The 115,348-nt window shown below is 54.3% G+C and overlaps 36 protein-coding genes and 1 pseudogene across 37 annotated transcripts, besides 1 other annotated feature; 16 read left to right on the plus strand and 21 right to left on the minus strand.

The window, feature by feature from the left end:
* Positions 1 to 9,481: 9,481 nt before the first annotated feature.
* NCS54_00239600 (RNA polymerase II-associated protein) lies at positions 9,482 to 11,091 on the minus strand (the record flags this gene model as incomplete). Its single annotated transcript, XM_053147995.1, has 2 exons — positions 9,482 to 10,129; positions 10,186 to 11,091. The coding sequence occupies 2 exons, from the start codon at positions 11,089 to 11,091 to the stop codon at positions 9,482 to 9,484; spliced, it is 1,554 nt and encodes a 517-aa protein (XP_053003970.1).
* Positions 11,092 to 12,921: 1,830 nt separating this feature from the next.
* On the minus strand, positions 12,922 to 14,182 carry NCS54_00239700 (Hypothetical protein; the record flags this gene model as incomplete). The annotated part of the gene is made up of 2 exons (XM_053147996.1): positions 12,922 to 13,890; positions 13,958 to 14,182. The coding sequence occupies 2 exons, from the start codon at positions 14,180 to 14,182 to the stop codon at positions 12,922 to 12,924; spliced, it is 1,194 nt and encodes a 397-aa protein (XP_053003971.1).
* Positions 14,183 to 14,751: 569 nt separating this feature from the next.
* Positions 14,752 to 15,768, plus strand: NCS54_00239800 (Hypothetical protein; the record flags this gene model as incomplete). The annotated part of the gene is made up of 1 exon (XM_053147997.1): positions 14,752 to 15,768. One exon carries the CDS (start codon positions 14,752 to 14,754, stop codon positions 15,766 to 15,768), a length of 1,017 nt encoding a protein of 338 aa, XP_053003972.1.
* A 206-nt stretch (positions 15,769 to 15,974) lies between these two features.
* Positions 15,975 to 16,627, minus strand: NCS54_00239900 (Hypothetical protein; the record flags this gene model as incomplete). Its single annotated transcript, XM_053147998.1, has 2 exons — positions 15,975 to 16,506; positions 16,557 to 16,627. 2 exons carry the CDS (start codon positions 16,625 to 16,627, stop codon positions 15,975 to 15,977), a joined length of 603 nt encoding a protein of 200 aa, XP_053003973.1.
* A 478-nt stretch (positions 16,628 to 17,105) lies between these two features.
* NCS54_00240000 (Hypothetical protein) lies at positions 17,106 to 18,508 on the plus strand (the record flags this gene model as incomplete). The annotated part of the gene is made up of 2 exons (XM_053147999.1): positions 17,106 to 17,490; positions 17,541 to 18,508. The coding sequence occupies 2 exons, from the start codon at positions 17,106 to 17,108 to the stop codon at positions 18,506 to 18,508; spliced, it is 1,353 nt and encodes a 450-aa protein (XP_053003974.1).
* A 579-nt stretch (positions 18,509 to 19,087) lies between these two features.
* NCS54_00240100 (Hypothetical protein) lies at positions 19,088 to 20,467 on the minus strand (the record flags this gene model as incomplete). The annotated part of the gene is made up of 3 exons (XM_053148000.1): positions 19,088 to 19,776; positions 19,838 to 20,135; positions 20,228 to 20,467. The coding sequence occupies 3 exons, from the start codon at positions 20,465 to 20,467 to the stop codon at positions 19,088 to 19,090; spliced, it is 1,227 nt and encodes a 408-aa protein (XP_053003975.1).
* Positions 20,468 to 21,645: 1,178 nt separating this feature from the next.
* NCS54_00240200 (Hypothetical protein) lies at positions 21,646 to 22,732 on the plus strand (the record flags this gene model as incomplete). Its single annotated transcript, XM_053148001.1, has 4 exons — positions 21,646 to 21,723; positions 21,773 to 21,935; positions 21,991 to 22,198; positions 22,249 to 22,732. The coding sequence occupies 4 exons, from the start codon at positions 21,646 to 21,648 to the stop codon at positions 22,730 to 22,732; spliced, it is 933 nt and encodes a 310-aa protein (XP_053003976.1).
* A 593-nt stretch (positions 22,733 to 23,325) lies between these two features.
* On the plus strand, positions 23,326 to 23,927 carry NCS54_00240300 (Mitochondrial inner membrane protease subunit 2; the record flags this gene model as incomplete). Its single annotated transcript, XM_053148002.1, has 2 exons — positions 23,326 to 23,594; positions 23,651 to 23,927. The coding sequence occupies 2 exons, from the start codon at positions 23,326 to 23,328 to the stop codon at positions 23,925 to 23,927; spliced, it is 546 nt and encodes a 181-aa protein (XP_053003977.1).
* A 300-nt stretch (positions 23,928 to 24,227) lies between these two features.
* Positions 24,228 to 25,437, plus strand: NCS54_00240400 (Hypothetical protein; the record flags this gene model as incomplete). Its single annotated transcript, XM_053148003.1, has 4 exons — positions 24,228 to 24,237; positions 24,297 to 24,543; positions 24,600 to 24,682; positions 24,731 to 25,437. The coding sequence occupies 4 exons, from the start codon at positions 24,228 to 24,230 to the stop codon at positions 25,435 to 25,437; spliced, it is 1,047 nt and encodes a 348-aa protein (XP_053003978.1).
* A 1,674-nt stretch (positions 25,438 to 27,111) lies between these two features.
* On the minus strand, positions 27,112 to 28,550 carry NCS54_00240500 (Aldo-ket-red domain-containing protein; the record flags this gene model as incomplete). The annotated part of the gene is made up of 7 exons (XM_053148004.1): positions 27,112 to 27,141; positions 27,195 to 27,738; positions 27,787 to 27,911; positions 27,961 to 28,106; positions 28,160 to 28,259; positions 28,312 to 28,378; positions 28,429 to 28,550. The coding sequence occupies 7 exons, from the start codon at positions 28,548 to 28,550 to the stop codon at positions 27,112 to 27,114; spliced, it is 1,134 nt and encodes a 377-aa protein (XP_053003979.1).
* A 1,151-nt stretch (positions 28,551 to 29,701) lies between these two features.
* NCS54_00240600 (Hypothetical protein) lies at positions 29,702 to 32,623 on the plus strand (the record flags this gene model as incomplete). Its single annotated transcript, XM_053148005.1, has 1 exon — positions 29,702 to 32,623. The coding sequence occupies one exon, from the start codon at positions 29,702 to 29,704 to the stop codon at positions 32,621 to 32,623; it is 2,922 nt and encodes a 973-aa protein (XP_053003980.1).
* A 1,643-nt stretch (positions 32,624 to 34,266) lies between these two features.
* NCS54_00240700 (Squalene monooxygenase) lies at positions 34,267 to 35,763 on the plus strand (the record flags this gene model as incomplete). The annotated part of the gene is made up of 1 exon (XM_053148006.1): positions 34,267 to 35,763. The coding sequence occupies one exon, from the start codon at positions 34,267 to 34,269 to the stop codon at positions 35,761 to 35,763; it is 1,497 nt and encodes a 498-aa protein (XP_053003981.1).
* Positions 35,764 to 36,289: 526 nt separating this feature from the next.
* On the minus strand, positions 36,290 to 37,640 carry NCS54_00240800 (Dolichyl-phosphate beta-glucosyltransferase; the record flags this gene model as incomplete). Its single annotated transcript, XM_053148007.1, has 3 exons — positions 36,290 to 36,691; positions 36,739 to 37,455; positions 37,512 to 37,640. The coding sequence occupies 3 exons, from the start codon at positions 37,638 to 37,640 to the stop codon at positions 36,290 to 36,292; spliced, it is 1,248 nt and encodes a 415-aa protein (XP_053003982.1).
* Positions 37,641 to 38,659: 1,019 nt separating this feature from the next.
* On the minus strand, positions 38,660 to 39,418 carry NCS54_00240900 (Hypothetical protein; the record flags this gene model as incomplete). Its single annotated transcript, XM_053148008.1, has 1 exon — positions 38,660 to 39,418. One exon carries the CDS (start codon positions 39,416 to 39,418, stop codon positions 38,660 to 38,662), a length of 759 nt encoding a protein of 252 aa, XP_053003983.1.
* Positions 39,419 to 44,264: 4,846 nt separating this feature from the next.
* Positions 44,265 to 47,118, plus strand: NCS54_00241000 (SMK-1 domain-containing protein; the record flags this gene model as incomplete). The annotated part of the gene is made up of 5 exons (XM_053148009.1): positions 44,265 to 44,381; positions 44,465 to 44,576; positions 44,634 to 44,718; positions 44,768 to 46,194; positions 46,244 to 47,118. The coding sequence occupies 5 exons, from the start codon at positions 44,265 to 44,267 to the stop codon at positions 47,116 to 47,118; spliced, it is 2,616 nt and encodes an 871-aa protein (XP_053003984.1).
* A 758-nt stretch (positions 47,119 to 47,876) lies between these two features.
* Positions 47,877 to 50,246, minus strand: NCS54_00241100 (Hypothetical protein; the record flags this gene model as incomplete). Its single annotated transcript, XM_053148010.1, has 3 exons — positions 47,877 to 48,614; positions 48,664 to 49,712; positions 49,766 to 50,246. 3 exons carry the CDS (start codon positions 50,244 to 50,246, stop codon positions 47,877 to 47,879), a joined length of 2,268 nt encoding a protein of 755 aa, XP_053003985.1.
* A 694-nt stretch (positions 50,247 to 50,940) lies between these two features.
* Positions 50,941 to 52,114, plus strand: NCS54_00241200 (Hypothetical protein; the record flags this gene model as incomplete). The annotated part of the gene is made up of 2 exons (XM_053148011.1): positions 50,941 to 51,382; positions 51,438 to 52,114. Exons 1-2 carry the CDS (start codon positions 50,986 to 50,988, stop codon positions 52,112 to 52,114), a joined length of 1,074 nt encoding a protein of 357 aa, XP_053003986.1. The 5' UTR covers positions 50,941 to 50,985.
* Positions 52,115 to 52,741: 627 nt separating this feature from the next.
* Positions 52,742 to 53,859, minus strand: NCS54_00241300 (Hypothetical protein; the record flags this gene model as incomplete). The annotated part of the gene is made up of 3 exons (XM_053148012.1): positions 53,680 to 53,859; positions 53,192 to 53,459; positions 52,742 to 53,055 (listed from the first exon to the last, which is right to left on the minus strand). Exons 1-3 carry the CDS (start codon positions 53,707 to 53,709, stop codon positions 52,742 to 52,744), a joined length of 612 nt encoding a protein of 203 aa, XP_053003987.1. The 5' UTR covers positions 53,710 to 53,859.
* A 1,563-nt stretch (positions 53,860 to 55,422) lies between these two features.
* Positions 55,423 to 56,983, minus strand: NCS54_00241400 (Chitin-binding type-1 domain-containing protein; the record flags this gene model as incomplete). Its single annotated transcript, XM_053148013.1, has 2 exons — positions 55,423 to 56,726; positions 56,806 to 56,983. 2 exons carry the CDS (start codon positions 56,981 to 56,983, stop codon positions 55,423 to 55,425), a joined length of 1,482 nt encoding a protein of 493 aa, XP_053003988.1.
* A 2,731-nt stretch (positions 56,984 to 59,714) lies between these two features.
* On the minus strand, positions 59,715 to 60,290 carry NCS54_00241500 (Hypothetical protein; the record flags this gene model as incomplete). The annotated part of the gene is made up of 3 exons (XM_053148014.1): positions 59,715 to 59,739; positions 59,800 to 60,086; positions 60,288 to 60,290. The coding sequence occupies 3 exons, from the start codon at positions 60,288 to 60,290 to the stop codon at positions 59,715 to 59,717; spliced, it is 315 nt and encodes a 104-aa protein (XP_053003989.1).
* A 683-nt stretch (positions 60,291 to 60,973) lies between these two features.
* Positions 60,974 to 63,730, minus strand: NCS54_00241600 (Protein kinase domain-containing protein; the record flags this gene model as incomplete). The annotated part of the gene is made up of 4 exons (XM_053148015.1): positions 63,579 to 63,730; positions 63,163 to 63,452; positions 61,648 to 62,968; positions 60,974 to 61,590 (listed from the first exon to the last, which is right to left on the minus strand). The coding sequence occupies exons 1-4, from the start codon at positions 63,628 to 63,630 to the stop codon at positions 60,974 to 60,976; spliced, it is 2,280 nt and encodes a 759-aa protein (XP_053003990.1). The 5' UTR covers positions 63,631 to 63,730.
* Positions 63,731 to 66,104: 2,374 nt separating this feature from the next.
* On the minus strand, positions 66,105 to 67,077 carry NCS54_00241700 (Hypothetical protein; the record flags this gene model as incomplete). The annotated part of the gene is made up of 3 exons (XM_053148016.1): positions 66,883 to 67,077; positions 66,513 to 66,824; positions 66,105 to 66,437 (listed from the first exon to the last, which is right to left on the minus strand). Exons 1-3 carry the CDS (start codon positions 66,901 to 66,903, stop codon positions 66,105 to 66,107), a joined length of 666 nt encoding a protein of 221 aa, XP_053003991.1. The 5' UTR covers positions 66,904 to 67,077.
* On the plus strand, positions 66,916 to 67,890 carry NCS54_00241800 (KRR1 small subunit processome component; the record flags this gene model as incomplete). Its single annotated transcript, XM_053148017.1, has 1 exon — positions 66,916 to 67,890. The coding sequence occupies exon 1, from the start codon at positions 66,925 to 66,927 to the stop codon at positions 67,888 to 67,890; it is 966 nt and encodes a 321-aa protein (XP_053003992.1). The 5' UTR covers positions 66,916 to 66,924.
* Positions 67,891 to 68,089: 199 nt separating this feature from the next.
* On the minus strand, positions 68,090 to 69,240 carry NCS54_00241900 (Hypothetical protein; the record flags this gene model as incomplete). The annotated part of the gene is made up of 2 exons (XM_053148018.1): positions 68,090 to 69,122; positions 69,179 to 69,240. 2 exons carry the CDS (start codon positions 69,238 to 69,240, stop codon positions 68,090 to 68,092), a joined length of 1,095 nt encoding a protein of 364 aa, XP_053003993.1.
* A 1,368-nt stretch (positions 69,241 to 70,608) lies between these two features.
* On the plus strand, positions 70,609 to 71,644 carry NCS54_00242000 (Sulf-transp domain-containing protein; the record flags this gene model as incomplete). Its single annotated transcript, XM_053148019.1, has 2 exons — positions 70,609 to 70,751; positions 70,804 to 71,644. 2 exons carry the CDS (start codon positions 70,609 to 70,611, stop codon positions 71,642 to 71,644), a joined length of 984 nt encoding a protein of 327 aa, XP_053003994.1.
* A 190-nt stretch (positions 71,645 to 71,834) lies between these two features.
* On the minus strand, positions 71,835 to 72,309 carry NCS54_00242100 (Hypothetical protein; the record flags this gene model as incomplete). Its single annotated transcript, XM_053148020.1, has 2 exons — positions 71,835 to 72,144; positions 72,203 to 72,309. 2 exons carry the CDS (start codon positions 72,307 to 72,309, stop codon positions 71,835 to 71,837), a joined length of 417 nt encoding a protein of 138 aa, XP_053003995.1.
* Positions 72,310 to 72,929: 620 nt separating this feature from the next.
* Positions 72,930 to 73,655, minus strand: NCS54_00242200 (Altered inheritance of mitochondria protein 41; the record flags this gene model as incomplete). The annotated part of the gene is made up of 1 exon (XM_053148021.1): positions 72,930 to 73,655. Exon 1 carries the CDS (start codon positions 73,533 to 73,535, stop codon positions 72,930 to 72,932), a length of 606 nt encoding a protein of 201 aa, XP_053003996.1. The 5' UTR covers positions 73,536 to 73,655.
* Positions 73,656 to 75,467: 1,812 nt separating this feature from the next.
* On the minus strand, positions 75,468 to 76,951 carry NCS54_00242300 (annotated as a pseudogene). Its single transcript has 6 exons — positions 76,820 to 76,951; positions 76,595 to 76,756; positions 76,212 to 76,297; positions 75,758 to 75,916; positions 75,609 to 75,710; positions 75,468 to 75,552 (listed from the first exon to the last, which is right to left on the minus strand).
* Positions 75,468 to 76,951: a sequence feature.
* Positions 76,952 to 81,151: 4,200 nt separating this feature from the next.
* On the minus strand, positions 81,152 to 83,617 carry NCS54_00242400 (Phosphatidylinositol 4-kinase; the record flags this gene model as incomplete). Its single annotated transcript, XM_053148022.1, has 3 exons — positions 81,152 to 82,061; positions 82,124 to 82,906; positions 82,956 to 83,617. The coding sequence occupies 3 exons, from the start codon at positions 83,615 to 83,617 to the stop codon at positions 81,152 to 81,154; spliced, it is 2,355 nt and encodes a 784-aa protein (XP_053003997.1).
* Positions 83,618 to 86,528: 2,911 nt separating this feature from the next.
* Positions 86,529 to 87,023, plus strand: NCS54_00242500 (Hypothetical protein; the record flags this gene model as incomplete). Its single annotated transcript, XM_053148023.1, has 1 exon — positions 86,529 to 87,023. The coding sequence occupies one exon, from the start codon at positions 86,529 to 86,531 to the stop codon at positions 87,021 to 87,023; it is 495 nt and encodes a 164-aa protein (XP_053003998.1).
* An 895-nt stretch (positions 87,024 to 87,918) lies between these two features.
* NCS54_00242600 (Hypothetical protein) lies at positions 87,919 to 91,497 on the plus strand (the record flags this gene model as incomplete). Its single annotated transcript, XM_053148024.1, has 1 exon — positions 87,919 to 91,497. The coding sequence occupies one exon, from the start codon at positions 87,919 to 87,921 to the stop codon at positions 91,495 to 91,497; it is 3,579 nt and encodes a 1,192-aa protein (XP_053003999.1).
* A 549-nt stretch (positions 91,498 to 92,046) lies between these two features.
* NCS54_00242700 (Hypothetical protein) lies at positions 92,047 to 94,457 on the minus strand (the record flags this gene model as incomplete). The annotated part of the gene is made up of 2 exons (XM_053148025.1): positions 92,047 to 94,146; positions 94,200 to 94,457. 2 exons carry the CDS (start codon positions 94,455 to 94,457, stop codon positions 92,047 to 92,049), a joined length of 2,358 nt encoding a protein of 785 aa, XP_053004000.1.
* A 1,904-nt stretch (positions 94,458 to 96,361) lies between these two features.
* On the plus strand, positions 96,362 to 97,117 carry NCS54_00242800 (Hypothetical protein; the record flags this gene model as incomplete). Its single annotated transcript, XM_053148026.1, has 2 exons — positions 96,362 to 96,509; positions 96,564 to 97,117. Exons 1-2 carry the CDS (start codon positions 96,395 to 96,397, stop codon positions 97,115 to 97,117), a joined length of 669 nt encoding a protein of 222 aa, XP_053004001.1. The 5' UTR covers positions 96,362 to 96,394.
* A 4,759-nt stretch (positions 97,118 to 101,876) lies between these two features.
* Positions 101,877 to 105,776, plus strand: NCS54_00242900 (Hypothetical protein; the record flags this gene model as incomplete). Its single annotated transcript, XM_053148027.1, has 6 exons — positions 101,877 to 101,960; positions 102,021 to 102,051; positions 102,186 to 103,478; positions 103,533 to 105,380; positions 105,438 to 105,571; positions 105,630 to 105,776. 6 exons carry the CDS (start codon positions 101,877 to 101,879, stop codon positions 105,774 to 105,776), a joined length of 3,537 nt encoding a protein of 1,178 aa, XP_053004002.1.
* Positions 105,777 to 107,375: 1,599 nt separating this feature from the next.
* NCS54_00243000 (Protein STU1) lies at positions 107,376 to 110,922 on the minus strand (the record flags this gene model as incomplete). Its single annotated transcript, XM_053148028.1, has 4 exons — positions 107,376 to 109,173; positions 109,228 to 110,240; positions 110,291 to 110,777; positions 110,864 to 110,922. The coding sequence occupies 4 exons, from the start codon at positions 110,920 to 110,922 to the stop codon at positions 107,376 to 107,378; spliced, it is 3,357 nt and encodes a 1,118-aa protein (XP_053004003.1).
* A 914-nt stretch (positions 110,923 to 111,836) lies between these two features.
* NCS54_00243100 (Hypothetical protein) lies at positions 111,837 to 112,565 on the plus strand (the record flags this gene model as incomplete). Its single annotated transcript, XM_053148029.1, has 1 exon — positions 111,837 to 112,565. One exon carries the CDS (start codon positions 111,837 to 111,839, stop codon positions 112,563 to 112,565), a length of 729 nt encoding a protein of 242 aa, XP_053004004.1.
* A 273-nt stretch (positions 112,566 to 112,838) lies between these two features.
* On the minus strand, positions 112,839 to 113,954 carry NCS54_00243200 (Hypothetical protein; the record flags this gene model as incomplete). The annotated part of the gene is made up of 1 exon (XM_053148030.1): positions 112,839 to 113,954. The coding sequence occupies one exon, from the start codon at positions 113,952 to 113,954 to the stop codon at positions 112,839 to 112,841; it is 1,116 nt and encodes a 371-aa protein (XP_053004005.1).
* Between the last annotated feature and the right edge of the window lie 1,394 nt (positions 113,955 to 115,348).

Here is a 115,348-nt window from a genome sequence, read left to right on the forward strand (position 1 = left end):
CCGCTGCGTCAAACCAGCAAAACTCTCCAGCCCGGCCTCGGCCAAACTGGCTGCTCCCGACGGGAACGTAATCACGGACGGTGGTGAGCGAGCCACCTATCCATGGTGTCGGTGATGACTAACTAGAGGCAGTCCGGTACATGGGAATGCCGGGCACCGTACCGTACGGGCACACTCTAATCGGCTCCGACTGCAACACGCACATAGGAGCAAGCCGACCGACATGGACGGATGCGTGAAAGGAGGGGAAACGACCACAGAGAAGAGGGGCTGCCGGTAATCAGAAATCACAACAGAGAAACCACCCGGCAGTAATCCCGACATGAAAGGACCGTTGTCAGGAATCAACCCTCCTTCTGCCGGCCGACGCAGCATACCTCGCTTCTCACACTACTCCTCAGTTGCCGTGTTCCTTTGTCTGCTCAGTCAATCATATGATAGCCTCAGCTACCAAGACTTTGAGTCTCTGGCGTGGAGCTGCTGCCCAGAGCGAGCCCAGGAGCCAAGAGGCTGGGATCCCAAGAAAGGACCGCCGCTTCCAGCAACTCGCATTACTGGCCTCGACGCTGGGACCCCAATTCACCTCCGCTCTTGTTCACATTTGGAGCTACCTGCGCTAAGGCACTGTAAGTAACGCGTTAGGGCATGATACCTGCTGAGGGTTCACAGCCCGGGGACCACACTCGACACCCAGCCTGGAGGTCTGCAGAATGCCTGCATCACTCTTGCTGATCTGCAGCGGTCTGCGCTGCGCAAGCGGGGGACAGTCACTCTGGCCCCTCCGCATCCTGACTGACCGAGGGATGAGTAGACGGACTTTGTCCAAGTAGCCCGCTAGCTGGCACATGGCGTACGCGAGGACTGTCTGGACGGTATGGAAGGGCATGCTTGATATCTTTGGTCCCGTATGGCCAGTAAATCCGCCCAATCCCCCCATTTTCGACGGCGTCAGAATCATTCTTTGGAATACCTTTTCCAGCCAGTAGCGACCAGAGCGGGCTCTCCCCCGGTGGCTTGCCCGCCACGAGCGTACCCTGTGCAACCACGACGATGGCGGGTGTCGCCTAGGCGGGCGCCTCATTGCAAATCCCATTGAGTCCAGCGGGCAAAGGCATCCAAAGCTGGCGCCGAAGTGGCCCATCCGAAAGCCTGATCCTCCAGCGCTCTCCCATGATTTCTTTCAATCGATGGTTGCTGCAATCTTTTTGGTGGGTCGGCTAGGCACTACGGTGGGCGACACCTAGGATGGAATGCTCGCTTGCCTCGAGGCAGGTAAGTAGGTAACTCAGGTAGACTGGGAGACATGGATGGATGAGAAGGGGGAGGCAAAGCCTGTACAACCCTCTGATGAGAAACAAAGGGCCGGTCGGGCTAGTGCATAGCGCGAATGGGGTCGTGAGCCCGCTGAACACACGAATGAAGTGTGAGAGGGAGAGAGTGCAACAAAGGCTGGCCTGGTGAGGTTGACCATGAACTGATCCTGGCTCTGTAGTAGGTAGGTCCTGGAGTCACTGGAAGTTGTCAGCAAAGAACTCGACCCAGCAGGGGAAACGAGGTGACACCTCCCAATAACCCGTTCTCTTGGTGAATGTTAATTCAAGACAGGCCAGGTCGTGCAGCGCTCCCACAGCCAATCTTCTCCAGGAGCAGCACCTTTTTGCTCTGGGCAGCCACCTTGCAAGTGCCCCCTTGGGCGCGCGTGGCTCCAGGGATTCCTCCCACCGTCCTAAGCTGCATTCGGCCGACTGTCTTCCCTGTAGCCATGCTCAATGCCTCCATCCACCGCGTCACGTTGTGGCCATGCGCTGAGAACGCCCATGTCCCTGCAACCATGCAGCCACGCTGTGGGCATGGCCCACCCCAACTCTGCCCCACACGCCGCCTCTTTGCCTAGGTAGGTTTGCTTTGCAAATTGCACCCGAGCATGCAGCCGTCGGAGCAATGCCAGTGTCTTCCCGTCTCGTTGGTGTTGGTGTGCACCGACGCTGGGGTAAATCAGCACTTTCTCACCTCCCTTCCATGCTGGTGGCAGCTCGCGAGGGGACAGGGACGGGAGCCCGGTTTTCGGCCAACTTGGCAATGGATGCTGATGCCTGTCAGTCTCGCCGGCAGCAACAAGAAGGGTTAATACTGAAACACCGCTTTGAAACGGCTGCTGGAGAACCCCGAGACGACCAAAAGCAAAGCCGCTCTTGATATACGGGCATGGCCCTGTCTCGGTACCCTCACATGCCTGATGCCATGCTTGCTTCATCTTCTTCGAACCCTGTCATGCTCATCAGCGCTAACCCAGTTTCCTGACTCCGAGATAGTTTTTGGTGGCGTCGTGCTTCTTGAGCGCAGCATGAGAAGCACATGGTACAGTGGCGTTTGAGAGAGGCCAGACGACGGGAAATGGGTGTTGACGAACGCCAAACGCATGCTTGGTCCCAAGCTGACTGTCACCGGGTGTTGCAGGTGAAGCTTAGATCCTCAATGTGCGCCGCCGACACCGTAGTTCTTGTGCAGAGCTGGCCCAATTGGACAGTGAGGTCTCTCAGGGCTGTTTGCCGATGCGCCATTGACTCAACGGGGGTAGGTACTGTAGTGTTCCAGCTCGCTGTTACCGCTCCAGGCTATCTCCAGGACACCGATCATTAGTTCAACGGATATCGCAGCCGAAATCTATGCCTAGCCAACCTGTCAGCATCTTGGCTCAATCATCACGTCACACTCGCTTGACCGTTTGAGGGTTGAACAAGGGCGCATCATGCCCTCCCTGACGCGAAATTGGGATTTGCACGGTCAGCGCCTCTGTGCTTCGTCCTAGCTTCTAGAAGCCCAAATGGAATCTGTCCCGTGTCAGGGGCCGGGGCCTGTGACAGACTTTGGCTGGCCGAGCAATTCAACTCGACTCAAAATCCCGTCGACGAGCCACGCGCGGTCATAACTCACGCTGGAGAACACAACACGGGGTTGTGATTTCGGAGCAGCCGACCTGGTCTGGCACGGGTAACGTGATTTTGAAACGACCATGAATTTAGCGGTGAGGTGAAGTCATCAAGACTGGGAGAGGTCCAGTAAGGCTTCGACAGATTGATGTTCAGAGGAGTCTCTCTGAGATTGCCAGGTGTGGGTTGGAAAGGAGCAAACAGCCGCCTACCTTCCTGCCTCAGCACACGAAGATACAAAGAAGGAAGGCACGGGTCGGTCACATCATTTTCCAAACCACAACAATTCAGCCGACACTCGGCTTACACAACCCATCAATCTTTTCATCCCCATTGTGATACTTGTTTTCAGCAATCGTAACCAGATTCTAAAGAAAGCAGCCAGATGCTTCATCGCCAAGATCTACTGGTGCTGATGGCTCGAAGAAGGAATAGCCGCTGAAAGGACACACACCCAACACCCAACATAACCGACCGACGCCAGCAATTAGTGTCACGGTAATCGTTAACCGCTCCTCCACCTTGTCGTAGGCGCGCTTCGCTAGGGCATCGCTAGTGTCTCCTTTCCAAATTCACGGCTGGGTCCTCGTACGGTGCCAATGCCAGAGCGAGAAGATGCCGCGGGGCAAGACAAGGACATCGGAGGATCTGCCGCCATTTTCCTTGGCCTCCCGTCGCTAAGCCCCTGTTCCTTGGAGCCCCCAGACAGCTTGCTGTGTTGAGCGGGCCGTGTCGCAAGTCCAGGTGCGAGACGAGAATGCTTGTGCTGCTCCATCAACCAGGGACGCGATATTCCGTCATGCCCAGGACAGAGCCTGTCGGCTGCCCTAGTCCCAAGTCACCAGCATCCCGAAGGTGATGGACCGACGGTTGCAACGACGACGAAGTGGCACCCTTGGGAGGTCGGGCGGCAAAACCCCCAGCCATCATCAGCCCATCCGGCGTCTGCTGGCATGATTTCGGTTGAGCGGGCAATGGTCGTTGCACAACACGCATTTCGCCGAAACCTTCCAACGGCTTTGCTAGGAAACTGGCAACAAATTGGTTCGCGCATCAAGCGCATGGACAGAGACAATTTCGGCGTGGTGGCCCATCACGGCTGGTCTGGTGGTTAGAACTCACTCGCCAGATGGCACACATAGCCCGATACTATTGGCTCGGTAAGGGTTTTCAACGTCGTTTGCAAGAGTCCACAGCCTCTGCTCGAGCCTGGGAATAATCGGGTTTTGGTGTCAGAGAGCTGTTGCCTTCAACCATTCAATCCCTACACCGCACCGCACCGCACCGCAACTGGAGCACGGCGAGCTGACTACTCTACAGGGAACAATGCCCCAGGTCACCTGAGGTTCGCACGAGAGACAATTCCTGATACTCGGACGCTCAACCTGGCATCTCATTTATGATGGGCACCATGGGAGGCATCTACCCAATGAGGCACAGCAGAGGTCGCTGAGGAGTCTCAAGCAAAGCCCGGGTTATGACTGGTCACTTTTTTCCGTCTTGTCGGCATTCCCACGTGGCCCATGGCAGAGTTCGTCACACAAGGAATCCGCTGTGCGGAACGTTGACTGGAGAGCCCAACCCGAACGCCCAGTCCGATGAAACAGCAGGCTGTCCTCCTCCAGCCCCATAGGGAAAGAGATTTCATCCGAACCCTCCTGCAAGTTCGGAACGTTCTCGCACAGCCAGACAAGATGAGCCTTGAGGCTCAAGACGAAAGTCAAGACTAGACGATCCGATCCGGCAAATCTTGCATCGGCACAAAACATCAACGTGTGATTTGTTCAGAATCCACCGACGATAGAGTGATGGGTATGCGATCGTTTATGGGTTCGGCAACGATCTACATGGCTCCTTGGCAGACAAGTCTGAAGTAACAGCACGGGAGCGGCTTCACACCCAACCAAATAGCTATCTGACCCTCCGTGACAGGGCTAAAGCTGATAGCAGAGACTTCGAACCTCGCCTTTCTCAATCACCGTTGATACTGGGCAGAGATCCACATCCGAGCCCTCAGTCAACTCAATGCCCTTTGGGTGTCGGGAAACAAAAGGCGAGGGTGTGGGGCTAGCAACAAAATCGAACAAGGCTCCTGCCTGCTCGTCGCATTGGTGGAGCCCGCCACGTGGGTTTGAGGAAGCCACGCGTTTGCAACACGAGTAGTGGGGTCGCTTAGACGCCGACATAAGGCGCCTTCCCACAGCTGCATTGTTCCAGGCCAGCCACAGACCCAAAGCCTCCCAGTAGCCCCGGGACTTGTTACGGCAAGTCGTCGAGATTGTGGATAATCTCGTTCGGAGGCGGACGTCATCGCCGATGAAGAAGCTCTTTTTTTCTTTTTTCTTTCTTTTTCTCCTCGGCCAAGACAAGCAGACGAGGGTCCAAGGCCGTGACCAATGTGTCAGACCGGGACCCTTATGATCCACTGGAGCTTGGAGCGTTGCTTGGGTCAAGTTGTTGCTTACCAGCGGTGCTTGGAGCCGTCTGACGGGAACGGTTGGTTGTCCATACAGATGCCCATGTGGCCATGTGGCATGGCATGGCATGGCATGGCATCGGGTCGGATCGCTTCATCAACATGCACACAAAGGACCGGTCGACCCGTCCATTTGGCTCACCAGCGGCCGATTTGCATATTGTTGGTCGGAACCTGACGGCTGACTGCGCATCCAGCGCCATCGTCAGCTTAGGGCGGCTCGACGGTACGACGGACAGGCTGTTTCTAACGATAAGGATGTGTATCACCACAACAGACTTGTGTCTCTTGCTTCACCCTAGCGCACGAAGACGACCTCTCCTATGCAGGCATCAACCCTTTTCGATCAACAGCCACTAGAACGTATCCGATACCAGTGTTTTGAAACCAGAGACTGACGGCATGCGTCTGAGTTCTGGATGCACCATCATCTCGGGGCGCAATTGAATCAAATGTGCAGGGTTCTTCTGCCGGTCTCGTTCAATCCCTTGCCGGCCACGCGAAGTACAAAGTACTTTGCCATGTGCCAACAACCTGGGAAACCCACGAGAGAACGATCATGGAACACAACACAGATCCCTCTAACCATTCCAGGACGATAATATCCACAATCACTGCGGGCCACTCGGAGCCACCCAGCAGACAGGAAGTGGACAAAATGCTTTGGGCAGCAATCAAGGCTCCCAAAGTCTCGCGACTTTGCAGACGGTGAACAAGCTCCATGCTGACAATCCAAGCTGATGCTACGAGAGCTGCCAGACCCATAGCCACGTGCGGCATCGACGAGAGGGTTCGGCTCGCGGCCGCTTCCTTCTAGCCCTACGACGTTTCGATGGCAGTTTCGATGGGCATGCTCTGAGGCCGACAAACGAGGGCAACGGTCTCGAGACCATACAAAACAACCGGACCGGCTTGCTACCTCGCTTGTGTCGACCGACCACAGAGACGGCGCGTCGTCAAATGAGACTGCCTTTGAACGGCACGCCATCCCCGTACGTGGCGTGCTTCTCACGTGGGACGGCACTCAGTGCATGGCACATTGTCCCCTGCCGAAGCCCTGCTTGAAGGAAGGCGACCAGCCCCTTTTCGCAACCCCTCTTTTCAAGATCGACATGGGTTCCTCACGGCGCACTCCGTCGTCGTCGTGAGTCGTCCGTCACTTGTCCCGAGTTGGGCCTGACTCCATCTCGCGTGCCCTGTCCCTTGCCCATAACACAACCATCCATCTCAGAGCAAGCCACGATGTGATGCGACGCGGAGAGAGATGCCAGCGTTAGCCTTTTGGGTTTGGTTAGCAGAGCCTTGCCGACCCTTGCCTGGCAGTGCCAGTGCCAGTGCCAGTGCCGGTTAAAGATGGCTTGAGGAGGCTGGCGACCCAAGCCTTGGCTAGTGCCGTTTGACTCGATCACCACGTGGACGTGGACAGATGCACTGCTCTGACGGACGGAGAATTGATAGTGACCCAGCAGGAATTCCCATGGTCATTCTGCATTCGAGTGCAAATTGCATTGTGTATGGAGCACCGTGATGAATGTCTTGCGCTGGCTCGTGTTACACGGGCCCATGAGTGTCAAGATCCCAGTCTTGGTTTGGGCATTGATTGATTGCTTGCTTGCCCACGGCATCTCTGGACAAGATGTCTGTCCTGACTATTATTTGACCATCATGTCTCACCTCGTTGGATTCAACAGTCGAGGCTCGCCTTCGCCGATAGCTTGCCAAGCTGTTGGTTCTACTGACTGTCCAAGTTGACTCCAGCCTCTTTCACGATAACAGCAATAGTTGGCGCCCGGTCGGTCGAAGCCCCCCACTGGGAGTGACTGGCCCCTATTCTGTCGTGGGCTGAAAACCGTGCTCACCTTTGATACAAGTGTTTCTCTCCACAAAGTCCACCACGGGAGTCCATGGTGCCATTCCGTCACTCGACGGCGTTTTATCCCGCCAGCCGCCAAGTGGGCATGGCGCAGGCGCCGTTCCTGCGACCGTCTCTGGGCCTTGCATTGATTGCATTGCGCTCACGGACCCAAGTTTCCCCCTGACCCGCACGCAGACAGGAGCTATCACGGAGTCTGGCATGGCTTCAGCCAAAACTCTTTCATGTTCATCTTGGCCGGATGGGGGATGATGTCGATCCGATCCAACAGAGAGTGTGCCGGCCTGTGGCTTCTTGCCAACTTCGCCAATGCCGAAGACAAAATGCGGAGCCGCTCCCGCAATTCACCATTGTGTAAAGGGCATGGCAAGTTGAAGGTAGTGATGGACATTTGGTGGTTTTTAGTTCTTCCCATCCATCTCTTGACCACTGTGGCACTCTGCTACCACCAACACCGACAGGCCTATCCCCTCTGCACAGCACCCTTGTGGAGGGAGTTGCTGGTATACGAGTCACGTCCATGTACTGATGATTTTTAGTTTGCCTCAAACGTAGGCATAGGTCCGAGGCACGGTTGTCGTCCTCGACCACCAGCAAGGACGAGACTCATGACATGAGTTACCGGGCTCGTCGTCGCCATCATTTACATCATTACAAGCCATCTACATGTCTGCTACCACGTGGGGCTGCTCTTGGACCACCTTCCCGTGGCTCTGGATCTCAAGAGTCATGTCCCGTCGACGGACGTCCCAGGCCTGATGACAGGTAGACGGCGTGTGGGGAACCCCAGCTCGTTGGTGAACTGGCACGCACGATATCGATCAGCCAAGAGAAATAGATTAAGCTGGAGGAGGCCAGATCGACACACCACCACTGTGCTGCTCCCCCCGAGCTCCTGGTGTTATCTCGAGCACCATGACCAGTCACCACGGTGTCTGTGCCTCTCCTGCTCATACAGGACGCAGATCAGAGGCCATCCAATTTCAACGAGTTGGCCACCGCCATCTGGCATGCTCCCGCTTCCCCGAGATCACCAATTCCTGCGTGTGTGCCGTATCATGCACGGGCACGGCATAGCAGCTGAGCTCGGGGCAGGTCATGGCTCAGCCTGCAGCCAGACCCAATCCTCTCCCTCTCTCTCTCCCTCTTGCTTCTCTAGCTTCCCCCCACAGGCCTGTGTCAGCTGCTGCAGATACAGCGTTGCAGTTTCACGGCTCTTGCAAGCGCCCGTCATCGAATAGCTCAACTTGGCGGAAAGCTTGTGTACAAAGGGGAGAGCCAAGTGGTGGGAGGGATGTGACTCGCGATGAAGAGGAGGTGTGGGCTTGTGTGACTGTGTTGGTGTGCGGCCGTGCATAGGGAGGAGATGATGTCTGTTGTTGGTTGGTACTCCGGAGCATTTCCAGCCCTGCGGACTGTCATGACAGGTTACACTTGTCTGTCGTATCGCGGAGGCGATGTTGAATCAGACATTTGTCATTACGCGGAGTCGGAGCAGGGCAAAACGAGACAAGCAGAATGAAGGCATCAGCTTATCCTCTAAAGGTAGGGAATAATGTATAAGAAGAAGAATAAAATAGTAGATGAAAGAGATCTGAAATATTCCTTTTCTTAGCATATCTCTTTGACTATTTTATAATCTTTTTATATCATTTGCTGATGATGTTGAGAGGAGTTTGGCCTCCTTTGCCGTTCTGCTGTCCCGTCTCAGGTAGGGCTGTGAGGGTTGGGAAGATATGGCTGGAATGTCTACCGGAAACTGTGTCTGAAGGAGACAAGAGACAAGAAAAGACTATTCCGTCAGAGGCGCTCATAGGCTGATGATATACACGCGCGCAGGGACCAAGTGCTACTTGCACCCTCTGGAAATATGATGTGTCAGTTGACCTGAACCTAGATGGGCTTTTTCTATGGATGCCTCTCGGACCTCCCTCTCTCCTCCCACAACCGAGCCAGGCCAGGCCAGGCCAGATGATAGATGAGTCTACATAGTAGCAAGAACCGTTCAAACGCCAACGCTTTTTTCACTTCCAAGCCTCCCCTCCCAATGGGAGTTTAGTACATATCGGGGACGCTCTCTCTAGCAAGTTCATTCCCCTCCATTCCATTCCGTAGCGTCCCTCTCTCCCTTCCAATACCATCCATCTCGACAGCAAATGTCCAAGTGCCAATCGTAAATTACAGCAATGTCAGCGTCCCAGCTTATAGCGCAGCAGGAGCCCTGTCCTTTCTCCAACCCCGAGCCCGCATGTTATCCTCAATGGCGCGCCAGATGTGTTCCACAATCTCCTTGTCACGGAAGCGAGAGGCATCATGGCCCTCGCCGCGCCAACGGTCAATACCCGTTGACAGGACGCGATGGCCCCAGCCGCGGATGTTATCCGGAGGCTGGTCGCCTCGCCAGCCAACAAAGATGCCGAGTGTGTGCTTGAATAGCTCATCGGGGTCGTGCCACTTATAGTTCTTGAACTGCCACGTCTGCCCTGTCGTGAAGACGGCGACGATGCGGTTCCAGTACTCAGGCTTAAACTGTTCTGAGCCCTCGACTAGGATGAAGCGCATTGGGCGGTTCGGATCCACAGCGCGGATAGTACGCTGGACGTGGAGCATAGTGGCGGTGGAGCCTCCAGCATCAGGAGGGATGAACTTGCCATCCTCGAGGAAGGACCGCGCATTGGAGAGACGAAGGAGAGAGGAGGCGGAGGGAGATAGAAGGATGATGGGGTCTGGTCGCCGTGTGGGAACCTTTTGGTTGAGCGCGAGGGAAGGGTTGGTTGGGATGCTGGAAGAACTGGACTGGGACTTCTTCTGGATGAAGGGCACGGCAAGCTTGCGCACATGGGAGAAGTCCTAGGGAAGTCAGTCAAGGCTTGAAGGATATCTCATGGAAGAAGGGAAAGACATACCGTGGGCTTGATGCCCCTGAGAACCGTGTTGCGATCGCCCATGCGTCGCTCGCCGTTGTAAATACCAGCCAGCCTGGGGTCCATGGTGCCGCGACCTGATCGCGCCTGCGCGGCAGAGGACACGGCGCCCGTCTTTGCCGCTGTGGTCGCGCCAGCAGCCGCCGCATCTTTGTCGCCAGCGACGGGCTTGATGTACTCGCTTTCCTCACTGGCGCCCTCGAGCCAGGTAATCAGATCCAGTCGCTCGATGAAGCCCAGGTTCTGGACCTTGCCAGCACCACCAGCGGCGGCGAGTTCATCGTTGAGCTTCATAGCCGATGCATTGTACTCGGGGATGGCGACCTCGCGGTTCAGCCAGGCAAAGTAGATGCTGCGCAGGTCGACGGGCTTGTCGTGCGACACGAAGCGCGTCGGGCTATCGATGGGGACGGCGACGCTCCGGTCGGGGAAGCACAGGTGCGTAGCCTGTGAGAGAGGAACCGCTGGCGCTGAGGCGTCGGCCGAGACATCTGCGGATGCTCTTGGGATGAGAGGCGCTTTCGAGGAGATGGACTGTCGCAGGAGGACGAGGCCGTCGAGGTCGGCGGCGGACGCCATGATGGGCGAAGTTTGGCGCGTGAGCAGGAGCTTTATTGCAACAAAGATGAAGAAGCTAGGTTGCGTATTTCGAGTCGAGTAGCAAGCGATTGTCGAATTACGACGGCGTGTGTTTGGCGATGTTGGTGTTTGATGTGAAGGTGAGGTCGGTGCAAGCTGAAGATGAAAGGCTGAGGCTTGCATTTTTGGGAAGCTCACCTTGGAGCTCAGAGCCGCATTGGTCAACTCGGTGAGCAGCCAATCAGAAACGAGAATTCTCACCTCGCTTTGGCTTCTGACCTTGAATTCAACGTCGCATTTTCTCTGCATACGGGATGCATGATCTAATTGGGCAATTTGACTTTAAGGCGTTTCCGGCAATTAAAACGTCGCCGTCATTCCCGTTTTGGTGAATTATCCCTTAAAACTTCTCCGCGGCATGCCGCACTACCCGTGATATCCGGGGGTCTGTAGGGTAAGAGCTGGGCATTTGGGTTAGTTGATTCCAAATTGCAATTGACTCATTCTTCTCTTACTGACTGATCAGGTGAACCTTCTTGGTGAGGGGGTGAGAGGAGCATTTCCGGTGTCATTGCGGTTTTTTGCTGATTGATACTTTCTTGGCTGTGCGACGTGAGAATGAGAGCTGCCTTCGGTTGATTGATTGTCAACAACACGGAGATGAATCGTAAATTGGTGGTGATGAGCAATACAACTTCGCCGTGTCCCCAAACCGAGCTTTATGACATGTTCGTCATGATCAGCAAGCATAATGTCTCTCCGAGCCATCCCACTCCAATCCTCCCCCTGGCGAGACATGCACCTCCAAGCCTCCTGCCGCCAAGCGCGAGGCGTTTCTCAAATCAATGGCACAAAGGGCGACCATCCTCGGGTCATTTACATAATTCACAGGGCAACCCTACACGCAATCTCCCTCCCAAGTACCATATACTTGTCGTGTACCGGCACCAATGATTCTAGAAGCCCGGCCGTTTTTTGCCCACTCAGACGCTCGCGCCCATCAGCCTACGTCCACTCCCTCCGCCCCTACAACTTCTTCGTCCCTCTCAACTAGGAAAGTGAAGGGAGGGGGGGGAAGAAAACCATGCGGGCACGTGCGAAATCCCTTACCGGGAGGGGGGCCAAGACAAGCGCATTAGCCTCTCCAACGGCGCCGAGCACATGGACGTTTTCTTAGGGACCACCAGTTCATCACTTGCACTTGTTGATCGCCCGCCGCCCGCGGCCTTTGGGTTGGGCCCGCTCGAGCTGAGTAATATCCGACTCAGACGGGTGGGCTTTCCAGAAGGAGTAAGACTTCGAGAAGCTCTCCTCGACGAACCGTTTCGCGGAGCCCTCCGCTCCGTCTGCTCAAGGCGTGGCGAACGGGCATCGTCATCAAGGGCGCAGCTCGGTACGAAACGAGTAAAGCCACGACCCGGATATTGAATGGGGGATATTTGATCGTCGCCTGAAACTTTGTTCGTCCAATCCTCGGTCAACTCTAACCGTTAAAGAAATGAGACATTGATCGACAAGGGGCATGAGCATCTGACGCAATATGTAACTTTGGATGCTGAAGAATGGATGCAACCAGGGTGTGTTGAAGGGGTTGTCATGAATAACGTCATGTCATTGAATAGCCTCATTGAATGACCAGGTGATAATAATGCCAGAGTTGGGGAAAAACCATCCATTGTCATTCACGTCCGCTTAGGCATCATGACCAGGATATCGATGGTGAAAACTGTGAATGTGCTCTATGAACTGCAAGGTCTCGTCCTTGCTCTATTCATCAACTTGAAAACTGAAATGTCCAAGTTGCCAACTGACGTTGCTCTTCCGTAACCCATGTCTTCTGCCACAAGCTGCTGTGATTGACCATAACCATGAACAGACCAGAGAGATCATATATCAAACAGCCAAGGTCGTGCCCATACCAGACACAACCCCCAACAACCGTCACAAGTATCTACCCAGGGGCAAGTAGTAAGAGAGGATAATAATACTGAAATAACACATTGGACAGCGTGTTTACCCGTGTACACTCAACCATTCCCAAATCATCAAAGACCTCCCCAAGAGGTATATGTTTGCACGCCGTACCGCACAAGGACTCCATCAACGCCAGCCGGGATAACCTCCCTTTGCCCAAAGCACTTATATACCCAACACGAGCTTCATGCGTTCGTACGTGTAGAAACTGATCGCTACCATAGGGATGACCTTGACGTATCCGATGGTCAGGCCAACAAAGAAGCCGGGGATGCCTCTCTCCCGGAAGATCATGGCGGCCGTCTCGCCGATCCGTAGCCGTCTGCCGTCACCAACGGCTCCGCCAACTTGCATCCGTCGCCGGATCACCTCGAGCGGGTAGGATGAAGTTTGTGAGATTAGGCCCGCGATACCTCCAGAGCAGAGCTCTGCCCATGACCGCAGAGGAGCTGGCTTTCCTGGGGGGTGGTTCGCTTTCTTCGGTAGAGTCGTGTACTGCGCAAAGGCCTCAGAGCGCATGATATCTCCCACGGTGTCGTGTGTCAAAAAGGACATACCAGCGTATGGGATCATGCCAAGCACTGTAGGGGTAAATCCTCTATAGAAGTTGACCAGTCCTGCTCGAGGAGCAATGGCCTGCACTGTCGCTGCAGCCGCCTCCGCAGTGGCTGATACAGGTGCAGGGGCGTTGGGTAGCCTGGCGGTCGTAGATTTTTGCACGGGTTGTTCATTGTAGATCTGACGGCATATCGAAGTGAGAGAAGAGTGGCCCTCGCGCTTGGTCTCGAAGGCTAGTCGTACTCGGACGACCTCTAGGGGGTATGTGAAGAAGACGGACGTCACACCCGCCAAACTTCCACTGAGTAGCCTTCTCATCGGTGTCTCGTGTGATTTTCGGGGTATAATGATGGTTCGGATTTGTTCATACGCGAGAAACTTGATGCCAGCATAGGGAAAGATTCGTAGGAGAGTCGCAGAGTGTCCACGGTAGAGGCCCATGGCGCCCTCGTAATGGTAGATATCCTTCATGGCCTTTGCGACGCCAAACCAGGAACCGGTATATTTGGCGAACAAGGGATTGCTGGCCTGGAACAGAATTTTGACTCGATCAAGAGGTGCGACGGCGGTTTTGGCCTGCGGCAAATGTTAGCGATCACTGCATACGAAGTGATTGATCCTATCGCGCTGGGTTTGTACTCACAGCAGATCCGGCAAAGCCGCCCGCGACTCCAGATCTCCAGACATAATCCAGACTCTGCGTCTTGCGCTTGGGGGTCACCGCCTCGTCGTCTGTAGGGCACACGGGAGGAGTCTGCTTCCGCGCCTTGTTAAAGCCCTCGGCGGAGCCATGGCCCTGGTCTTTGGCGTTTCGCGCAAGATCGGACATAGGAGCGTGCTCCATGTGAGCGGCGTCAGCGGAGGACATTCCCCCTCGGATCGAGCAGCACGTGGCTGGCTTTGGTGAACGGATTCGACGCCTATCGAAGAGACATTCCGCGGCAGAGTCGACTAGGGGGAGTGTTCTCGAGAGCAAATGCTCCTGTTGACGGGTCGAGGTTGTAGGAGGAAAGGATCTTTTCCGGGTTGCGGGGAATGGACGGACTCGGAGACGGGATCGAGGTTTTTGGAGATGGCCCTGTTGCGGCAGAATTTCCCCGGCTGTCAGCGGCAGGAGACGTCATTAAACCGACGCTTAGTGGTCAGGGGCCGTTGAGTGGCCGAGGGGCCTTCCCCCACAAATCGCTGGTGGTCACGCAGCGGAACAAAATCCCCAGAAGCAAAGAAACCTGGGGCGCCCGGGGGGGTTCATTAGTAGGCGTCTCACTGAGCAAATCCACTGAAAGTCGAGGGTTCACAGGGCATTGGATAAACGGTTCCGGTAACCAATGACCGAGCCGAGGTTTGCCGAGTATGCCCGTAAATTCCCCAACATCAGCCGCGGCCAAGCCAAGCCTCAGGAACAAACCTCCAGTCTACCATCTGACCTGGAGAGCCATGGCCACCATGTGCCAGGGGAGCAGCGACAACTGCCGGTCATCGTCCGTTCTCTTTGAGAACCCAAGCAAGAGCCTTGTCGTCATCGACATACCCTCGTCCCTGGAGGAGAGCCAGGTTCTCCCGTCTCAAGTCCCCCGCCTTCACATCGTCTCCGCAGAACCCCCCGCAGCTCCGTATCCAACCCCGGAGCCCCGGCACGGCCGAGATGATCCGTCAGCTGTCGCGTCTCCCGCCGCCCAGCTCGCTGAGCTCATGACTGCTGCTGCTGTTAGTAGCGCCTTGCAGGACCTGGCCGTATCGTACCCCGGGCCCTTCCACCGTCCCCGTGTCCTTCAACCCCAGGCTCCGTTATTATCCGCTCTGCCGCCTCTGCTGCCAGAGAAAGCCGAGCCTCTCCATGGCTCTATCGAGGCTCTTTGTGATTCCTTTCACATGTCAGCTCCCTTATTCAACCTTGTCGTGCTGGATCCGCCTTGGCCAAACCGGTCTGCGAGGAGAAAGACGGACAAGTATGCTACCGTGCGGAATCTCGATGACATGCGCAGTCTCTTGCTACACATTCCTCTGGCATCGCATCTCGCGCCGGACGGACTAGTTGCTGTCTGGATCACTAACAAGCCTAGCATCCAAGCCTTCCTCACCTCCCCGACGGGTCTGTTTGCTGCCTGGGGCCTTGAGGTTGTGACCGAGTGGACATGGCTTAAGGTTGCCGCTTCGGGCGAGCCGCTCTACGATGTTGACTCGGCGTGGAGGAAGCCGTGGGAGAAGCTCGTCATTGCGAAGCGATTTGGTAGTAAGAAGCCTGGTGCTGTCAATTCCAAAGTCATTGTGGCAGTTCCCGATGTCCACTCGCGCAAGCCGAACCTGCGAGGCCTTTTCCAAGACATCCTCGGCGAAGGCTTTCTCGGCCTTGAGATCTTTGCCCGCAACTTGACTGCTGGCTGGTGGAGTTGGGGAGACGAGGTGTTGCGCTTTCAACAGCCTGAGCACTGGAGAGAGACGGAGGGCATGTAGACTTGCAGGAGATTCAGCGTCTATTTGCACTCATAATTTTGACCCGCCAACATCCTTTGCCGTTCAAGACTAGTTACAATAATGTACATCTTTGGTGCCCGGGTATCCTACAGAGGCTGTCTCTTCCCTGTGGCTCCGAATCATCATCTCATTAGCAGTGTACTGCCGTCAGTCATCCGCTGTGATATCTCTCTCCGATAGACCGCTCAAGCCTCCTTTTGCGCAGGCGTTGTGTCCTTCTTTTCCAAAATCTTGTCCCATTTGGGGTCGAGAACAACGTCGTTGGACCACTTCTCCTCGCCTGACAGATACTTCTTTGCCACATCCGATAGTGCCTGTCTCTCCTTGCTCCAGGGCTCCTTGCTCTTCAATCCAATCTGGAATCGCTGGCGTTGGATGTGCTCGTCGTTTCGCTTGTCCATGAGATCCTCGCGCATCTGCCACAACTGGTTGCTCCAGGCCTGCTTGTCCTCGGGGACTTCGGGCCACTGGAAGGGCTTGGCCAGCTCGACCGTCATGATCTTGAGGGGCTGCGGGCGGTACCACGAGCGCGAGTGCGAGTTGCGCTGGGTGAGGGGTTGCGGCTTGACATACGACCGGACCTTTGTGACCTCGACATTGTAAAGATTCCAGAGGTAGTCTCGGAGATCGAATTTCGTGAACCGCAGGGGCACCTTGAAGGTGGCCTCGTTGGGCGGGAGGAAGTCCTTTCGGAGGAATGTGATTACATGGTTGGGCCTGTATGGGAGGTTAGGAGAGGCAATGCAAGGCAATTGGGGTCGACTGACAGAAAGACCTGCTTCTGTCCCAGCTTGAAGCCGGGCAATTGGCGGGCCACCGTCTTTGCTACCTCAGCCATGGTCGTCGTCGTCGAGCCCGGGAATGAGGTTGTCACGGCGGTTGATCTTGGACGTGAAGAATTTCGACGATTGGCTTCTGATTGGCTTCAGCGGCAGAATAGAATTTCCGGGGTGTGCGCTGATGAATGAATATGTGCACACCCCAACTTACACGACACTCGAGGTGACGATATCTTCACTTTGGTGCAAATGGCTGTAGAAAATCGTGTAAAATGAAGGAATTTAGCTATATAAGTATTTATTGCTCCTTAGGAGCTGTGTTTGCGTCAATTGGCTCAAGTTGTGGCCTGTTTGCGCTCTTTCATAAGGGATATATACCTCTGTGTTGCCGGCGTTCATCAGCTGCTGGCAGTGAAGTAGTTGCACTTCCCGCTCCGCGACATCAGGCTTCACTTTCTTTCCCCTCACCAAAAAAGAGGAGAAACTCAGAGATCACCTTCAAGTTTCACCAAACCCCATGATATCACCACATTCAAGATGCAAGGCGCGACCTATACAAAGGACTCTTTGAGTTACGGCAAACATAATGACGACAACAGTGACGGCGATATATACAAGATGTCGAGGTCGCCGAGCTTCAGTCTGGACGCTCAACTCAGCTTCCTCTCCGAAGAGAATGACAGCTATTACATCAAGAGCCTAGAGGCAGAGATGAAGCAGGAAAAGGAACGCTATCCCGGCGCCGGCGGCTGGGCTCCTGCCGAGGAGCGACTCTTTGAGATTCTCTTCATGCGACAGGATCTCCCGATGCTGCCTCCAACATGGGATGTCGACCTACGTGGTGTCCCCCTCTCGGATGTTATATTCAAGACTTCGGACGACTTCCCCCCTATCATCTATGCCCACTCCGAGGACTTTCGAGGTGAGCTTCCCCTTGCGAAGATTGTAGGCTGCCTCCCTAACACGACGTAGCAACCCTAGCACTCACCCGTCTCATTGATCTCACCGCAAAGGTGAGAGTTAGTATCCAGAGTGGCCTTCGGAGAAAGGTCCCGCACCTCATTAAGCGCGAACTCGACAAGTACATCAGCTGGGCCGCCCAGGACGCCGACTACGCCCACCTCCGCATAGTGCCCAATATCATGACCGAGGTCGTCGACACGACAATGCCCGAGTACGACATTACAGAGTACATCCAGGGCCGTATGAGATCACTCGCCAAGCTACAGCGCGAGTTTCTCAGAGAGGATTCAAATCCGCGGTTCTGGGATGTGCTCAAGCCGAGCATCATGGCCTCCCCTATGATCAAGGTTGAGCCGGATGATTGCCCGCCAGCGTTGGGGAGATGGTCAGCACCCACAGAGATACGGCGGAATCCGCATCTCTGCATCAACGAGCTCTCACCGGAAACGCCATGTCCTGATCGCAAGGTCAAGGTTGAGTCAGAACTTGAAAGCCCCCGCCTTGGTGGTGTTGATGTCGACAAGTTGATACAACATCACAAAAAGGGACGCAAGAAGATGGCTGACTCTCGTCGAGAGAAGGACAAACAGAAACCCGCTGAGACGAAGAAATCGACAAAGCCTCCAGCCCAAGCCAAGACACCTTCGAGAGAACTATCATCCACACGTTCACACTCTCCTCCATCCCCTGTCGAGCCTCAAACACCTCCCAAACACACCTATCGCCGCCACCCACCCGTCGTATACGGGCTCTTCATTCTCAACACCTCCGTTCTCCTCCTCACGACCGACTCCTCGAAAGGTTCAGACGCCTACGTCAGCTTTCAGGTCCAGATCGACTTCCAGGAGGAGAACCAGAGCGTCTGGAATGCCCTGACCATCGCCATCGCCGTGTGCCTGGCGCGAGATGAGCTGCGTACTCGTGCTGGGGACTTTGAAGAGTTGCCTTGCCTGTCAGAGAGTGACCCGGACGCTTAATATTAGGGCGGATATCGTTGGGGGTGGTTATCACGATCATAGCATTTGCTTCCTGCCTTATAATGTTTTCTGCTTTTAGGAGTTTTGTTCTATACCCGAGGCATATGATGAGATGCATTTCAAGATTTTCATGGAGGTTTGCTCAACCTCCTCTTCGCAGCAACAAGGAACCCGTTAGAATAGTCACGAAATCATGAACCATCCGAGCATAATCTCATATTTGCAAAGTCAACCGAGAGGCTTTATTCTTGGCGCTCTCTATCTCTATGACCGTGTTGTTCTGATATATGTGATCAGCCAGTCCCTTCTATTTCCCAACGCCCAACAATGACGGCTGCCCACAGCCACGTGCGTCTCTTTCTCTATCCGTACATATATGGCCATCAGAATTCATGTCTTCTTTTTTTTTTCAAAGGGTGAGCTTCTCCTCTATGGAATGACAGGGGGAACGGGGAGACATCTTGACCGTTTCGAGCGCGTGCAAATAAATGCCAAATCATGCAGAATAACGACAAGGTATGAAGAAAGGGTAGGGGCGTAAAAAAAGGTGCAAGAGTGTATGTGTATGTGTGGAGATGTCTACATTTCTTCGTGCTCGAGGGGCATCAGAACCTCGAGCTGTCGAAGGAGTCGTTGGTACAAGAACAGCATGCAACCGCTCTGAATAAATGTCCATACACCGCGCGGTCCGACGCCGCGGAACCAACCTGCCACACCCTCGGTGCGGTAGATGACTCGTAGGCCGGTGAAGACGGATGAGGTCTCTAGGGCGATGGCGCCGGGTCGCGGTCGGTAAGTGTTTGGAGAAGATGTTGAAATGTGTCGGACCTGGGAAGAAGCATGGTGATCCTTGGAGGCCCGGGTCTCGGCTGGAGTATTGACCTGGGTCTGAAGCCGTGTCTTGACGACATCGAGGGGGCAAGTGATGACACCGGCAAGGCCACCAGCCGCAGCGCCAGTGAGGAGCTCGAGAGAGACGCCAATGTCACGGCTCTGCTTGTACTTGCGGGCCCATGTGGTGAACTGTTCCCAGAACATGAACTGGAGGGCCGAAAAGGGCAGATCACGGTAGAGGGTGGCCTTGTAGCCGTAAAAGAGAGCAGGAACACCCTCAGTACGGACAATGGTGCGGGCAGCGTCGAGAGTGCCTCGGTAGTTGTAGCCCGATATGAAATGAGGGTTGTTGTAACGGCCCTGGAGCTGAAGTCGGGTTTTTAGAACCTCGGATGGGACGTAGACGATGGAGGCAGCTAAATCTCCAAGGAAGCCTGCCGAGATTTGTTAGCGCTCTGCTGGAGCAATTGAGTCTTGTAGAAGCCGTCGTCGTACCTGCTGATAGATAGGACAGATGCTGCTGCACGCCATGATCTATGAGGAATCGCTTGCTCCATTCATATGTGCCAAAGAACATTACGGTGCCGGGGAATGAACCTCCGAGCGCAGGTATCCAGCCGCCGTACAGACCCCGCCGGATTCCTTCTTGCCTCCATATGGTGTAGTAGGACTGTCCCAGCGACGTGTATTTCGACGGAACGTGAGGGTCGCCCTGCTGTCTTGTCTTTACGGTATCGAGAGAGTGCATCAACAAATCGCCGGTCGATCCTCCGATGCCACCCGCAATCATGGCCTGGCATTGCGGCCCCGTGTTAGCGCAGTTCGAAATCGGACGATTCGGAAACGATTGGCGCTGTATAAGGGACGCCCGTGGTGAAAACGTACATGGAGATATGGCGGTCGGCCCTCAGCCTCGACATCTTCCTGGTTGGTCATGTTCTGTTGAGTTGCGAGCCCGGCACTACTGCTATCCGAGCGACGGCCCGTCCAACCGGCATGGCGATGCTCCGGGGAGGGCGCAAAGTCGCTCGCGGACGCCGTCGATCCGTCGGTCGTCGTGGTGGCTGTCGTCGTCGAGGAGGGGGCGAAGACGAGGTCAGAGTCCTGTTGCAGACCTAAGGGCATGTCCGGGGAAGAAATCGGAGGATCGAGGACTGGGGTGGGCTCGCAACTCGGCGCAGCGCAGGGTCACGGCCAAAGACGGAGCAGCCCAGAATAAAAGGGAGAGGATCCCAGGAAGGAGGAAGACGAGGGATCGCTCTGTTGTGGTGCTGGCAAAGGAGAGAGGGCCGGGCGTCGCAGGGTGCGCAGAGAGGGAGATAAGAGTCGGCGATGTCGCGTGGATTTGTCGAGAATTTTGTTGGTTTAGATCCAATCTCGAATTGCGGCTGCTCTGCCGGTCCCCGACAGCTGGGCATTGGCTGTCGCGGGCTTGTTCAGTGGCGTCTTTCAGCGGTCCGCCGGGGCATGATTGGACCACGCTTCATGGACAGCCGGAAATCCAGCGCATCCGTTGACGTAGGGTCTCGGGCTGTGAAATTCTTTGCGCCGCCCGGGGTGCGCTGGATTTCCGGCTGCCCATGAGTGGCGTGCCTGTGGCGGACAGAAAACACCGAAATTCTGGTGATGGAACTGCGCTCTGTGTAAAGAGTTGAGGAGATTATAGGATGATAATAGGCACTCATAAGTAATGGTTTCATTATATACATATGTATATTTGAATTTTATCAACTCATGAGATCGAATGCAGGCATATAAGTGAGAATCACAAGTTCCTCTGCTGAATAGTGAGCTCTTCTTTTATTCCACCAGTGGACATGGTAGCCCACTTCAGCTTTAGACACAGAGAACATGGATGTTAATACAGCCCAGGACTTATAAGATACTGCGAATTCAGCCCATATCATATTAAAATCAATGATAATATCCCATCATCTCACCGATCTACAAGTAGAAACACCTCTACAGGCCAAGAAACAAAAGTCACCAGTTTCAAGCTCGGATTGGCGTTCAGCCGGCGTTTACCCCGCCACACCCCACCATCATCACTGCCTGTAAAATGTCAAAATTATGACTCTTCCCTTAACAACCACACCTGCAGCACGATTTACGGCCTAGCATCGAGATAATCGACCACCCACGCGTCGATACCATCGCAAACCGACCGAGAATCACATCAGGTTTTTTCGACATTTTTTTCGACCCCCAACTCGCGTGCGTGCGACGCCGCCAGAGTTCGAAAACCCCACCTCACTTCGAGAACCCGACCTACCTAACCTTGATTCCTCGACAAAACCGCCAAGATGTCGTTAACAAACTGCCGTTTTTACGAGGAGAAGTATCCGGAGATTGACAGCTTTGTCATGGTCAATGTCAAGCAGGTCAGTACCAGCCTGGTCTGCCCGGAATCCTCCCTCTGACCGACCACAGATCGCCGAGATGGGTGCCTATGTTAAGCTCCTGGAGTACGACAACATCGATGGCATGATCTTGCTCTCCGAGCTTTCGCGACGACGTATCCGAAGTATTCAGAAGCTCATTCGAGTTGGCCGCAATGAGGTCGTCGTGGTGCTCCGTGTGGACAAGGAGAAGGGTACGCAGTATAGCCAGGCGTGGCGCTTCCGATACAGAGATTGACGTTGGCGCAGGATATATCGATCTGTCGAAGCGACGAGTCTCCCCCGAGGATATCGGCAAGTGCGAGGAGCGATACAACAAGGGCAAGATGGTCCACTCCATCATGCGACACGTTGCCGAGAAGACCCAGACCCCGATCGAGACACTCTATGAGAGCATAGCCTGGCCTCTGAACAAGAAGTACGGCCACGCCATCGACGCTTTCAAGCTCTCTATCACGTTAGTCCATGTGTTCTTGAATGATGGGCGTAGATGCTAATTATGAGCAGCAACCCCGAGGTGTGGAACGATATCACCTTCCCCAGCGAGGCCGTCACCGAGGAGCTCAAGACCTACATCACCAAGCGACTCACCCCTCAGCCCACCAAGGTCCGAGCCGATATCGAGGTCACCTGCTTCGGCTACGAGGGTATCGATGCCGTCAAGTCTGCCCTGCGCACCGCTGAGGCCAACAACACCGAGGAGACCCAGGTCAAGGTTAAGCTAGTGTCTCCCCCTCTCTACGTCCTGACCAGCACATGCTTGGACAAGGCCGTTGGTATCACACGCCTGGAGGAGGCCATCGTCGACATCCGAAAGAGCATCGAGGCATCCGGCGGTAACCTGGTGGTCAAGATGGAGCCTAAGGCTGTCACTGAGAGTGATGATGCCGAGCTCCAAGCACTGATGGAGAAGCGTGAGCGTGAGAATGCTGAGGTCAGCGGAGACGAGAGCATGAGCGACAGCGACGACAACATCCCTGAGACCATTTAGGTCATGGCCAGACGAAGCCTCTCCGGGGCGGGCTGAGCCGGCAGGACAGCCAAGGCCGCCCCAGGGTGAACCCCATGACGGGGTCGTCGGACGAGGGAAAAACGGTGTAATTAGAGGCGGCCTGGGAAGCTGAAAGAAAGCATGTGCCTGGGCTGCAGAAGCATCACAAAAGTTCCGACTTTCATGTAGTTATTCCGAGGGTGGTGGGAAGTAGGCGTCTGAAACGGCGTTGTCAACGAGCAGTTCAATGGTAACCAAGGCCCCGGGGTGACATGGTTAGCTAGGATTGCCAACAGGGCTTGGTTTATAGTTGAAAATGAAAGACATGACCCCGTAATGTGAAGGTATCCATCTGAAAGTGACGTTGGTTGTGAGGATTCAGGAGGTTCTCGTCTAGAGCGAGGTGCGTTGATTGCGGTTGGCGCTAGCCGAGAAGGGCTTAGACGCCCAGGCCTGGGAATTTCTATACTTACAACCTCAACTCGACCCATGACATTGAATTTCTAAGCCAGCACCACGACGTTTCTTTGTTCTACAGAGAAATGTCGAATATCTCCAACCCCAAAACCAGGAGATAAACGAGGGTGACCACAATGGCTCTCGGCTCAGCCTGGGCACGGTTCAAAGGCGCAGGCGGGGGAGTCGTCGGGTCAACCACCTGGAAGCTGTTCGGCCTCGCAACCTGGATACCCGTCATCGCCATGTTCAACCTGCATGTCGCCGAGCTGACGGTCGTCGACGGGGCGTCCATGTACCCGCTCATAAACGACGACAAGGACTCGACGCTGCGGAGGGATGTGATCCTGAACTGGAAGTGGTCGCCGCACGAGGGCATCGAGAGGGGCATGGTTGTGACGCTGCGGTAGGCATAATTTCCAAGGAAAATAAAAGGATTTGAGCTGACGTTCTATTTAAAAGGAGTCCGCTTCATCCCGAGGTCATTGCAGTCAAGCGAGTCGTGGCCCTCGAAAACGATGTGGTCAGGACAAAAGCGCCCCATCCGTTGCCGACAGTGCGAGTGCCGCAGGGCCATGTTTGGGTCGAGGGTGATGGACCACCCGGATCGAGCCTCGACAGCAACACGTACGGGCCCGTGTCGAAGCAGCTTCTCACGGGGAGGGTCACGCACATTGTCTTTCCGTTTCGCAAGTTTGGCCCAATTCGATGGTGGGAGCATGAGCGGCCGCTCGAGTAAGATGGGACTCTCAAGAGCATGTGGCATATGAATGGTGTAAGATACGGCAAACTTATAGACTTGAACAATGCAAAAATCACCATGGAACTTTCAAAGTAAAATACTCCATTTAATTGGTTTCATCATGAAACCTCATTCATGGTGTTTCTCATCTCTCGTTCCTCGTCAAGTTCATGTGGTGTGGCCCCTGCAGGTACCATCAACCAGCGGCCCGAAGTCCACCCGAGCTTCAAAACAGTCCAGGCACTCTCCAAGCTCCAAACCCCAACATCCAGTGTGTCGTCAAGAGCGCAAACAAACATGGCTCCCGGTAAGTTTTACGCGTCTACATCGCAAAGTTAGTCCAATGCATGTCTAACAAAGCTCTAGCGACCCAGTACGAACTCTCTCCGGCCCCGGGCGACGCCGTGTCGTCAATCGCCTTCGCGCCGTCCTCTGGGACCAAGCTCCTCGTCTCGTCGTGGGACAAGAAGGTTTACTGTTATGATATCGCGGGCGGAGCGGGAGAAGCGACCCTCGTCAACACGTACGAGCACCGAGCGCCTGTCCTGGATGTCTGTTTCGGCGCTAGCGACAATGAAGCCTTTACCGCTGGCATGGACTGGGTTGTAAACAGGTGGGTGGATTGCGACTGGGCGCGCATCGAGATGCAGAGCTGATTGGAGTGGACAGGATCAACTTGGAGACTGGCGAAAAGACTGAGTTGAGCAAGCATGCTGCGCCAGTCCGCTGTGTAGCATACAGCCCGACGCATTGTAGGTCACATCCCCGTCTCAGCTCGACTCAAGCTAACTTGCGATCAGCCATTCTCGTCTCCGCGTCATGGGATTGCAGTCTCAACCTTCACAACCTTGCCGACCCCTCGAGCGCCCCTATTCGAGTCTCCCTCCCTGGAAAGCCCCATGCGCTGGCAGCCAGCCCGACCAAGGTCGTCGTTGCGATGGCTGGCCGAGTAATCAACATTTACGACCTCAAGACCATTGCCGACCTGTTCGTGACCGGGTCGACAGATCTTCAGCCGTGGCAGCAGCGGGAATCTTCACTTCGATATCTTACGCGGGCGGTATCTTGCATGCCCAATGACGCCGGATACGCTACTAGTAGTATCGAGGGTCGAGTTGCGGTCGAGTGGTTTGAGGACACTGCTGAGTCGCAGGCTCGCAAGTACGCTTTCAAGTGTCATAGACAGGCAGCACCTGACGGAGATGGTGATATCGTGTATCCCGTCAACGCGCTGGCTTTCCACCCGGTTCACGGAACTTTTGCCTCTGGCGGCGGTGACGGAACTGCTGCGCTGTGGGATGCCGAGGCCAAGCGTCGACTAAAACAGTACCAAAAGTTCCCCAACAGCGTTGCTGCCCTTGCTTTCTCGAGCGACGGCAAGTATCTCGCTGTTGGCGTCTGCCCAGGCTTCGAGACTGGCCAGGAGGACTACAACGGAGCAGGCCAGACAGCGGTTCTGATTCGTGAGCTTGGAGAGAATGAGGCCAAGGGCAAGGGAGCTAAATAGACGGCAATGTCAAATGGAGGGCGATCTCATATGAAAAGGCGTTGGGGCGAGTACAGAGCTTCGTTTGCTTGTAATTGAAGGTAGTCTTAAACCTAGGGGGTGTGCCATTTAGATACCCTGTACGGACTGGCATTACACTTGTGAGTATTTGGACGCCTTTCTTGTTTGGTCGTGATAAGTACATGAACTAATCAGATTCGATACAGATTCATCCCTCTCTTGCTGTTCCGAGTGATGGGCTCCTGCTCAGCTGATTCCCTTCTCTGTCAGACATTGTGTGATCCGGATCTAGCGATGTCATCTCCAAGTCTCCGGTTTCCTGCACCCGCGGGTTCATTGGTCGAGGGTATCGGAGTGATGCCTCGTTCGCATCAAAGCCATCGCGACACTGAAACTCGGGGCTACTGGGCGGTGGGAGGTATGAAGAATCGGGACTTGGGACCTTGTAATCTCGAATACGGATGCCTTTGTGGATCGTGTACCTCCCCTTCTTTTCGACGATACGAGGGGCTCCACGGGGTAGAGGCTTCAACTTCGTTTCATGGCAAGATCCTGGAGGGTCTGTTTGTTGTCTCCTGGGGCAAGTGTTCTGCGTGACTTCGTTCTCTTTAACGTTTAGGTAGTCTGCCACATGTCAGATCTGGGGCCCAGGAAGCGTACGTATGGATCACATACTTGTTATACCATCGGACGTCGTTGATTCGTCTTCCTCACTGGAAAGGATTGGTTCCACCCTCTTTCTCTTCGTCTTCCGGTGTTTGCTCGCGACCACTCGCCCGTCCACATCTAAATTCTCTCCTTCCTCTATTCGTGCCGCAGCTTCTAAGATAGTCGAGCTGCTAGGAGGCGGGGTCTCTGGAATACTACGTGAGGAGAATGGGTCAGCGTATTGCTCGTACCGCCTCGGTCGAACGTACCATCGAACGGAAGCAAACTCATCTTGAGTCGATTTCACGGCGTCGACTTCGCCGAGCTCGTCGTCCTCATCCAACTCTTGCACGCAAGGGCTGGGGACAATACTCGGCGTCGACTGGCGCTGCTCATTGACTAGGTGGAAGGCTCTTTTCGGCGTCTCTGGCACACAATCGGTTTGCTCGTCTGCCCCTGGCAACCTTTCCTCATCCATGGTGGTCGACAGTATATCAACAAGACAAAGTGCATCAACTCGGAAGAACAATAAGTGTTGAAGAAGTGAAGAACAAGCATTGGTGAGCGGTAAAGGCCGGGTTTCAAGATTCCTGGGCGCAGTCGGCAGGAGCGTCCCAATCTTTCTTTAAGGAAGGGGCTTCTATCCCGCGCTTTCCTTCCCGGACACTCGACAATGACTTCGGAGAACAATTCCACCAAGGACTTGATGGTTAAGTTATTGGTACTAATTATGAGATAATTAATTCTCAATAGTTGTATTAAAAAGCAGCTGAGAGCTAGTTCTCAAAAGAATTCGTCGTAAGTGAGATGGGATTTTCAGCCGTCCTCCGTCATCCTCCGCCGACCTCTATCGCTCATTGTCTTCCATCGAGCTCCTATTCATGGAAATATTGCGGCCTCATTATTTTGTGCTATGCCTGGCCTTTACCAAACATTCCTCGCCCAAACGCCGCTCCTTTCTCGCCATGTGGGTAGCATTGATCGGGACGGTACCCATCTCCAAAAAGGTGCCTTGAGACGGGCACTCTACTCCCCTCGCTTGGCCGGAGAGATAGGCTAAACATTGATTAGTCGGGAATTCCATCGATCCAATGACTGGGAACTCTCACCTTAGGCGTAGGGACGTTGTCGAACGTGCCGCCCATCTTGAGCAGCCAAACATCCTGACCTCCAATCACCTGTCCGGGACGGTGGAGGAAGTTGTGAGGGAAGCCCGGATCGAATTCGACGGCACTGTCGATCTCGTTGATGTCCTCTTCGGTGAGTTCGAGAGTGAGAGCCTCAATGTTGCCCCTGAGATGCTCCACCTTCCGACCGCCCACGATTGGGAAGACGTAGGGTGTCTTGTGCATCACATATGCAAGGGCAACGCTGGTGATGAGCGAGTTCTTACGGTCAGCGATCGATTCCAGCACCTGACTGGTCTTGATCTCTCCTTGACTCGCCTCCACCTTTCGCCCTTCCTGGGCCTTGCGCTGTTCCTCGGTCTTGAACTTGCCGCCACCGAGGGCACCCCAAGGGGCGATTCCCATTCCTTCAGCTCTGCACATGGGGATGATTTCTCGCTCAAAGTCACGAGAAGCTGCAGACCAGCGACCTTGGTACACTGAGAACTGGCGCAGGCCGTTGTTGCGAGCGTACTCATTCGCCTTGCTGCAAAGGGGTAAGCAGTTGCGTCTTGACGAGGAGCCATTGACTCACCTCACAACCCAGGCTGGGGTGTCACTGATGCCCAGGTACAAAACCTTGCCAGAAACAACCAGTTGGTTGAGCGACTGCATCAACTCAGGGATGCTGGTGCTGTAATCCCACCAGTGGACATAGAGCTGTTACATGGTTAACTTGATACTCACATTCTGCGTGTAAGTGGCCTACCAGGTCGATGTAGTCAGTTTGAAGGTTCTTCAGACTGTTGTTGACTGAAGTGACGAGACTCTTGGTGCCGTTGCCGGTGAAGTTGGCCATGACGTTGGTACCCTTAGGACCAGACCGGAAGTTGGTCGTATACTTGGTGGCAACGACTGAGAACAAAGTCAGCAAGCCGTCTGTCAACATGAGTCCATGTGCAACAAACCCATCTCATCGCGGACTCCGCGCTTCTTCATCCACTCTCCCAGCCATTTCTCCGACTCCTGGAAATGGTAGTTGTTGGCAGTGTCAAGAAAGTTTCCTCCCTTCATCATGTAAGTATGTCGGCATTGCGTGAGGGGCATGTTGGGTTCATACCTGTTCATAGAAAAAGTCAAGAATTGCCTCGGTGGTCGACTGATCGCATTCTCCCATGTAGTCCTTCCTGAGAGAGAGTCAATTGATTAGGACTTGTGCTCGCTGTCTATAACTTACCAGGCATTGCCAAAGTTCATGGTGCCCAGACAGAGGGGGGAGACTCGCACCGCGGCCGACGGCGATAAGAGTCGATAGTGGCCCAAGGGGCTCTTTGGGGGTGGTGCCATAGGAAGAGCCATGGTGATTGATTTTAACAAAGGCTGATTTGGAGAGGGGAAGAGACAATCTCGAGGCTTTCAAGGATTGGATTCAGTCGAAGTGTCGTCGGTGAATCACTGAGGGCAGGTGCAGTACTTATATCGATAGCACTGGCCGTTTTTGGAGAAAGGATCGATCGGATGAGACGTGGGATACAAATCGTTTGGTTTGTGATATCGGCATTGGATTTGTTTGCAATCATCCCGCAGTATTTAAACTTCTCAAGGTATCCCTCATTTGTCTAAGTCCTATCCGTGATTCCTCTAAACTCCGAAGCCAAGGCACCCTGGGTCAACAACAGGTTGCTCCAGGTTGTCCCGGAGTTTCGTTTGACACCATCCGCGGCCAATAGTGACGCCATGGAAAGGTGGTTTCGCCCCAGTCATGACCAGGTTCCGGATGGCGGGCTGAATATCTCGCCGAGCCATCACGCTTTGACTGTGGGAGGAGAGGAAACACATCCACCCTTGCACGTTCGTGATTTGCCTATATTTTATCATAAGAATTAAGCAAGTAATTTGGAGGCTCTAATTGGAGCTATCCTATATCTTAGATTATAATATTTTGCCGCAATATTAGTATGATAGAAGAAAACAAAGAGATCCAATGCTCCGTCTAATGAGGCTTTGTGAAGGATAGGTACCAACCATCCACCCCTCTTTGTGGATGAGGCCAAGCGGGTAGACTGGCTGCATTGTATCAACCAACAGCGGGGACCTTCCGCATGTCTCATTGCAAGGCCACTATCCTCGGTTTCGCATTCCACATTTGGACGTTTTAATGAAGCATCATAGGCTGAAGCTGGAGTTAACGGCGTTAAGGCAAGCAGCTTGCAGCTGTGGTTGTAAATCGGCTTAGCTAATGCATTAGAGATATCACGTGATCGGCCAACGTTGGCCCGTGAGGCTTGCTCAACGGGGTAACACAGCTTCCGTGCCCCCGAGGTCATTCCATTGGTCACGATCTGCCCAGTGCTTCAATGTCGCCCAGAGCCGGTACCTGTGGATCACACCACGAGAATAATCTTGAGCGACATCCGACGACACGAATTGCCCTCCAACGAACGCGCATACGGACCTGTGAAGCCGGAGTTAGGCAGTACTGGTCCGACTCAAGATGACGGCCGCCTAATATGGCGTCTCCGAACCCCGCCCCCTCCAGGGCTGCCATCAACGCTCTCCGCGGCGTGCTCCTGACGACGTCCTGCTCCGTCATTATCCTCGCCGAAGAACGACGTCGACGCCTGAATATTGCTCGAGCCGCCATCGACAACGCCAAGAAGCTTCATACAGCCCGGGTACATCACAATTCGGCTGCATTGGCTGAGAGCTACGGCCGACGGGAAGCCTTTCCAGTTGAGATCGCCCATGATTTCAATCCCGTGCCGGCACCTAAAAACTCAGTTCGTCGTCGAAGGCGTCGAATTGATAGCCTGAAGAGTGATGGGTCGGAATCGAATGAGGCCGAGTCAATCGATGGGTTCAAGGCGACACTGAACCAGGATGGCAATTCTCATGCTACGGCACAGGCGCGTCAAAATAGATGGGACGAGTGGGATGTGTCTCGAAAAGAATCCTCCAGGATATCGGATACCAGCTCCTTTACCCGAATTCCTCCCCTCTTGAAGATTTCTGCCGACGACAATCTTTCAAACACTAAACTGCCACATTCGGGATGGAAACACAGGATACCAAACGCCCGTCGAGCCCAGGCACTGAACAACCTAGACGCCGTTCATCAGCATGTATCATCCGAGGCAGCCAGTGTAAAACCGCCATCACCGAGCCAAGATGCAAGCGCTGAAGGAACTACACAGAAGCTCCCCAGTAAAGCCTCGGAAGGTCCGTTTAGGGATTTGGACGCTCTCCTTGCCAAGTTGGAGTCTCCAGCATTCGCCCGCAGCCAGATTGTTGAGCAGCAGGAGAAGTGTGCCAGAATGTTGCAAGAGTTGATAACATCAGGGGTTGATGAACCTCAGGCCATCTTCTCGAGGGGCATTCGTCTTCTTCAGTCCACAGCAAGCTCCGAGGAGTACAGCAATGTACCCTTTATCTTGGATACGATTAGTCCTGTTTGCAAAGATCTTTACCTCCTTGCTATCCCATTCATGGACTGCCTTCTACAGACTGGCGACAAGGAAGGTGTTCAGCATCTTGTCAAGGAGTTTTCTCGACTCCAAGATCAAAGATTAGAGGGAGCTTCATACAAATATCGGAACGAGTGGGTAACTGGGTTCCTCACTCATTACTGGAAGACGACCAAGGACTTTAGGCGAGTCAAGGAGATCTATGGCACTCTACAAGAGTGTGGTATGTCTGCTTTTTCTGCCACCAGGCAGTACGCCATCAGACGCAGACTCACTCTTATTGCCCTGGATGCTGGAGACGATACGACAGCGGCCGAAGGACTTGCTCGCCTCCAAGAGTTGAAACCCAAGCTAACCGAGGCCGACGTCAAGCTTCGAGGCCGATTCGTTGTACGAGACGCTGAATTGGGTCTATGGGACATGGTTTGGACTCGGCTGGATACTTTTTTCAACAAGGACAAGCCCTCACCTGCGTTTCAGAACGTCCTCTCATGGTTGACCAAAATCTATTGCCAGGACCACTCACCAGCAGAGATTGATATCTTTGTGCGGGATCTTATCTCAGTTCATCGGATGGCTTTGAGCAAGACTCTTGCCTTTGCAGTTCTTGACAGGCACGGACGGAATCGCGATCTCAAGGCGTTGGTCGCCTGGCTTGAGTTCTGCCAGGATGGTGGGCTAGAGATGGATCAAATCTTCTTCAACGAGATTGCCGACAAAAGCTGCAAATATTGGAACCTCGCCCGAGCGGACTTGCTACACATGTTGAAGGACCTACAAACCTCTATGCCTTGGCTGCACGACCCCCTTCTAGCCAGATACAAGGCCAACGGCGCCTTGCACGACTTGCACATGCCCTTGCCAGGTGAACGGGGAGATGGCTATGCCGTTGTATCAACATTACCCGACTGTGGAGGTGACTCGATCCCGATCTTCGAACGGACAGTGTTCAAATACATGAACACTCTGGCACTGCAGGAAGAATGGGGCCGTGTCTACAATACATATCAAGAGGCTGTCGGCAAGGGCCTGGGGTGTTCAGCACGCTGTCTTCGACTGGCTGTAGTTGCCAACATCCATCTGGAAGGACCCCATTCTCGCACTGCATCTGAGCTGATCAGCAAGGCGCACGAAGAGAAGCATGATATCAGCGGGGCTTTGGTACCAATGCTGGTCTCACGACTTGAGTGCGGTGATGATGTGGGCAACCTGCTTCAAGAAACTCTAGCCAAGGGGCAACGCGTTCATGACAGTGTGTACAACAAGGCCGTGCGGGTTCTGATGCAAAAGGGCAGGCAGGAGGCTGCGATCAAGGTGTGTGAGATTGCGGCAGAAACAAACGGCATGGGCGAATTGGCATACAACAAGTTCAACTTTTCCAGCCTTGTCTATGCCTACACAGGTCAGAGGCGGTACGAGGACCTCCGATCACTCGTTACTTCCTTCACGTCAAAGTCGGACTGGTGGCAGGCCAGCAAGGAATGCAAGGAGTCAATCAAGCTGGCAATCAAGACGATAGCCGGGAGGACGGCGAGGGATGGCGCTGCCAACACAGAGCGCGAAGAGGCCTTGCTTTGCCTCGACGATGCGCTGCAACACATCAAGTCATTACGGGCAACGAATCGACAAGAGAGGGAGACACTAAAGAAAGAGGTTGTGAGTGTATTTGGGATGGCGGAGCAACCACCAGCATTTGACGGAGGTTTCTTCCCGGATGCCCAAGTGGAACGTCAAACGCCCAAGACCAAGAGGAGCATCATTCGTGATGCAACGACTTCACGAGAGACAACAATACAGCCTGAAGAAACAAGGCAGGAAGATGATGGACTGGCTAGGAGCAAGGGAGCCAAGGACACTCGAACGGAACAGCGGTCGAGGCCAAGAAGAGAGAGGACGCCATCCCCTGAGATGAGCGAGCAGGAACAGGAGTATCTGGAGAGACAAAGCCTGGCTGGAGCATGGTTTTGAGAAGACATAGAGCTCGTGCTGTCATGGCGCATGCCACTCGAGGGCGTTTTCCTGGGTATTTACGTTGACGAGCACCCAGATTTTTCTCATGGTCTGAGACTACTTTATTACAAGTGTAACTACTACATACTACCATTTGTATAAAAGCGAAATGAAATGAAATGAAGCAAAGCGTTACTGTACTAGTCTGTCTCGTGTGAATATCATGGATGAGCGGGTGGGTGGATGAGATGAGACCAACGATGAGGCTAAAGTGGTCTTGTGCCCTCAATTCTTGGACTACCTTGAGAAATGTCGAGCAAAGTGGGATTTCACATGTGAATCCTTCGCAAGCGGATCGACCTCAACAAACGCCGTTGAAACCAAAGAAGGACCCGACCCTTGACTTGAAATGCCGAGGACTCAATGCCGCCCGCGCGTATTCGTGTAGCCATGATGAGCGAGTACGTGAGAGTGTCATCAGCCCAGCACTGATTGGACACAAGACGACCAATTCGCAAGCTCTCAAAGTAGCCAAAAACTGGCGCCTGTTTACTGGACTGCCGACGACGAAATGATACCGGGACCCGGCAGAAGCAAATTTGCCCTGTGCCGTTGAACCACGTACGATTTCTGGGCTGGTCCAGCTGGTGCATCTCCAACCTCAACTTTCACATGCTTGCCAGCCGGAACCTGGCGGTGTCCTCTCTTCTCATCGAACCATTTGCAGCAGCGGTCGGGGACTCTGATTGGTTGGTTTCTAGGCGGTCAGGGCAGTGGCGCGATTTGTCAAGGACGTGTTGGGGGAAGCACAGCGTCGAGGGGTGACGATGTTACAGGGCCCTTACAGCGCGAATGGCCCCTGGAGCAGAAACGCGAGCCAGGACCGCAGCATGATCAGTCTCTGCCATTCCAGGGTCTCGTTTTCTTCTTCTTTTCTTGAGGTCCCCCCTGGCCTGGCCTGGCCTGAGCTTCTCCCCCCGATCCCTGACCGTCATGGGGCAGAGTCTGCGAATCAGTGACGGCTCATAGGCTAATTGGACTGGCATGGGGAGGAATCATCACAGGCCAGAAGAGGCCCGCCATCAATCCCACGGAGTTCTGGCAGAGAGAGGATCCCTATAAACGGCGTATGCCCGGCCAATTGCGGGTGGAAAAGAGAGGGGGGAGAGAATCCCGTTGTCGCTGATGTCTTTGATCCTCTTGTACGTTTTAAAACGGCTCAATTGCCCATATTCCTGCATCAATTGATGTGATCCCATTGTGCATCATCCCCGTTGGTTGTGCTTCCTTCAGAGCGTCATTGATCCGGAACGGTACTGCCCGACCCCCGACATCAACTTACCTATCTCAATTACTTCGGAGATACCTCTTGGGGCCAATTTCAAAAAAGGCACCGACTCTTTTTTACCTTTAACCTTGCCTCTTCCTCTTTATTTACGCCTCATTTCTCTTCCTCGTCGGATACTCTTTTACCTCTCTCTCGCTTGTAATCCTCTTACGACCTTTCTCCTAATTTCGGGGCGATCCGAAAACCCATCCAATTTCTCGCCTCCCCTCCCCCCCCCGATTCGCGATTGATAAAAAGGGACCCCCCACCGCCAATCGAACAGTCTCCTTGACAAAGGACTTGAATATCGTTTCCCGCCTCGCACTTCGAAATCATGGCTGCGATACTTACAACCGCCGAGTCGCAGACTCGCCGTCGCGAGCAATACCATGAAGCCGATGTCGTCGTCGTCGGCGCCGGCGTCTTTGGCTGCACCATCGCCTACGCTCTCGCGAACCAGGGCCGCTCCGTCCTCCTCCTCGAGCGCTGGCTCAAGGAGCCCGACCGCATCGTCGGCGAGCTGCTCCAGCCCGGCGGTGTCGAGTCTCTCGACAAGATTGGTCTAAAGCACTGCATCGACGGCATCGACGCTATGCCCTGCTACGGCTACACGGTCTTTTACCACGGCGAAAAAGTCCTTATCCCCTATCCCGGTCTCGACGAGAAGAACAATGTCACACATGCTTGGGGCGGCCACAACGAGAGCGGCAAGAAGCCCGTCGGGTGCAGTTTCCACCACGGTCGCTTCATCACCAACCTGCGCAACTCGTGTATAAACCACGAGAACATTACTGTTGTCGAGACCGAGGTCGTCAAGACCCTGCGCGGCGAGCAGTCTGATCAGATCCTCGGCGTCGAGAGCCGCACCACAAACAAGGAGACGGGCGTCAAGGAGCCCGACTATTACTTTGGCCAGTTGACCATCATCGCCGACGGCTACGACTCCAAGTGGCGCAAGGAGATTCTCAAGTCCAAGCCCAAGGTTTGCTCCAAGTTTTACGCTCTCGAGCTTATCGACTGCGACCTCCCTGAGCCCGGACACGGCCATGTCATTATCGGAAATGCCTTCCCCATCCTCCTCTACCAGATCGGCACTCACGAGACTCGCGCCCTCATCGACGTGCCCCAAGGAATCCCCGAGGCCGCGCCTGAGAACGGCGGCGTGCGTGGCTACATCCGCAACTTTGTCCTCCCTGCTCTGCCTCCCTCAGTACGACCCTCCGTTGAGAAGGCCCTCGAGGATGGCAAGATCCCCCGCAGCATGCCCAACAGCTGGCTCCCTCCTACGAAACAGCGCTCCAACGGCGCAATTCTCCTTGGCGATGCCATGAACATGCGACACCCTCTCACCGGCGGTGGCATGAGCGTTGCCTTTAACGATGTTGTTCTTCTGGCTGAGCTGCTGCACCCTGATCGCGTGTCCAACCTGGACGACCCCAAGGCCATCAACAAAGCTCTCGATGAGCTCTACTGGAGGCGCAAGCCCCTGACGGGTATCATCAACGTCCTCGCCCAGGCCCTCTACTCCCTCTTCGCCGCCAACGACCGCCAGCTGCGCGCCCTCCAATACGGCTGCTTCAGCTACTTCAAGCGCGGCACAACTGACGGTCCCGTGGCCCTCCTCGGCGGCCTCCTTCAGCGCCCCCTCGTCCTCGCCTACCACTTCTTCTCGGTCGCGTTCCTCGCCATCTGGCTCAACGCCTGCTCCGTCGTCGGCTGTGGCGTGTTTGGAATCCTCAAGGCTCCTCTCGCCATCATCGACGCCGTCCTCATCCTCTGGAAGGCGTGCATCGTCTTCGTCCCCATCATGTACCGGGAAACCTTTCAGTAAACTCGGCTATAGATTCTGTCTGGCATGTTTGAAAGAAAGCTGCTGCATGAAAAGGAAGACATGTAGAATCTGAAAAAAGAGGGAGCATATGGTGCGAGTTGCGGCGTTTGAGGAGCATTGCTGGGTTTTGTTTGCCATGGAAGTTGATTTGGGTTTCCCCTAGATACCTACCTACCTATCTACCTAGGGCTAGGGTCTCTGTACATATGATCCCCCGCCTTGCACGGTTATGAGACATTTGAGCATCTGAGATGTTTGTTGAGCGTGGGGTGTGGCTTTCTGTTAGATATACACTTCTCTTCAGATTCGGCTGTGGCTCAAGTCTGAGAGGCTGGGGCTAGATTTATAAGTAATCTTAATGCAGCAGCGTCTTTTCTGTTTCACTTACAGGTCCCTGATGATGCTGTTCTCGCTCGTGAAGGGGAGCTCGTTCTAAATAAGGCCTTTTATTTCTATATACCTGTGGTTCATGTGACCATTTTGCACACATTCATCATTACGTCCGTCTACTTGCCAATGCCCCCCATCATGTCAACCTCCTCCGGTACACACCCATCATCCAGCTTGCCCTCAGCACCGCAAGGCCGATAGCCATCTTGATGCTGTCCTGGATGACGTTTAGCTTGCTTCCGCCGACCTCGTGCCACTCAATGGGCACCTCGGCAACCTTGATGCCCGGGCTGGTGCCGATAACACTACCATCACTACCAAGGACCGGGGTGGCGGGAGCCGACTCGGCGAGCATGAGCATCTCAATGTCAAAGATCCAGCCCTCGGTGTGCATGTATGGGATGATGTGGGGGAGGGAGGCGCGCGAGAACAGCTTGAAGCCACACTGGGTATCGCGAATGCGTGATGTCGCTGGGGGTGTGAGGATCATGAGGACGAGATGGAAGGATCGCATGAGGAAGTTTCGCAGGGCCGAGCGCTAGAAAGTGTCAGATCCGTTCTTGATGAAGTAGAAGTCGCATTTACCTTGACAACAGCCTCACTCCCGACCAGATGGGCGCGGCTACCAATGGCTACACCACGGTGTGATCCATCAACGACCTCTTCACATCCTTCAATGAGCTTTCCGACGTCGCTGAAGCGCGATGCACCATCTGCGTCAGCGAATAGCACGTATTCACCCCTGACATGTCGGAATCCGTGTGTGGTAGCTCCACCCTTGCCTCTGTTCTTCTCCAGCGATATGACTCTTAGGATACCATGGAGGTCATTGTCCTTGGCGAATTGGAGCACGACATCCACCGTCTTGTCGCTGCTACCATCATCGACTACCAAAATCTCGTACCCTCCGAGATCCTCCTTGGGGGCGTTGCGCACGTGTCGCTTGGTCGTCGGGCTAACGACGTCTGCCTTGGCATGCGCAGTACGGCCAAAGTGCTTGTCAAGATAGGCGACGGCTTCTTCGAGGGTCGGGGTTACGCGGGCCTCCTCATTGTATGCCGGGAAGACGACACTGAGGCGTACATCAGCGGGTTCGATGCTGCCGGCGTCCGGGGTTGGGAAGGCCTCGGCGGGCTGGATGTGCTGCTCGCTGGCCTGGCGCTCGGCGAGCCAACGGTCGTACCAGCAAGGCAGAGGTAGAGGGTTTGTACGGCCGGTCTCGGGATGGCTGGTGATATATCTCTTTTCCGACGCGACAACTGGGCGAGGCTTTGGCGCGACGAGGTGAAGGAGAGCGAACAGCTTCAAGAGGTCAGCTTAGCAAGTTCCAATGCGCGGGGCGCGGGGCAGGGTCATACAGCAAGGAGGGCGAGCGCAATGAGCGCAATCAAGAGGACGACAAGAACATGAACTGGCGTAGCTTCAATCCATGCCCAAAGAGGCCGTAGGAACTTGGCGGGCAGCTCGAGAGGTGTTGCGACAGCCATGGTTGGAGAGAAGGAGTAAGCAACTCTGCGGAAGCAGAATGCGGAGGGGAAATGAGTTAGGAATTCAAGGTAGGCGCATTAGAAGTACAGAGACGAGAAGCGAAAAGTTAAAGGGAAAGAAAGGTAAGGAGAGAAATGTGCCAGTTGGGCAAATGATGCAAAGTGTAAAGAAATGAAGCTCGCGATACGATACGAGGTTGCGCGTACCCCAAGTTGTTTCTGTTGTTCCTGAGGCCACGAAAGCTGGATCTCGAGATGGAAGGTCCCTGTCGATTACGTAGATGGCCAGGGACAGGGGCCAGTCAGAGAGCGGATAGAGACATTCATTTTGGAGGGTCGTTATTTTAGGGGTCTTGACCTGCAGGTGCAGGTTAGGGAGGCGCATTGAATTCTAATCTTTAATCTACCATGAATTCTTTATGCAAGAATCAACGCTTTAATTCAACATCAACACTACAACTTTCATCATTATGTCGTTGCTTCCGTTTTGAGCAATTGCCAACATCGGACATGATTAACACAGAATCTTCAATTGAAGCACGCACAACAAGGCCACCATGATATGAATATGCATCCATTGAAGAGAATTATTGTTGATTTCATTCCGCGCCAGGCAGAGCCATTCAAGACGCTTGCTTGCTAATACAACTGATGAAGAAAACAGAATCGTCTAGTTCTAGAAAAGTCTAATTATTACATGACAGTCAAGAAGAAGAAGAAGAATGAGGCCATTCTATGTTGGCTCTAGTCCTGAGTCGTTCAAGATTGTCCCGCGGTCCGTCTCGTGTGGCGTCTATTTAAGCGACGCTTTGAATTCCAGCCGAGATGCTTTAGAAGAGACTTTGTTTCGGTTGGTCCGGCTTTTGAGTCCTGCTCAATGCCGGCGGTTACGAGAGCGCGGTCCGGTCGTTGACCGAAGGCGTGCGTCGTGTGCCTTGACGGCCGGCGTGCCCTTGTTTGTTTACTTCATGAGGCTGCCAAGCCCTCCAGGGGCAGGAAGCCTTCTATGGAGTATGCAATCAGATCATGAGCGCCGTCTGGAAGTGCTCGGGGAGCGAGTCCTTGCTAGGAGACACCGAGTAGGCCATGCCGTATGTCGGACCCCGGACAACCTCCTTGCCCTTGAGAGACAAAGGATGAGGGTAAGCCGCCTCACTGGGCTGGTAGAAGTTGCGTGTAGGGGGCGCAGGGAAACCGAAGCTCTGCACAGGCGAGCGGCTCATGGGGCTGACATCGCCGTCGTAGAAGTCGGCCTCGCTGGCCTGGTAAGTGGCAGTAGAAGAGCCGCTGCTGCTGCTGCTGCTGCTGGCAAAGGGAGAAGAGGTTGTGGAGCCGGGAAAGTTCATCTGGATGTAGTGGCTCTCGGCGACGGCCTCTGCCACGACCTTTGCGGTGCGCTTGCGGTTCTCAGCTCGAACTTTGGAGCGGTCGTTGCGGCGAGAGCCCATGGGACCGCTGCTCACCGAGTCGCAGGCGGCGTGCGTGGGGATGTGACGGTAGGCCTGTGTGGGCTTGGTGGTCTTGTGCTGCTCGACCTCCTTGGACTTGACGGCCTCCTTGTGGTCGCGGGCGCGCTTGATGTGGTTGAGGATAGACATGGTGATGGTTGTCGGTGGTGAAGGGTGAGATGTTGTAACTGTGGCTATAGTTGTTGCAATGGTTGTCTCAGTTGCAGAGGCTGTAGTTGGTGTTGTTGGTTGTTGGTTGTTGGTTGTTGGTTGTTGGTTGTTGGTTGTGGTTGTTGTCTTGTGTTGTGGTCTGGAGAAGAAAGTCGCCATCGTGAGGGAGAAGACGGATAGATATAAAGCATTCACAACACAGGGCGATACAACCTCGGGCCCTGGCGGCGCTAGAGAAAACCGGATGCGTTGGAAGCTGGCGTCAAAGTTGAGCAAGCCTCTCTCAGCGTCGAGCGAGCAAGCCGAACAAGCCCGGAAAGTTGGTGGCCCGCAACGGCGTGGAGTGGCCGATCCTAACCCAGGTTCCAGACTGCGCGATGGCCAAGAGCCCTACCACCAGAGGTGGTTAAAGTCGTGCGCCACAGAAGACTCGTTTCGTCTCTGATGCCGTCAGCGATGAACAGAATAGGAAACTAGGGGTTCGTGATGAAACGACCGCCAGAGTGTGGAAACTACAAGAGAAGTAAATGGGGACGCATTCTACGTTGAGCGTTGAGCCACAATGTCGCATGTCTGACGCAGGGACATGAATCAAGAACAATACGGATCCGCAGCGGGAGAATCAAGGAAGCTGAAGTATCCATTGCTAGACTGCATCTTGGTCGAAACAGGCGATTCGGTTAGAGAAAGAAACATCGTCAGTCTTGGCCGCCCGTGTCCGTGCTGGGTTCATGGCATCTCCCGTGATGAAGACTCTACCCACGTGCCTGGATCTCTTGCAGTATCCACTGTATTTCCAGCTACAGGACCGACAACCTGTCAGACACGGGCCCCAGGACCCAGGTCTCGCCCAGGTTCGCCTCCGGCAGGGGCTCCATCTCGCGTCCCGGGAATCTGGTAGTTATTGTCGCTTGTGGTGGTGGTGGCTGGGGCCGCGACCGATCCACGCTCGCCGTCCCCTGGCAGCAGTCCAGCGCCACAAAGACCTAAAGAATAAAAGTTACGAGCTGTGAATAAGGGCAGTGGACTCTTGGCCGACCTCTTTTGGCGATTGACTCTGCTATTGTCGCCTACGCCGTCGTATTGTCCCCCCTTGCGGGTCTTGTTCAAACTCAGCTCAGCTCGTCTGTCTCTGTGGAGAAGATGACCTTGACTTGCAGTCTGCTAGCTGACTTACTCATTCATGCTCAGCCGTTGTGATTACTCGAGTGGCCAAGACACTGATGGCCTTGTGCCGTACGTGGTTGTGGAGGTAGAATTCTCTGCCGTCGTTTCACCATGTCTTCCATGACATGGAGCATCCCCCATGTAAGACCACTTACACGTCAGAGAAGAGGCTTGACTCTCATCAAGACGCCTCATCTACGTCAATTGACGCGGGAATACGACACATCCTTTCCTCAACGGTTTCTCTTAAGCCAGGGCTGACCTCACGATGAAGCTCACAGGGTCAACCATCCAGGGGCCTCGACGTTGACAGGGCTCGGTGCAGTAGCACTAATCTATTCCGGACGCCCGCACCGATCGACATCGGCCCCGTCATAGGGCAGTTCCCAACTGTTACGGTCCCTGTGCCTTGGATGGCAAACGCCTTTCACTGTTTCAATACCGTCAGGATGTTTCGTGCGCTGCAGACTTCACTTGGAACCCTATCGCTGTCCGCGGACTGCTTGAGGAGCATCTCGTCGCGGGCGGTGTGAGGTTGTCGATTCAGGAACTTCCCGCGCTGTGACAGGTTTGACAGTCCAGGCCCCCCTGGTCGATCTACGCCAAGGCATGTCACCCATGTCAAGCCACACGACGACGTCAAGGGCGAACCTGAAAGGTTTTCATGATTATGACTTGATAAAAAGAGGGAAACAAAAGTCAAAAAGGGGTGATTTTCATGGACCCTTCAGAGACTTCATGACCGGAAGCATCGGGATGCTGGGCATTGTCTCGTTACGGCCCTGAATCGAAAAGGACACGAGATTCCCCCCACCTCCTGTCACTCCGCCGCCCAAGCTCAATCAGGCATCTCATCGGCGCTAGAATTTTTAGAAGGCCCCCCGTCTTCCCGGAAGAGTTAGCGAAGCTGCGAGGCCCTGTCCTTTCAAGATCCCCCAAAACCGGGTCTTGGCCTAGAACTTGGGGGCTCCAAACTCTCATGGACAGCTGCCATTCCGTATTCAGCAGCAACAGCCGCAGCGGCGGTGAAGAGCTGGAGCCGCCCGGGGCCTTTGTAATTGTCCGAGGGCCCGTCAAGGCTACCAGCTGGAGATTGCCAGGCAGGTCAAGAAAACAGAGACACCATCACAGCAAAGCTGTCTACCCATCAATAATATGACCGTTCTAAGGAGGGATATACATAAATTCTATAAACAATTACAAGAAATCCTCTTAGACTTTCAAATTTCTTAGAAAAACATTTGTCCCTTATTTTATGAATTCTTGACATTTTTACTCTGACTCTTTGACGAGGGTGAGTTAATACCCCAGTGTACGGATACTGGTGTCTTGTTTTGACCTCCACGCAGGTGGCTACCCACGTCAAGAGAGCCGGCTGCTGTGCCACGCAAGGCTCGGCAACACTTCAGCTGACCTATTCAGCTCTTGATTCGTCGCGATGTCCGTCGGACAGGCCGAGTCATGATCTTTCTACCTCTTAAGACCCATTCGTGTAGCCTTGGCTTCCTCCCGGGACGTTGGCGAGCACGCTTGTCACGGGATGGCTCACTCGTGGTTATCGATTGCGCCTTGGCTGTTGTCCATTGTGCCCGAATCTCACCGCCCTCTTGAAATGATGGAGATGGCTAAGCCGGTTAACCGTGGCGTATCTCTGTCTGGGCTGTTCCATTCATCTTGCGGAGTAGTTGCTATTGGGGCCACAGGATCATAGCTTAGAGACGGGATGAAGACAGAGGCCGCCAAAGTTCGGGGACATGTTTACTACCGAGATTGCTAACCCTCTATGTCGGTGATATGTCTCATCAACCATTTGTCTCAGTGATGCTCACCGATCACGTGTGTCGAAGTCATTAGCAGCTACCATAGTGGTTGTTCGACAGCGCCATGCCGCGGCTAACTCATGATAACCCATAGGTGGTGATCACATGTGTAGATGACTAGTACCAGCCAGCATTCATCGAGCTTGTAGCAAAAAAGAGTGCTTGCTTGTGACTGTTCACCTCACAGGTGAAGCCTCCATACCGAGGCAATGCATCTTCATCATCCCCCCTTAGCCACTCGGGTTCCACAGGTGCTCGGAACTCTGTCATCCAACAGAGCTCATTATACACAGCACCGTCAAGCTCAGCTATCGGATTAGCAGCAATGCGATAAAGAGTAAAGCAGATTGTCAAGAATGCGGGCTGAATTTAGCACGTGCAAGGTAAACCTTCTCTAGATTATCAACAAGATTGACTTAAAAAATCGCCGATACGTTCCTGCAGGGTAGCGTCATGACCAACTTAATTGCTGAAGCTAACCATCACAAGTCACAGGGGTCAAGAAACAACAGATCATAGCCAAGAACATCTAATTCTTATCAAATATTGCAAACTAGTTTACCCAAAAAAGACTAAAATAATCAAAGAACTATCATAAAGAAAGATAATACCTTATCTACCACTTTATCATTTTTATTATCTATTGTTACCTACCATTAGAGGAGGATGAACTCATAACTTTGTCCTGACCACGTGCCATCACGGGGCTCGTGAGAGACCCTTAATTGAGGACTGACTTGCATGTTCGACGACGCGTTGCTCGAGTTGACGCGAATACCCTGTTGCTGGAAAATGCAGGAATCGCGTGACGTCCATGGAGATCGTCAAGCAAAGTGCAAGTGGCGATTCGTCCATGACAATAAACGGACCAGCGGACAGCTGCATGTCCGCCAAACTTGTTGCAATGCCCTTTGCTTTTGTCACAAGAGCCAATCGTTCGTGTTAAACACAGCCTGTAAACCACAATCATGGTTTCGGCTTCGCCCGTGGATTCCCCTTCGGCTAACTTAGCATCTTATCTGCCGCCGCATGATGGCGTAGACTGCATCACCAAAATAACAGGGCCAGGGGTCACAGCAGGCATTGGAGAAACTGGAGAAGAATGGAGCAGAAACACGAGCATTGGACGGGATGGGGCCATTCTTTTCTTTTTGGAGCAGATCGAGTGGCTATCAATCAAGGGGTCAAGCCTCACTCTGGTTGGGGTGTGGCAAACCACCAGCCACAATCACGTAACCGGCCCCCACTCATCAGAGGCTCATTATCGGCTGCCATTGGATGAAAATCAGGCACCAGCCTCACACCATGTGGCTTCGGTGGCTGCAAAGAGCTTTTCGCGCCCCCATGGAAATGGAAGGGAAGACGAAGGGGAAGGTCCCCCCTCCCCTCCAAAAGGAAAAGGCCCCAAGGCCCAAACCCAACACCATCTGGCAGCCTGGTCACGCGCATTGCCCACCTCATCCGCAATCCTCGACAGCCTCAAAAGTCCTCACTTTTATCGGAGCCCGATCGCCAAACCCAACCCGCATCTCCGCTTCGGCCTCCACCCTGCCGCTCCCGGCAATCTGATACCTGCTGTCGCCGTCGTCGTCGCCTGTTCGTCGCGCTTTCATTTAGTCGCCGGCGTCGCTCTCTCCTTCCCGCCGTTCGTCTCCGTGGCGTGTCGCCAGTCCAGTCATCCAACCTCTCCACTCCCGATCCACCGGCCCTCGCAGCCGCTTCGCTCTCAAAACATCCCTCTTGCATGGCGCATTGACGGCTGCCCCTCGCTCTACGTTGAAAAGAATTGATTACCGCGCCGCAGCGCAACGACGCAATCCTCATTCAGGGCATTCCGCTTCCTGACAAAGCCGACTGTCGCGCCGTGTCTGCGCGCACCGTGAGAAACCGTGGCGGCGCTTACGATCCTGAGCCACAACGAACCCTCGGAGCTGTCCCTACAACAGCATCTCGAACTTGCCCCGGATCTGGCTGCGTACACGAACCTCACTGCCGAGGGGGAGCCCGATTCTTTGATGATGGCACAGCCCGTGCCTCATCAGCCCACCGATAAGAAGCGCGTCAAGGTCTACGAGCTCCGTAACAATGACTGGTTCGACCGAGGCACAGGCTTCTGCAGCGCGAGCTTCGAGACTGTATGTCGCTGTCCTTTCATCCGCCCTGGCCTTTTTTTCTCTCCTTGCGCATGAGATGCGTGGCTAACTGAGGCGATCTCTAGCTCGAAGATGGTCGCAAGGATCCGCGCGTCATCGTTGAATCCGAAGACCAACCCGACCGCCTCCTACTAGAGACCAAGATCCAGAAAGAAGATGGCTTTCAGAAGCAGCAAGGCACGTCTTGATGCTCGATTTGCGCTGGAGACGTCATATGTCTGACTTGATTCGCAGATACCCTCATCGTATGGCAGGAGCCGAGCAATGGCGTGGATATGGCTCTAAGCTTTCAAGAAGCCGAAGGATGCTCCATGATTTGGTTTGTCCCGTGTCTCATTCATTAGGGCCGACCACTGACTCTTCCTCAGGCGATTCGTGAGCAGCGTCCAGCAAACCTTTCACAACCTTGCTGGCGCCGGTATGCAGACCTACTCCTCATCCGAGGAGGTTTACTTTGCTGATGCCAAATGTCTAGACGATGGCCTCTCCGACGATCTCGCTATCGATGTCCCGCCCACGATCAACCTACCCACCGCCGAACTCGGAAATCTCGGCGAGATTGAGTCAACCATGCGGATGATGAGCACGACAGCCAACGGTCGTGATGCGCTTGCAAAGGCCATCATGGCCGAGGATTACATTGGCAAACTCATTCCCATGGTTGAGATGGCTGAAGATCTTGAGAGCCTCCAGGACTTGCACCGGCTCTGCAATATCATGAAGACAGTCATCCTCCTCAACGACACTTCGATTATCGAGCATGCTGTATCAGACGAATGCGTGTTGGGTGTCGTCGGCGCCCTCGAGTATGATCCAGACTTTCCCAGTCACAAAGCTAATCATCGTCACTGGCTCGGAAATCAAGGCCGCTACAAGGAAGTGGTGCGGATCGAGGATGAGCAGACCCGTCGGAAGATCCATCAGACATATCGGCTACAGTACCTCAAGGATGTCGTCCTTGCCCGCATACTCGACGACCCTACCTTTTCGGTCCTCAATTCCCTCATCTTTTTCAACCAGGTCGACATTGTCCAACATCTGCAAGCGAATGCAGCGTTCCTCAACGAACTGTTTGGTATCTTTAGTACTGCAAACAACGATCAGAAGAGGAAGAAGGAGGCGGTCCTGTTTATTCAGCAGTGTTGTGCTATAGCAAAGAACATCCAGCCACCGGCCCGCCAGACCTTGTACAACAACTTCATCGCCCACGGCCTTTTGCAGGTCATTCACTTTGGACTGCGACACCATGACGTTGGAGTGAGGGTCGGCGCTACGGATATTCTCATCTCCATCATCGATCACGACCCCCAGATGATCCGCCAGACGCTCTACCGACAGATGCACGAGAATCAGCCACCCCTGACGGACTCACTGATTGATCTTCTATTGGTGGAAGTTGACCTCGGTGTCAAGTCGCAAATATCAGAAGCTCTCAAAGTGCTCCTGGATCCTGGACCTGCGCAAATGCCGAACGCTGAGAGTTTTGCAAAGGCGAATGGCGACTTTGGCGGGAGACCGCGTCCTCAAGGGAGCCTGGACCCCCAGCAAGACATCTTCCTGCACCGATTTTATGAACGATCTGCGCCGAGGCTGTTCAAGCCATTGCTCGACCTGGAGAAGCGGACAGACATGAGCTTCCCCGTACAACAAGCGTCCATGTTTACGTATCTGATAGAGATTCTGTGTTTCTTTATCCGACAGCATAATCTACGCTGCAAGTTTTTTGTCATGTCGAACAACGTTGCTCAGCGAGTTGCTCAACTTCTCAAATGCCCCGAGAAGTATTTGCGATTGGGTACGCTATATCTACTGTCTGTTTCTCGATTCATGCTAATCTATAATAGTTGCTATCCGATTCTTCCGCTCTTTGATTGGACTCCAGGACGAATTCTACATCAAGCAGCTGACGGAAAAGCAAGTGCTGGGACCAATTCTCGATGTGCTTATTGAAACCATGCCCAGGGACAACCTCCTGGGTTCTGCGTCGCTGGAGTTCTTCGAGTTCATTAAGAAGGAGAACGTAAAAGATCTGATCAAGCACCTTGTGGTGAACTACCGGGAGCGACTGCTAGGTTTGAGCTCCATGCCCACATTCCGAGACATCATTCTTCGATATGATCAAACCCAGGGATATACATCAAACATGGATTACTTCCTAGAGGGAGAGGATGAGATAGGCAGGAGACCACAGCCGACCAGATTGATGGAACAAATCAATGTTGAGCAGGAGCAAGAAGAGTACTGGGCAACATCGGACCCCGAGGAAGAGGAGGATTCACAGAACAAGGACCTAGAGAAGGCGCCTTCGACCAACGGGTCTACCGCATCGAAACCTCTCGTTGATTACGCATCCGATGAGGAGACGGACGAAAATGTTGACCCTCAAGCATCAGAGAGCCAAAGCGATGTGGCATCGGACGCCGTGGGGTCACCAATCGACTCGAGCCTCGGAGTTGTACCACCGCTGGAACGACTGTCAGAAAAGCGACGACGCGAAGAGGACGAGGACGAAGATGAGCTCGGGAAGCTCTTGCACAACAAGCGGCGCAACAGCAGTGGCTCTGTTGGTAGCGGCTCGGGAGCATCTCACGGCGTCCTCCGAAGACGCAAGAGCTTCAACGCCGGCCCTACCAGTGGCAATGGCCCGAAGAAGATCGCCATCAGCCTGTCCTCGGCTCTACGGACAGGCAGCGGCCCGGGATCCAACGAGGACTCGTGAAAAATTCATTGTGCCCTTCTTTCGGCGATGGCGTACGGGTATTCGGTCTGTTTTGGTTTACCAGGGAACGGGGGGGGGACGTGGGCTCGGAGGACTCGTTCCCTCACAAATTACATTTGGCAAGGATGGCTGGTTAAGGGATGGTCTATGCGGAGGAGACTGGCGTTGTGTTTGAATTCTCCTTGTGGCTCCTCGTCACTATACTCTTGGTTTCGTATGATTTGCTCTCGTCTCCTGGCGGCTTCTTGCCGAGGCGCGCTAGGAGACTGGCAACTCTTGGTCTGGTCTAATGGGGCTCTCCGTCGGGGCTGAGACTCGGCCTTCTTCTGGGTGATAGAGTCGTCGAGAAGCGGCGGCATGGCATGGCATGGCGTGGGAGGGAAACGAAATGGGATTTTTCGGGTGATGAGATTGGCAGGATCGCGAAAGGGGGAGGAAGGGGGCTCTAGATGAGCGGCGGTCTGCCAGTTGACGAGCGGCCGATGTGAGGAAAGGTGGCTGGCTGTGTATCATAACATATATGACTATGGATGGTCTCTCTGAAAAACGAGAGGGTGAGCCGGAGTCTGAAGGACGAGGTCTCTGGTGATGATGGAATGAAAACAAAGACCCGTAGATGAAAAACAAACTTTTGTCTATGACCCTGCCATCCATCCCTATCTAAGCATCTACTCTGTACCATCATGTCGTTATCTAGCCCAGGACGATATCTTCATGTATCGTTGACAAAGGAAATATGTGAGATAACTCTCACACTCTTAGACCTTCTTGAACTGTTTCGACCACATCTCATACCCATCAATCATCTGCTTCGTAATGTTGCGTGGCGTCCTCTCCAGCACCGTCACCAAGTCCGACATGTTCAGCTCGAGCTTGTTCGTCTCATCGTCATCAAACCGTTCCTGCACCAGCATGTATGTTCCATCACAGATGGACTTGATCTCGGCGCCAGAGTAGCCTTCTGAACGAGCCGAAAGGTCCGAGATGTCGACATCAGGGGCAAGAGGTAGACCGCGGAGGTGCACATTGAAAATGGCCTCGCGAGCAGATGCATCCGGAGGTCCAACGTAGAGCACCTGATCGAAACGACCGGGACGCATCAGAGCAGGGTCCATAGCCTCGGGACGGTTGGTGGCTGCGAGCACAAGCACGCCCGAGAGAGCCTCGAAGCCATCCATCTCTGTGAGGAGGGTGGTGAGGATGTTGACGCCGCCTGTGCTGCGAGTTCCTGAGCCACCAGTACGTGAACCACCGATGGAGTCGATCTCATCAAAGAAGATGATGGACGGAGAGGCGTTGCGGGCACGTTCAAAAAGAGTGCGAACTGCTCGTTCAGTCTCGCCGACATACATGTTCAGGAGCTCAGCGCCCTTGATGGCAAAAAAGTTGAAACCAGACTCAGTAGCGGCAGCCTGTGCCGAGAGGGTCTTGGAACAACCTGGAGGACCATATAGAAGAAGACCCTTTGGTGGAGGACGGAGAGAACGCTCGGGATGCTGAAGGAGAGTCAGTGATGGTATTTTCAGGGGCTCGCGGAGATCTCACCTTGGTATATCTGATCATGCGGTTCAGCGCCTTCTTCAGGATATCTTGACCACCGACATCTTGCCAGTGAATGGTTGGAGGGTTGAGATTGATATCGCGCATGGCGGTAGGTCGAGTCGCCTGTCTTGCCTGCTCCAGATCCGTCTGTTCAAGGAAATATTCCTGCTCGAACGAGGGATCGGCGCCCGATTTCCGAAGTCGACGGGCAGCACCTTGTATAGCGTTTGAAACAAGCTTGTCTAGGTCCTGGGGGCTGTAGGCATGAGTTCGTTGGGCCAACTCCAATAGGAGATTCTGCTTCTCCTCGGGTCTGACAGGGGGGTTGAAGAAGTTCAAGATCTCGAGACGCTCAGAGGTTCTGGGAATAGGGAGAGCGACGTTTCCACTGAAACGACGGGTCTTCTGGAGCTTGGCCGGGATGTCTGTAAGATAATCGGTGCAGGTCGCGACCACTACGACCTGAGGCATGGCGGTGCTTGATGATGCAATGGCAGAAAGTTGGTCTAGCTCTTCTGCGATAGTATCAATAACCGTGTCTCGATTAGACCGATCCTTGTTGATCAGGGCCTCAAAGTCATCGATGAGGATCATGCTTGGTTGTTGGCTCTGGGCCAGCTTGAACGTCTCTCTGATGGCGGCAATCTTTTCAGATGGCTTGATCCAATGCACCCTGCCCCATTTTGTCGCCGCCACACGTTCCAAGAAGAAGGTCTTGCCGGTGCCTTGACCGCCGTGAATAACAAATCCGCATGACTTCTGCTCGCCCTTGAAGTAGAATGGTCTTGTGAAGGCATCGAGGAAGGTGTTGAGGACCTCGACCTGGGTTCCCATTCCAGGAACACCCGTCACGATAAGGTCACCGCCTACCTGGCCGTTGACTTCAGCTTCTGGCTCGCTCCCGTCGGAAATGCGGATGGCTGATGAGGCATTGTTGAAACGGGCCAGACTGTTGGTTTGAGAGTTGACGGATACGACCTTGAAAGCCCGTCGGTATTTGCTGGAAAGGATTGCTTCCAGGACCATACCGGGATAGACTTGATCAGCACGAGCTGGATATCATAGGTTAGTATTTTCTCCATGGTCTGTGGTATAGTTAACGTACCCAGAGCACAAGCGAGAGATGCCTCCCAGGAAGGAGGATATCGGGCCTCCTTTTCATGCTTCTTCATACTTTCAATATCGTTCGCCGTCTTCTCAGTCTTCTCAGTAGCATCCTGAACAACAATCTCCTCTGCATCAGGCGTCGTCCCCGCGAGGGCGATGCGTACAAGGTCGCCAATCTTGAAGCCCGTCGCATCCTGGAAAGCCCTGGTCATCATCACGACGTTGGGGCTCAAGTTCTTCTCAGGCAGAATCCACAGCGACGCCTCCCGCTGGAGCTCCTCTCGGGGACCATCCTCCTTTGCCTCGCGGGGGTTATCGAGCCTCGTGACAATGCAGTGCTTGCCGCTCTCGAGGTTTCCGTTGAGCGAGAGCATCGTATCCTTGCTCACGTAGATGCGAGCGGCGCCGATGAGACTCGACTTCTCGAGGCTGGTGTTGGCCAAAGGCCGCACCTTGGCGTCGATGCTCTTTGCGAGCATTTTAAAGGGTGAAGTCAATCAGAAGAGGAAGAAGTAGAGAGAGAAAATTAAATGGGTCGAGGTGAAGAGGCGATTCTTGATCCAGTTTCTATTGGCCTTGGTTGTAGTTGATCAGTGTAAAAGTTCAGATGCACACAAATGGCAAGAATTGCAAACTAGTGCGGGAGCCTGGCCATGGATGTAAAAAATGGTATAGGCTTTGACTATCTTGATCTGGATATTTTTCATAAATTTTAGGAATCATAGAGAATCAATAAGAGTAATATGCGATACATTTTTTATATGTTTATAATTCAAATTCGACGTCCATTTCCCTTGTTCTCTAATGCTGAGTGAGGGGTTTTAGACGAGACTCATATCTCGCGACTATCCTTGCAGACTATCATCTCGTGGAATAGATCAAGCAGAACAGTACTCCAGCTGCAGCCTCTCTCTGAAGACACAAAAGGAATTATGTGCAATCCATTAATTTGACCATGCACTGCTAACCCTTCGTGTAATAAACCGGCAAAGAACATCAAAGATGCCAACAACAGCCATCCTTCTCTCATCATGAGTCCTGCCATGATACGTCCCACCTCCAAGGGTCGGTCCACTAAACCTTTTTGAGCCCCGGCGCAAAACATGTCCAATTCTCCCAAACCTCGAATCCTTCCAACATTTCGAGCTTCCACCTCCAACCTCACTCAATCCCTCTTCCCCAGGGGCATCCCATGTTTGCCTACACGCCTCCGCCCGGATGATCCGTCCCCGATGGCTCCCCAGCGCGGCCGCCCTCGGCGCCAGGTCCATCTCGTCGGTCCGCAACCCCAAGGATCCACGGTGGATGGTGCCCGGGAGGAAGGCCCCGGACAGCAAAGACAGAGAACCTGAGGATGAGCTCGGGATCCCAAAGGTTGAGCTCAGTCCCAAGGACGAGTTCGCCAAGTGGAGGACGCTCGTCGAGACCCCCGGGTCCGGGCTTGATCCTATCGAGGAGGCGAGCCGCCTCGAGGCCAAGAATCAGTTTTGGAAGCGCAACAACCAGGCTGCTCGCATGCTTGTTCTCGAAGGTCTGCCGACGTCGCTGGTCTCGAGCGACTTTTTGCGTCTAAACGCTAAGGATCTCGCTAGCTGGAGGAACCTCATCAAGGAGGGTGCGTATTCTTCTAACCTGCACCATTCGCCAGAAGCTAACTTTGAGATTAATAGTCCAGCAGGAGCGTGACCCGTGGACGCTCGACCCCATCGGCACCTACCGCATCTCGTTCGGATCGAGCTCCGCCGCCGAGCTTTACCAAGCCACGCTCGACCGTCTCCTCCGTCTCGCCCGGATAAAGCTGCACTGCACCACCGGCCTTTGGACCAGCGAGGTCCCGCCGGGGCTGCGAGGCGACGGCGAGTTCGAGGCCGAGCTCGAGCAGTTCTCCCTCGTCCCGGGTTCGTACCCGGGCACCATCTCGTCCAGACTGTCCCGCGCCAAGGGCAAATGGCCATGGCAGCTCCTCATGGACCTCCTCGTCCGCCGCTCCGGCTATAGACTTCCCCCGGCCGCGGTCCTGCTGCAGCTGCGGCACCCGCTCATATCGGGCCCGGGACTCGACAGGCTGATCAGAATGGACGGCGCCGAGCGCAACCATCCGTGGAACGTCAGCTCCGTCTACTCGCTCTCCCGCACCACCGAAGACCACGCCTTGCTCGACAAGCACGGTATGCGAGTGCCCCTAGAAGACATCAACTTTCGCCTCAAGCTCAACACTCGCTTTGTCCTTCTTTGCAGAGACTCCGAGGTTGCCTGGCGGTTTATTCGGAGCTGGAACCAGCGGGAGCTTGAGGTGGACGACGAAGGCAGAAAAACGACAGTGACGGCATCGTATATTGAGTTTTAGCGATTGAACATGATAGAACGGATACAGTATCAAAAAAATGAATCGGCCATGGCACATCACTCCCCTCAATGCCATCCGACATTGTGGCCATCTGTCCAGCACCCTCTCTCGATGCAGCTTCTCTACTGTGTCCCCCCTGCAATGCCTCTTGTGAACAATGATAAAGCAGCCTCTCGATCCAAGCGCAACCACAAACAGACCAGACACGTAACGAAAGCAATGTATATTAGACCCAGATCAAAAAACCGAAACTCCAGACCGGATTTGCTCTCTAAGATGGGGTGGAAGGTCGGTCAGGGGGAAAATGGGACATGACCAAAACCTCGCGCGTAGTGTAGTGTCGCATCTCCTCTTTCATGATGACTGAGATTGCCGCCCTGCTCAACCCAGCTTACAGCCAGCCAGCCAGCCATCATCCATCTGTTCCTCCTCTCTTTCGGTTGCCTTTCCTCCCACGCCCAAGTTCGCTTCCCACTCTCTTGGTGAACTCACTCTCCAACTCGCATCACAGCACAGGCACACCGACCCGCTCCACGGCGTGCCAAGTTAACAAAAGTTATAAGTTTAATAAATAAGGACGGCAGACGGAGAAAAGACAGATACGGGCTCCTCGGGGTATTCAGTGGCTCAGCAGCACTTGCTGCCGCCGGCTTCGCTCTTGTCGCCAACGTTGACGCCGCTCGCCGAGGGTTGGTCGTTCTTGGAGTTGTCGATGAGTCGCTTCTTGATGTCGGCGGCTAGGCTGTAGAAGGCCTTGTCGATGTTGATGTTGCTCTTGGCCGAAACCTCGAGGAAGGGGATGCCGAGCTCGTCGGCGAGGGCCTGGCCCTGCTCGGTAGAGACGACGCGTTTCTCCTCCCAGTCGCACTTATTTCCAATCAGGATCTTGTTGACGCCCTCGGTGGCGTGTTGCTCGACATTCTGGAACCAGGTGCGGATGTCTGCAATGTCAGTGTCAGCATGGTGCGTCGATTGGGGTGCCATGGCTTGGCCGGCGGCGCCAAGGAGGCGGCAACGACGGTAGATGGTGGGATGGATCATCAGGGCTCGGCGGGACAAGATGACACGGAGACATACTGTTGAATGAGCGCTCATCGGTGACGTCGTAGACCAGGAGGATGCCCATAGCACCGCGGTAGTAGGCGGTGGTGATGGTACGGAAGCGCTCCTGGCCGGCGGTATCCCAGATCTGCAGCTTGACGCGCTTTCCATCGAGCTCAATGGTCCTGATCTTGAAGTCGATGCCGATAGTGGTGATGAAGGACGGGGTGAAGGAGTCTTCGCTGAAGCGCAGCAGACAGCACGACTTGCCGACGCCGGAGTCGCCTATCAGGAGCAGCTTGATCTATACGGTGGAGGAAGAGGGCACATGGTCAGCGGGAGTGATTCTCAACGCCATCGCGGGCACTGAGCGGCGATCGCGAAGGGCAACATTTCGGCTCTGCAAATTCACATGGCCCATCTGGGGGTTGGTTCGAGACAAAATGCCAGGGACGCAGGGGGGTAGTTGAGCGGGCTTGCGGGCGGTGGGGGGAGGGAAGCGTGGACAGGTAAAGGTATCGTACCAGGAAATCGTAGTTGCGATTATTCGACATGATGAAAGGGGAGGCCGATGGCAGCGGAAGAGCAGAGCAGCAGGCTATGCGATCAAGAAGGACGGGCGACGACGGCGGACGGAGGAGGTCGGGAGGGCGGAGAGGGAGTTGAGGGAATCGGGGGCGCTCGTCGAGTCGAGGGTTTGAAGGTTGAAGATGGATCCAGGCAGAGCGAGTTTGGCGGCGGGACAAGGTTACCTAAACTCTAGACCTTTGGTCGGGGGCGGCTGCCTTCCAGGCTGGTGCAGCGCCGGCAGGTGACAACCTACCTACCTGGCATAGGCAGGCAGGGCGCCTGCGCAGTGGGCTAGTGCGTCTCTACAGGGGCCGAGGTGCCGTCACAGCGCCCTCCGCCTGGGGTCCATTGTCTCAGTGGGGAGAGGCCCAATTGCCAGGTGGCTAAAGCAGGCATGGTCAACCAACGACAGACATGGATGTCTTTCGAATATGGCAGCCTGACAAGAACAAGCTTCGACTTTAATCAGTGTCAGACAGACCGGCAGGATCACATCAGATGGACGGACGGACGGACGGACGGACATGCCTGTCTATCCGTCAACTGTCAGGCATGGGTAAGGTGGTCAACGATCGGTTGATTAACCAACTTGGATCTGTGAAATATGACGAAATGTCCGTCCATCATCGAGTCGAGCATCATATCACTGTTACATCTGTCCTCTATCCTAATTAGATACCTATCCTCAAACATTTCAACCCTACTCCCTACCAGTCAACCGGATACCTCAAATCCAGCCCATCCCTCCACAGAACCGCGCTGTATCAAGCTGATGGATGCATACCACAGCACCACCCCTGAAGCACTCTGAACGTTGTGGCGTCCCTCCCTTTGCAAGACCGTTGCACAAACCCGGACCGTCCCTATAATTTCCCCAAGCAAGGGGACTTTTTTGCCAGAATTTTTTTTTCTCATCCTCCAACCCCTTGCTCCTCGACGTCATCGTGGTTGTCATCAGACACCTTCACCCATCGCCTCTCAGCCACACTTTGTCGTCGTCCTTTTCGCCACACATTGCATTCATCCCTTTCATACTTCGAACAAGTTGTGACAGAGTTCATGTCCATCCTCATTCGCTGCCTGATTTTCACAAGTTTCACCTATTCCTATCTGTCTCATCATCCTTGATTATTCATGCTCAACTAGCCGTTGCCAACTCATATAACGTGGAATCTCGTCTCTTCAGGTTGATGAATATGGGTCAAGAAAGGCGAGACAGTAGTCTAAAGATTAGCAGCATATTCCCCCGTAAGGATAGCTAAAAAAATATAATATATAATAAAAAGACTAAGAGAGAAAATAATAGAGATCTAAACTATCACTTCTTATTAGGATATATCTTTAGTATTTTTACATAAATAATCATCATAAAGTCGAGGTCTTTGAGAGGGCGGGAGTTGGGGTCATACTTTGCGCCTTTAAGGTCTCATTGATCTTTTCAGTTGCATAGGACATACGCACATTGAGTGGACGATAAGTCGGGTGAGCAGTAAGTCTCTGATTCATTGCTCGCATATTCTCATAAGCTTTTGTTGTTGTTGTACATGACTGATCCAGCCAATCTTCCTCGGGTCAAGATCTCGTCATCTCAAAAGAACCATTTAACCCCCAAATGTACATGATGAAGTGAATCAAATTTTCCAACACACAGAAGTTTAAACACCCCGTTCTTCTCCAAGATGCCCGCTACGGCATCTTTACTCTCCACAGATGCCAAAGGCGTTCTGGCAGCCGCAATCGCAGTGTCGGCTCTTGCGGCCACAACGACCCTTCTTGGAGCAGCAGTTGCCGAATGAGCTGCCCTCACAGGTCTGACCCGTCTCGCCGCCGCAGCGACCGTCCTTGGAGACCTTGAGGCCGGAGCTTCCCTCCTTCACAGGGACGCTCGAGGTCTCCTTGGGCTTGCTGACGGAGGCGCTAGTAGGTGCAGTGATATACCCGGTAGGAGTCTCCTCATAGGCTGGGAAAGCATCCTCGTTGTACTCGACGGTCTCGGGCTCAGCCTTGGGGGCGCTAACCTTGGGAGCGCTGGCTGTGGTCTTGGCGGGAGCCGCAGCCTTGGTTGTGGAGGGCTTCTCAACGACGCTGGTTGTAGTGTCCTTGCCGTCCTTGTTCACCTCGGTGCCGTCGTAGGGCGCGGGGATGGGGCCAGGCTTGGCAAACACCTCCTTTCCGGTGAACTTGGGAGGGCCCTCGAAGTTCTTGTTCTCGCACTGGTTGTTCATCTCCTTGCAGTAGTCGCTCCAGACCTCACAGTTGGCGCCGCCAGAAGGGGCGGCAGTCTTCCAGCAAACATCACCCTGGCTCCAGCACTCCTTGGCAGCGGCCCAGCACTCTTCTTGGCCAGAGTACTTGGCCATGGGCTTGGCGCACCAGTTGCCATTCTTGACGAGGCAGTCATCAGGGATGACACCGTACTTCTGGGTCTGCTTGGTGCCAGTCTCCTCAGAGGTGGGAACCCAGACATCGGGGCCGGGGATGGGGTACTCGCCGAGAGGCTTCTCGTAGATGTTGAAGGTGAGGCCGGGGGTGTCCTTGTTGACATAACCAGGGATGCTAACTTCGTACTTCTCAGGGACCTGAAGAGGAACGCTGGGACCGTTCTCAATGAAGATCTGGGCACAGCCCTGGTAGAACTGGGGATCACCAGCGGGAGCGTTGTGCAGGGCGAGGACCTCGGGACGGACCAGGTAGTAGCCCGAGGGCAGGCCAGTAGGCAGGTCGACCGAGAGAAGGCCGTTGTTGGCTCGGAGGCGATCGGTACACCAAGTGCCCTCCTTAACATCGTAGCCGTCCTCCCAGATCTTGAACCACCCAGCACCGGCAGCAGAGTCGGTGAGGATGTTGTCAACCTTCTTGACGTAGACGGAGCAGGGGCCCTTGTGTCCCTCGGCGATGGCTCCGGGTCGGTGGTAGGCGGGAGCCTCACGGAAGTGGAAGGTGAGCTGAGCACCGCCGGGGGCAGGGCAGATGAACTTGGCAGGCTTGTCACCATCTCGACCTGTGCGTTTTTGTCAGTCACGGGTTCTATGGAGTTTCTATTGGAACAAGTCTAAATGGAGCATGATGATTCAACGTACCGCAAGCCATGACATCCCCAGTAATGGGATAGATGGGACCGTTGGCAGTAGCAGCGTCCTCGGGCTGACGAACACAAGTTCCGTCACCCTGGTTCTTGCCATCGACGTAAAAGGTAGTGAAGAGTGTATGGGCGTTCGCAACAGAGGCGAGGCCCAGAACGGTGGAAAGGAACTTCATTGTGAAGGATTCAAAGGATGATGAGATTCAAGAAAGAACGAAAGAGATAATGGGCAGAAAGTCCAGTTTCTGCAAAGCCGCTTGGGCAGAAAGTCGTAATTGTTGTTTTTGCTGTAGGGAGTGTGTATGCCTTGCAAAGCGGCAAGAAAGGAGTGACTGTGAAATCGGAAAGAAGATGAAGAATAGAAAGGGAAGGGAAAAGAAAACAACTTCTCAACACCAGATTGAGGAAGAATTGGTGAGTGACGAGAGAAGGAGAAGCCATCACAAAAGTCGGGGGACATGCTGCGTTGATATACCCTCATTTCGCGGGCTCACCAACATGGCCAAGACCAGTAGGCCCCAACAAGCTCAGCTCAGTTCAGCTCAGACCATAGACAGGACAGGGCAGGGTAGGCAAGCCCACAGATCAGATTTCCACAGACCTCAAAGCAACAACCTACATCCCTGGGTCCTGGGTCGGGATGTCGGTGACCGGCGACAAGTTACACGCGCAGGGCCGCCTCTATCGTCGGTCCAAACGCCGCCACCACCTAAAACAGTGGCTTCGCCCCTAAACTCATCCTCCTCTCATTCCCTCAGCAGCGCTACTACACACGGGAAGAGTCCAAGATCCTGGACATTTGCCGGCCGGCTCCTGCAAGCCGCAATCAAACGGAACAGCCGCCGAGGCGGGCTGGGGGAACCTGGGGCTGGCTTGCAAGGGGAGGGGCCATCTACTGGCCGTCGATGTGGCGTATCATCTCAGGAAGGAGGGCGAAGAGGAGACAAGAGCTGAGTGCCAAGATGCTCAAGATGAAACGAATGTCGACAAGTTGCAAGGTACCCGTGTGTGCGTGCGCCAGCGCGTGCGTCTTGGGTGCGTGTAATTTCTTGGTACCTGCGTCAAGCAAGCGCTGAGTGGGTGTTGTTCCGCTGCGGGCTGCCCGTAGTCTTGCAGAAGGGAAGGCACGCACTCCGGGGCATTACTCAGGAGAGAGTGTGAGAAGAACATGTCTGACTCGGGCAATACATAGTATCTCCTGCGCTGCAACCTCAATGCCATGACTTAAGACATTTCTCGATAATGGTTGTTGGTTCCAACATGAAATAAACAACGATCCAACACAACTCTCCGATACAACCAGAAACAAACGCAGACGAAACACCGACAAGGGTCATCCATGATCCACTGCACAGAACCTCAAACCCCATCAGCATCCTGCCCGACGCTCCCGGCTAATACCTACAGGGCCCCCCCTTCCACCAAGCGCGTCGGCGGCGTTCAGTGGTGCGACTCTAAACATCCAGCTTGCTCCGTCCTTAACTCAACCTGAGCGGTCCTTTCAATCAATCCTATTCATCCTTTGCTCATCTCAGGGATCACCTGTTCAGCCGCACATGACTCTGTATATCTCTGTGCGCCTTCGTATCTGCACTGCTCTCGTCCTGGAAGCCAACCAAGAGCGTAAACATTCATCTCAACTCCTCAACTCATACTTACCGTAATGCCGTAGCACTCACATTCGGATAAACAGTTTCAAACCCAGTACCTTATTTCCAGAGGGTTCAATCACATCCTGCCCCATACTAAGACAAGGATACTGTCGATCCTCCTCCCCCTGTCTAATCTTACCAAGGGGGGGCCAAACCTCCATCCTCTCATCCCCCTCAAGGGGCTAGAGCTCCGACTAACAAGATGCGGAAGTTATCCCGCTGTCATCCCATCTTGCCTGCGTAGATCGTTCCTTGAAACCTGATCTTCTTGAGCCCATGAACAGATGCTACCCTCACCCATTTGCACTAGCATTCCTGCTTGTTCCAACAACCTGGAAAGCGAACCTCAATTTATCTGCGGGCTATTGTTACAAAAAGGATGCAAGCTAAAGACTAGATCGTGATCGTGCTTCAAGGGGAAATAAGCTTGTTCTCATACAATGCCTAGCATAAGGGTAAAATTACCCGATGGACGTGGCACATATAGGAGAGTATAGCTTATATCCGCGGGTAGTAAGATGTTTATTCTTGCGTTCTGAGTCCCCATGGATAGATCATCCTAATGTTGAGAGCGCAGGCGCCGTGGGTGAATGGCCAAGCTTAGCCTTTGGCAACTCATGGTGGTCCTTGTTTAGCAACATAGACTTGTTCACTGACAGAATATCAGGCCTCGTCTTTGACCTATGCAACATCCGTGGAACCACCAAAAAAGCATCCTGGCCGTCTTTCGGCCCTTGGGTCCTCACCCATCGGCGCTTCGGCAGCCCTCACGCCGGCCCGCGGTCAAGATCAACCGAGAGCCAATTGATCGATCCTCTTGCCGCTGCTTCTGCGTGGCACCCCGTTCCTTACCTCCATGAGGCTCTGGGCGGCTATGCAAAGTGGAAGACTTCCGTGTTTCTTTTAATACGCCTCAATTGTCTTACCTTGTTTCCATTTTCATCAAGTTTCATGCCGTGCCCCATAACGTCACCCAAGGATATCATGAGTTGAAAGGGCAAGAGTGGAGATTTGATTCTGACTCGATGCGCGACCAATATGTATGACCTCTTCTCTCATGTCCATTGCACATATATAGACACAGATATTTTGTTCCCCGCGTAATTTGGTCTTCATCATGCGCCTACATTACAGTCAACTCCTCCTTCTTCCCCTTCCGTTCGGCTTCTGCAAAAGAGTTCCATCTCTTGCGTCTGCCGCTTCCCTTATGGTACAATATGGTACATGCTAACTCCAGTTGAATGCTGGGGGTATCTTATTCGTTGATCTTGGCCAGGATCCTAGAGTCATGTTAGTCTACTGCCATCCCTCAACTTCAACATCAAAGCGCGGCTACTCACTCGCTGTCGCGGAAGAGCTGGTACTCCTCCTCGCCGGCCTTGACGGGAGAGCCGCCGAATTGGGGGATGAGGACGCGGTCACCGACGGCGACGCCCATGGGTAGTCGGTTACCCTTCTTGTCGAGGGCGCCGGGGCCGACGGCAAGGACCTTGGCCTCGTTGAGCTTCTCAACGCTGGACTCGGGGAGGAAGATGCCGCTGGCGGTCTTGGCCTCGGCCTTGATGCGCTGGACGAGGACACGGTCCAGGAGGGGAGCGAGGGCTCGGATGGACTTGATGGAGGTGGCCTGCCGCATACCATGTTAGTCTTGTTCCGCCCTTCAGTACAGAATCTCCTTCAATGGCTCCTTCATGCTTCAATCCTTGGTCCTCGACCCTTCAACCGGCTATTCAATTGCCAAGGGTAGTATGCCGAGGATTCCAGAATGAAGCACTCCAAGAGCCATCTTGTAAGAGTCCCTCCAGCACAAGCAACGCAATGCACGCACCATTGTGATTATGTGAAAAGGCGGTTAAGCGGTAGAACAGAGGAGAGTCGTAGAGTCGTAAACAAGGATGGAGTAAAGAGGGAGAAGAGTCGGACTTGAGTTCAGCGGAGTTCAAATCGGAGTGGACCTCGTCTCTTCCAACAGCTTCCAGAAGAAGGTCAGCAATTTTTTCCCTCCAAGCTTCCCCTCGGGGCTTGATTTCCCCGGTTCCGAGACGAGACCCCGGCAATACGTCTCCGGCAAACAGGACCTCCGCCGCCACCGCCGCACGTGCCTCCATTGCCGACCACGCCGAGTTGCCGAGTAAACTTGGTGGGATTGGGGTAAGTTGGTTATCATGACGGAATGCAATGCAACACAGGGAGCCAATCATTGAGACGATATTGTTATTCAACTTCTTCCTCCTCATTTACCTAACTAGTTACTGTAATTGAAACCAAGTACCGCTACCTGTATCCTGTTGCAACTAATACGCCGCACCGTTTTGCAATTGCTTATCCAACTTCTATCTGCTGTCAATCATCATGCGCTGTCGAGTAATGCCACGTCCATCCACATGCAAAATAACACGCTTCCCTGCTGTCCTCCAATTTATGCCCACCAGTCGCTCTCAGAAACGCCAAACCCTGTCAACATGTCCGTAAAAGCATGCAATACAATGTTTTGTCTGTTCATCCGTCCAGTCATTACTTCTTCTCCGGCTGCTGGTTAGCCGGCGGTTCCAAGATGTGGGTGTGATTATCGGCCGGCACCACCTCGCCGTGGTCGAACTGCTGGCAGATGACCGTGTCGGCAACCCACGGCTCTTGGAGGATCTCATCCATTCGAGCCCGGCTTTTGGGGTCGAGCTCGAGCATCCTGCTAATGATATGTCGACTTTCTCTCGGGAGCAGCCGCAAAATGCGCCACGGGCCTCGGATGACTTCCTTCTTGTCGCCTCCAGAGGCAGGTGCCTTGGAATCACCCGTAGAAGCCGGTGGCTGCGCACTCGTCTCCTCCTTTCGCTCATGATGAGACTTTCGCTTTACTTCATCCTCAGCCAAGAAGTCCCGTGCCGGGGTGGTGGTCAGGTCGTTCGTTGACTTGGAGGGCACGATCAGCTTCTTCGGATCATGCCCAGGAGTTGGGTCCGCCGCAAACAGCTTGAACGAATTATCTGTCATCCGCGGCAGCTTCCAAGGGAATCGGCGCAGAGTCATGCAGCAGAAGATAATGGCAAGTGACCAAATATCCACGGCCACGGCATCGTACTCCTTGGAGTCGTAAACCTCGGGGGCAAGGTAAGGATCAGAGCCAACGATACCTGAAAACGATTAGCACCTGCTTTTGATATCAAAATCCAAATAGAAATCAAGCTTACCCTTCGCGGGTACGGTGTCAGTCTCGAAGGGGTACTTGAAGACATGCGCGCTACCAAAGTCGATAATCTTCATGATGCCCTTGCTGCTGACAACCACATTGTCCAGCTTGAGGTCGCGGTGAGCAAGGCCCACGCTGTGCAGATATGTCACGCCATTGAGGATCTGCAGGAAGCAGCACGTTATCTCTTCCCGAGACATCCGACCGGTCATAACGATCGCGAACAGATCGAACGGTGCGTACTCCATGACTTCGTACCACCTGCCCTTTTCCTGCAAGATATCCAACGTCTCGATGATGTTGCCATGGTGGAGAGTCGATCCAACGCAAAACTCGGCCGTGACCTTTTTGTTGTACTCCTTTTCGGTTTCGTATGTGTGCCTTGCGCGGAATTCCTTGACAGCAAATACAGTACCATCGTCCTTGCGCTTCATCAATCGTACCGAACCGCCGGCACCAGATCCCAGAAACTTGCCGAGCTTGCCGTATTTGGAAGACAACCCATGATCGTCTCCAAAAGGCAACTGCTGAGTGGACCTGGAAGCCAGGGGCGACTTTCCCAGCTTAATCGATGGCGCTGGGGAAGAGTCCCTCTTTTTGTGATGATGGCCTGACTTCCGGAAGAAGCGCTTCAGATCTGCCATAGAGCCATGGCCCGGGTGAATGATACCAGTGGCGGCGCTATCGTTGTGCGAAAGGTCCTCAGTGCTGTTCTTGGCACTTCCAAAAATTGACGAAGCACGCTTCTCGTTCACGTTTGACTTGGATCCATGGGGCGAGCTGTGTTTCTTCTTCCTAGAAAAGATAAACCTGGGGTCGATCGAGTTTTTGGTCGCATGTGGTGCGGGTGCGGGCCGGCGGTTCTTTGCATAAGGGTCGTTGATATCGCCACCAGGGGTGACTGGTTTGGAGTAGAAGTTGGATGCTGAGCTTCGAGAAGGGCTGGATTCTCTGGAAACAGGTACAGAACCGGGGCCAACACCAAACATACCCCGACGGTGGGACTTGTGCTGCTCCTCGGCTGACGAAGCTCTACGAACCGCATGATCTGAGGTGGCTCGGTGTGTAGAGGGTCTCCTGTCAGGAGCTGGCGTGGGCTTCTCGTGTGAAGACGATGGCTGAGGGGTGATAATTGGGGGTTCGTTCGCCGCCGACCCTTCCCTGAGCTTCCGTTCGGTACTAGCTTGGTCGGATCCTGCGGGAGTGAGGGGAGGAGACGCCAATGCAGAAAGTCGTGGGCTGCTGTGTGTGGATTGAAAGTTGGCCGAGGTAGGGGTGGGCAGTCTTGTGGACTGACCCGATTCATCTTCATGAGACGGGACCTGCGATGACATCAGTTAGCGTCAGTAGCAGAACCTTGAGCTGGGGTAGGGAAGCTAGGCGTCTGCTGCAAGCTCAAGCACTCAACGGCGGAAGGGACGCCGGCGGAGCAATCGGCTATCAACTGAACCAACGTCTTATGCGGAGGCTCGGGCAAGCGCAACTTCAGAGCAAAAGAGGGGCTGAAAGCACATACTCTGGACGGTGGAAGAGAGAAGGGCTCGAATTGACAGCTGTTCAGACGAACTTCCTGAAGAGGTCGGCCGTGGAGTGACTTGGTGAAAGCTTTGAGTTGATCGGCGGTGACCTCTGTGAAGGAGCTCGACGGGGCCTCCTCTTCTGGGCTCAATGACGACTGCTCGGGAGCGGCGGGTTCGGTAGGTGAGATCTCCTGAACGGCAGCAGAGAAGCGGACGCCAGAAGCATCTTCGGCCGCCTTTTCCTGGACGACCGCGGGCCCTTCAGGTTTCTGGGAGGGCTCTGGAGCTTGAGAGAAAGCCATGTCAGCGATTGTGGTGTCCAGAGGTTCTGGCGATGAAGATGGGCGCGCAGAGCAGCAGATCAAGGTGGGGCAGCTCAGAGATTCGGCTGAACCGGAAGATATAGACTTACCAGAAAGGTCCTGGGAGCGAGGACGCTCACCAGGAGGAGTAGGAGATGCCATGGGATGCGAATAGATACTGGCGATGGAGGTTGATCCAAAGGCAGGGAAAGCAAGCGAAGGTAGTAATTTTGGGGAGGGTTGAAAGAGGAAGCGAGACCAGAGCAGAGAGTTGCGACGGCGATGATAAAAGAGGACGGCCGGCCGAGTTGGTTGGTGGGGCTCTCGTGGCTCCTCCCACTTGCCTTTCCACTTCTTTCCTCCCACCTTTTCGGTTCTCTCTTTCCCTTTGGTGTCTTGCTGGGAACCTAGGAAGCTAGCCCGCGTTCGCACGTACCAACAACGACTTCTGCGGGTGCTAGAAGCAGGCTAGAGGCGCGCTAGGGGTGTCTCTGGGCAGCTGACGACCGAGAATTGGTCGTACAAGATGGCGAAAATTGACGTCCAGGGGAAAAAGAAAGGAAACAAAATGGTTACACTGGTTTATTTTGGAATAGTTCTCTCGGGTAGCACAGTAAGTGTGAGCCCAACAAGCAGGGTCGCTGTGGCACGGTTGTCCAGTTCTCAGCTGCAAATGGCCAATTTACTCTGGCAAGTATTGGGTACCTAGGCCGTTGTGAGGGCCTCTTCCTGCGGCCTTATTCGAGCTTGGGACATGGCCCTGGCGTATCACAAACCAGGGCTCCCGGTACAAATTTTTCGTCTGTAGGTAGGTATTCGATGCGTGAACGATGGAGGGTATCATGCAGTCATCTATCTCATTGAGTTTCAGAGCAGCTCCAGGGCCCTGGAAGATCTGACTGTTTCTTCATGCTCGTCTCGTATCGTTTACGCCTGCTGTTGGCTGTGCCGTAACACAATGGATCTCATGTAAGGGCGCACGACTACTACAAAAAGAGACCAAGGACCTCCGCCCTCTTACTCAGATCTGCGAATATGTCCGGTTAGCTTTGTCGGCTTGGCCGGTTCGGGTCGTCGCGGTATGTGGTTCTCGGCTTGTTTGTCATGAGAGAGGCGCCTTGGCATCACGTTTTCAAGGGGTTCAATAGTTATGGATATCTAAGCACCTCTCCTGAAGATATATAGTATCGAAATGAGACTCTCCTTGTCTCTCCTGCTCACAGCCTTTCCCCTGTCAGCAGATTCCGCTGCGGGCCAAGCTTAAGCCACGGATCTGTTCCGAGCGTGTCAGAGTCAGCACAAGATGAGACGGGGGCCGTGACAGCAGTCACCCGCTCACGGAAGCGAAAGAAGAAAATTTCTTTCAGGCCGTGAAGCTTGCGGTCCGTTCGCAGCAAGGCCGGCCCGCGGTGGCGGAGCTCTCGGGGCTGCCACCCGGCGTGAATGACACACAACGGCCGAGCGAGAATGAAACCCCCATTCACTTAAAAAAAACCCTTCACTGTCATGACTGTCTTGAGGTGGGCGGTTGAAGAGAATGACGCCAACGCCCCCACAGCTTATTGCGACTCTGTTCTTATCTTTTCCAGTCGGGTGTAAGCTGGATGCCTTCCTCCCTGTACACTGCACTGTAACCAGAACACGACTCCTTCGCGGGGGGCTTACACGTGGCAAACAAACAATTAAAATGCAGGCTTTTTTCTTTGGTGGTGGCCAAAATGGAAGCCTTCTAGACTGGACCCATGGAACCACAAGGCTGTTCCAAGTCTCTCTGCCAATATTCCCGGCCAGGGACTAGCTCCGGGGGTTGTGCGCCCAGCTGCCGATCCAAGTACCAGGTACCTTGCAAATTGATTTGGTTCCATCCATGGACTCATCGTTGCATCTCGCCTGGGTGATGGTCGTCTCAACTCGCTCGATCTCTCTGCCCAGTGGGCCATTGTTCACTTAATGACCCTTGCTTCTATTTCAGTCAAGCTTTTTTTTTTATTCTGGATCTGTGCCCAACATTTCTTTTTACAAATGTTGGTGCCCCAAAGATGACCCAATATGGCTATCGTAATCTAGAGTTACCGAGCCCAAGGCACGAGATTCAGGAACCAAGCGATCCGATCCACACAAGATCCATGAGCTCAGTGGATAAAGCCACAATTGAGGTCACTATTATACAGTATGTGATATGAACGTGGCTTCATCGTCATCCGGATACGAGAGCCTCTGCATGCCACGCGTATAGTGGACCAAGGGCACGTAATAAGACCAAAGTTTCCAATTATCGGATTCACATGAACTCATCGATCGGCCGTAATCATGTGATATGACTTGATACTCATCGACCGAGTCCGCATGTTGAATTCAATGGCGCCAATGAGTCTGCCCTCCCTTGTGATGTCAATAGAACTCTCGGTGCTAGAGTCCGAATGTTCTTTGACGACAATAATCTCGGAATAACACCGATATGTAATAACTCCAATCTATTGAGAACTTATGATCAATGCAATCGTACAATTCATTTGTAGTTGGTGACCTCTCCCTATTCATAATATATTGTACAGGTTCGATATCTGACCGGAGGTCATTTATACACACCACATGCCTGTGGCTCTCATCGTTCCTTCAACCCAACGAGTCCTTTCTCAAGGCACGACATTAATGCCTATAGACTTTGCCTGGAAGATGATTGACCTGCAAAGTCCCTCCAGGGACAAACCAGAGAGTCGTAGCTCAGTCTGCTTGATCTTGGCAATCTCGTAAACGTGCTTCAGGCTGATGCTGCCGACCGTTTCGTGGCCAGGGTTGCTGGCACCCTTTCGGCTTCCCTTCTTGACGGGTGCATCGGCGGCGTTGAGGAGCAGCCACGATGTGTGCGGTGTTCGGACGTCGAAGGTGAATGATCGGTCGGGGCGGACGACGACTCGGCAGGGCATTGGTGTACCGGTAGTGATGTGCGCAGTTCGGGCGTTGAACTCCTGTATCACAGTGAGAAATTGTCCCTCAGCCTCATGTAATCAATGGCCTCCTGCGCCTCTTTGTGTGTTCCTGACCTTGCAAAAGTCCATTGACTTGACACCCTTGGAACCCAGCGCAGGACCGACGGGAGGACTAGGACTGGCCTGTCCGGCCCCCACGATCAGCTTGACAATCTGATCAACACCTCCGGCGGCTCGACCCTTGGACATGATGGCTGCTGTGTTGAATTCGGCGGGATCTTGCGACTCGGCGTTTCGACGTTGATGGTGTTTTGTGAGCTGGAGAATTTCGAGAGTCGCCGGCTCAGCTAGCGTCCTGATTGGCTCACGGCAGGGGTCTTCCCATCCCCCACATGGAGCCAAGTGGCCCCACTTGTCTCTGCGTCTCTTGCATCTGGGCAGCTCCAGAAAAAAAAACTTGGGAATCGCATCTTGGGAAACTCACCCATCTTTTCTTCAACCTCATCCTCGCAATTACACGGCCAACATGCCCTCTACTCACAAGAAGGAGAAGCCGTGGGATACGGACGACATTGACAAGTGGAAGGTCGATGTCTTCACCCCAAAGGACAATGTCGGAGGCACTTTTGCTGAAGAGTCTTCGTTCGCGACTCTCTTCCCCAAATACCGAGAAGTCTACCTGAAGGAGGCCTGGCCTCTCGTCACCAAGGCGCTCGAAAAGACTGGCATCGCCTGCACCCTGGATCTGGTCGAGGGTTCCATGACCGTCAAGACTACTCGAAAAACATTTGATCCCGCCGCCATCCTCAACGCACGCGACCTCATCAAGCTCCTTGCTCGAAGTGTCCCCGCGCCACAAGCCATCAAGATCCTCGACGATGGCGTCGCCTGCGATATCATCAAGATCCGCAGCCTCGTCCGGAATAAGGAGAGATTTGTCAAGCGGCGACAAAGAATACTCGGACCCAACGGTTCGACCCTCAAGGCCCTCGAGCTGCTCACGGAGACGTACATTCTGGTCCACGGTAACACGGTGTCTGCCATGGGCCCCTATAAGGGCTTGAAGGAGATGCGGAGAGTGGTAGAGGACTGCATGGCCAACATCCACCCGATCTACCACATCAAGGAGCTCATGATCAAGCGCGAGCTCGCAAAGGATCCTGAGCTGGCCAACGAGAGCTGGGACCGCTTCCTCCCCAACTTCAAGAAGAAGACGCTCAGCCGACGACGCGTGCCTCTCAAGGTCACCGACAAGTCCAAGAAGGTCTACACGCCGTTCCCCCCCGCCCCCGAGAAGAGCAAGGTCGACATGCAGATCGAGTCGGGCGAGTACTTCCTGGGCAAGCAGGGCAAGGAGCGCGCCGCGCAGGAGGAGCGCAAGGAGAAGCAGAAGCAGCGAAAGGAGGACAAGGTCAAGGAGCGCGAGGCCGAGTTTGTCCCGCCGGAAGAGGGAGGCCGACCCAAGAAGAAGCGCAAGAAGTCGGACGAGTAAACAGGGGCACTTGGTTCTGCATGCTACGTGGGCGAGCAACTGGTGTGAGTTGCTGGCCCATCACCCAGGGGCTCTCGAGGTGTATGATACCCTGGAAATGACTCGGCGTTTTTTTATGTCTCTAGGTAGTTAAGGATTCATAGTTGGGGAAAATGTGTATTCAACTTCTTGTCGTCATCTTTGTTCGATCATTGGTCCCTTATAGCTTGGAGGGTGACTCGCTCCCAGAATCCCATTCAATCACCAACTTGCCAAACTGCTTGCCTTGGTCCATATCCACAAACAGTCCTTCGATATCGTCGAGGTTATCCAGCCCCTTAACTATCCGACTGACGACGGGCCGGATCTTCTTCTCTTTCACAAAGGCCATCATCTCACGGAACTCCTTTCGGGAACCCATCGTCGATCCCTTGAGCTCAATGTTCAGCAGCACTGCCGACATGAGCCAGTCCATCTTGGGCGATACGGTCATGCCGTATTGGACAATGACTCCGCCGGCCTTGAGCAGTCGCACCGTCTTTGCCACGATATCACCGCCCGCCCCGTCGATGACAGCATCCAAGTATGGCCTGTCAGCCGGGAGGAGTGCCCTGAGCTCCTTGTCCCACCCCTCGTGCTTATAGTTGACACCGCCCCGTGCTCCCATCTCCTTGGCCTTTGCAAGCTTATCTTCACTACCTGAGGTAACGAAGACGTTGCAGCCAAAGGCCGCGGCAAATTGAAGGACCACCAAGGCGACACCGCCGCCAATTCCAGTGAGAAGAATGTTTGCGCCGGGGAATGCGGCGTTGCTCTTTGTGACGAAGGCCCTCCACCCCGTGAGTCCGACAACCGGCAGAGAGGCGCCCTCGGCGGGTGTGAGATGTTCAGGTGCAGGCACGACTTCATTCTCTGGCACAGCGATATAGTCCTGTGCAGTACCGACGTCGGTGATTCTAGATCCACCGGTTACGGCGAACTTGCGACTGTCCTCGGGGCCAGCAGGGTCAGAGTCCCAGCCGCGCATGGGTGTGAGGATGACGGGCTTGTTGAGCAGCTCCTTGCGAGTGACATTGGATCCAAGGGCCACAACAGTTCCATAGCCATCGGCCAGGAGTGGGTTGGTGAAGGAGATGGCAGGATAGAGATGACGTCGTATAAAGAGGTCCCGATGGTTGAGAGCTGCGGCTGATAGGCGAACTAGGACCTCATTTGCGCCCGGTGTTGGCTTAGGGACTTGCACAACTTGGATACTAAGGGTCAGGGTCAGCAAATGGATGATTGATAACTTGATCAATTGATCGCTTACGGATAGTAGACCTTCCCAGGCTTGGCGCCTTCGATATGCTGTAGGGTGAGAGCTCGAGGCATTGTGATGTCACGATGTTGTGGCCTGTATCTGGAATTGGATATAGAGGGTGGTAGTAAGTTAAAGCAGTGTATTAAGATGATGTGATTCAGCTCAAATAGATAGGCAGGTATATAGATATAGATATATCGTTGGTGTGCATAGTCTTTACTAATCCAGCCAGCTCGGTGAGGAGGAGACATGTTCAGCAGCCGACCAAGCGGCCCCGCTACCGCGCCGCGGACCGAACCTCGGCAGTGTCTTACATCAAAGCCGGACGAACTCCCCAGATGATGCAACTGTTTGACAACTAGTGATGATCCAGCAAAAACAGTCGTAGTGAAGCTACTTCGTATTATTAATACATTAAGGCCTTTCCCTTCGTCCTTGCTGAGTATTCACATTAGAGTATTTCTACACTCTAACCTAGACTATGACGAGTGATCGCATTCGCAGTCAGTCAACTTTCACTTTGTTATGTCTGGATAATTAGCAGAGCGAGGGTATACCTACTTAGTGCTCAGTAGATAATCCAGCATAATCCAGCATATCCTTGTGGCGACTTGCTCACACAATTACCCTGTCCGTGAACGGTGTTCAATCAAACTTATAAAAAGATAGCTACCCTGTAAGAGACGTCTGGCTTCAAGGGCCAAGGTGAGGAACCCAAGAAACGAACAAAAGGTCAAGGAGGGAAAGGATTCATCTATATGAGGATGTTGATCTCAATATAAGGAAAAGAATCGAGAACTATTCGACCATGATTGGAAAGAAAAGGTCAGTGCTTGAGAACCAAGTTGTTTGTAATCAATTGTCGCCGCTGGGATGGTCCCCGAGCTGTCACTTTCAGATCCCCGAGCCAAGATCTGTTCCCCGAACTCGGTGGCTGAAGCTGTCAGCACCTTAATGAGACCAATTCACCACTGTACTTGCTTATTCCACTGGATGCAAGTCCCCGTTGACTTACACATCAAACTACAAGAATATAGCTGACCAGTACACACTGGGTGACGAGAATATGCATCTTGCTGTGAACCCGCATTCAATGGGTCCGTCCCCAGATGGCATCACTTTCCCCAATTCTGACGCTACCGACTTAGCAATCGGGACGTCGGCCATGGGCGGGCACCTGGACTAATTCTTGACCTCAGGCCCTTGGCCTTTACTTCGGCGACTTGAATCTTGGACATGAAATTTCGCCTTTTTCTTATGAAAGCTTGATTTGTGAGCATTACGACTAGGTCTTTTCTCTGAGCAGCGTTTCCCCTGTTCAAGTTGCCTTATTTAAGGTTCGCTGCCGACGCTCCGAAGACCGGCATACACTTCAACACCATCCTCACTGGTGATCCACCAACTGCATATTCCACCCCAAAGACTCGAATATTTTCATCATGGCCTCGCTGATCTCGGGTGCTGTTTTCGGCGCTGCTACTGTAGTTGCCGGTGTCTACTCCCCATCGGTCATCATCAACCAGTTCAAGTTTGAAGAATGGCATATGCTGCAGACCTTTCTCGGCGCAGCGGCGACCAGCGCGTGAGTGTCTCTCCCTCCAACATATCTCGCATTTTCTGACCTCGATATATAGCGTTGTCTATAAAATTCTTGAAGGCACCGGCTATGTAAATCTTAAGCCTCGCAGCTCTTCACCCATCGGCCTCTTCGGTCAATATGATGGCAACGTCCTCGGCGGTTTTCTTCTCGGTGCCGGCATGGCTCTCTCGGGCTCATGCCCTGGAACTGTACTCGCTCAGGTCGGAACTGGACTTCAGACTGGTTTCTACGCCCTGGGTGGAGCAGTGCTTGGCGGTATCGTATGGACAGGATTCCTCTCAAAGGCCGTCAAGGCGCAAAAGGAGAGGACGGGAGTGAAGCCCGAGACTGTCACCCTCAACGAAAAGCTCGGCGTATCCAAGGTTGCGACTGTCATCCTCTTCGAGACTCTCTGCCTGTCTGCTATTGCTGCTTCGGTTGTCTACACCACTGGCTCGGATTGGACCCTCTTCTCCGCCGGTAGCGGTCTCTTCATCGGTTTCGCCCAGCTCTTCTCTATCCTCGTCCGCCGTTCCATGCTCGGCGTCTCTGGCTCCTACGAAGAAGTCGGAAACCACTTCTGGTGGCTCCTCAAGGGTGCTGACTCTGCTTCGTACCCCAGCAGCCGCCAGAACATACTGTTCGCGACCGGCGTGGCGGCGGGCGCCTGGGCAATCTCAAAGAACTTCCCCGAACTTCTCGCAGCGTCCATCGTCGAGACCGAGCCACTATTGGCTGCTGCTGGCGGCTTCGTGATGGTTGTTGGATCCAGACTTGCTGGAGGTTGTACCTCCGGGCATGGAATCAGTGGTCTGTCACTCCTGTCGACGTCGAGCCTTGTTACCATTGGTACTACTTTTGCTGCTGCAGGCTTGATTGCGCCTCTAGTTCACTAGATGGATGCTCGCATGAAATCTATTTATCCTTAGGGCTTCAAAACAAGTGTTATTTGGTATATTTATAACTGGATAGATAAGGGTAGTTCCTGGTGTCTCTTGGATTTGGACGAAACTGAGATTGTTGTGAATAGAACATATGGTAGACTGTTATCATAAACTTGATCCAACCACTCAGAGTTTTCATGTATTAAGCCACCGGTCCTTGGTCAGCCGCGTTTCCACATCCCTTTCTCGCAGTGACCTCGATCTCAATCTTCATTTCCCCCTTCATCAGCGCGGACTGCACCATAGTCGCCGCAGGACGAACATGGCCGAACCACTTCTGCAGCACCGGCCAAGTCTTTGGGAAGTCATCACGATCGGGCAGAATGTATCGAACGCGGACGACGTCTTCAACAGATGCACCGGCGTCCTTGAGGGCCGCGGCGATGTTGGTCAGTGTCTGGTCCGCCTGCTCGGCCACGTCGGGGGAGATGTCGCCGGTGTTGTAGTTGTAGCTGTGACACATGTTAGGCCCAATGTAGCAAGTTGTAGAGTCACAGAGGGGAAACTTACCCAGTTGTCCCGCTCACGAATACCCAGTCCCCGGTGACGACGGCTCGTGAATAGCCAATCTGCGCTTCAAACGCGGAGCCGGAGCTGATGTTTTGACGAGATGTCATGATTGCTTTTGCTTGTGAAGAGAAGAGTAATTAGAGGTGATATAGAAACAAGGAGAGGAAGAAAATGAGACCAAGCTCGAGAGGATTAAATATCAAAGAGCGCCCTGGCCATGTTGTTCTACTATTGTGACTCACTTGTACTATGCCTATCTACTCATGGCTTCGTCGGGCTGTCAAGGTGGGGTCATTCGGCCGTGATATTACCCCGGATTTGGCTCGGCCTGTTCCTCATATGTCGGGACTCAGGGAACATATGTTTTTCAAGGTCGTAAAACGATGATGAAGCAAGGTGCAAGGGATGAATGAATGGCACAGATAACAAATGTGGTTGGCTTCGTGACCTTGCAACAATCGTCGAGGCATTCTTACTGCCATGTTACTCACCACATACAAAGAGACTTTATGCCTTCAAGAATTTTTTTCACTTGAGCATATTCTTCAAGTTGAATGTGAATAGCTTCAAATCGCGCCCTGTGTAGGAGCAGGTTGCGTCTCGTTACAACAACGTAAATTCGTACAGATGATTGGGATATGGAGAGGGTTCAACAGCAGCTCCAACGCCACTTTGGCGCAATAATGTACATATCTTACACCATCCTTGGATGTCTGACTGGGCTGACTTAGCTTGTCAGCTCCTTGACCAGCTTAGCCAGCTCCTTTCTGTCAACATCCTTGCCCTCGAGAGCACCCGATAGCCGCTTCATGACGTCGCCCATGATAGCCTTGGCCTGAACGCCAGCAGCCTTGGAAGCCTCGACGGCGTCCTGAACCAGGGCCTTGAGCTCGGCCTCACCCAGAGTCTGCACGCCACTGTTGGAGATGTACTCGTCCAGAACCTTGATTTGCTCCTCCTCCTTCTGGACCAGGTCTTCGCGGCCGGCAGCCTTAGCCTCGGCAACGGCGTCAAAGGCTCCTTTCTGGATCTTGCGGATCAAGGCCACGAGTTGCACATCCGTCTTAATGGGGGTCGATGTCTTGGAGGCGTTGAGGTTGGCCGACATGATTGACCGAAGAACGGCTAGGCGGGGGGCATCCTTGGCGCGCATCGCCGTCTTGAGTTCAGACTTGAGCTTAGACAGCAGCGGAGGAGGGGCATCGCCAGCGGGTGTCGAGTAGAAGCGGCAGAGGGAGGCAGATGAGAGTCGGTTGGCGGGTTGTCGGTAGGCCGAGCAAGGCTGAGACGCCCGTAGCGCTCGGAGGAGGTGCATGGAGGGCTTGCAGGACATTGTGATCGATGATGCCGTAGATGAAGGATGGAGGTGTTGGGTCAAGGAAGCCAATTCTGGTCCAAGAAGCGCGGTTGGCGATGGGATGAGAGTGTATGCACCGTGACGATCGAATCTTGAAGTGATGAAAGCTCAAGCTGGATAAGTTTGGAGCTCAAAATTTCCCAAGTGCATCTGCGGCGTCAATTGGCGGCTGTGATTTGTCTGCCGGGCCCTAGCGGTGTGCAACGGCCTGTAGGGCGGCGTGGGAGTGGACGTGGGCGGGCTTGTAGGGGCGGCCCAGGCCAGTGCACTGGGCTACTGGGCGATTACGGGGGAGACGGTTTCGGAAATATTCGAGATAATCAATACAGGGGGTGTTTGATGGTTCATTGGCTCATTCCACGAGCCTGGATTCTGGTGTGCTTTGTCCTCCGCATATCTCGCGTACTCGTCATAACCATTTCGGGTTCCCAGGAGCAAATGTCCAGCAAACATCCGTCCTTGCCGTTGTTGATGTTGACTGTCGAGACCTTCCAGCACGCTAAATCACCTGATCTTTGGTGCACCCAGCCTCCCATGCGTTGACAAGGGTCGGGGATGATTCCGTTGATATTGCATCCCACTAGGGTTCCGCGCTAGCTTCACCAGAGGGGGACAGATCAAGGGGAGGCTCGAGGCCATCAGCGACAGATGACGCAGCTGGACTCGGTGACAGCTGCACTTGTCAACGGCCCTGACGGTCCTGACAGGTTCCACCGCCTTTGAGCTCGCTAGAATAGCACTATTGGGCATCCAGGCCTTGGCCAGAGCCCGGCAGTTGACTGCCATGGATGATCTCCTCGGAAACCCAGTCCCTTACCAGGCAACGTAGGTGGAGATGGGGAGATGAACATCGATAGATCCCTCGTGGAAAGGACCTGACCGACCAGGGATTGTAAAAAAAAGAGACGAGATCGTGATCATCTATCGTGCCCGTTCCGTTCGGGAGAGGTGGGTTCTCGTGCGTGTGGTGGATAAGAAGGGGAACGGCCCGGCCATGGATCGCTCACTACCTTGCTTGCCCATCTTGCTCCCACGCTCTTGGTCCATTCATGAGTCGTCCCTCTGCGGCTCGACCTCCATCCGTGGTGGACACGGGGACGGGGACGGGGACGGGGACGGGCACTTCCCTGGGTAGGTGTGGTCCCTCGAGTCGCAGCGGGCAGGCCAAGTCTCCAGCTGTTCCCTCACCGGGTCCCAGCCAGCCGGTACCGAGCCTCCATGGGGCCAGCCGTTGCGAGTCACTCCCTGGAAGCAATAAGAAGGGACGAGCAGCCACTTTGTAGAGCCGTATATGGATCTTCCTGTTTACCTGGATCTTTAAGTCCGAGCCCCTGCAGCAACCCAAGGAGCCTGTTCCCCTTCTCCCGTGACTAGGTTCTTTCCTCCACTCGCATGGCATCTCAGAGGTTGGGCCTTCCTACCTCATAGGTTGGGTTGCCTCCTCTGACTTGGTGTGTTCTCATCGTGCCTTCCTGCACTAGGTATTCGTTTGACGGCGCGCCACATCCGCCTGCCTCCCCAGCCATACAAACCTTCTTTCAACGACCCATCAAGGCGCATCGAGACGCATTTACAGCCTCTCGCCCCCTTCTCCTGGTCATCGTCATCTATTTCCATCCGTCCCCTCAAGTCAATGAAAGGCGCTTGTCCCTTTCCCGGCGCTTGCATGCAGTCCCCTGCGCACCGCCGTCGCCCCACGGCCTTTCCAGCCTCTGTTGGGCTTCGTATCGCCTATCCTCGACGTGGTTTCCTACCAATACATACATATCTGGTGTTCAATGATCAGCATCGCACTTCAATCAAGCAGCCAAGACACATCCGACTTACATGGGGAAGTAAGCCTATCAGCCGTAGTCACGTCTACCATGTTAGACCTCTGACTTTCGACCAAGTTTCAGGTTTGAAAAATCAGGGGGTGTTCACCTTGAATGCCGGGTTACCGGCCTCGCTCCTTGCTTGGGCAACCAGGAGCTGAAAATCGTTAAACGACATCCTACCGAGAGCTTAGCAAACACGCGGTACCCCGGAGTTCAACTGACACCGACGCACCCTAGGAACTGTGTGAAGGGGTAGAGTGCCAGCGAGTATAGGAGCTGGTTCACGTTTTCGTTGTTCGCCCATCCGATCTCATACTCTCGAGCATCTGCAGTGCTATGATCAGCATCATCCCAACAACAAAGTTATCACCTGCGCCCTACCGTTTGACCAAGCACACATCGGCAAGGTCAACAACCTCGATTCGACTTCGGTAAACCCCGCACTTCTCATCCAGGTTGCCATCTGCAATGGTGCCCGAGGGTCTTTGTACGGCTGTTGGCTCTGCAGATACCGCCTCGACCACCGTGATAGAGCGTGGTCTGGATGCAATGGTTATTACTGGTCGACAACCCCTTGTTTGAGGATTGGAAGGCTTGCCTCGAGTTAATGTCCCGTTGTCCGACTGCGCGTTGAAGTATATCTCGACCATCTGACACCAGCCGCCCGGCCTCAGTACCCGAAATATATCTCGAATATAGCTTCGCCATCGATTCGCGTGTATTCCGCCTGCCACCATCTGACTGTGGACAACATCAAAGTGGTTGGATTGGAATGTGAACCTATGCCGGGTCATGACTTAGCGCTTTGCTCTTGGTTCGTTCTTGGACAACCTACCTTCCGTTGAGGTCATCAACCTGGAGCTCCATGTTGTCGGGTGGATTCTCAGGGATCATATGCGGGCTTATGTCGATTCCGAGGACCTGTCGATGACGATCAGTCGCCTATTACCATCTCTGAACATGGTCGTAAGGAACGAAAGGACTCCTTCGGCATCGGCGACTCAGCAGTCCCCAGCCCCTGGTTGCAAGTCTCTCTCGGACAGAGCTCTGCTCGGATGTTCTTAGACAAGTGTTACGGGGGCTGGGTGTTGGGCAAAACGGTCGATCTCGCTGAGTCGTACCCAGAGTGGTGTGCCAAGTCCTCTTCGATTAAGACGCCTCGCAGGGACCGCGTGTAACGAGAAGCAAAGAGCGTCGGACCGGGGAAAAACGACTTACCTCAGCATCAGGATACTGCGAAGCAACCTCCATAGCCCAGTCCCCAGGGCCACAACCGCAGTCAAGAATCCTTCTCGGAGACCTGATGGGCGGGAATATTAGACGGTTGTCGAAGAGTCTGTTGAGCACCCCGTGCATCAGCTCGAGGCGTGAAATTTCGTCCTAAACCGGTGTGACATGCTCCGTTAACGATTTAGTTATCTTGACTACTGGAAATTGTCCTACCTCGTCGATCGGTGCAAAATAGACTCCGTTTGTCAGGGCGTAATGTTGATAACTGCGGCCATAGTGTTCAATGGTCTCGGTAAACGTCTCGTCAAGGGGCACGGTTCCGTCTCTTTTGAAAGGGGGGGGAGGGGCTTAGCGAGTTCTTCACACCCAGAGATCTTGGTTGTCTTACTCGGCTTCCATGGTTCAGGATTGTTTTCCAAACTGCGTCGCCTTTGGAAAGCTCACGAGTGGTTTTGGTGTTTGTCTGCGAGAGACGATAAAGGTAAGTCGATTTAACTTCCTTCTAAGGGGAATTTGGGCCACTATCAAGTGTTAGGAAATCATGTGGTACCCTGAGCGTGGCCCGAGTCCACACGTCAAGAGCCACCCTGGTGCCGGGATGCAGTCTCCAAAGACATATCGGGGCTTATGGAGGCTCTTGCATACAACGGCCTTGCGTAGCACTTACGGGCACCGCGAGGCTTTCTGGGACAATGCGGAGATGACTTGGCCAACAGCCGAGCAGATTGGTCGAGAAAGTGTTGTTTCCCAAGGTTCTACTGCCGATCTTGACCTCTGAGAGCTCTATTGCTTGAGTCCACCTCAGCATCAGGGATTACCCGCAGACCTACGGCTGTGGGCTATTTCTATATGTGCAATGACCCGAGGCCAATAACCTGGAGCTGGAATCGGAGTCAAGAGCAAGACGGCTTGCTACCTGGGATCAAAGTTGATGTCCCTTGAACTGTTGCGAGGGATGGGCCAACAGGCTCAATCCGATGCCCAACCGACCCCAAAGAGCAGTAGGCAACAACGCTCTAATCAGGTATGATCGATCTCCTGGTGCGAAGGAGCCGGGATGAGATGAAAATGGACGAAACTGGCCGGGATACTTCTAGGATTGCCTCATCGTCGACTTCTCTATGGCTCCATGCTTGGACGACGACACTGGTTCCACTCTTAGTGGAGGGGTTGGTGTGCCGCATGTTCAGACATGATTGCGGTCGAATACAGATGCAGCATTTCCAGGGTCTCATTCCCTTCAAGCTCCATTGGAGCCACACAAAATGCCCATTCCTGGGCAGAAGCCCTCCCACCATCTCAGATCCATACATTTGTTTTTCGGGAATCCTGCGGAACCTGCGGATGGCTTGGAGCTACGAGCTACCCATAGAGAGGGGGGATGCGAACTGTTTCACGTCGATGGCGAGGCTGTCTCTCCCCCACGCCAGCGGCTGTGTGTGCTACCAGACGCCGCCCCCCAAAGATGGCACTTTACGAGGGAGGTGTGGTTCACGCCTTGTGTTATGACGTTCTGCAGCGGGTGAGGGAAGATCTCCTGTGGTCACTTGAGTGACCACTTGGGGGCATAGCCCAATGGCAGACCATGTCAATACCGAGGACATGGACTTGGGACCTCAGGACAGAGGCGGGCTGAATCCGCCGCGCCGCCATCTTCGGAGCTTTGCTATACTGGGTGACTGGCTATACTGGCTAAATTGGAAAGCGGTTTAACCAGCATGGATCAAGCACGGGCACGGGGATAGCCCTGCTTACTTACCCCATGGTTTCTTCCAGAGGCAATCTCAGGATGTGAGGGACCGCGGTGGAAGCGACAGAGGAGGACGGCATGTCCAGAAACGAGGCACGATGATGGATGGAGGCCATCGCCTGGCCTCAGGGGCACCGTGACCGATCCACCTTGGGAGTCTTGGGGGCCTCTCAAAGTCCAGCAAGGGAAATTCCAGGACCACGGGCACGAAGCTTCATCTCTTCACCGCCTCCTGTGTCCACAGCTAGGCCGACTACGGGCCCTCAACCAGCAGGCAGGTCAATATGCACCATCTGGAGACAGGAGAATTCTAGTGGTAGGAAGGGAAGAGGAAGGAGGCCTCATGGCCACATTGGCGTTGGCAATGGGCCGCTAAGTTGCATCGGGCTGCGGGCTCTCGCGGCTGGTGTGCAGGTTCTTTTTGTGCCCCCCATCGGCTCGCCCTTACTTGTGGCCAACATCATACGACGTGTCGATTCCCTGACCGACATCAGCGGCTTGGAAACTGTACAAAGGCATCCATCGATGGAACAAACAAGACGGACTCGCGCCGCTCTAGCTGCTTGTGCTTGTCGACGGGCCGCTGCAGGTCGCAGGACGGCAGAAGTGGTGGGACATGGGCAAGCCAGAGCTCCTCTCCGAGTTCGCGGCCATGCCTCTAACCGCTCTGACACTGTTTCAAGGACCCTGGAAAGGCAACTCTGGAACCGGGAGTCTGGTGCAGTCGAGGGTTAGCGGTACTGGTGGGTTCCTTTGGAAGGCCATTCCTTACCCCTACTCCCGCATCCCCACACAAGGGGTTCCCGACAAGCTCAACCTCATCTGGGCATGACCGGCCTGCTGGAGCTGCCCACGGCAGAGAAGGACCGAGGCATGATGGAGCCGGGCCAGGCAGTGCCTTGTCACGGACTGTGCGTATCTGCCGAGGACAAAAGGCCCTCGAGTCCCAGGATGGGAAAGAAGACATGGAAGAGTGAGTCTTGAATACAACTCGACAGCAGCGAGACAAGACAAGACGAAACAACCACGGCGCTGGGCCATCCATGATCACACCAGCGCGGGCAGCTAGAGCGAAACAAGACTCGCATGCGATCAGCAAACGATTACGAGATAATATTGCATTAGATGGCACGGCGGACTCCCGCAACGTTGCGGACGTTATCACGCCCAGAGGCGTCCCATCACTCCGGTACCCACACCCAATCTTGTACGGCCGCTACGGCCCGCCAACATGGAGTCTTGTGGGGGACAGCAAGCACCGAATTCCAAGAATTCCAGGCAGGGCTGCACGACGGAGGAGGATCGTCGACCGATTGCGACCTCCCTGACCACCTGCTAAGGAAAGGCTGCACGGAGGCTAATGCCAGCGGTTTAGTTAGAGAGGCCATCCTTGCCAGACCGGTGTGTTAGCCGCGGTGTCCCATGGGAAATGCTCAAAAGACGATGAAGCGACGCCGTTTCCGCGAGACATGGACGCTACTTTGCTTGAAAAGGGATAACTGCTCGGTGTGCCTTTCCGTCCGTTTCCCTTAGGGGGTTGGTCCAAGGTGCTCGTGCGCTACCTATCGCCGGTGCCACAAGAGACAGGGGAACCATGCTCGAGCCACGGCTTGCCGACCCAGACTCTCGGGTTTTTGACCAGAGAGTCGGGAAACCTGTGGGCTATGCTGGACGCTGGACGCGCGGGATGACGGGAGGAGCGGGAAACGAGGGTCGGCCACGGCCACGGCCACCAGCTCGCTTTGCAGGCGCAGTAGGCCAGCCATCCATTGACTTGACTTGACTGTTCAGCCCTTAGACACTCTCCGTCCGACCCTCTGGGACCGACCTCTGCGTCCCACGTGCGGCATGCTTCCTCTAGAATCCATCCATCCCTCCACTAAGCAAAGCAGAGCTGAGCTGCACTGCTACAGCAGCATTTTCATTTGGATGTAACCGAGCTAAAGGGGGTCGACAGTCGGACCCGAACCGAAAGAGGATATCATCCAGAAGACGCTGACACGCTCGAGGCTGTTCTATTTTGACTAACTACATGTCTTTCTTTGTCCATGAATCCTTTTTCCTTCCCGTGGATGCATCTCAACCGTCATGACGCGTTTAAAATTGCCTTCCCACCAGACCCAAGACACGATCAAACAAGACCGGAGCAAACAAGAAAAAAGGACCGCAAGACGCCCATTGGAAATACTGTACAACATGACAGGTCAGCTCTCGACCCCGCTCACTCTGCGCCCACCATCGCTTCGCTGTCTTGTCCCCAATCTACTGCTACCTATGTGCTGTATGCAGGTCAACTTGAATTTCTTTTCATTTCCTGGTCGGTCCTCTTTCCCCTTTCCTCTGCAGCTTGAACTGTACTGTACCGTACTGCACTGCGTCTTCCTTCCCTGGGGCAAGGCGGAGGGAAAGGGGGGGGTTCATCAAATGGATGAGGCCCCCCAGTTGATAGGTCGGTTTGAGAGTTTGAGACATCTTCATCAGCCGCTCTCATGCATGATAAGCTCGAATAAGCAAGACACGCAAACAGCATGTCGGCGAAGCCCTGAGGCTGGCCAGCAACGGAACGAACCCCTGGAGGCCCAAAATTAAGGTGCTCTAAAGACATGGGTCGTGATCTCATACGACGGCGCGCGTTGGGATGGTTAGAACGTGGCGGCTGCGGCTGGAGTAGAGCACACGCTTTCACGCGCCCGAGCCCCGTCGCGGCCACCAACAGTCGCAGTCGCGTTGGAACTCGAGCCAACACCGCCGAGGCTCAGTTGAACTGGATGCTCAGTCGGTTGGGTTCGACGCGCTCACCAACACGTAAAGACGGGGTTCCTGCTCTTGACAGCCTCGAGGCGCTCCACGATGACCTTGCGTTGGTTGCCCATCTGACCCTCGGCCGCGGCATAGCCGAGGTCGCCCTCCAGGTCGTCAGTATAGGCCTCGTGAATGTCTCCATAGTACTGCTGCGCAATGGCGTTGCTGTTGCGCCGTGCAGCGGTATTGGCGAACGAGTACCTCCGCTGCTGCCGCGACGTCTGCTGACGTGCTGGCTCGTACATATTGAGCGCCCGTACAGGCCCTTGGTAACTGTTTCTAAACCCGCCTGCCTGGACGGTGGGACGCTCATTCAGCTCCCCGCTACGCTGCTGCTGCTGCTGCCCCGCAGGTCCCAGGAAGTTGGAATCGCTCGAAGGAACCTCATCAGGTGATTGGGCTGTCTCGCCTGTTGGAGAAGCAAGCTCGAACCGACCGGGATGAGGCATATCTGCTGGGGCACTGGCGAGTCCGAGGAGATCCTCAATGGGAGGGTTATTGGCTGGAGCCGAGCTCGCGATGTCGGCCTCGTCCATAGACTGGCGGACGTGGGGGTTGCGGCGGACTTCAGACGATGTAGCACGCATTGGGACCGCGACGGGGACGTCAACCAGGTCATCCCAGACGCAGACTCGTGCTCGGCGGGTGAGTTCGAGAGGGCCATGGTCAGGCGTCTTTAGCGTCTCAACGACATTCCACGCCTGACCCTTCATGACGGCGATCTGCTTGGCAAACATGCGCTCCTGGAAGTCAACATCCATCTGGAACACCCTCTTCAGAGCAAGAGTCGTTTGACTCCACCATGTGGTGGATGTGAGCAGAGGTAAAAAGTGATCCCGTGTCTTTTGGGAAAAGGGTCTACCGATGAGGTCGACAGGTAAGAAGAGCCAGCCAAAGGGGAAACTAACATTGAGGGTTAGCATATCTCATGATAACGAGGAATCAGCTTCAGAGTCTGTTCTTACCTTCTCCAAGCATCCGGGTGCTTCCAAGGCCACGAGAGCGAGTTATCGATAGCTCCGATGCTGATGGTGGGCTCATTCCCTGTGTATTGCCGGTTGGAGGCACTCATCGGTTTCTGTGTCTTGTAGGGGTATGATGCTCTCGTGGCACGAGGGGCCTGCTGGGAGAGATCAACAGGACGGGGGCCCTCTTCCTCAACGACTGGCTCCATGTTCAAGTGAATTGGATCTGAGGCTATAGAGGCCTTGCCAGCTTCCCAGTCGACCTTGATCATCCAATTGTCGAGGCCACGATCCGTGTTTCGCATGATGTAGTCGAGGATGACCAATTTTTCGAGCTCCTCGCGTAAGGATTCTTTAAGGTTTTCCGTCCAGATGAAGTTCTCAGGACCTAAGAGATGATTGTCCTGGCCCTGCTCGTCATCACTGGCGTACGCATCATCCGGCGAAGCATTCCCTGAGGGACGACAACTCTCAGTCCACCTCCTCCTCTTCTTGTTTTGTCCATCATTTGTCCGGAACCCTGACCAATACTGATCCGGCCAGGGATGTTCACGCAGGAATACATTTGCGTCCTTGAAGCCCTTGAGGAAGACCTGGAAGCTGCCGGGCTTTGCAGGAAGAGGCCTCTTCTTTCGATTGAACTTTCGTCGGTCCCAGAACGGGTAGTGAAAGGATTTGGAGGATAGCCAAACAACATCGGTATATGGGACGAGATGTGTTCTCAACTGGCAATCGAGGACATAAGCGGCGGCTTCACTGACATATGACAAGTTGGGGATAAGACTGGAGACGAGTCAGCAACGGTTGAAAGGAGGAGGCGAATGATATATACCAGGCTCGTCCAAAACAGCAAGGGAACAGGTTCCGATGAATCCACTTGTTCCATTTGGGGTTTCCTGCCGCGTAGGGCTCCTCATCTTTGGGCTTGAACACGCCTACAATCTTACCGTCTGGGTTCCGCGCGAAGTAACTACCTGAGCTACCCTGTGAGATCATACTCGGGTGAATCTCTTGCCGAATGGCAGTTCGGACGCTCTCGACGATAGTCTCGAATTCGGCCTTTGTCATAAAACCTTCTTGAAACTCGGCCATGCTCTCAGCAGTAACAGGGCGAACGCCTTCTGGAGGCTGGAAGACTGAGTAATGGATCTCAAGACGTTCCTCTTCGCCAGGTTGATTCCTGCCCTTGCGCTTGAAACGGGAGGCGATTTCGTCGGCCCAGCGCTCGAGCCGCGCATTGATAGCCTTGAGGTCGACACCGGAGCTGCTACCGGCACGGTGACGGAACTTGGGCCTTGAGGCTGAGACGAAGGACTTCGGGCTGGCCATGCCAGAGCGATGGCGCGGCTGGTTGACGGGGGCATATCGGGGCGCCGCGGCTGGCTGCAGCGAAGCGTATGATTGGGAGAGAGGATCATCCTCGGAGTCGGAGCTGAGGTCGTCGGCCTGGGCGAGGCGTTCGTAGCCCGTTGTCGCCGGACGGGATCGAGGCATGGCTGCGAAGGTCGCGGGAGCCAACGAGGAGAAGGAGGAGAGGATTCGACGTTGGTTTAGGGGCTTTGCAGGGCCATTCCTTATCGACGGAGGTAGAAACGCGGATTAGATGGCGGCGAGCAAATTCGTTCCGTTGTCCGATGGTGGCAGCGCGCGCTATCGCAGGATGAAAAGGGGCGGATTATTTTGATTCCTGGGACGGGGACGGAAGGATGGAAGAGGGTATGAGCAGGACTACAAGGGGATTTTAAAAAGGAGTAAGCCAAAAAGAGAAGCAGAGAAAGGTAAAGGGTGATAAGATTTAAAGGTGAAGAAGAGGAAGAAGGAAGCAACAGCAGCCAGTAGACGCGTTGTCGCTGTCACCAACCGAAGTGAAGCTCCTGAAATGACGACGGGACAGTGATGGTCTGAGTGTTGGTAGGTTGTTCACCAGTTGCAGGTTTGGGAGCTGGCACATGTTGTCATCCAATGGCGTCCTCCAGGCTCGCGTGGCCACCTCCTTCCTGTTTTCCAGCTTGTGACAGGGACGGAAACGGGAGGAGCAAGGACTCCGGTGGGTACGTACCCCTGAGCCGGAAGCGGAAAAAAACAAACAGTCATGAACGCTGCTTACAGATCGAGGCGAGTGTGTAATTAGGACTTGATCTGTTGGAATTTACGACTTGATAGTGAAATTTAATCTCGTGTGGTTATGCATCGAGAGTCGCTTCATTTACCTATGGTTTTGAGGATCATGCTATCCGCCAAGAAGGCCAAGGCAGACGATAGGAGATCAAGCTGTCTCCATGATGCGCTGTCTATTTTTTTTTTCAAGGTTGAAATGCATTGGTTATCGGCCCCGGAACTCGACACCCCCGAGGACAGGCTGAGACTCGTTTCCGCCGACACGGCGTAACGGCCGATTAGCGATTGGCACACTTTCAAGCCGCCCTGGACTCGCGAAGCAAAAAAAGAAGGATACCTGGCTTCGAGTTTAAATGGGTGCCTGCCTGCTTGGCTCCAAGCCATCATCATGTCTGCCTGCCACCGTGGTATAAGCCATTCTCGTTTCCCATCACAACCTCGATGACAGCTCACGGCTTTCCGGCTTTGTTGTTACTGCTTGGAATAAGCTCGCAGGCGGGCTGCCGCATCTGCCCTATCACAACCAGCAGACTCTATGCTGGGCCAGCGCCAATGGACCGGTCTCGACCCATTGACATCAGCGTGTTTGCTCCTCAAGGCGGCAGAAACCCCCAAGGTTTCCCTCGGGCGAGAAGAGCCACTTTGCTGGAACGGTTTTGGTTTGACTGCTGGAGGAATAAACGCGCTGAAGGATTCCAAGCCGACGCCACCACCTCGAGGCGGCCATGCTGAGACAGCCAACGAGCGATGCATCTCAGGTGCCCTGGGCGCTAAGAGTCCTCTGATCGACGGGTGAGGGTGTGGTGGAGGAATTGAGCCAAGTCACCTTGTGAGCCTCCTCGGCCGAGCTGTTGATGATGACGAGAACCTGCCAAGCCACGGTGACGGATATGGCTACAGAGTGTGAATATGGACTGTTTCTACTATCTCGTCGAGCCTCGAGGCAGTGTTACGTAGACGAAACTGTGCATCCTGCTGATGGGTAGCAATGCACACCAAAACACATGTTTTCTCGTTCCGCACCGTACCGGCAGCAGGCCAGGCTGCCCAGGTACAGAGGGCACCTGAGCACGTTTTGTAGGTTTCCCGACGTTGGCTGATACGTCATGACATGCGTTCGTCATGTTTCGTAAGCACCAGCTGGGAGATGATCGTCCGGTGATTCACCCCCGACGGCATCTGTCTGGGGTAGCACTTGACCAAGTCCTTTGGAGCAAGCTGGCTCTCCTTGAGACGACGCTACTGTACTGTCCTCTCGGGGCGTCCAATCCAAGGTCTACACACGGGCTGACAGGATTCCGTAACTTACTTACAGTGCTGAGTGTGCATGCTCTAGCAGCAACGGCCAGCACGCGGGGAAGAGCTGCCGTCAAGTTGAACTGACGGCTTGCCACATCCCTCCATCCCGTGCAAGACAGATGCTGCTGTCCAACTCCCGATCCGACTAATCAAGACAGAGTTCAGCCCCCGCAGATTTGGGCTGATGCTTGGGGTTGCACATCGCACACGTCGTGGAGCCATCCATCCTTTTCCTTTCTCCCAATCGACAAGTTCTGAAGCATTGCATAGCATTGCATTGCAGTTAATTTGGAACGACTGGGATTGTCGTCAATGGAAGGCTTCCAGGGTCCAGGAGAAGCATCCATGACAAGGCAGGGGGGTAGGAAAGTTAGGCGACCCAGACTCCAAAACATCCATGAGAGACACACAGAGCGAAAGGCAAAAAGACAAAGGGTCCCGAGCCAAGCAACAACCCCATTCCATCATATGACTGACATTTGACGCCCTGAGGATCTTGCTTCTTTTTTCCTTACGCTTCTTCGCTTCCAATTCGCCTGCTGACGGGACGGATGTCAATGCCGTACCGCACCCCCTCCTCCATCCCATCCACATCCCTTGGCCTCCTCTCCATCAATTCGTTCCCCCTTTTGTTTGTTTTACCCTGCAACTATTTATAATGTCGAGGGAGGCCCAACTTTTTTTTTCCTACTCTTGCCATTTTTCACGAGTTGCACAAAAACAAACGTACATGCCGCTGCCACGTCTCCCTGCATCAGACGACTCCATCTCTAGAGGTAGTCTGTTGTTCCTCGAGTGACCCAACAAACAATACAAAGAGACTCCTTATATAATACTCTCCTTGTCTTGTTTATTCCGTCTTGATCATCAATCACTACCTCTCGCTTCCACTCTGTGCCTTTCCCTCTCGCCTTGTCCGTATCTACATCCGCTCCGTATCCTACCTACAACTCGATCATCTTCTACCTCGCCAAGGAGCCAAGGCATAATGTCGGCGAGAGTCGCACCCGGCAGCTCCTCCTTTGCCGAACCACCCACCATTGTCTCTCCCGCTGCCGACCACGATGGCATGCGAGGCCGCAAGAGGGAGCGAAGCATGACCCGCGGCGGCAACGCCCGCTCAATCCGCTGTGCGCCCTCGGATGAGTCGAGTACCCTCCGAGGACGTTCTCGCCGCCGCGCAGTGTCCCCCTCTCTCGGCTACACATCACGGGCCTCATCCCCGAGGAGAGTTCTGTCGCCAACCAGGCGAAGACTTCTCCACGCCAGGCTCCGCCGCGAGCACTGTCCCTCCCGCGTTGCCTCCCCCATCGAGCAGCAGCGTCCCTTCCGGCGGCGACAACGGACACGGAGCCGAAGTCGGGGACCTCGGCTGGAGATGGAGCTCGAGGCGGCGGCCCGACAGGCCGATGTCCTGTCCGGTCTGCGGAACGAGGTCCGAGCCTCTTCTTCTGAGAAGGAAGAGGTCAAGACCGACGAATAAAGGCAACGCTGTGCCTGTCTACCCACCTATCAACCTACCAGTACATTCATCTCCACTCGTTCCAAATGAACGAAGATGGAAACCAGATCGATACCCACATCATATACCTTAATCTTTGATTGTACGATGACTGGATGCCACCTATTATTCTTCTCTGCCTGTTTCTCTCCCCCCTGATCAAAACGCACGGAGAGCTGGATATCTCACGTGGGGAGTTTCCTTTGTTCGGTAAAACGGATGGCATCTTTTTGGGAACCAATGGATAAGAGGGCGCTATGGGCTTTTGCAATTAAAGATTGTATCCTTGGGCAGCACGTTTTTTCTTTTCTTTTCTTTTGTACGATTACGATACGATATTCAAAGCAGCCGAGTTTGACTTGGGTCTAACCAGCAAATTGATAAACAATTGAAACTAACACGACTTGTATTTGTCCGTCAATACCTGTAGTGAAGCCGTTAGCACAAGGTTAACACTGATTGGTCGCTTTTGCTGACAAGGCCGGGGTGCTGAGTCGAGAACTGTCGAACCCGTCAGGCCCGCTATTTCCCGTAGTTGGAGCCTCGCCCATTGGCCATTGACAATTCCATATATTTTTTTTCGCCATGAGAGCGTCCATGGGCTGATAATGATGATCTTGAAGCTAGGCCCTGCTTGAGTTTTTTGCTTCTTCTTTTTGTCTGCGAGTCTTGTCGGTAAAAGGCTCTTAATCAGCCTCCTTTATAACGCTCTGCCGTGTTATCTCGTGCTTAATCAGGCTTCCCCCGCATCCATTTGTTGTGTCTCTCAATCCCTGCACCCCACGAACCGACCTCCCCCTCGCCGAATTTGCTTCTCTCTGCTCTGCTTGCAACTGACCCAAGCATGCTGGCATAAAGCAGACCCCTCTTCGACCCAATGCTTGAACGAACGGCTGCCGGCCTTGAAACGCGCAGCCTCCAGCGCGCCATAAGGCAGTCACACGCGCCCAATCGATCTCGCCAGCTGCGCACCGGCTTCTGGCAGCATGGCGCCTCCGCAATCGAGCTCGCCAGCGCCTTGCCCAGCTCGTCGCGAGCTGTCGATGTCGAGGCCGCGAGTTCAGATCTAGTCTCCCGTCAGCTGCAGCCGACATTGGTTGCTTCGGCCTTTATGCTCGACTTCCTCTATCCGACTTCGACCCTCCCGCTGCTTCGCCAGATATACCCCAAGCTTCCCAGTTCCCAAGCTGGGCAACGGACAGCTGTCGTGACACAGAGACGGCCGTTCTCTTCAGAGCCTTCCCCGCCCTCGGCCGAAGGAGAAGACGCAAGCACACAATCCGCATCGACCGCTGCCAGAAACAATGGGGACAGGTCGGAACTTGAGGAAATCCAGGAGCTTTTGGAGGCGGACGGGCACCGGTATCAGGATGTCTGGGATTTATACTGTGGAATGAACAACGACCAGCGACGCCCTGTCCGGGGGTTGGTAGTCGAATATCTCTCCAAATCTCACGGAGTCGTCGAGACAGGGAGAGCAGCTTCTGTCTTTCGCCAAATACCTTCAGAAGAATGGACCGAGTCACTCCTGACTGCAGGAATCATCTTGTTGCTTCGCGCTGGTGATATGCCGTCGGCTGTGGAGTACTTCAGAAAGGGGCTTCAAGAGACGGGATTCAGCAATGGCCTCGAGTATCTCATTGCAGACGCCATGAGCTCGCAAAAGTGGGCGGAAACCCTGCAAGTCTGGATCACGTACTGCGAGGAACAGCGCAAGAAGTCACCAGAGGCACCACTCAGCACCGAGCGGCTTCAGCAGCTCGAAACTCTTCCCAACCAAGGAGACCTCTACTTTGCTTTCCGTCAGTATCTTGTCACGGAAGAAGGCGCCGAATACTACAAGAAGATCCAGGGCGACGAGGTTTCTAACCTTGCTTTCCGCATCTTTCGGAGACACTTTGCGAGGATGGCGCTGTGGGAGCCCTGCCGTCCAGAGCAAGCTGCCATCATCCTCGAGACCCTAAATGATGCCGATCTATACAACGACTACTTTGTTCGCATGTTTGACCGCTGGTACGAGAAACAAGAGACTCGCACCACCATCCAAAAGCTTCCTGTTCTCTACCAGAAGTTCCGGGAGCTCCCTGGTGCAGTACCCGCCATGCCTGTCTTCCGTGGCATGTTCAAGGTCAACTTTCCCAAGAACACACCCAGACTTGAAGAGCTGCGCCAGGACTGGATGAGAACCAAGGGTGGCCTGAACAAATGGGGCTACGAGAAATTCATGAAGCTGTACGCTTCACAGGGTGACGTTCAAAAGACACGAGACTTATGGAACCAGTACGCTGAAGAGTTCCCCGAAATGCTCAAAACCCCGCGCGGCTTTAGAAGCCCCCTGAATGCTTGTTCCCAAGCTGGGGATGTCCAGGGCGCCTGGGCTGAGCTTGAGAAGATGACGAACGAGTACGGGGTGAGGCCGGATATCGACAGTTGGAACACCATGCTCAAAGCTTACATGCGAGTGAGCGACTACGATGGCGTTATGAAATGCTTCGATGAGATCTCGCAGCACCACCAGCCGGATTCCTTCACCTATGCCCATGTCATGGCAATGAGTGCCAAGAAGGGAGACCTAGACACGACCCTGGAATTCCTCAGCCGGTCTCAGAAGATCGGAATGCCCATCAGCAAGGAGATGGCCCTGGCCCTGGTGGTAGCATATTGCCAAAACAACCTCCTCTCCGAGGCAGAGAGCCTGTGTATCGAGCTGACCGAGCGCAAACTTACCCACTCGGCCATCTGGAACCAGCTCATCAACTTCTACGGTGTCGAGGGCAAGATCGACAAGGTCTACGACCTGCTCCGGTTTATGCGAGAGTTTAACGTGGAATGGGACGACGAGACTTATGGGTTCCTTCTTCAGGCTCTCGTCAAGGTCAACCAGATCCATCCCGCCTACTCGCTCTTGAAGCGGGCCGATGAGGAGCAACTCTTCCTCGTCACGCCAGAGCATTTCGCCATCGTCATGGCGGGAGCCGCGCGCGTTGGCGAGTATGAACTAGTCGAGAAAATCCATGCTCGTCTTCAAAAGTCGGAGATGCCCGTCACCTTTGGCGCTCTCGTTGCGCTCGTCAGCGCGGCTGCCAAGCGGAAGCCTGGAGAACAACGGACTAAAAATCTGGCAAATGAATTTGTCGAACACTTCCGCAAGTCTGTGGAAGCATCCAAGACTGCCGGCCGCCATGCAACTGTTGCCGGTGGCAACGATGATGCGGGCAACATTGCTCGGCTGAGAGAGGAGAGCCAGCATGTTGGAAGAGCTGTTGCGCTTCTTGTGGAGCTCCGTGAACTTGGTTCCGCTGAAGAACTCATGAGCCTGTTTGCCCAAGTGTTCCCAGAGTACCGGAGCCAGGAGCAGTTCCCCCCTACTGTGGTGTCGGCCCTGATGCTTGCGCACTACAGGGAAGAAAAGTATGACGAGGTCCTGGACCTCTGGGACAAGGCCTGGGAGCGCATCCTTGAATCCAGCAAGAAGCCCTCGGGTGAGGGAGTCTTTGCAGGCAGCGAGTATGACCTCGCTCGCATTTTGAATGTCGTCCTGCGGGTGTACAAGGAGAAGGAGGACGCTCAGGGGCTCTCAGATAGCATCGACAAGGTGGTGGGTGCAGGCTTCAAGCTCACAAGGGCCATCTGGGCGTTGGCTATCCGCAACCTGGCCGAGCTGGGCAGATGGGAGCGGGCAATGTACTGGTGTGAGACTATGCTCATGCCAGGCTGGACAGGATGGAACCCGCAGCGATCCAACAAGGAGAAGCGTCACCTCCAGAACACGCGTATCCTCAAGGCGCCCAAGAACGTTGTTTACCGCCTGCAGCAGGATTGGCTTGAGAAACGCAAGATGGCTGCGTGGTCCGAGGACATCTCGCGCCAGGTCTCCAGCGTCGAGGAAAAGTACCCCCGTCTGCATCACGCGTTTACCACCTCTGAGATTGAGAGCATGCCTACCACATATGTGATCAACGGCAAGGAGGTGTCTGCCCGTGACCTCGACAAGGTCCTGCAGAGCATGTCCTACCATGAGCTGATGAAGGTCAAGGAGGCCCTCCTTAAGGAACTAGCCAAGGAGAAGAAGCGGGAGCAGGGCCTCGGCATCAAGCACGACCCCAAGAGCCCCGCGGACCTGCAGGAGTGGAAGAGTATGCTGCACAACAAGGTCCGACGGTACGCAGCCATGTGGGCCAAGCGCCGTAGGGAGCAGGCCATGCAGGAGCTGGGCGCAGATGAAGTGGGTGAGGCCAAGATCGAGGCCAAGGACCTTAAGCCAGAGGCTCCAGACCAGCAGGCCGCCCGCGAGCGGTTCAGCTACTGGAACGACTTCTGGGACCGGTACGATCAGCGCCCTCACGGTGGCATTCGCCGGAAGAAGACCTACTCGAAAAAGAACCACCACGGCGCCAACACGCGCGGAAAGATGGACAGGACCAAGCCTCCTCCCCTTATCCGGGAGATGGTCTAGTAAATATGGGGAGAAGACTAACCAAAGCCTCGAGGAGAGAAAAATGATGCAAGTTGCATCAGTGTACGAAAAGTCAGAGTTATGAAGGCATGATAAGAGGGGGTAAATGGCATGGATAAATGAAAAGAACCTGTATGTAGATATGTATAACTCTCCTGAGCCTTTGTTGTTGTTGATTCGTGTACAATATACTTGTCTATTGAAACATTCACTACCCAAGTACCGAGATCATGGTTGTGAGATATTTCATTGTTGTCAAACTAAACTACCTAACTAACTATGTACCTATCTAAATGACCTGCCTTCCATGGTATCGAGCTACTCCAAACGCCTCGAAAGCAAGCAAATTGATGACCCAATCCCAGTTCCCATTCCATTGTTGGTTCAAATCCAGCCAGAGAAACGCCATCCAAAGGGCAAAAGCCCTGCAGGGTCTATATCCGAGACTCCCAAAATGTAGCAATTAGGGTTCTCTGAGTTGAGAGGAGTGTATGTACAATGCAGCATCTTGCAAGTATTCATAGAATGGATGCCACATATGCGTTGGATTTAGAGTGACGCATCTTCGTCATGGCCAGATGTGTCAGGAAGAGGCGGTGGTTTCATGCCGAGGGAGCGGAGGCGCTGGGATAGCAAGCCCTCAGCACCAGCGCGTGTGCCTGGGCCGTTGTTGAGAGCAAAAGCGTTGCCGCCATAACCTGGCTCGCCCTTGTTCAACTTTTCATAGAGCGTAGGACCCCAAGGCGCCGCGCTTGTCGAGTCTTTGGTCGATGGTCGACTTGCCTGGGAAGAACCAGGAGAGCGTAACCCCATCGTGAGAGCAGCAGTAGTGTTGGTGGCGTCACTCACATCGCTTCCCACGCGGTCGCGTGCAGGGAGACGGAAGGGGATAGGGTCAATTGGTACCGTATTGGTAGCTGCAAAACCTCCAGATGAAGAGCCGGGCCCCTGATACATGCCTTCCATGGCGTCAAATGCCTGAGAGGATGGACCCGGGAAGAAGCTGACGCTGCGTCTGCGCAAAGCCTTGTCAGCAACCAGCATGGCAGCAGGCCCAGACTGGGCCGGCGTCGGTGGATGCATAACTCGGATGGGCTTGTATGGAGTGAAGCGAGGTTCTGGCCAGGTTGTCTCGTTCCTCAGTTTCTCCTTGCCATCAGGGACGCGATTTGCAAAGACAATCCGGATGCTCTTATATAGGTAGTACCGTCCCTTGGCAGGGCAGCAGATGTGCAGATGAGCGAGATATCTCAAAATGGGCCGGTCTGACGAGTCTGCTTCAGACGTGACGGGGACATTCTCGATGATCGGTCCAGCTGAATAGCTGCGTTGCCGCACAAACGTTTTGGTGCCTGGCTCCATGCCTGCCAGATCGTAAGGGATCAGGAAAAGCTTGACAGCCGTCTTGTTCGGGTTCTTGATTATGATTTGGATTTGCCCCTTTTCGGGAATCCTGTAGCTTCCTCCGGGAGGAGCTTTCGGAGACCCAGACCTGCGCTTGGTTCTAGAGTTGCGGCGTGACTCTTGTTCGGCCCCCGGAGTGGCAATGCTGATGTCCATCTCGTCCTCCAAAGGCTTCCTATCAGCATATCGGCTCTGGGCCTTTTTCTTGGCCCGGTGTTCCTCATCCGGGTTGGGAAGCCCATTTTCGAGATCGATTTGACCAACATATGGGCTCGGGCCGTCTTCAGAGCTCGAGCGGCCATGCGAGGTGCTGCCGTAACTGTAGTACACTGCGGGGAACGCAAGACTAACATGTGGTGGGCACTTGAGGCTTGACTTGCATTTTCCTCGGCCCAACACGCCAATTTGAGCAACAAAGTCCAACGGCTTGGAGGGAGTGGTCGACATGCGGCCACGGAGAATGCTCTCTTCATATGAACCGACCATGGACGCATGATGAAGCGGCGAAGAGTCCGCCACAAACGAAGATCGACGTGGCCTGAGAAAAGCAGGCGTTGGTGGCGAAGTGCCGGACTGCATGAAGCTTGGGGTCGAGGTCAATGACCTCCGGGGCTGATGTGCTTGGTACGGGAAAGCCTCCCTTCGGTATGAAGGCACGCGAGGCAGAGAGTATCCCGGAGACGGCGACATGAAGGGGGATGTAGTAGCCGAGTTTGGCATATAACGCCTCGCGCTGTTTCGACCAGAAGAGAAACCGAAGCCGTCCAGCGGCATGGGAATATCTAACTCGTCATAACTGTGCGATTGGACCAGAGGGCTCGTGGGCGGCTTATATACGAAACTTGACGAGAGAGATGACGAGAGAGGCGAGGTGCCAGATTGAAAACTGTCCACGCTCCCAGGAAATGGAACTCCCTTGTCATGCTGAAAGGGCGTGAAATGCCTGGGAGGTGACGTAGCGATCCACGAGGCCTCTGCCGGGGCATCATGACGGTCGATATGGGCTCTGCCGACGGGAGCGGTATGGTCTTTGGTTACTGATTGTTCCTCTGTAAAGTTTCCGCTGTGCAAAGCCGACCTCGGCCGCTCAATGCTGAGGCCATCGCGCAATCTGTTGTCGTCTGATTCGGACTGGCTGTCGGTCTTATCGGGGGTAATTCGAACGGGTGGAAGGAGGGTTGAGGATTCGGTTGGAGTTTGAGGGCGCTTCGTGGGAGATGTGTGGTGCTGGAGGATCGACTCAAGCTGGAGAGCTTTGGTTAGCAGACAGAGCAAGATATAGGGTGATCATGACATACATGTCGGTTTGGGATCCAAGTTGGAGACTGAGCCCTCTTGAGTCTCTCAATCAGAGCAGCTCGATCCGAGATCGCAGCTTCACCATTCTCACTTCTTTTGGGAGTGCCAGGCCGAGGCGGACTGTCGGGAATGGGCCCTTCGCATAGCTCAGTGCGGATGCTCTCCTCTGAAAGACGCCTCAGGTTCTGAGTAGGGACGTCGATTGGAGCGGGCTCGACAGGTTCATGGTGGTCTAAATCAGCCTGAAATATGGGCATGATGGTGGTGTCGAGTGGCTGGAACAGCAACCACGCTGGAGTTGGCAGTATTTCGTCATGAATTACAAGGGCGAGGGAGCTGGGAGGTGGTGGTCAAGGCGACAAGCTTCAATGCAGGGAGGAGAGATCTCGCGACAGGTGACAAAACTGAAGTTTGAGGCTGGATCCGAGGGTGAGGCTGAAGGTGCAAGAGTCTGATAATTAAATGAGTCGAGCGAGGTGGATATCACGTATCATGCCATGTGAGCCTTGTCCTGCGTCGAAGCTGTCAGGGCGCAGCGTGGGTCGAGATTCAGGTTCGGGATGGGGATCTCAAAGATGGGGAATCTGGGATCGTGGGACGTCATCCACCGATGGCCATATGACGACGATGACGATGGAGTGAGTCTATGCGAGTCCCGTCTTCCCCGGGAAGGCGTACGGAGAGAGAAAAGAAGAAGAAGGGATCTTGACGGCGGGGGGAATGAACTGTAAAAAAAAAATAGGTTGTTGGGGTTTGATGTGTAAGTCAGCGACCTGAGGCAAGAGAGGTTGAGCTGGACTGGACTGGGACGGAAAGAAAGAGGCGCCGGCTGCAGGGTCCAGGATAGGCTTGATGGGATGGATGGATGGATGGGACTTGTTATGATACGACACCGATCATCGCGGGAGCCAGCAGCCAGCCAGCAGCCAGCCAGCAGCAGCCCCAGCGCCGATGGCGGTGAAAGCGCGCCCACTGTGAATCATCCCCTAGAGCTAGACCAATACAGAGCCAACGCTAACTGTAGAGCTCCCGGTTTTACTGACACTTCCATCCATGTTAGCACCTAGCTCGGGGTGGAGACGGCAAGACAAAGAGACGGGATCCAGTCGTCCGAGCGAGCCCAGCGTGTTGTCATGTTCCTCCAAGACCGGAATCAGGACAGAAATCACTCTCTTTCCCGAGGCCTTTTTGTCCATTTCTGGCCATCTGGGGCGGGTGATCGTCACTCTTCAAGTACCTATCAAGTAATAGCAGAGTTTGTCAGTCTGCGTGGCTCCTGTTTCTCTGGTGGAGATGAGATGCTCCGACGACGTTTCTGGTTTGGTTTCTGATGAAATCCTGCACGCGGCCGCTTAGAATGGACCTCTCCTGTCCCCTCTGCTGCTCACAAGACACTGAAGAAAAGAGACTTTCCAGGCGGGGGCCGCTAAATTACAGTGCTCACATTCACTCTGGGTCCCTGTTGTTTGAGCTGCCGTCTAGCGCGGCTTGAGCCATGAGTACAGCAAACGTGAATGGAATAATGGGCGCTGATGCATAATTGACGTGTTAGCCGGCTTCATCAGGAATACGACATCTGCCCTTGTGACTCAAACATTCTTTCTCTCTCTCCTGCCCTTGCACTCTCCCCTTTCACAAGGTACAGAGACTAATCCGAGGCTGGGCACAGAAATCACCTTGATGTGTTGGTACCTTGTCGTCCATTCATCCGCAGATTCCCGTCTGCTCTCTCTGTCTGTGTGACCTGGCCATGCATCCATCCCAATCCCGCAACTCTCCTGCAAACCAAACTGCCAGCCAGCTCCTTCAGTTAGCCCACTTCTGAGCGGCAAATAGCCGTCTGCAACCTCCCTCGCCGCCGCACTTGTTCTCGGCCTGGTCCAAAATGCAACAAACACCCTATCCCGATGTTTGCCATGCGTCAGACTGGTTTGCCCTGTGAAAAAAAAAGAATCCGTCATGCATCCCCTTACATGACGAATCGCGGGTCGGGTTACGGAGCACATACGGAGTAGCTCCGTCCGAAACCTCCGAGACCGCCCCATGAGGTACCCGTAGACCCGCCGTCCCGGTCTGCGATGCATGAGCCCCACTTTCTTCACCTTGGTCCACCGAGAAAAACTGTGGGGACAGAATTCTCATCGACGACACTTCTCACAGAGATTCACATCTCATCAGCCTGTCGCCTCGAATCATGGCTGCCAAACGCCAGAACGATGCCGAGCCTGCAGCTCCAGAGGCCAAGAAGCCCAAGCACGGCTTCAGAGTCGGCCCTGAAAATCTTCCCGATGGTCCCTGGCGGCGAAAAGGTTTGTCTCCCTGTTTCAGAATTTTCATCACATGCTCACACTCGGCGCCTACAGTCACCAAGGTCAAGAAGGAATTGATTCACAAAGCCAAGGTCAAGAAGGCCTACGCGAAAATCAAGGCTCGTGAACAGCAGGCTGCTCAGGAATCGGCCAAAAAGCCTGAGCCTCTCCCCATTCAGGCCCCAGCAGAGGATGTCGAGGGGGATGCTGGCAAGCAGCCGGAGGACGATGCCAACGCTGGCGAGGAGAAGAAGTCAGAGGAAGAAGGCGAGCAGATGCACCCTACGCGACATCTCATGCTAGTAGATGAGGCCAAAGCCCAGACCAACGCTATCGGCGAGGAAACAAGTGATGGCAATAGACGACGCACGCGGCGGCCTGGATATTACGACAAGCAACTCCAGAAGGCAGAGGAGCGACGTAAGGAGGCCGAGGAGAGACAGCGGGAATTCCAGCGCAGACGCGAAGAGCGGGAGCAAAAGATTGCCCAGCGGGAGCGGTTCAAGAAGGCCATGGCCAAGACCAGGGATCGCGACGGCAAGAAGAAGCTTGGAAGGGAGAGCAGCATTCTCCTCGACAAAGTCCGGAGGATGGTTGCTGAGAAGTGAAGATGCCAGAAGCTTTCGAGTTGGATCCGGGAATGAGTTGTGGTACTCTTCGTTATTGCAAGTTCTGCATGGCATCACTGATGTGGGCGTTTACAAGGTTAGATAATTTATGCCAATGGCTTAGATAAAAGTTGACTGATACCAATTCTCCGCCTTTGATCTCTTTGCCCCGAGATGTCTAGTTGGACATGTCGCGTGTGATAGTCTTGCATAACCTGATGCTCGGGCTCCTGCTTGTTCAAAGGCTTCATTACCACAATCGCGCCAACCTTGGAAATTCTGATCATGGCTGGTTTGAGATGAGTATCTTCATTGTTTAGAGCGAATTGTATTGGAATTTCGTGCTCGAAGGAGTGACTTCATCCGAAAAAGCTGAGTTGTCATGGACCTCGCGAAGCAGCTCACTCGCCTAAGGACTCTGCATCACTATACTTGAGGCCAGATGCCAACGCGAAGTCCAAAGTAATGGCCTTGGGCCACAACTAGAGTATTGAGGCAAGTTAGGATGAGATTTAACCTTGCTCGCGCTTCACAGCCATCGTATTCCTGCTACCAGGCGCTTCATGCTGTGCCATCATTCTGTGTTACGCACCTTCGATGAAGCAGAGGCCAGCAATTATGTACACGTCATGGCCAACACACATGTTTTGGAGCGATTATCAACTCGAGATGAGGATATAATATGATACGTAACCCCGTATGAAGCGGTCTACCTTATCCTGGACTCTGGTTCGTCAATATCTTGTTGACGTTGGTTGAAGACTTCGTGTCGCCCACTTCGAGTGACACTTTTCTAAACCTGTTTGGGATCGTAGTCTGGAGACAAGAATACTACATGAGCTGAACACTATTCAATCTGAAAGAAGTTGTCTGATGTCACTCGTATGCGCTACAGCGGGAACATTTCGTTGCGCTGTTGAAAATGATATCCCATCATGATGAGTACAAGTGGGCACTCCTCTGCCAGGTTGACAAATTGCGAACCAATGGCAACAATTACAAATATCCGGAGTGGATGGGTTACAGAGATTTTTTGTTAATAATTGTGCTACTGAGGCTCACCGTGTTTGAGGTAGAGGGCGGATGTTGTGAACTCGACCGTCTGTTGGTTCTTACTTGAAGCGCATGCTGCATGAGTAGTTCCAGAGCATCTCACGGGTACCTGTCTCGGAAAGATTGACAGATGCAGTAATGCCCGTCAACGGGTTTATACGGGGGAGCCACCGGAGCCACATGGCGAGCTGTCGGTGGAGGAGATGGGTTTACGAGATACTTAAGAGAGGGAACTATGCATACGGCACGGCAGGTATCGACACATCTGTGCCGCGTGGGAAATGCCCTCGGCAGCAGGAAGGGGAAAATTGGCTGTAATAGGTAGTGAATGACATGGCGAGAGGGATATTATTGATAAAGGATGGGCAACTTGAAACAGGTTGGAGTTGAGTTTCAAGATATGCCTCGTCGGACCTGGAAGTGGTCATGACGATGGTGATCAGACGTCGAATCACATCACATCAAGAGTGACTGTTCTTGTTAAGCAAGATTCACGGCAATCAAAGTCGATCGATGCCAAGAGGATTATCCGACGGGCAAGGCTGAATACCTACAACAGTATCAGTCTCGGGGTACACGTAACTTTGTGTCGTGGTAGCATTACGGGGAAATTGGATTTCCAGGGACGTGGTCGTGACAGGCTCCAGTCAGTGTCAGTTTGGACCCATGCTCTCGAAACCGATCCATGCATGACCTAGCGGCCCTGCGCGAGCCCAGGCCCCGGGCCATACCCCTTTGGGCCATGTCGCTAGGCCCCTTTCTCGCGCCTGCATCGCATGGATGGTCCAGGGTTCGTGGGGACGACGAGAAACGTGGTTTCATGATGCCGACCAGCGCCACTGTCAGGGGATCAATCAGTTAAATCAAGGGGAGGGACGAAAATAGATTCATCGGAATGATAGAGGCGAAGAGAAGAAACGAACGATGAACCTGACATCCTGGGTTGCGGTCAAGGGGTGCAAGAGTCAGTTATGGACTCTTGATTTCAAAGCTGCAAGCCGTCTCTCGTCTTGCCCTATCAACGTTGGCCGTTTTGCGTTTCATCAATGCCTTGGCCAAGAGCAGAAATCACTCTGTCTGAAACAGCCGAGCATGAAATAATTACACGGGCCGGCAGGTATCTCCTTCTCTCACCGTGGTTCATGCTCTACTCTGTCGTCTCTCTCAACACCCGACCTCAGCTTCAACACCTTCTGGTTTCGTGTCAAGCGGCGTGGTCGATGGCAAGACGACAGAGTTCAGCTGACGGCCCCTTGCTGACGGAGAACAGGGTCGGCCGCTCGCAGGATGGTTCTGTGGTATCTGTATTATCAAGCAGGCTCCCGTGAGCACTTATACTCCGCTTGTACAATCAAGGGCGCAAGTGGACGTAGGTTTTCACATCCCGCCACAGCCCCAGCTCAATACAAGGCTTCTTCATTCCTCCGCATACAACCCGTCAATGGATGTCTCGGCAGCCCTCCTCTGGGCTAACCGAGTTCCAGCTCCCGTCCCTTCACACCCTCTCGGGGCACTTCAGGGTCTTGGTTCTGGTCGGTCTGCAATCCATATTGTCCGATATTCCCCATCCTCCAGTCGTCGCCATCGCAATGTCTTGTAGCAGTCGTATGCAGAAACGCCCCTGAGCGGGTCTGTCTCATCGGATCGACAAGCCCAAGGAGCTTGATCCCCATGATGCCCAGGTCGAGCGCCGCCCGCCACAAGCGCGCCTCTTGCTCTGTGACCTTGCCGTGAGCATCCAGAGGCGGTGCGTGTGCCTGCGTGTGTGCGTGTGTGCGTCTGCTTGTGCGCCCCCAGCTGGCTTGGCTGCCCCTTGGACACTGCGCAGAGGCGGCAACGCACTAGGCAAGGCGTCTGCAGGTGGGTTTTTATTTAGCCTCGAGACCGGCTTTGATGACGGCGAGGGGAGGGAGATTGGCTTTAATTATAGCACTCGTCTACTCGGGGACGACTAACCATGGGGCGATCATTTTGCTTCTTCTGACCGAGACCTCACCAGCGTCTGTATAGGGACATGTATGTATTGTCCATCTGGTCGTGAAAAAAGAGTCAATATTTACATACAATACATGCCCTGCAAGCAATCATCACAGCACCCCTTATGCCGATCCCCGGGGCATGCTCCAGCCCACACGCACAAAATCTGATGCCGTGGTACCGCACACTTTCATGGATGGCCAAGGTCGTAACCCTTGGATATGCCCTGACGCAGAACCCTTCCTTGCGAGCTTCTGCTACGTGGATCAACCTCATTCCAATCGACGAGGCTCCCTGCCGTGGAAACCGTGAACCGTAGCATGCACGACAATCTGACAATGTGCCTGGATGGGTTGACAAATACGCAACAGACCCAACAAGTCGGTTTCCACGGCTCCTGGTGCTGCTGGTTCAGCCTCCTCCTCCTCCTGTATACGTATGGATATTGCGCGGCGTGTACATACTACTGAGCTTTACCCCTGGTCTGCCACAGCCCCTGCTCCTCTAGAAGCCCTGGCACGGCGTTTCTATAGGTTGTTGGATGGTATCCGTGCCTCGTCAGACTAGAGGCGGGAGACTGAGGTGATCCATCCATAAGCCCCCCTCCCCAACTTCCTTCTCAACCTGACCCAACCCGGGGCTGGAACGGAGGGCTAGCCGTTTAGCGTGTTGGTCCCCTTGAAAGCTGGAACCCTCCCACTGTGTTCCAGGCTTAGTGGGTGATCCCCTCCCCCTAGACCGCTGGGCGTCCTCACCAAACCCTCCACTAAATCCTCTTCATCCTCCCAGGGCCTCCCCTCCGTGAAGTGGCTTGCTGTTCATCCCATCCCCATTTGGATCCCACGTCTCCATTCCCACCTATCCATTCATTCCTCCCGTCTCGACACCCGCCGTCTTCCTTCGTGAACCAGACACAATCCGGATCGGATCCTCTCTTTTTCTGTGTCTGGCCCTGGGTCCTCTGGGTTCTAGTTCTTCTTCCATCATCCATCGCATCTTCTTTTTGCCATCCATCCACACCCATCAAGAGGTGCCGTCACTGTCAGTCTCGCCCCGTCCCGCATCGACATTGTCAACCGAGCGTCGAGGTTTCATCGCTCAGCGCCTTTCGTCCTCGCCCATCGCTCCCAGGCCTCGCTCGCTTGCATCCGTTTGCCTCCAGCTCTCAGAGCTCAACTCGCAGCTTCAAATCAACTGAGGCCCCTCTTGCCAATCCCATCGTTGGACCACCCTGGCCCTATTCCACGGACCAAGGACCTCCTGGACCCTCGTCCTCATCAAACCCAACCCTCCACACGCCCCCTTGTCTGGTCTGGTCCGCCTTTGCTGGCTTGTCCTGACTTTGGCCGGGCTGTCCTCTGCTGCTTCCTGACCTCAGCTCAGGTCCCTCCTCCAGTTCCAATCAGTCTTTCTTCATAGCAGCCCGAGGCACGACCCTGCGCCGTCGTTGCTTGATCGACTCCAACATCGACCGACTGTCCCGACGACCCTTTCCTCGCGCCGAGTCCTGGCCACCACTCCCCTCTCCGATCGTTGATCCGATCTCTCCGTTCATCCACTCGAACTCGTCCATGACGCCTGCTCTCTAGCCGCGTCGTGTCGCTTGCAACCTTGGGCCGCAGCCTTCACCTTCATGAAAGCCGTCGACGCCGTCAGCACCACGCCTTGCTCGCTCCACTCTCCGCCCCGAGGTCGACTTCCGCTCTTTGGTTGATACAGACCGCCCACCATGGCCGGCATCGTTGAAGATTACCTCGACGGTCCCATGGACAATGATACCGACGATGTATTTCCCTGCAAAGGCTGCGGAGAAGTATGATATTTCTACGACTTTATCCGGTCTACGAGCTGTTACTGATTGGGGCTATTCTAGATCCTCGAGGAAGGCAAAGCGTTTGAATTAGGTATGTGAAAGTTTTCAACATTGACGATACCCCTCGTTATGTCTTCCGCAGCCCGATGCCACCGTAAGAAGGCTCAGAGTGGGAGCTGTCGGTTATCGCCGTCTCATTGCACTATATGCTGACCGTCTTGACAGCTGGCAACCGATGGCACCTGGACTGCTTCCGGTGCAACACCTGTGGTACCCTCCTAGACTCCGATGCGAACCTCCTCCTTCTCGGCGATGGGTCTCTCATCTGCAATAACTGCACATACAGCTGCAGCGCCTGCGGGAACAAGATCGAAGACCTAGCTATCCTTACTGGGGAACAAGCATTTTGCGCAACTTGCTTCCGCTGCCGCAACTGCAAACGCAAGATTGAGAACCTTCGATATGCCCGAACCTCACAAGGCATTTTCTGCATGGGCTGCCATGAGACGTTGATGGCCAGGCGTAGGAAGAAATCAAAGGCGGCCGCCGCTGCAAAAGCAAGAGAAAAAGAGCACTCGCCGATGATCACCGAGAAGTCGTTGCCCGCTCTGCCAGCCAACGCCATCCCCCCTAATGCGTTTTCCAACGACCGTGTCGACCCCGACTCAGACACTGCCACCGAACTATCACCTCGGCCTCGGACAGGCCACGGTCGGAACGAGTCGTCGTCTCGAAGCAGCTCCCGACCAGCCCGCTCTCCGGAGCGCAAGGGCGGTGATGGCTTGAGCCTACCTGCCACCACCTACCGAAACAATCGCAATTCGACCATGATGTCACGGACCGACACTGGTGCAGGTGACCCTGACAGCTTCCTTATTTCAGTAGCCCTCGATCCTAGTCCCCATCCGACTCCGCGGTCGACGTCCGAGAATCTTTCTGATGTGGGCAAGACCAAGGAAAAGGACTATTTCAGTGCGCCCAAGACGGCTACATCTGAGAAGCGAAGTGACTCGCACAACACGACCCCTCACATTGCCTTCCAAGAGAAGGGCCGCCAGCCTTCTTCGTCAGAGTATGAAACCCCTCCCAAGTTGCCAGCCCGGAAGCTCTCCAAGTCTTCGAGAACCGACTCGAGTAGACGCTCGCCGGCAATTGAGGACAGGCCTCAGAAGGCAGCCAGCCGCCGTCCGCCCACCAACGAGGACTTCAAGCTCCAAGAGGCTCCCAAGAGCAAGAAGTTAGTATCAAGGAGCAGCTCACAGTCTTCGAGCGTCCCCGCGGAGACCACTAGCTCTGCCAGGACAAGCAATGGAACGCGGAAGGAGAGCGGCTATGGCGGTGTGGCTCATTCCGAAAGCACGGTTACAACACCCGCCTCGCGGTCATCACAAGAATCGAGACGGCTGGATGAGGATGAGCTTCGTGCTTCGATGGACTCATCATCCAGAACATCTTCTCGACCAGAGAACGCCAAGTCTATTGCACGAAAAGAGGTCCCTGCTACTGGCGCCAGAAACGGTAAGAGACAGTCTGGTCATGGAAACACCGAAGGATTGCTAACAACAGCACCAGTCAACGGAAATACCAGGCAGCCCACTCGGCAAGAAACAGAAGATGCTACGCCCACTCGACAGAACCCCCCTCGAACCTCATCGGTTGAGCAGAAGAAGACGGATACCTACATGCAGCCACGGTCAGCTCCCGCTCCTCCCACTCAAATCCACACCCAGGTGCACCCAGGTGGCAAGGAGGCGGCTGGTACCAAGGACGATGGCACATCCCCCAAGCACTCGCCCAAGCTGCCTAGATGGAGCAGCGGGGGTGACTTTAGTATGGACGAGGACATGGCCCGTATCCTTGGCACTGACGAAGGCTCGACGTCTATCCTTCGTCGTGTGTCCAACGCTGTGAGACATGGCCGCACTAACAGTGTGGAATCACCCATTGGAAACCCTTCAAGGACTGGCCACACACGAAGCATCAGCGAGACGACTCGCGCAACTGGCTCTCCTCGCTGGCCCAGGACACCAGTTGCCGAGGATTACGGTCACGCCCACGAAATTAGCAGCCCAATGTCGCTGGCATCTGGCGACGATCCTGCGTTCCTCAAGCGACAGCTCCGAAATTCGGAGCAGCGAGTAGCAGAGCTCGAGAGGCAGTTCATGACGGAGAAGGACCTCAAGAGCCTCAACAAGAAGCTGGTGGAGAAGCGAAAGACGGTGTCTGTTCTCGATACCCAAACCGAGATTATGATTCGACAGCTGGAGGTCCTGGCCGGATACGTTGAGCGAGCCAAGGAAACCAAGACGCCTGTAGACCCGCGGGATCTCGAGGACTCGGCGATCAAGGAATTTGTGCAGAAGCTTGACAAGGTCAAGATGAGCATGTCTGCGGCGATTGAGCAGCTCCACGAGGAACGAGACCAACTCCTCGAGGAGAAGAACCAGGCGATTGCTGATCGAGACCGTGCTCTCCTCGAGTTTGAGCAGCTGTCGTCCAAGAACGCACAGCTCGCAGACATGAACAACGACTTGACACACCAGATTCAGGAACGTTTCAAGTCGCAGATTGGAGGGGATATCAAGTCCCCTGGCGGCCTCGGAATCTATGGCCCGGGCAAGGGACCTAACAGCTCCTCCCTCAACCTGGATTCCGCCAGCCTGTCAACAGGCGCCACTCTTGTCCCCGCCGACGAGGAGCCCATTGTGGAAGCCGGCCCGACGGTGGTGCAGGTCCGGAAGGGCCAGGCCAAGAAGTTCAACTGGAAGAAGGGATCCAAGGGATTGGCCCAGAACGTGGCCAAGGGCGTTAACAGGGCTGTTGTCGCATTCCAGAACGATCGTGAAAGGATGCAGCACCAGGGCGGTGCTCCTCTGAGTGGAGAGAACATCGGCATGCCCTATAACATGACTGTTGCTCAGGTTGAGGCGCCAGCTGGACCTGTCTCTAACGGTGCGAACGTGCATGGCGGACACGCCGGACACGCGGGCCAGAACAAGCAGCAAGCCGACCGAGACCGACAAGGCTTTGGATTCTTTGGCAAGAAGAACACGCTTCCCAAGTCTGGATCGGCGGGCAACATGAGCAACATAGAGCCAGCTGAGCCACCGACGGTTCTGTTTGGATCTGACCTTGCGGAGCGATCCGACCACGAGCGCCGACAGATTCCCAGCGTAGTGACGAGATGTATTGAAGAGGTGGAACTGAGGGGAATGGATCAGGAGGGTATCTACCGAAAGACTGGTGGCAACTCACAGGTCAACATGATCAAGGATGGATTCAGCAAGGACGAGAACTTCGACATTTCGGATCCTGACCTCGATATCACGGCGGTGACGAGTGTGCTGAAGCAGTATTTCCGGAAGCTTCCCATGCCGCTACTGACCTTTGACATTTATGAGCGTGTTCTTGAGTCGAATGGTGAGTCGCTGGAGGGAGAATTCCGTGTGAATCACGGTTTGCTAACACATGATATAGCGATTGCGGACGAGACGGAGCGATGCGATCACTTGCGTAAGACGTTTGCTTCGATGCCCCAACGGCATCGTGATTGCCTCGAGTTCCTCATGTTCCATCTGGCACGCGTGGCAAAGCGTGAGCCCGAGAACTTGGTAAGTGATGGCCCCTGAATAACGACCATGACCTCGTCCGCTGACATTCCTTGTTCAGATGTCTCCCAAGAACCTGGCTGTCGTGTTTGCGCCAACGATTATGCGCGATACAAGCATTGAGCGTGAGATGACAGACATGCACGCAAAGAACATTGCTATTCAGTTCGTCATCGAGAACAGCCACACTATCTTCGAGGACGCCTAGACACAGGCACCGGCTTTGCTTCTCAAACACGACGCTGTCTCGACAAAAGCAACGCAGTTATCATGAGTGCATTACATTATGACGCCTTTTTACGAGACCTTTGAGTCGTGGATACCTAGGCTACCTTTACAGAGATGCCGCCATCATCATCTTATCACGAAACGATTTCGGCACCTTTGGATTTAAAGCGGCCTCGCTGGTTTGTTTCCATGCGTGCCATGCTGCGCACACCGGGCGTTTTTGTGCTAGGACATTTAATGATATCCAACTCTTTTTTTCTCATTCCGCTTATTTACTCGGTGCTTCACTGGGGTCCCCTGCGATTGCTTTTGCGTCAACGTTGGCGAGTTCGTTCATGCTTCTTCTTTTTTTACCTGGGCAATGAGGACAAAGGGGGGAGTATTGGTTACGAGTGGACGTTGTTGCTGTGGGATTACTTTACTTTGCACTACTATGATAGGATCTTGGTCTTTTTGTTGTTTCTATTGATTGATGGAAATGAATGTATGGGTGGCATGCATCAATCATTCTTGACGTACTGGGCTGTTTGCTTGCTTGCGTGCTTGGAATGGAATGGAATTCTCACGGTGGCCTCAGTTTCACTTTACTTCACTTCACCTCACATTGCTAGGTTTGCTTTGCTGGGTTGGCTCATGTGTCGTTGCTCTACTTGACTTTGTTTCAAGAGTGTTGCCGTCCCTGCTTGGCCAGTTATGCCATGTTTTTTTTTTTTTTTTTTTTTTTTTTTGGTCAGGCAGGAAAAGTACCACTACCCCCCACCCTTTTCAGACATGATGTCTTGTTGACTGTTGATATTTGGCGGTTGATCATCTTCTGTTGAACCCCCATCATGGAGGGTTTTTGAATATTTTATTCCCCCATACTCTCTACTCCCCTCCCCCTTTCCACCTTGTTTCTCATTGAATGTCCATCACTGGAACTGAAGGACTTGTCGGATATGTATGTATTGGTTGTGATGAAGTCGGCCCCCTTGTATATGGGGGTCAGAGAAAGAAAAGTATGATGTATGGCTCGTCAAAGAGACCAGATTGCGATGTAGCTACAGACACAAACCCAGATGGCAAACTCTTTTCATGACGGAGAGATGTGTGTATCTTGTACAAGGAGTAAATGACGAGAAAGACGCTTGCTCCATGACAATAGCTATGAATGATAACCAGAACGTGCATGCTATGCCAGACTCTTTTGATTTCCAAATTGATCAGGTATATAATTACAAAAGCTAAGTGTATAATTACAAGCAACGCAAAAAAGTGTTCACAAAAAAGGGGGCAACTATTCAATAGCAGCAGCAACAACAAACGTGTGAGAAACATAGAATCAAAAAACCACGTCTTGTAAAGCCCACGGAGTGTGTGACCAAAGAAGAACCATCAACGGCAACATGTCCTTGTAGGTCCCGTGTCATGATCCTCTCGTGGCGTCAAGGAAACTCCATAACCAAAACTTCACGCCCTTGATGTTTGTTTCCGTCCTTTACCAAAACTCCGGCATCCAGCGCCAATATTTTGTGACAACAGGTCCATCCAGCGCCGCCTCAATGATGACTATCTCAACTCCTCGCTTGCTAAAGTTGACTCAGGCAGCAACGGAAGGGCCCTGCTCGCGCTGTCTCTTGACGATGTAATACGTGATCAAGCTCTTGGGATCGTCCTGGACGTCCTTGAGGGCATGCCAGAAGGCCTCCTCGCCGACGCGAGCGTGCAGAGCCACGCAGAGCTGAACGGCATCCATGCGGACACCGGAATCAGCCGAGACGAGACATCGACCAGCAAGGGCAGCAAGTTGGCCGAGCTCCGTGTCGGTGGGCACAAAGTTAGTTCTCTTGTCGAGCATGGTTCGTAGAACATGCAGACCCGTGCTGAGGATACGGTTGTCCTCGGGGGCAGTACCGTCGTACGCTTGGAGACGCTTGGTCAGAACAACAACAATCTCAGAGCCATCCCCAATGGTGACAAGCTCGTCAGCCAGCAGCTCGACGCCGCTGACAATGTGTGCACGGATGTCATATGCGCTGCGAGTCTCGAGAAGAGACTCGAGGCCCCTGGACACGTGAGGCTGGAAGTTGTCACGTTCCTTTCGGAGAAGTAGCCTGATGGTGGCCAGGATCTGGGCCTTGATATCCTGGGCCTTGTCCATATTGACATTGGGCAAGGGGTCCTCAAGATACTGGAACAGGCCAATCAGCAGCGCCTCAAACTTGTCGTCCGTAAAGATGCCCTTGCTGTCTCGCAGGAGAGACTGTAGCTTCCGGAAGCCGTGGACATCAAGAGTTCGGGCCTTGATCCTGGTGATGCCGCTGTCAAGCAGCCGCGAGTTCTGCTTCGTCCTCTCGGGAGAGTCTACGTCTTGCATCACGGGAGCCTGGGCGTTGGGCAGGTTGGCCGCATCGGCGTTGACAGGCTTGTCCTCCAGCACAGGGAGGTTGAAGGTCGGCTTGGGGGTTGCCTGATCATCAGTAAAGGGGTCTTCGTACACTTGCAATGTCGAGGCAGGAGTTCCAGGCACGGGCTCTACCTGGATGGGCTCTGCAAGAACGGGAGCTGGAGCTGGAGTGGGTTCTACCACGGGCTCCGCCACTGGCTCCGGTGCAGGTGCTGGAGCTGGTTCTAATACAGGCTCTGGCATAGACTCGGTCACTGGAGTGCTCAACTCCTCAGGCGCCTCTGGAGGTGGTGCAGATGCCTGCCGCTGCAAGCCAGCCATGGTTGGGACTACGAGAGTGAGATCCTCATTCGCCCTTGAGGGACTGCTCGAGGGCAGCATAGCAGACTGCGATTGCTTCAACTTGGTAGGGCTCACACGGGGCGAAGCGGCTGGCTTGGCTGGCGACCTTGCAGAAGTAGGAGATGGCAAGCTGGACTCGCTGGCATGAGGCGCATGACCGGGCCGCGGCCGAGGTCCAGTCCTCTTAGGAGTGGTCGCTCTGGGCCTTGGCGTTGTGGTCTTGGACTTCACACTCTCAGGACTCCCAGGTTCCACAGACGGATGATCACGAACAGAGTAAGGGCCAGCAGTGGCAGGGCGAGCCGCCAGCTCCGGCCTTCTCCTCGTTGGCCGCATCGGAGCCCCTGACATGCCACCAGCCTCTGGCCGGGTTCGAGTTGCAGAAGGCTTGGTGGCTGTGGTCGTCGTCTTCACGGGTGAAAGGTGAGCCATGGCAGAGCCAGGTCGAGCTGGGAGGTTCTTGGCAGCAAGGTTTGCCTTTCGCTGAGCCATCATTGTCTCGCGGAGGCTGGGTTTGCTGGTGCCCATTGTGCTCTTGGAAAGCCCAAGACCTGGGCGCGCCACAGGCTCTGCCTTCTTGGGCGAGTTGGGGTTGCTAGGGTCCTTGTTGAGGAGCTTCTGGGCAGTCGTGTCCAGATCGGCCATGATACTATTCCGTGTTAGCCAAACCAAATGAGGAGCGGTATAGGGGAGTTCAACTTACGCATCTGCTCTCGCGGGCCAGATCCCCCAGAATGCCCAGAATGTCGATCGCATCTTCTCTCTCACTGCTGGGTTCGCATCCGCCAGGCCCTTCTTGATACACTTCTCGATCAGATCAACACCGCCCGTGTGCTCGATGTGGTTCTTATGCTGAGCCTCCTTCTTCAAGATAGTCTTGAGCCAGCCCGTGACGTATGTCCTAGGCGCGACGTTCTTGTCCTGACAGGCCATCCAGATGTGCTGCATCAGACGAGGCGTGTACGAGACTCTGCTGACGATTGTGTCCACCGTCACATTGGCGAGTTGCGAGCTGATCTTCTTGGTCCCAGCAGAGAGCTTGACAAATGTCTGCATGAGCAGCTCAACCATGGGATCCATGGCCGGGCCAAACGTGTTGGCAACCTCCTGAACAAGGCCACATCCCTCCTTGCACAAACTGGTTCTCAACGAGACTATCGTCTTGATGATGCCGTCCAACATGCTTCGAATCCCAGCAAGGTAGATATCGGGAAAGTCAGATGCCGCGTTGCCCACAAGCAGCCTTCGGAGCTTTGTGATGGAATCCTCTCGCTTCATCCAGTTTTGTTCCGACTCCTTGCCCTCGAAAAACCACGCCATTTCCTTAAAAATGTCGTCGAGTTCTCGGTGCGTGTTGACGTACAAGGGATCGAGGCTCTCGGGCTTAGTGTCGATGCCTGGGGTGATGGGGCGGTCGGCGATGGACGAGACGCTGGCGGAGAGTACTGGACGAGGCGGCGGGGGGGCTTCAGAAGGCGTCTCGGGACGGCTCGACGTCGGGGCGAGTTCCTTGACGATGACCTGCTCAATGGCGGGTCGCACCTTGAAGTTCTTGAGCTGTCTCTTGAGATCCGACTTGGCGGCACCCGGGGCGGACCGGAAGAGCTCAATGACAGTATTCTTCGCGGCATCTCGAACCATACCGTCAGCATCTTCGAGGAGTTCCATTAGCGTAGGAACATAGGCCCGGAAGGGAAGTCCCTGTTCTTTGTGCATCTACGCCATTAGCACATGTAGCCGCGGTTCCTGCTGATCATCGTCCTCACCTGTAATAGCCAACTCATGGCAGACTCTTTGGCTCTGGCGCTCTTTCCTCCCATGGCCGTATTCCGGACAAATCGCTCAACATCGGCGGGCGCAACAGTGTACAGAGTGACGAGGGAGTGCGATGCGAGAGAGCGAAACTTGTCTTTCTGGTCCCCGAGCTTCTCGATGACCAGGGGCAGCGTGCGGGCGGCCTCCTTGGTCAAGAGCTTGGGGTCCTGGCGGGACAGTCGGGTCAGGAGGTGGTTGAGCGCCGTGAATCCGGCGTTCATGAGGGCGGCATGCTGCGAGGTGGCGGCGGTGCGCAAGCCGTCAAACAGCTGCGGGACGCTCGCCTCGGGGACATTGTGCTGCTTGATGCCGGACTTGATGACGGTGACGTACTGGACCTTGGAGTCGAGGGTCGAGTCGCTACGGAGGATGGTCGCGAGGTCGGCGACCTGCTGATCGGTGAGCTTTGTGTCGGCCATGGACTTGTAGGCGACGAATCTATACAATTAGGTGTCAGCCGTTTGCGATGTTTATCATGACAACGGGAGGAGATGGAAGCATGGAGGGGCAGGAAGACGGCGCACATGCCCTCGAGCGACGCCAAAGTGGCCCGTACACGCTCGTCTCTCCCATTAAGTGTCATGACGGCGCTGGTGATGAGCCATGCGCTGAGGGTTGCCAGGAAATTAGTCTTCCCAGGCAAGGGAGAGAAGACAGCTGCATCCAAAAGACAAGCAAAACATACCTGCGTGTTTAATTGAGTGACAGTTCGTAGACGGCAGAGCGAAACAGTGGAATCGCTCCGGTTGACGTGCGCATCGAGAGGCGTGGGCGAGATTTGTTGTGTTTGTTTTGTTTTGTTGTTGTTAGTGACAGGCTCTAGTCTTTGTTGTTATCTTTTGGGGTGTGGGTGGGACAGGGACATTGGATTTTGGTGTCTGATGATGTCGGGCGCGGGCGCGGGCGCGGGATGGAGCGAAAACAACGGGACCAGGGGCTGCCGTAGTTGCCCCGGAGAATGATGGAAACCCAAGGCAGGTGTGCCCCGCAGCTTTTGGGCCGCGCTTGCCCACACGCGCGCTCTGCGACCTGCCCGCTGCGGGTAACGCTGGGTCTTGGCGGGGCTTGAGTTAGGGGCTTCTCTGGCTGCATGGAGGGGTTGTTTTGCTGGCAGCTTTACTCATGACATCTTCAAGCTGACAGCCTGAGATGAGAAGCCTCATCTTTTGCGTACAGCCATAGCTCTACTCAATTATTCCTAAGCTCCGATATTCTTGTGTAACTCTATTCGCTCTCTTGAATCTTCCTCCGCCTCTCTCTTTTCCTCGCCCAGCCCCTTCTTAGCCTGGACCGCCTCCTGAAAACTCACTTACCCCTCCATTCCATCCACCGCAAAGATCCCTCTCAGCCAGAAACTCTGAGCACATAACCCCGTGGCCGGCCCGTCCCCAAAGAGTCTCATCTAGTCTCAGTTCCAACTCTTTCTCTCGTATGCCTCATCCTCCCCCCGTGTCAGCCGTCCCGACCCCCGCCTCCATCTTCTCCCCGGTCCCGATCATGTCCCCCGCCGTCCAGGTCCCCACTCCCTCCGGGTCCCGGGACCGCCCCGAGATCCCCGGCGCCGGAGACTTTGATCTCCCCAAGCTCCGTCTCGAGATCCGCGACCTCTCTCACCCGGGCTCCTCTGCCTTCCTTGGTGCCGTCAACGCTGCCGACTACCTTGCCCGTGCTGCTCAGCGCGTCCTCGCACTGCTCTATGAGTCGCCCACGTGCCCCACAACAACACTCCCATCTACGCGGTCCGTCACTCTCATCCTCCGTGACATGGGCGGTGTTGCCTACACCACCGGCACCGAACTCGATGACGACCACAAGGAGATTCACTTCTCCCTCAACTACATCAAACAAATCAGCCCAACGTCTCGCCGAACTGAAGAGATTGACGGCGTGTTGACCCATGAGCTCGTCCACTGTCTGCAATATCACGGCCATGGGACGTGTCCTGGTGGACTGATCGAAGGCATTGCTGACTGGGTACGGCTCCGTTGCCATCTTAACCCTCCCCATTGGAAGCACAATGCCGATGGCAAGTGGGACGCTGGCTATCAGCAAACGGCCTACTTCCTCGAGTACATTGAGGACCGCTTTGGACATGGGACAATCCGCCGCATGAATGAGAAGCTCAGGATTCAGACGTACGAGGAAAAGAAGTTTTGGACTGAGCTGGTCGGACGACCAGTCGAGCAGCTTTGGGACGACTACAAGGAGAAGATGAAGTCTTGCTAGATAATTCCATTAAACAGGAGGCGTTCACGGATCTGGATCGACATGTAAGGGGTTTGAGACGACGGAGATTTTATAGACGAAATGAAATAACTAGATGCCGAGGATATAAAACCTGCCCTGAGCCCAATCCCCAACTCCAAAAACAAGGAAACGATCAAAAAAATTACGGCATCCTAACTTGTACTGTTAATCCCGGCCAAATCTGTTACTCCTGTCGAATCAGGCGTTTTCCTGCGGACCTCGAAGGTCCAATCTTTCACAGTGTTTAGCTTCTTAAGAACGAACAGGAAGAGGAGCGTCGCTCTCGCTGACGACGCTGCCGACCTCAGACCAGCTGGCGGGGGTGGCCATGCCAGAACTCTCGCTCATCACATCGTAGTACCGGCCAGTCTCACCCTCGTGAGATGACTGCGCATCGCTGGCAATATCATCTCCAGATCCAATGATGGACACGGAATCAGTGGGTGTCAGCATGCCGTCGTCGCTGATGACCGAAGGCTCAGACATGGAGGCAGTGGGGGTGACGGGGAGGGGAGAGTAGAATTCGGGGCTCGAGTTTTGGGCCCAGGCCTGGATGGAGGCGTAGGCATCCTCACGATCCTCCTGACCGGCGGTCATGAACTCATTAGGACCAAGTTCACGCTCGAGGGTGGCGGAGGTAGCGGTCTCAGAGGGAGCGGGGATAGGGTCGATCTCGGCGAGAGGAGCGTCAATAGCAGGAGTCTTCTCGTCCTGGTCGCGGGTGGTAGCGCTGTAGATATCGGAGATTTCATCGGCGGCAGGGGAAATGTGGCGGCTAGCTTCCATCTCATCTTGCATCTCTTGGGCATCGATGTGATACTCATCCGCAAACGGGTTGGAGTAAACGGACGTGAGGAAACGAGATTGCTCCCCACGACGTCGCAGACCGTCGTCGGTACCTCGAACGTCAGCACCGGTGTTGAAGACGTAGGTCCCTCGTTCAGCTCCCTCATCCTGGCGGAGAAAATCGTCAAAGGACGATCCTCGGGGGCGAGACTCGGTGGTTGCGGGCCGTGATGCTGCGAGAGCTTCTTTCTCCTTCTGCTTCTCTAGCATAACGGAATTCCAATACAGCAGCTCCTCGCGCTGCCTCCGGCGGGTCTCCTCATCAGCATCGACACCAGACTCAGCGCCAGGGCCTCGGCGGGACTCGAGGAAGCCGTCGGCGTCTTCGGGCCTGTTAAAGATGGGCTCTCGGTGAGGGGGGTCGATGCCCTCGCCCAAGGAGTGCAGAGCAAAAGCTATCCGCCGGCGAACATCGTCGGCGTATCGTCGCACCTCGGGCGACTCGTAGATTGCGACAGCTGTGGCGACGGCGACCGAAACGGCGACTACGGCACCTGATGCCAGGACAACATGGTTAGGCATTGTGTGTGGTGGTGGTGGTGATTGTCAAAGACGCAAACACAAGCGAGGGTTTTTGGCAACAAGAGACGAGAACAAGCAACAGACGGGCGAGAAAGAAGACAGGGTCTCTCCTTCTCAAAAGGACGATGTAAAGAGAGAGCTTTCCAGAAACTCTGAGCAACCAAGACGGGAGGCAAAGGGGAAATTGAGCTTGCGTAGTCCTCGAGCATTCGCCACAGACGGACGGGCAGCCTTGTGGTACTGTAGGTCCAAGGTTGACCTCGGGGCAGTGAAGGTGCCCGTGGGCAGTGGCTCAGGCGACTTTTGGCCTGGGGGCAGCTCAGGCAGGCAGCTCAGGCAGGCAGCTCTGGAACAGCAGCCACGCGCCATGATTCGCAAGCTCCCCCCCAGTGAGTGGGCGCGGGGTAAGGTCAGCGGTGCGTCCATGGTCTGGACCTCAGCCCGTGACGACGACTTTCTGGGCGGAAGAGTAGAAGTAAGAGAAAAAAAAAAAAGGCACGACAAAATAGTAGGGACAAGCAGACAAAGGGTAGATTACGCTGAGCGATGCTGTTTTTTTCTTCACGTACCTGTAGCCACCAGAGGATGAGGCATCACTCCTGTCGCCTCTCTCTCACGCGCACGTATACGGGGGGAAGATGAACGATTGCAGATCAATGCGGATGATGAGCCTCAGAGCGGATAAACTGAAATGCGTACTGTAGGTAGCGAAAGTGGAAATTGGAAGAGTGAGAGAAAGGAGGGAAAAAAGAGATCGACAGATCAAGGTGGGATTTGACGGGACAAGAAAGGATTTAAGAAGAGAGAGACAAGCCCCGAGCCATCAGCGACAAGACGAACGGGAAGACGGGAGAGAGCCTCTCTTCAAGCTTTTTGATGGGGTGGCTGTGCTCTTGCCTTTTTTCTTGCCTGATGTGCTGCAAACGACAAAAAGGCAAGAGAAAAGTAAGATTTCGTTCGCAGTTTGGTTTTCAAACAAGTTTAAATCGAGTCCTTTCTCCTCCGACTACAGCATAGCATTGTTTCTCATGTCAGAAATGGCCCTCGCCTGTTGATGCCCCTCTTCCCAATTCTTCCTCATCCGCCGCTTGCGGACGGCGCGCGTGACATGATGTGATGGATGATGCGCAGAGCAGAGAGTCACTAACACGCCCGCTTCCCGGCCACATTGGCACGCTCTTGGGTTGGGCTGGGGAAAGACGCAAAGGCGTTGCGGCGAGATTCCAAAACTTGACAGCCCCTGAAACTCTGTTTTCTGTTCAGCCCGACACGTCATTGTTTTGCAACTTTGTTTCGTCGGACGTCCAGGAATTGTAAGACGAGCAGATAGCCGCGTCAGAATGGGTGTACTTAGGAGGCAGTAGGGCCTCGAGTCCCAGCAGCCCCTCGGGTAC

This window comes from Fusarium falciforme, chromosome 2 (genome assembly GCF_026873545.1).
Source record: "Fusarium falciforme chromosome 2, complete sequence".
Lineage (NCBI taxonomy): Eukaryota > Fungi > Ascomycota > Sordariomycetes > Hypocreales > Nectriaceae > Fusarium > Fusarium falciforme.